The sequence below is a fragment of the Triturus cristatus genome, chromosome 3_1 (assembly GCF_964204655.1).
Source record: "Triturus cristatus chromosome 3_1, aTriCri1.1, whole genome shotgun sequence".
Classification (NCBI taxonomy): domain Eukaryota; kingdom Metazoa; phylum Chordata; class Amphibia; order Caudata; family Salamandridae; genus Triturus; species Triturus cristatus.
The window spans coordinates 85,136,587-85,280,765 of NC_140583.1; positions in this window are offsets into that span (position 1 = coordinate 85,136,587).

A 144,179-nucleotide genomic window follows, 5' to 3' on the forward strand; every position below is an offset into this window, starting at 1 on the left:
AGGCAAAAAGATTTTTTGGTAAAAAATGTAAATATGTCTACTGTATTATAAAATGTTTAAAAAATATTAATACTTTTTTCTTTTTTTCCAGATAGATATAGAAAATTTTCGAAAACTACAAACATTTTTAAAACTATTTTTAAAAAAAAGAAATGAATAAATATTTTTTCAGTGAGTATGGTAAGTCAATAATAATAATTGTAGTCTCTCAAGGACAATGTAATGTGATAAATGATTTTTAGTGTTTTTTTTTAAAAATAAAAAAAAAGTACGCGCACCGTACGCGTACGGTTAAAAAAAAACTAAAAAAACGTTTTTAAAAACATATGTAAAAAAAGATGAAAGATAAGGTTGGCTCTTAAAAGAACCGTTGTGTTCATGCAGGGACAGAGGAAAGGAAGCATGGGAAAATTATTCAAAGCGACAAATGTGCTGATCTATTTTGTTGTTCACTAGGGAAACACTGGTCTCCCTATGGCAAATTAGATCTTTACAAAATGTGCAATGAATATCAACCTTCCGAAATCGAGGGTTCATTTCCAGAGGGCCAGCAAAAGGAGATTCTCCCCCCACAGATGAAGGGCTCACCTGACCTGCAGAAGAAGGAGTAAGCCCTGCAGGTGATGGTCCAGGCTGAGCTGCTGTGGATGTACTGGCTCGTCTTTCTGAAGAGTTACCTCCAAAAAGATGACCATGTGTCCTTCTGTGTACATCCTGGAGGTGTCTCTTCATGGTGTGATTCCCAAAGGAATACTTCCTGTTAGGATTACCTCTAGAAAGTACACGCTGACACAGCTTGCAAGTAACTAAGGGTGCATTCACCTTTTGCTGGCCTTCTGGAAAAGTAAAATAATCCCAAACATAAGAAGGCTTTTGTTTCCTCGATCTCTGCCTCAAGACAGTGCTGCTAGTGCTAGCCTCACTCTCAGAAGAGCTCTGCTGTTCTGCCATCGTATCCCAAAGACAAACCAGCTCCTTCTCCCAAGGGATCACAAGCAGAAATGAGGGGAATGGGTGTGGTGTAGGAGAGTTCTAGAACTGAAAGTAGTTTCAACCAATCAAAAGTTGTGTTTCAAGATCACATGACCTACCGTACGCTTACGGTACGCTTACGGTACGCTTACGGCAAAAAGTACGCGTGCGCGTAAAAAAGACACGCGCTTGCGCGCATGCGCATAACAGTCACTCCCCGGCACTTCCGCGTAACGTGCGCGTGTGGCGTAAGCGCGCACGCGTCCCACGCGCAGTACGCGCGGCTACGCAAAGTCCGTAACTATACGCAAGCAGTGTAGATAGATTACGGACGTTGCGTAAACCGTACGCTTACCGTGAGCTTACGGTACGCGTACTAAAACAAAATAAAAAAAAAAAAAAGAACTGGAAATAAATTTTACATGTTTATTTTAAAAAATATATTAAAAAAAATATTTAAGGATTTTAAAAATTAAAGCATAGTCTTTATAAAAGGTAAGAAAATTAAATTAAAAATATGTTTGAAAAAATTGAAGAATAAAAAAAAAATTAGCATTTAAAAAACCTTGCAAATTCACTGAAAAAACCATGGGTTTCACACACGTTATAGTTAGGAATTAGCATTTAAAAAACCTTTGAAATTCAGTGAAAAAACCATAGGTTTCACACACGTTATAGTTAGGAATTAGCATTTAAAAAACCTTAGAAATTCAGTGAAAAAACCATAGGTTTCACACATGTTATAGTTAGCTGGACATTTTACTCGTAAAAAACCAATGAAATTGCCCCGTTATAGTTAGTTCAGCTAACTATAACTCGCGCGCCCGCAATCCTCTGCTGATGACGTCACATATTACATCACTCATGACATGGTCAGTGACATCACTCATGACATCACTGATGACATCTCAAATGACATCACTGATGACATCATCCTTGTGATAGAGTGGCAGACCTCCTCTTCCCCTAATATAACCTTTGACACACACATTCAAAAATAGAAACTACAATGTTCAAAACAATGGACATACCAATACCAGTTAAAACAACCTTTTCAGTAATTCTAAGATCCACATACACATCCACTCATTCACCAACAGTCCAATTCAGTCACTCATACATGTACTCACTCATCATATGTACTCATACACCTATACATCCTGTTACACAATGCCACTCATCCATAGAGTTACTCACACACATAGTCACTCATGCTAACAAAGAATCAAACATACATTTACTTGCATATACAGTTATACACACACCACCACACTTACTTCTACGGAAACTTACACATACTTAGTCTTTTAAACAATCACTTATAGAAACACATACTTATTCATACAGGAACTCTTTCAATCTCTCACTCTCACATATACTCACATATATACACCAATAGTCACATATACTAGTTTAAAACATATGTAGTTACTCATAAAGACAATATTGAGACAGTCATTCACTCACTAACACACCCATACACACACTCATCCACCCATACAGTCCTGCACACATGCTGTGTTCAACCCATACAAACAGTGAGTCACTCATTCATGCACCTATGCACTACGTAATACCCCCCACCGAACCATGCAGACACTCAGACTGATACTCAAAAAACCAACTAATAACCTATATAGACACCCATGTAGCTACTCACCAACCCATGCAGCCACTTATACACAAAGTGAGAGACTGATACAGATATTTACATATTTAAACATTACTCACTAAGCCATGTATTCACTATGATACACTTAATCAGTCAGTTACACAATCAATTTTTCAAAAACAAATCATCCATTTAGACACTTATATACCCATTTATTCTTCCATCGACCTTGAGATATACATATATAAAACATATTTAATTTTCAGAAAAACACACATTCACTGGATGATGTCATCAGTGATGTCATTTGAGATGTCATCAGTGATGTCATGAGTGATGTCACTGACCATGTCATGAGTGATGTAATATGTGACGTCATCAGCAGTGCACCAGTTACTTAGTTGATAAAAACCGTGCACGGAACGAACTGCGTTAAGTGGGCGCGCACGCCACGAATGGCGTAAAGTAACTTAGCATTTAAAAAACCGTACAAATTCACTGAAAAAACCATAGGTTTCACACACGTTATAGTTAGGAATTAGCATTTAAAAAACCTTGCAAATTCACTGAAAAAACCATAGGTTTCACACATGTTATAGTTAGCGGAAATTTTACTGATAAAAAACCAATGAAATTCCCCCGTTATAGTTAGTGCAGGCAACTATAACTCACGCGACCGCAATCTTCTGCTGATGACATATGTGTCTTTATGAAAAATAAATATTTGTAATATATGTATAGCTAAAAATGTATGGAAGAAGACATGGGCAAATAAGTGTCTAAATACAGTATTAGCATCAGCAGAGGATTGCGGTCGCGTGAGTTATAGTTGCCTGCACTAACTATAACGGGGGAATTTCATTGGTTTTTTATCAGTAAAATTTCCGCTAACTATAACATGTGTGAAACCTATGGTTTTTTCAGTGATATATATATATATATATATATATATATATATATATATATATATATATATATATATATATATATATATATATATCCGACAATAGCTGGTGCATGGAAGACGTAGTCGACATCCAGAGTTCCAATAAACACTCGCTGACACGGACCTGTGATAAGTGCTTGATTTAATTAAATCGTAAGGCTGCCGTCATAACGTTTCAGCTCCGTGGAGCCTTGATCACATGTATATATATAAATATGAGTTAGCACTCTATGGTGCTACCCGGCACCGAGACGAGAAATGCACTGATTCTGCTTGTCAACAATTTAGTTTTATTTTCCAAGTTTTTAAATTTTATATATATGTGTGTGTGCGTGTGTGTGTGGGTGTGCGCGTGTGTGTAGCTGTGCATATATATATATATATATATATATATATATATATATATATATATATATATATATATATATATATTCACTTAAAAAACCATAGGTTTCACACACGTTGTAGTTAGGAATTAGCATTTAAAAAACCTTGCAAATTCACTTAAAAAACCATAGGTTTCACACATGTTATAGTTAGCTGGACATTTCCCTCGTGAAAAACCAATGAAATTCCCCCGTTATAGTTAGTGCAGGCATCTATAACTCACGCGAAGGCAATCCTCTGCTGATGACGTCAGATATTACATCACTGTATTTAGACGCCTATTTACCCATGTCTTCTTCCATTAATCTTTAGCTATACATATATTACAAATATTTATTTTTCAGAAAGACACATATGTAATCAGTGATGTAATATCTGACGTCATCAGCAGAGGATTGCGGTCGCGTGAATTATAGTTGCCTGCACTAACTATAACGGGGGAATTTCATTGGTTTTTTACGAGGGAAATGTCCAGCTAACTATAACATGTGTGAAACCTATGGTTTTTTAAGTGAATATATATATATATATATATATATATATATTAAGGTATGACTGATCGATCGATTGATTTCCTGAAAGCATAAATGATCTCTTGTAAACCAGTACTCCATCATGTAGTTCAATTCTGGTGGGCGGCTCTTCCGCTATGGTGGAAGAGCATCGCCCCCCTGCCAGCAAAGGAAAACGAAAAAGAAAATGATATAACAACAGTTTTAATAAAATAAAATACAAATTCACGGTGGGGGCTGAGTCTTGGGGGCGGGGCCATCATGATGGCAGCAACAGGGAGGAGCAGACAGAGGAGTGGTGGGCACTGCTGTCAGTGCACATGTTGGTTTGGCTGGCCACCTTAGGACTGCCAAACCGACATGCGCACTGACATCTCTCCAACCCAGCTGCTTTGCTGTGTGGAGAACAACAGCAGGCACAGACTCGCAGGTCCCGATGGGAGCAAAGCCAGCCCGATCCACCCAATCCCGATGTTGCACTCATGGGTAGTACCACCATGAGAGCAGCATCTGGATTGGCCATAGGGGAGCATGGGAGCCTCAGCCTGTGACCAGAAGAGCAGAAGAGCGGCAAGCAGAAGAGCGGCAAGTAGCAGGTACTTTTTTGTTTTTGTTTGTTTTGTTACTGCTCCCCCTAACCCTGCGCTGCTCCACCACTTTTCCCTGATGCCAGCCTCTACTGGTAGGTTGACCAGATTTACAAAATAAAAAAACAGGACGGCCATTGTCATAGACATAGGACTATATTTTGAGTTCATTGTCACAGAAGGGTTTTGCAATATTTTAAAAAATATGTACCCCGTCCCAAGTACAAAACAGGCACCGACCCAGTTTCGTAAATTGAAACTCCAATATTTATTCTAGCAAGAATACGGCTATGATGGCAATACGCGTTTCTGCAGTCTCAGCTGCCTTGTTCACTACAAAGGATAGTCACATGGCAGTTGTCTTAAAACTACTCAGCATTCAGTAACTTCACGCCCATTTCATGGAGATGGAATACATACATCAATAGTCATATGGTCAGTAATTTCCTTAATACTTTTTCTTCTTTCAACTTAATCATTTAGCTTTTTAATTTCTTTATACATTTTACTTTTTTTTTTACTTTATTTACTTTTTATACTCTTTATATATTTCAAATTCTTTTAACCTATTTTCTCAGTGTATCCCAACCGTGATTAAGAGCAAGTGATTTAGATTTAATAAAGTGCAAGTGCCTAATAAAAAAAAACAAATCTAAATTACATCCGTTAGTTCCTTCAACTGCTAATCACTGATTATTAAAAATTCATAATCACTTGTTCCTATATATATATATAAATACAATTGGATGAATACATTATGTTAAAAACCATGTATAAAATCACATTATAATAATGGAAATGTACACCTCTGCTCTACCCCCTCCTACAAGTTGTCATAAAGTGCTTGTGCATTACTTCCAACATCTCTCTAGAAGGGGTTTTGTTTAAATGTATTACAACCACTGTTTACTTTACTACTCAACCTTCCACATACTCTTAAAGTGCTAAATGTCAGTGCATACTGAATGTGCAAGAAACATACATGTTAATTCTCATTACTTATCCTGTTCTAAAATGAGTTACTTATTTCCCAAAAGAGAGAACGTTCTAAACACTACCCTGTTTCTACATCAAATATGAGTGTACAACTCCTCGTCTGCATTCAGTCACGAGGGGATTCTGGTGTTTAATAAAACAATATATCTGTCTTCCTGCTGCCTTAATTTTAACTCCCTATCACCCCCTTTTCCACTCTTCTGTACTGAATCAATGACGTAGTAGCGCACACTGTCACAACTGGTACTCTTGCATATGTCGGGCTACTGGATAACTTCAGTCATCATTTTTTATGGCCCTCAAATGCTGCGGTATCTGGACATGAACCACATGTATGGTGCTGCCTACATAAAATTTGGGGCAGGGACATTCTAAAATATACACTACAAAGTGTGGCTCAATGGTTAGAGCGGCAGACCTCGATGCAGAGCACTGGTCCGGGACCAGGGTTCGATTCCCGCCACGGCAGGGTCTCGGGCTATAAATTCCTCGGACCGGATATTCTCGCCTCAGTGCCTATTCTAATCATGGGTCCCACGCTGCAACTATGGGCAATAGCTTGCTTAATCTCCCCAACAGCCCCAACAGCGCTGGGATGCCTGGCCTCGCCATGGGGGTGCCCAGGAGTGGACACTTCACACGGAAAGCCAGGAAGGGTTCCTTCAGCTGTATGAATACAGCGCTGAGATACCCGTAGAGGTGATCGGCGCTATATAAATACCTATACATTTACATTTACATAGTCACTTCTACATGTGTAGTTGTGACGTATGTTCACAGGGTGTGTTAACAGCGGCAAATACACTTTCGACCCACATTTACATGCCTTGCATTTTTGGCATTTCCAAAATCCTGGACTCCCGTGTAACCAAGTCTTAGTTCTAACCACTTACGGACTACTCACTACTATTTCCTGACCCATGTTTTTTGCCATGCTGAAAGTCAGTGTTGGCTTGCCCTTGACCATTTTTTCCCTATTGTGGAATCACTCCTAACCAGGTGCCAATGCTTAGTATTTGTCTGACTTTTTGGTGATATGCATAGTAGCCTGTGATCATTCTTGATGTATCCCTTCCTTCACGGTTGCCTTTATCCTTTGACTTTTTATCTTGGGCAAACATCATGGACTCTCGTGTCACTTTCATTGCTTTATCCTTTGCTATTTGGAGGGTTGCCTTACTGTAGCCCCTTTCAGAGAATTTATTTTCTAATTCTCCTTATGCTATTGTTAGGGAGTCTTTGTCACTGCAGTTCCTAATCATTCATAGGTGCTTTGCATATGGTATGCTTTGTTTCAGCCTAACTGGATGGAAACTCCCGCAATGTAAGATAGAGTTTCCAGCTGTTGGTTTTTTATAGTTTTTAGTCTGTTGTTTATTGTTTTTCACAAACACTACCAAATCCAAAAAGCACACCTTGGTCTTGCTAATGCTGGTAGTGAATCTTAAATTTAAATTGTTCTCATTAAGACTAGAGGCAAAAGTCTGGGCCGTCTCTACAGTGCCATTCCATACAATGAATAGATCGTTTATGAACATCATCCACAATACTATGTTCTCATTCCATTCCTTCTGATGTTTCACTTTGAGTGCTTGCTCCTCCCACCATGCCATGTGTAAGTTAGCATAACTGGGGGCGAAGCAGGTGCCCATAGCTGTTCTCCACATTTGCCTATAGGTGTACTTCCTGTACATGAACAAATAAATAATTCTCCAGATACCATTTTGTCATTGATAACAGCATATTTGTATGGTGGTGCAGCGTAATAGATCTTAATCCCAAAAAGTGTGACAGAGCTTGCAGGCCGTCCATGTGTGCTATGCTAGTATATAATGACGTCACATCTAGCGTCATTAACACAAATGACTTCTCCCATGCAATGTCATAAATTCTTTTTAAGAAATCGCTAGTGTCTTGTAAATATGCAGGTGTAATCTTTACAAACTCTTGTAAAAAATGGTCAATGAAACAAGACATTGGTTAAAAAAGACTACCTATTGCTGATTTTATTGGAATACCGGTGGGTTGGAACTGTTTTTATGAACATTTGAGATCAAATAGAATATGGGCGTTGTGGGTGTTGCAACTTTTAAATACTTGTACTCATCTTGTGAGAGCAAACCTACACCCTCCACTTGGATAACTCGTCAAAATATTTGATCTTGACTTCAGAAAATGCTTATGGGGTTGATTTGCAGTAACAGTTGTTGTCCTATAGCTGTAGCTTTGCTTCAGCCTTATATAGCGATAATGGCCACAGGACAATTTTCCCCCCTTTGTCTGATTTCCTGACAACTACATCATCTCATTCCTTCATTTTGTTCATCACTTGATGATATCTCATTACTTTTGTGTCTTTATGGTTTGAAAACGTCCTACTAGATTGTATTGATAAAGCCTTCAAATTTGACACTACTAGTTCCAAAAAAAAGTCCAGAGAGTCTCTGTGTGTTACCGGGAGGAAAATGGACTTGGGTTTGAAGTGTGTTTCCTCTCTACCATAGATGTCAATTCCCAGACTGTCCACACTCTCTCTGGTTTTCAATTCGGTGTCATTTCCAAGTACTGTAATTCAGTAAAAAAAAACAAGTCATCAAATGCTAAAATTGTCTCTGTCAATAGTCCACCTCCTATATGAGGCTCTTGTGTGACGCTTTTGTTAGTAAAAAACTTTTTCAATTTTATTTTCCGCATACACTTAAAAAGTCTAAGCGCTTCTGACCATAATCAAAATTCATTGTGGTGCAATATGTTAAACCCAGGGATAGAATTTGTTCCTCTTCTTCAGTGAGGATAATACTTGATAAATTGATCAGTTTTACTGCTCCCTGTCTCCATCACTTGCGTTTCCTTGACGTCTTGGGTTTGGTTCCTGACCTCAATTCCTTGCCTTTTTTTTCTTCTTTGTCGTTTCCTTTGTCCACTTTTCCTTTTCTTGGTGGTTGGAATCTCTGTTGGCGTGGTCTCACATTCAGAGTGCGGTCTAACCATAAACAATTGAGCTCTTCAATGTACGTTGGTGGGGCTCTATTACAGCTTGTGCCTCCTGCTGCGCCTTCTCCTGGGTCTGTTCCTATTTCTGAACTAAATTCCAAACTAATTTCTGTTGTAGCTGGTAGATTGCGCATTGGCACTTTTAATCCTCTGGTCTTGTTTTCTTAAGTTCTTGAACCTGGGTGCAAATGTGTATATCTGCCCCCGCTGGTAGTGTAATTTATCTCGTAAGAACTTAGTCGATTTCCTCTCTTTAATTATTTGTTCATTATTTTTCAGCCTAGCTTCCATCTCCATATCCTTCTTTTTGATATCTTCTTTGTTTGTATGTTATCTTAGTTCTTGGCCAAGCAACTTTATTTCATCCAGATTTCGTATTACGGTCCTTTTCTGCATTTTTCACCAATATCTGCAGCATTACTTTGGATGATTGGGCACTATTCTCTGCCCACTCGCCTAGCATCTCAGGGTCTGGATTCTCATAGGTGGGTGTAATTAACACTCTCAATTCTCTTGGCACTCTGTCCGCTTCAAGTTATTTTTGGAGTGACTTGCACTCCCACCATTTTGACATCTATGTATTTTTTCATTGCTCTTGTTGTAGTGCCTGCATTTTCATTGTTGTGTCTGTGACTGCTGTTGTCTGTCTCCCCCGCTGCTTGTGCGTGGTCTCTGCCCGTTCTCTCCCTCTGTTCCCCTTGCTGCCCCGTGTCTCTCTGCCCGTTTTTGCCTTCTGTTGCTTAGCTGCCCCTGCATTTCTGTGACCTTTTTGCCTTCTGTGCCACTCGTTTCCCCCCGATTTTTGTGACCTTTTTGCCCTTTCTTGTGACTTTTTTGCCTTCTGTGCCACACGTTTCCCCCCGTTTTTTGTGACCTTTTTGCGACCTTTTTGCCTTCTGTGCCTCTCGTTTCCCCCCCGATTTTTGTGACCTTTTTGCCCTTTCTTGTGACCCCTTTGCCTTCTGTGCCACTTGTATCTCCCCGTTTTTTGTGACCTTTTTGCCCTTTTTTGTGACCTATTTGCCTTCTGTGCCACTTGTTTCCCCCCAATTTTTGTGACCTTTTTGCCCTTTCTCGTGACGTTTTTGCCTTCTGTGTCACTCGTTTCCCCCCATTTTTCGTGACCTTTTTGCCCTCTTGTGACCTTTCGTCTTCTGTGCCACTCGTTTCCCCCCGATTTTTGTGACCTCTTTGCCCTTTTTTGTGACCTTTTTTGCCTTCTGTGCCACTCGTTTCCCCCCGATATTTGTGACCTTTTGCCTTCTGTTCCCTTCTTCGCCCCTCACTGCCCCAGCTACTGCGGCCCACCCCCTTACTGCCCATTTGCTGCCCCCGCCTCCCAGCTGCTCCTCCCTCCCCACATATGCCGGCCGCGGCACGGGGATATGAGCTACCCTTGACCCTTCCAGGTAGGTCGCTCCCCCTCCGCACAGCACCGCCTGTGTGTCCCTGCCCCAGCTGCCGCTGCTGAGGAAGTTCGAGGCCCTCCTCCACCCGCAGGCTCCCACCTGCACCTCATCCCTGGTGGCCAGTGGTAGGCCGTAGGTTTGCTCATCTTCCATTGTTTTGCCTGTATTTTTCATTGCTCTCGTTGTACTGCCTGTATTTTTTCATTGCTCTCGTTGTAGTGCCTGCATTTTCATTGTTGTGTCTGTGACTGCTGTTGTCTGTCTCCCCCGCTGCCTGTACGTGGTCTGTGCCCGTTCTCTCCCTCTGTTCCCCTCGCTGCCCCGTGTCTCTCTGCCCGGCTTTCCTTCTGTTCCCCTCGCTGCCCCCATGTCTCTCTGCCCGATTTTGCCTTCTCTTGCTTAGCTGCCCTTGAATTTCTGTGACCTTTTTGCCTTCTGTGCCACTCGTTTCCCCCGATTTTTGTGACCTTTTTGCCCTTTTTTGTGACCTTTTTGCCTTCTGTGCCACTCGTTTTCCCCTGTTTTTTTTACCTTTTGCCTTCTGTTTCCTTCGTCGCCCCTTACCGCCCCTGCTGCTGCGGCCCCAACCCCATGACTGCCCATTCGCTGCCCCCGCCTCCCAGCTATTCCTCCCTCCCACCTCCTCACATATGCTGGCTGCTGAGCGGCCACGCCTTTGGTGCGCTGAAGGCTCACCTCAGGCAAGCCCATCTGCGCCTGGACCGCACCCAGCGCCAGAACGCCTGGCCCCCACACCCGCCACTACGACACCAGCACTCTGCATGCTCTCAACCCCGGATGGACCCACAACTGCTTCAAGGCTGCCCCAAAACGCACACACGGTCCCTTCACCTGCCAGAACTGCAGCTACACCAGCCACAGAGCAGATGAACCACCCGCCAAGAAAGAACAAGAAAGACCTCAACCACCTCCGATGCATACTACTGAACACGCGCTCCGCACGCAAACACGCCGTCGAGCTCTGGGACCTGCTCAACACAACCTCCCCGGACGTCGCCTTCCTGACAGAGACCTGGTTGAACAACTCCTCCGCACCCAACATCGCCATAGCCATCCCAGAGGGCTACAAGATCACCCGCAGTGACCGCACCAACGGAGTAGGAGGAGGAATCGCCATCATCCACAAGAACAGCATCAGGGTCTCGACCAACCCCGACGATGCGCTCAGCACCGCCGAACACATCCATTTCCAGATCCACACAGACCCCAATTCCACCCTCAGAGGCACCCTCGTCTACCAACCCCCCGGGCCCCGCCCCCAGTTCAGCGACTCCATTGCCGACTTCATCAGCACGCACGCCCTGACCTCTACTGACTACATCCTCCTCGGAGACCTGAACTTTCACCTTGAGAACAACAACGACAATAACTCCACAACCCTGATCGATAACCTTGCCAACCTCGGACTGAGACAACTCGTCACAACGCCCACCCACTCCACAAGCCACACGCTCAACCCCGTCTTCTCCACAAGCCTGCACATCTCCGTCAGCCACACCACCAATCTTCTCTGGACCAACCAACGCTGCATCCACTTCACCTTCCAGAAACCCACCACACACCACCGCACCCAACAGATCCCCCGCCGTTGCTGGAGCAAAATCACGAAGACCAACTACATGCAAAACTCGCTCTCAGCCCACCCACCGAACCCTCCAACACCGACGACGCTGCCCACAACCTCAGACGCTGGATCGAGGACTGCGCCAACACCCTCGCCCCACTGAAGAAACTCCCCCACAGAGACACCAGCAAGACGGCCAGCTGGTTCACCCCAGAACTCCTAGCCTCCAAGCAAGCCTGCCGGAAACTAGAGAAGAAATGGCACAGTGAACAAACTCCGGACAGCCACGCAGCACACAAGGACGCCGTCTGCAACCACCACCACCTCATCAGGGCTGCCAAGAAGACCTCCTTCAAAGACCGCCTCAACAACAACGCACACGACAGCAAGGAGCTCTTCAACATCGTGAAGGAACTCTCCAACCCCAGCTCAAACACCAACGACATCCTGCCGTCGCAAGCCCTGTGCCACCTTCTTTCACCGCAAGATAGCAGACATCCACAACAGCTTCAACAACCAGACAGCCCCAACAGACAGCAACACAACAGACCCTCTGCACACCATCGACCACGTCCCCTTGCTAGCCTGGAACAGCGTGAACGTCGATGACACCATCAAGACCATGAGCACAATCCACTCCGGCTCTCCGTCAGACCCATTCCCGCATCACGTCTTCAACAAAGCAAGCAGCTCCATCGCACCCCACCTGCACAACGTCATCAATCTCTCCCTCGAGACCGCGACCTTCCCAGAGAGCTGGAAACATGCCGAGATCAACGCCCTACTCAAAAAACCGAAGGCAGACCCAAGAGACCTCAAGAACTTCCGGCCGGATACCTCGAAGAGAATAGAATCCTGAACTCTTCCCAGTCTGGGTTCCGCAGCAACCACAGCACCGAGACCGCCCTCATCGCCGCCACCGACGACATCAGGACCCTGCTAGACAACGGGGAGACCGCAGCACTCATCGTTCTAGACCTCTCCGCCGCCTTAGACACCGTCTGCCACCGCACACTACGTGCACGCCTCCACGCCGCAGGGATCTGAGACAAGGCTCTGGAATGGACCACCTCCTTCCTCTCCGGCAGAACCCAGAGCGTCCGCCTCCCCCGTTCCATTCCAAAGCCTCCGAGATCATCTGCGGCGTACCCCAGGGATGCTCCCTCAGCCTGACACTGTTCAACATTTACATGGCCCTGCTCGCACACGTCACCCGACAGCACGACCTCAACATAATCTCCTACGCCGACAACACTCAACTGATCCTCTCCCTCACCAAGGACCCCATCACCGCCAAAGCCAACCTCCACGAAGGAATGAAGGCCATCACCGACTGGAGAAAGATCTGCCGTCTGTAGCTGAACTCGGACAAGACGGAGGTCCTCATCCTTGGCTCCAACCCATCAGCCTGGGACGACTCCTGGTGGCCAATGGCACTGGGGGCAGTCCCGACCCCCACCAACCACGCACGCAACCTGGGAATCATCCTCGACTCAACGCTCTCAATGACCAGGTAAGTCAATGCCGTCTCCTCCTCCTGCTTCAGCACCCTCCGCATGTTCCGCAAGATCTACAGATGGATCCCGACAGATACAAGAAAGTCAGTCACCCAGGCCCTCGTCAGCAGCAGACTCGACTACGGAAACGCCCTCAACGTGGGAGCCCCGACCAAGCTCATCAATCGACTACAACGCATCCAAAACGCCTCGGCATGACTGATCCTCAATGTACCACGACACAGCAGCATCACCCACCACCTGAGAAACCTGCACTGGCTCCCCGTCAACAAGAGGATGTCCTTCAAGCTCCTCCTTCACGCACACAAGGCACTCCACAAGACCGGCCCAGCCTACCTCAACAGACGGCTCTCCTTCTACACCCCCAACCACCAGCTACACTCCGCCGACCTCTCACTCGCCACCGTCCCGCACATCCAAAAAACAACCACCGGCGGGAGATCCTTCCCCCACCTCGCCGCCAAGACATGGAACACCCTCCCACTGAGCCTACGACAGACCCAAGACCTGCTGACCTTCAGGAGGATACTGAAGACCTGGTTGTTCGATCAGTAGCGGCCCCACCTTCCCCCCCAGCGCCTTGAGACCCTTGCGGGTATGTAGTGCACTTAAAAAATGACTGATTAATTGATTGATTGATTGATCTCTGTTTTGTGAAGCTTCTCCAGCCTCTTAAGTTTGGTGCACAAATCCTTCTCGTGTGCATTCACGGCCGTATACCTTCCTGCATGCTCTTCGGGGGCACTTATATTTTCGTCAAACATATGTTCTGCCGCCTCTTCACGCTCTCTTAACCAATTTGATGCCATTTTTGCTTCGTGAAGCCAGTTGCTTTTCAATATATGCGGAGCTCGAACCTTTAGCTCCGTGCAATTTAACGGCTCCCTCTCCCACTGCCATTTTCCCTTCGCAGTGCACGCAAACTCTTAGTAGGATTGGAAGTTGCGGGTGAATCGAATACCTGCTCACCTGAGTGTCCTCCTATGCACCGCCACTGGTTCCGACTCTACCACTTCCTCTTCTCCCCTGAGTCACATTTCCTCCGTCTTCAGGCAAGGGGGGCTGTGCAGTATTGGGTTTTCCAATCACTTCGGTATTCGCAGGTGTTTCCGTGCAGCTCCAGACCGAGGTTGTGTCAACATTGCAGAGACCACCTATCTCCGCTATATTTACTCGAACTCCCGTCCCAAGTACAAAACAGGCACCGACACTGCCCAAGTTCTTAAATTGAAACTCCAATATTTATTCTAGCAAGAATATGGCTACGATGGCAAGACGCGTTTTGGCAGTCTCAGCTGCCTTGTTCACTATGAAGGATAGTCACATGACAGTTGTCTTAAAACTACTCAGCATTCAGTAACTTCATGCCCATTTCATAGAGATGGACAACATACATCAATAGTCGTAAGATCAGCAATTTCCTTATTACTTTTTCTTCTTTCAACTTAATCATTTAGCTTGTTATTTTTTTTATATATTTTATTTTTCTTTTTTTCACTTTTTTTCACTTTTTATACTCTTTATTTATTTAATATTCTTTTAATCTGTTTTCTCAGTGTATCATAACCGTGATTTATATATTATCATGAAGAGCGGCCTTAAATATTTAAATAAAGTCCTCCTGCGACCATGATGTGCCCCAGACAAATACATAGTACTACTACTAAGTCACAGGCTGTGAGAAGTTGGCCTGATATATGCTATCCACTAGTTATAGTGGGCACCCTGTATCAGTCCAAACAACCCCTTACGGTGATAGGTTAAAGACAACCTTTATTGAAAGCTATCCTAGTGGTAGCTATGGAGAGCAGCCTTCAGGCTAAGTCTTGAAGGAATGTAAAGCAGCTTGTTTTACCAGTCTATAATCTTTGGAATGACCAAATGAAAGGACAACCACACCAGGTATATATTTAAAATATATGTATTTAAGATAAAGCACACCCCTCTAGTCTCTTTATGAGGCTGGAGTTTGGGAGCATGTAGAAGTGCTTGGACCACAAGGAACCACCCAAGGTAGTGACACAGGGGACCCACGGGGGACGCGTGCAGTGTGAGAACACAGCAGCGAATCGCCGTTAACTTCTATGGGGAAAGTCGCGGTTGGAAATTAAGAGTTTAAGGACACTTAGAGGATGACTACAAGCAAACCCTTTTGGACTTAGAGGTGTCTAGGGCCAACACCCACGGGAGCACTTGAGTACTCGAGTTACCTCACCCAGGGAAGCCGGGTGCATAGGTGTCAAATGGTGTCGGGTCGTGGCGTAAATTTCAAAGGAAGCTGGCAAAGAAGTGCTGCTGCCGTGAAGAGGAGAAGTGTCTGGAGAGATCCAAGCCTGGATCAAGGATGGAAGGAACCTGAAAGCAGAGGGGTACAGAGTCTGGGTCACTTGCCAGTGACCAGGGTCCCTATAGTCCAATGCCCACAGATGTCGGGTGCTTCAGGTGAGTTGATGGGTGTCTTGACTCTTCAGCCACGAGGTCCAGGAGGTGTTGATGACAACCAGGAGCTGGCTTCGAGCTATCCCACAAAGTCTGTTGAGTGCTGCAGTGTCGGCGATCAGGATGGACCCAACAAGCCTTGGCAACGGCAAGTTAAGGGGAAACAGAAGAAAGACGTCGGTGCAGACCATCAAGGTCTGGGGAACTCACCCAGCAAGGCTAAGTTGGGGCACGTCTGGAGCAACCAGGAAAGCCCAATCAGAAGAGGAGTTGCCTTCATGGGGACACACTAGCCAATGGGCTAGCGATCGCGAAGGAGCCTCAAGCAGTCGCACTGGAAACTGGCCCACGGGTCACTCGTGGAGTGGAAGCCAGAGATCTTCGGTGCTGCAGATTCCCAAGGGTGGGGCTACTTGGACCCCAAAGCACAACTTCGAGGAAGACCAGGAAGATGATGGACCGGCAAAAGTTCACAGTGTCCAACGGTCACAGATCCACGTTACCCACGATAGTCACGGGCCTCAGCTTTGCTGTGGACTCAGGGTAGACTTGGGGAAGTCTGGAAATCCACCTCTGGTGATGCAAAGACTTCGGTGTCCGGCAGGATCTTCAGAGTTGCAGACCGGACAGTTGCTTCTTTGGTGCCTGCCAAGCAGGGGATTCACTCCTTGACCCCAAGGGAGATTTCTTCAGTCTTCTAGCGGAAATAGAAAGTCGAAGGTCCAGGATATATGTTGCAGAGTCTCGTTCAGGTTAATCTAAAATCTCAAGGACTGGTTTCCCATACTTATACTAAGTTTGGAGTTGGACATACTCTAGGGACCCACCTATGGGAGGGTTTGGAAAGAGGGGTAGATTACACCCATTTCCTTTGTCCAGTTTTGCACCAGAGCTGAGGCAGGTAGCCCCTGCACCCGGTTTGAACTGGACTATGCACAGGGACACCAAGTGTGCTGTGGTAAATAATTTAATTACCGGGACTTAATTTGATACAGAAACATAATAAAATAGCTCAGTAAATAAGAGGCAGAATCCGTGGTATTAGAGGTTCGGAATGGGCTTTATTCCAGTGGTCGATTATAATCGGTTGCTCCAGGTTCCATCACCACGAAGGTTCAGGAAGTGAAGTACATACGTTATTGACAATCAATTACTTTTATACAATAGGCATTACAGTGAGGCCAATGCAAGAGGCGTAACAATTGATAGCAAAGATAACATTTCACATGTGTAGCAGAAATAGGCGTAACTGGGAGTGATTTTAAAGAACGTCATCAGATGTGATGTCATAAGAGGGCGGTTACATGAAAGAATTTCGCAATGTCAGCAGAAATACTTGACAGATATGCGCGCGCAGCAGCATGACGTGTAATTGACGTGCAACTAGGGGGTGAAGGGGACTTGACATTTAGCTCTACATGTGGCGACAGAAGTCTGGAGGGTCAAGTCAACCTAATCCCAAATCATATCTAACATCCTATGTTTAAAGAACTAAGTTATCCAAAAGAGAGGTCTCTTCGAGTAGACTCTTATTCTATACTGACTATACTGACTGTTAGTGCGTGTACAAGCGTCTAAGTGTCTATACTAGATGCGAGGGCGGAATCTTCCATAGTAATAGGGCTATGAATTACTTGCATGAAGACAGAGAAACCGGGCCTTTGCTCGGTAGCTGGCAGAATGTTTACTTAAGCTACTAGACAGGAATGCATTGGGCAGGGAGCGGAGCAGATAATTTTCGAAGGTGAAATACAGTTCTTGGCAGGCAGCAAGCTGATGTCAGGCTTCGTGAGCCGCGCAGGGAATGAGACAAAGTTCATGGTCACAGATGCAGGCTCAGACTGGAGCTTTCAGAGGCAGAAGGCAAGAAGAGTTTGATGACAGAATCAGGGCCTACTTGCCTGGACTGTAAAATGGCATAAGTAAACCATATAAAGCCGGTGGCCTTTCATACTTAGGAATGGAATATCCGGCCTATTCATGGCGGATCTGACAGAGGACATGTTAACGGTGGACGCACATGTATTTGCGTCTTCATAACTGGAACTGGAGGGAACATACATGTACTTGTAACATGCACATAGAACCGTTGGGGTCCAAGATAGGGGACATAACTGACCAGAAAAATCCATATTTCCACATTCCCTCCTTGTCCCCTACTTGCCCGTCAAGAGATATCAATCTTCATTAATCCATTGATCTGTTCATATAGCATCATTTGTTCTTCTTTCTTCTTCCGGGATCTTGAATGAAAATCTTGATGTGGAATGCACGATGTGGCACACAGACCACAAATCGCTGGTCCACATTGCAGGCATAGACAGCAACTGAATAGTATGAGAAGGCCAATACCTAGGAAAGATAGGACCTTCCATCCAAAGGTAGATAATACACTCCAAAACCAACCGGACCAAGTCCAGGTGCCTGGATTCTGGTGTATCTGGCTTACAATCTTATGAAGACGAGTTATGGCTTTATATACAGATGGCGAATTTTCTGGTATGAAAATACAACAGCTTGATCCGATGACCCTACAAGCTCCGCCCCTATCGGCCAGGATGACGTCAAGGACAAGACGATTTTGAAGCACAACAATCCGCATAGCAGACTGCTCTTCTGTTAAATTGCCTAAGGCGGAAATAGTTTCGTTCACTACTGCTTCAAGGGTTCTAGTTAATCTACGTATCAGCTTACTATTAGTAACGGTACCTATATAGGGAAAGAGACCTTTATTGAAATCTGTGTATTTTTCCCATGCTGTTTCAGTGTAATCGACTATCGGGAGATCTCTCCTTACTCTATTATATACTAAATGAATATTTCTGTGATAATCAGCAGGAGCTAGAAAAACAGGTGGCAAAAGGAATCCAATATAGCAAGTACCATCCCAATCTAGAGGTAAACGTACATATGCCGTCTGACCACATATGAAATAGGAATGGCGGGAAGCTCTAAATGTAGACTTGCCTTGATCACTAAATTCTACTACAGTGGTGCATTTACTATGGCCCATGTGTATGGAACCATTCTTTCTTATACATAATTCACCTTTTACTGGAAATATTGACATAGCGGGCAAAATTGAAGTAGCTTCTGATTCGACATTTAGGATCATAAGATTGAGCGTAAAATTACCTAATCCATACACTTCATTTTCTAGATCAGTTCCTGTTCTCTGGGGAAGTCCCTCCTTGTTAGGGTGGCAGACTTTAAGCAAAACTAAGTTCAAATTTCCCCATACCCAGTTATCTTGATAAACTGCAGAATTCGAATCTAGAGAATTAATTAAACTAAACCATGCTCCACAGGAGCCGTTGTGTGTGAACGGGTATGGAAAGAGAGGTAGAATTCCCTTATAATTCTGATAGGGAGGGAGTCGGCCACATATCCAACAATTTGTAGCATTGCTAACCTGATGGGAATGATGCAACATACTAATAAACGTGTTATTGCGCAGTGCAAATCTATAAGACAACTCAAGCGGAGGTAATTCACTAAAAGAATGTTCAGCAGTAACATTGTAAACATGTCTAGAAATAGGATAATATATGTGCAACAATATACTTGCAGTAATTATTAAAAGACTTGAGAAAAACAAAATTAATAACGTCACTATGCAATGACTACGCAGTGATTTACAGTACGCCTGTCGTTTCAACATTTTTCGGGTGCTTTCTCTATTCAGGTCCAAGGGATACATGTCAGAGACAATTCAACCGCTTCACCTTGGAGAGGACTTAAACAATCAAATTGCTCGACTGATTGGGCCTGAGCTTTAATTTATAATGTTCGGAATCACTTTTTTCCACAAAAGGAAGTTTTGAGTCAATGGGTGAAGACACACAAGGTGTGGTATTCACATCTGATTTTAGTCCATGAAATTTCTTGATATGACTTGAATGAATCCATCCTTTTCTGCCTTCGATCTTCACGGCTGTTCTTGTGGTGAGCAACACCAGCTGAGGTGACCTCCACCTAGGTTCCAGCTGAGTCTTTCGATCAAAGTTCCTCACGAGGACCAAGTCTCCCGGAACCACGTCATGGGGTTTCACCTCAGTGTTGTCAGGAAAAGCTGCAGCTACCTGTGAACGACAAGATTGTAGTGCAGACATCAAGGAAGCCAAGTAATCTGTCAGCATGTTACAGTCAATATCAGTTATTTTGCGTGGTATAGGCGTCCCCCACATATTTGGTGGTCTGCCGAAGATCACTTCATACGGGGATAGCCCTGTTCGAGAGTGTGCTACCATTCTTGTGTAAAAGAGTGCAACTGGTAATGCTACTACCCAGTCGACACCTTTCTCTCTGCATATTTTGGATAATCTTATTTTCAGAGTCTGATTATGTCTTTCTACGAGACCTGCTGCTTCGGGGTGTCGGACACAGTGGAATTTCCACTGATAGCCTAACAAAAGTGAAACGTGTTTCATTAATTCGGATGAGAACGGCTGGCCGTTATCTGAGTGAACAACACGTGGTAAACCGTATCGTGGGAAGAATTCTCGAACCAACTGTTTGGCAGTAGTCGGGGCAGTGTAATCTGAAACCGGGTATGCCTCCGTCCAACGGGAAAGAGCACACACAACTACGAGAACATATTTGAATCCTCTACATCGTTCCATCTGGATATAATCCATCTGGAGGACTTCAAAAGGATGATCAGGAGGATGAAATCCACCCTGTTCTACGGGAACGCTTTTTCCTGGGTTGAACTGGCAACAGATCAGACAGGTACGAACTTTTTGTTTGGCTGCAGCTCGTAAATGTTTATTAAACCAAATGTGTTGAATGCTATCTAGCATAGCTTTTTCTCCTAGATGTGCAGGTCTATGTACAGTGTTAATTATAACTTGGACCATTGAATCAGGAAGGAACCACACAGACTTTTCCTTCATCATCCATCCTTGATCGGTTTGGATCCCTCCTAATTCAGTCCATTTCTTTATTTCGTCTGGTGTAGCATGTGTCTGTATGTCAATTACGTCAAGAGTAGGATCTTTAACCGTCATACAATGTGTTGGCGTCGGGACTATTGTCTTTGTCATGTCGGATGTTTGAGTTTGAGCAGTCTGTTTAGCTGTTCTATCAGCTAAATCATTGCCTTGAGAAATGATATCAGTAACTTTCGTATGAGCTTTACATTTCATAATTGATATTGCAGTGGGTAGATGTATTGCATCTAATAAAGCATGAATGAGGGGTCCGTGCTGAATGTGGGCACCGTGAGAAGTTAAATAACCTCTCTCTCGCCACAGCACGCCGAAGTCATGTACGACTCCGAATGCATAACGTGAATCAGTGTATATGTTGACTTTTTTATTTGTGGCTTGAATACAGGCTTGTGTCAGAGCGACGAGCTCTGCTGCTTGAGCGGACAAGGTATTTATGCAATTTGTTTCAATGATTTCAGTGTCTGTTGTGACTGCGTAAGCGGCCACTAGTTCTCCTGTACCTTTTCTCATACATGAACCATCTACATACAACGTCAGGTCTGGGTCTGATAATGGGACATCGGTTAAATCTTGTCTGGGTTTCGTCGTGATTGTAATAACTTCAATACAGTCATGGGCTAGTGGGTCTGTTCCATTCACAGGTAAAAGTGTGGCAGGATTCAATGTGTTACAACGTCTGATTTCTATATGTGGCTGAAACAGTGTTAGTTCATACCCTGTAAGTCTTGCTATAGTCAAATGTTGTGTTTGCGTTCGATTCACAAGAACCTCCACTGCATGTGGTACTTGTACTGTCAATGGATGTCCTAACACTATGGCATCGCTTTGTCTGATTGCTAAAGCTGTCGCTGCCACTGATTTCAGGCACGCAGGCAGAGCCTGAGCTACGGGATCTAATGTACTAGAAAAATAAGCACATGGTTTGTGTGCTCCTGCTTGTTCCTGTGTGAGTACTGACAAGGCAGTACCTTCGCGTTCTGTAATAAAGAGTGTAAACTGTTTACTGTAACATGGTGTTGCTAAAACAGGTGCTTGACATAAAGCTTTCTTTAAGCTTTCAAAAGCTTGTGTATGTTCCTGAGTCCAAGGGAGAACAGTCGATGTGGCTGCCTCCTGTGTTGTCAACTGAATGAGTGGTTTTGCTAGAAATGCATACTGAGGGATCCACTGCCTACAATATGAAGTGAGGCCTATGAAAGCCCGTACCTCCTTTTGTGTCTTGGGTATTGGCATGTTAGCTATTAACTGAATGTGGTCGGGTGTAAGCTGCCTTCCCTCCTTGGACAGCGAGTGTCCAAGATAAACAACTCGCTGGACACAGAATTGCAGCTTAGAAGGGGACACCTTGTGCCCCTTTTCGGCTAGAAATTGTAAAACTGTCAGTGATGCTTTCTCACATTCGGGTTCGCTTCTAGCGGTGATCAGCAGATCATCGACATATTGAAGCAAGGCAGTGTTAACTGGCATGTGGATACTATCGAGTTCTCGTTTCAGTGCTTGGCTATAGATGCTGGGGCTTTCTGTAAATCCTTGAGGTGCGCGTGAGAATTTGAAGCTACGTCCATTTAAACTAAATCCGAACAAATATTGGCTTTCCGGATCTATTGGGACGCTGAAAAAGGCATTTTTGAGATCAATTACAGTAAAGAATGTTGCTTCGGAATCAATAGCTGTCAGTAATGATGAGATATCGGGGACCACAGGGAATTGTGGCACAATACACTTGTTTAATTCGCGCAGATCAATAACCAATCGATATACTGGCGGGGCCTTCGGATCTGTTCGTTTGAGAATCGGAATTATCGGTGAATTACATACATTGGAGTCTGTTTCTACAACCACTCCTTGGGCAATGAGCTCGTCAATGATTTGTAGTAAAGCCACTACAGCATCTGGTGGTAACTTGTATTGTCGCATTCGTGGTAGTACCACTCCTGCCTTTAGTGTAACTCGATATGGTGTAATATTCATGCAACCAACATCAGTAGGGCCTTGTGCCCATAGATGTGTAGGTAAAGTCTGCAATCGGGGATCCATGTCTCTAGACACATAATGACCTTTAAAATCACGTAAAAACAATCTTACTCCTTCCGGAGAACAACATATTGTAGCTCCTAGAGCTTTCAATGTCTTTATTCCTAACAGGTTTTCTGGACATGATTTAGTAAGCAATAAATCTGTAGTTCGGGTCAAAGGTCCTATCGTAAGTGGAAGAGGTTGTGACACTTCATTAACAATAGGTTTTCCTGAAAAACCAAGGGAAATATTCTGTGAGCCTGAGAGGGGTGCCCCTGGAACTTCACTACGTTTTATAGTTGTTCGACTTGCCCCTGTATCGAGTAAAAATTTTCTGTCTTGGCCTAATAATTTACTATGTACATAAGGTCCTTCTTGATCTACAGGGATCTCGATAAGGGGTAAGTCAACTTCCCTCTCTAGGCTGGTTCATGCATATCGTTGATAATCAGGATAGTCATACTGTGCGGTCTGGTACAGTTGTCGTGTCGTGGTTTGCGTGGCAGCAACAGGCAGCGCTGGTGCAGCTGGCACAAACTGTATAGTCTGTTGTGGAGCTGGCATGGACTGTGCATGCTGCAAGGCTCCTTGTTCATTCTGATCCTGTCTAAGTGGCCGTGGTCTTTCTTTTGTAATACCCGTGGCGATATTACGCTTCAGGACTGGACAATCGTGTACATGATGACCTAGTTGTTTACAATAGTTGCATGTCCCTTTTACAGGTCCTGCTAAATCGCCAGAATGTGTCGTACCCTTTTTATGTCCTTCAGCTGGAACTGTCTGGGAGACTAGCATTTTCATTTTCGTGTCTTTCATGCGTCTTTGTTCATGATCTTGTTCCTCTCTAATTCTATTGTGATGATACTGTAACATTTGTAACATTTGTGATGGAGTGTTACCTTGCCAGGTACTCTCGAATTTTAATACTCTATTCTTCACTTGGGGCAAGGAATTTTCAACTAATTTTGTCACAAACAGATGTGGGTATGATTCGCTACTTGCTTTTATGCCACTATTTATACCGAAACATTTTTCAAATCGTGCATAGAAATCACTAGTGTCTTCATCTTGCTTTTGTTTACAGGCTGAAATTGCACCCCAGTCTTCCTTTTTCGTGGTTAATAAACGTGGCAGTACCTGTACTAGTAAACCTGGTAGTGCTTTAGTTTTGTCCCCAAGCCCCGAACCTGGACCTCGGGCCTTTTCTTCATTTTCTAATGCTGTCCAATCTATCTTTTGGTCTCCCACCTCCCACTCTTTTTCCTTGAGTTTTTCATAAATGCCAGCAGGCATTAATACCTTTAATATTGTCATAATGTCGGGATAGGTATACTCTCCCATGAGTAACATGTCTTTAATTTCTCGGTGGAAACCCGCTGGGTCTTTGTCATGACTGGGTACCACTTTCTTCATTTCCAACAATTCTATTTTCGATATGGGCGTATATACATATACACGTTTAAACTCATTGTCCTCGCCCTTTATTGGGTGCACTTCTCGTAAGGGATTCTGTCTGTCCATGTAATACGTGGTTCTTTCCTTGATGGGCAGTGAGACATGTTCTGGCAATATAAAAAGAATGTACTGCTTTCTTGATTCTAGTATTTCTTTAATTAACTTAGTACCTGAACCTCTCCATCTATTCGTGAGTAATTCAGTCAATATATCAGGTAAGGGACCAGGATCTGAATGTTGGCTTTTATATAGTATAAGAAGTTGTTGAATCATATAAATCCCAGCTAAACGCTGTTCATCTGGGGGGAGATTCAAAAATGTGTGTGCTACTGTATCATCATCATACTTTCCGGGACTGTCAATCCAATGAACGGCTGACCTAGCTAATTCTTGTTCATCCATAGAATCAAGAAAATGATAACCCCTTCGTTCTCGCAGTAATTTGTCAGCGGCTTGGAACGAATGCTCGGGGGACCTCATATTTATTTTAGGTGTTTGAAAATTCCTGTTATTTTCTAGACATATCGGACGTATCGTGTCAGTAAGACATCTAGTATTATTACAAGATCTTCCTCTACCTACATAGGCTATAGTTTCTGGCTGTCCTGTGGGCAGTCCTGAGCTTTGCTCGAACTGGTCTACCGCTAATCTTTCTTCGTGTAGGCGTTCTATTTCTTTACGGATCTTTCGGCACATGGCTATTATACAGTTTTGCTTATCATGTCTCCCTTCTGATATATTCTGGCTCCATCTGGTAAGAATTTGCATTGCTTCCGGGTCTACCCCCGGTCGGTCTTGATTTCTGATCACACAATTTATGAGGAAACGTAACAGTTCCCCCTGTATTTCCACTTTCTGGTATTCCATAGCTCTGTTAATACATTCAGAATCTCGCCCTGTTTGGACAAAATGGTATATATTATCTAGATGCGCAGTCATTCCTGGTAACTTCCCTAAATACACCGCGGCTCGTCTGATACGTAATGATGCTAGGGTCATTTCGTCCTCTTTTCCGGGCACAGGGTCATATCTACAATCTATAAGAAGTTCCTTAAGCGTACGGGCATTTATGAGTTTGGGGGTACGTGAATGTGCTGACTCTTGAAAAGTAAGTTTATTTATTCTAGGTGGCGTAGAAAAGATATTGGTAGCACCTCCGGTAGCCCCGTCTGGGGTATCGGGTGTGAAAGGATTCGTTGAACGTGATACAGCAACTATAGGTGTGGATACAGCTATAGAAGTAGCTGTAGGAACAGATGCAGAAACAGATGTGCTTGCCGGAACTTGTGTCAGAACTTGTTGCTGTAGGGATACGGGTACTGGATCTTGGCGTTGAACCTCCCTGGCAGGCGGTCTATGTGGGGCGGGATTAGCATACTCGGGAGCTGCGTCATCTAAATATGAGGAAAGAAAGACATCTTCTGCGGTTCTAGGATGCCCCTTAGGATGTACCTTTATTGGAAATAATGGGGTTGGCAAGTCTTTTGGTATCCCTGGAGTAGCCTTAGGTAATCCTTCAGCCAGAAGGGGATACATACCATTCATAAGGGCATTTCTTTGTCTGTCTACTTGTTCTGATTTCTGATTTCACTCGTGCACCTTCTTCAATTAATAGATTTTCTCGGACTTCATTTGAATTCTCTTTACTCTTCTCTTCCTGTCTACGTGCTTTTTCTGTACGTCTATACGATTCTTTACGCCATAATTCAATGGCGTCTTTCTGTGATTGTCTAGCTTTCTTTTTCCATAATTCTTCCTCTACTTTCACGATGCACTCTGCATCCCAGGTCCCAGCCGCGGGCCACCTCTGACTTTCTGGTAATTCCTTAGTGTAGTCTACCCATAAATCAAGAAATAATATAGCGTCTAAGCCATGTTTATGATACATGAAGTGCCCTGGAGTGTCCTTAGGAGGAATAGGAACGGCTTCTTCGAGTACCCCTTTTCTTGTTGTGATCTGTCTTAATTTCGAAAAGAGCGGCATATTGAAAACTGATCTGATACTTGATTTTGAACAAACTTAATACATTAAACACAATAATGAACAGTCATTCACACCACAATATGCAGAACGTTATTAAAACATTTAACATTTAATATTTAACTGAGCAACGATGATGATGACGATCTAAGAAAAACTTAATCACTAAACATAATACTCGACTTGAACTGAATTATTCTGAATTTATATACTTGATATACTAGATACTGCTAAACAGTACAGATACACTGCTGAAACAGTGCAGACCGGATTTGTGTACCCAAACCCGTCTGGACCGGCACAACTTATGTGCACGCCAGAACGCCTCCCCAGTAATGGTACTCACCGGGTAGCTCGGAACGGAAGGCCTCGGAAACTGAACTGAACTTGAACCGGACTGGACTCGACTCGAACACTTCGGACACTGGACTCGACTTGGGGCTTCGGAAAACTGGTGGGCCTCTGTATACCTCGGATCTTGCTCTCTCAGCTAGGCTCTGGTCGGGATACTTCGCACTTCTCACCGCCTCGTCTGGGTGTTGATCGCAGCCTCAGTCGCCCCCGCTTGACCGGAGGGAGATACAGGAAATCCTGCTGGTACGCGTTGTTGTCCGTCCAGCTGTGGCAGGAGACCGGGCCTGCAACGCACCGCCGGCGCGTGAGATGAGAAAGTGTCCCTATTCGGGCGCCATTCATGTGGTAAATAATTTAATTACCGGGACTTAATTTGATACAGAAACATAATAAAATAGCTCAGTAAATAAGAGGCAGAATCCGTGGTATTAGAGGTTCGGAATGGGCTTTATTCCAGTGGTCGATTATAATCGGTTGCTCCAGGTTCCATCACCACGAAGGTTCAGGAAGTGAAGTACATACGTTATTGACAATCAATTACTTTTATACAATAGGCATTACAGTGAGGCCAATGCAAGAGGCGTAACAATTGATAGCAAAGATAACATTTCACATGTGTAGCAGAAATAGGCGTAACTGGGAGTGATTTTAAAGAACGTCATCAGATGTGATGTCATAAGAGGGCGGTTACATGAAAGAATTTCGCAATGTCAGCAGAAATACTTGACAGATATGCGCGCGCAGCAGCATGACGTGTAATTGACGTGCAACTAGGGGGTGAAGGGGACTTGACATTTAGCTCTACATGTGGCGACAGAAGTCTGGAGGGTCAAGTCAACCTAATCCCAAATCATATCTAACATCCTATGTTTAAAGAACTAAGTTATCCAAAAGAGAGGTCTCTTCGAGTAGAATCTTATTCTATACTGACTATACTGACTGTTAGTGCGTGTACAAGCGTCTAAGTGTCTATACTAGATGCGAGGGCGGAATCTTCCATAGTAATAGGGCTATGAATTACTTGCATGAAGACAGAGAAACCGGGCCTTTGCTCGGTAGCTGGCAGAATGTTTACTTAAGCTACTAGACAGGAATGCATTGGGCAGGGAGCGGAGCAGATAATTTTCGAAGGTGAAATACAGTTCTTGGCAGGCAGCAAGCTGATGTCAGGCTTCGTGAGCCGCGCAGGGAATGAGACAAAGTTCATGGTCACAGATGCAGGCTCAGACTGGAGCTTTCAGAGGCAGAAGGCAAGAAGAGTTTGATGACAGAATCAGGGCCTACTTGCCTGGACTGTAAAATGGCATAAGTGAACCATATAAAGCCGGTGGCCTTTCATACTTAGGAATGGAATATCCGGCCTATTCATGGCGGATCTGACAGAGGACATGTTAACGGTGGACGCACATGTATTTGCGTCTTCATAACTGGAACTGGAGGGAACATACATGTACTTGTAACATGCACATAGAACCGTTGGGGTCCAAGATAGGGGACATAACTGACCAGAAAAATCCATATTTCCACAGTGCCCTCAGTGCAGGACTTCAAAGCACCAGAGAGTGCTCCCGCCCAGCCCCAATACACCTCTGCCTGTCTGGGGAGGTGGTTACACCTCCCTGGGACAGGTAACCTATTGTTCAGGCCTCCCCTGCCGGAGTTTCGGTCAGCAGCCGGAGGCCAGACCCGTGTCTGTGGCAGTGGCATCCATTTTGTGATGCCAGGGATATAGAAAGTCTTTACCGGTTAGACCAGTGTGAACATGCCTCTCCCTCTATCAGGGTGGAATGCTACCCCTGCCGCCAGAACTGGCGAGGGGGGTGTAGTATTCCAAAGTGTTTGACACCAAACACGACATGCTTCCATGCAGCCAGTCCAAAGTTAGCATTTACAGCGAGGTTATAATGCACTTAAGAGTATATGGTCAGGCTGCACCACAAACAGCATCAGAGGAGGTACTCCGAACGCTGCAGAGAGGCTCTGCTCATGCAGGGGCACCCTCTCACATGAAAACCAAGCACTCTGCCTTCAGGATTGTTAAGGCCTGCCATAGAAGTGACTTATAGGTTTTATATGTGTGTGCAATGGTAGTGATATAGGTAGCCGATACCACAGTAAGGGTTGCAGGCACCACCATACCGAGGCTGCAGTAGCAGACCTGTGGTGTCATTTTGGAGTGCTTCCCAGGGGTGGCATAATACATGCTTCAGCCCCTGGTAGGCCTCTGAGGTACCTATGCCCTAGGTACATAATATACCATATACTAGGGGCCTATAAGGCACTCCAGAATCCAATTAGAGATGTACCTAATGTACATGGACACCATTTTAGAAAGAAAGCAGCTAGGCTGGGGTCCTGATTAGGAGGGACACAGCCAGACTAAGGTCGAAAAACAGTGAAAAACCAGCAAAAAGTGGGGGTACCCATGTGAAGCTGATCCTACTCCCCTACACAGGCCGTCCCTGGTTTAGGGTGATCGGACACTTATTCACCCCTCATTACATCCTGCTGTACTACCTGAGTGAGGAAGCACATTAGGCGGCTGTTAGACCTGGCATCTTTGGCGTGGTTTCCCCTGACTTTTTGCCTCTACCTCCTGTATTTTTGACGCTGTGCTGGATTTTGTTTTTGCTGGTTTAGATGCTTTGGGCACTCTGCCACTGCTGATCCGTGTCAAAGTGCAAGTGCTCCCTAGGTAAATTGTTATATTGATTGGTTATCCATGATTGGTATATTTGTTTCACCTGTTAGCCCCTAGTAAAGTGCACTGAGTGTGCCAGGGTTGGTGATTCAAATGCTACTAGTGGGCCTGCAGCACTGATTGTGCCAACCACAGGAGTAGCCCTAAAATTGTGTCACAGGCCTGCCACCGCAGTGCCTGGGTGCAGTTGCTAACTGCCATGCTGACCTGACCAGTGTCCACGCTGGCCAGGCCTAACCCTTCCCTTTCTGTACACATTGGACACCCCTATGGAAGGCCCTAGGTACCCCCCTGGGAGGGGTGCAGTGTATGTAAAAGGTAGAGCATGCACTGGTGTAGGTAACATGCTCTGGTAGTGAATTACAGCCATTTTTGGATTTCAGTATTGCAAGGCTACCTGTTCTCCATAGGCCAGAATGGGCAGTTTGATTATTACATTTTATAATCCTAAACTGACTCAGGGAACATGGTAGAAATTCAGGTTTAGTATGCCTGAACTCTGATTGATAAAATACATCTTTTGGTGAAGTTGGTTTTAACATTCTGTGTTTGAAAATACCACTTTTAGAACGTAGGTATTTTCTTGTCTAACCATCCAAACATGCCTTTGCTAGGCTGTGTATTCCTTGTCTGGAGTTTTGAGTGACAGGGGCTGTGGAAGTCCAGGGGGCTGGGGAATTCCCGGAGACAGGGTGAGCCAGCACAGGGCTGAATAGAGAGATCTGCATCTAGATGGGAGGGAGGAGTTGCACCTGGGACATGAATTGGACAGTGCCAGCCCCCCACAGTGCTGGCTCCACCCCCAGTGGTGCGTCTGATGTCTCTGCCCTGCACTGTGAAAGGAGAGAAGGAATCATGTCAACAAAGTGCTCCAGGGCTGTGCTTTCCCTCCACAATGCTGGCTTCACCTCCTGTGGGGCGTCTGATGTTTCTGCCCTGCACTGTGAAAGGAAAGAAGGAGTCATGTAAACAGAGTGCTCCAGAACTGGTTTGGACTGGGCAAAGGCCCCTATGCCGTCAGAGGACAAATGATTTTGGGGTATAAATATTGGGACCCTGATCCCAAGAATTTAGATCATCCTGGAATCAAGAAGGAACCTCTGCCAAGGAGAAAGCTGGAAGACTGAAGAAGAAGGACTGACCTGCTGTAAGGCAGACCTGCAGCTGCTTTGCTGCCCAAGAGAGGGGAAGGACTTTGCTGTGTGCTGTTTCCCCTGGCTTGAAGGAATCTCCAAGGGCCTGAGTAGAGCTGGCCTCCTGTTAAGAAGTCCCAGGAACAAAAGGACTTCACCCCCAGCTTCCCCCTGAACTCTGCTGTATGAGTTCTGCCCTTCGTAGAGTGCTTGATCGAATTGTGGGGCCACTGGAAGTTGTGCCTGCTGTTGGGAAGCTGACCAAGAGAAAGGAAGTAAAAGATCTGCAACTTTTTCACGCACCGCCGGCTTAGCGAGAAAATTTCCGTTGCCGCAAAGATCGTCGCAGCGCCTGTCGCTGCTGCAATGTCCACGCCATGTTCATCTTCCGAGCGCATCGCCCCCGGAGCGGGAAGATTCCCGTCGCTGCGAGTATCGTCGCAGAGCCTGCCGCCGCTGAGTGAGATCGTCGCAACGCTCGTTAGCGGGCCGCATTTTGTCGCTGCGAACATCGTCGCAGAGCCATAGAAGATGGTCGCACGGCTCGTTAGTGGCCGTATTTTGTCGCTGCGTACATCGTCGCAGAACCATCGAAGATCGTCGCATCGTACCTTTGCGAGTTAATTTCTACCGGAGAAGCTACGCCTTGGAATCCATACAAGTATCGCCACACTCCCCATGCAGACCGGATTCGTCGCACACGTGCGCTGCGTGCAGCGGAGTTGTCACCTCACCTCCCCAGGGTCTCAGGACTGACTCTGTTGCTTGTTTTTCGATGCCTGAGCTCCGCTAGGAACTTTTATCGCAACACCAGGTACTGTTGGCTAAAATCGACGCTAATGTGGATTATTTTGTCGCTAAACTAAGAACTCTTTTGAAACCATATTCTTGAACTGTGTAGGTTGGATTTTTGTCGTTTTGGACTTGTGTAGTTTATATAAAAGTACTTTATTTATCTACACTGGTGTGGAGTCCATTTGTGGTGTTTTCACTGTGTTACTGTGAGTGTTGGTACAAATACTTTACACATTGCCTTTGATAAGCCTGTCTGCTCGTTCCAAGCTACCAAGGGGGTGGGCAGGGGTTATCTAAAGAGTGTATCCCCCTTACTCTGACTAGAAGCAAGGGTCCTTATTTGGACAGTGGTACCTACCCCTGCCAACTAGAGACCCCCAGATCTAACATTGTTGGTCAGCGGTGTGGATTAGAACTTGTATTTGTACTTGACCCACAGTAATTGGTGTACATCACTAGTTTAAGTGCAGACCACTACGCAACCACATACTGTGTTTTTTGGTTCTATTTTTGAGTAACTCTTCAAGAGCATCATGTCTCAGAAGGCAACAAGTGAGAGAGCAGAATTGGAGTTTTCCATTGAGGATCTGTATTTATACAAAGTTGAGGAGCTCAAGCAATTCTGCAAAGACCTTGATTGGCCTGTGAAAAGCGGATCTAGAAAGGATGTGCTACAAAGAGTCTTGAAGGCCTGGTGGGAGGCCCAAGAGAAGGATGATGCAGGTGAAGAGGATGGTTTTGGTTCCCCAAGATCTGCCCGTGGGTGGACCAGTCTCAAGGGCTGGCAGCAACCATTACAGTAGGGGCTTCACCCCAGTAGAGTTAGAGGAGAACCAAATGGTGAGAGAGCATGAATTAGAAATCATGCGAATGAAGATGAAGCAATTGGAAGTAGAGAAAGAAGAGAAAAGATTGCTTTTGGCTCATGAGTTGAGCATGAGGGAACTGGACATCAGAGCCAAACAGGTGGAGACCAGTTCCAATGGTGGCAGTGCACAGCCAGTGCAAGGGGTTAAAGTATATATCCCCAAAGATTTGGTGCAGAATTATAATAGGAGTGAGGATATCTATGCCTGGTTTACCTCGTATGAGATTGCATTGAGGATGAATGGTGTGCCTGATCAGCATTGGGGGGCAGGCTGTGGAAACATTTTGAGGCTTCTGGGAGGAGTGCTCTAGAGCCCTTAGAATTAGCAGGTGCCATGACCTACCCCAATATGAAGGAGGCCCTATGTCTCAGGTATGGACTTACTCCAGAGCAGTATAGACTGCAGTTTAGGAACTCCAAGAAGAAAGAGTCTGAGACTTGGATGGAGTGTGTGAATCTGTACTCGCGTGCACTGGAAAGTTGGATGAAGGGCAGCAAAGTAGCTGATTACAAGGGGTTGTTGCATTTAATTAGTTGGGAGCACTTGAGTAGTCTATGTGTTCCAGAGCTGCGCCAGCATCTTTTAGACAGCAAGCTGACGGACCCCATTGAGCTTGCTAAGGAGGCGGACCGCTGGACCAGTATCAGGGTCCACAGAGGAATTGTGGGTACCACAGCCAAAGGTGGGCAGGGTCCCCAGCAAAAGAGTGGGGGGGACAAGGGTAACAAAAAGGAGTTCTCTCAAGGGCCTCAAAACAGTTCCCAGGGAAAGGAGTCCCAACCCCCAAGCCCAAACCGACCTGGCCCCCTAGGGAAAGGCGGGACCCCAGGGGCCCACCTACCTGCTATCACTGCAAAGAGGTGGGGCACATTGCCCCTAGTTGCCCCAAGAAAACTCCAGCACCCACTGGTGCTCCTAAACCTGGTTTAGTGAGTGTAGCTTTGGGGGAGGATTTAATTTCTAGTGAAGGGGAGGGACCAGCAGTTATGACCCTTGTCTCTTTAGGAGACCAAGAGATGGTCCAGGAAACCTACCTGCCCGATAACACTAAGAAATACGGGCAGTGGGTGACCATCAATGGGAGGAGGGTGAAGGCTCTGAGAGACACAGGAGCCAGCGTGACATCTGTGAGGTCTCAGTGGGTGTCTGAAGAGCAGGTCATTCCCAATGTACTTCACCCAGTAGTTGCAACTGACAACTCAGTGCGCCTCTGTAAAGTGGCGCAGGTTCCCTTTGAGTGGAGGGGGGTCTCAGGTCTCTTGAAGGTTGGTGTGAGTCCATCCATGCCTGTAGACTGTCTGCTAGGTAATGACCTGGAGAGTTCCCCATGGAAGGATGTGGAATGCCAGGCTCACATGGAGATGTTGGGCTTGCCTGAGTGGATCTGTGTGACCACTTGGTCTATGTAAGCCAGTAGGGGTGATTCAGCAGACCTGGAGCCTGAAACAGTGGCCCAGGTACCTGCCCAGAGGAGAAGGAGCAGAGGGTGTGGGAAACCAGCCCCCACTGTTCCCATGGTCCAGGAAGGAGCAGAACCTGAGGGGGATGCCCTGGAAACTACAGGGGAACAGGTGGCCGAATTGGGGGACCTACCTGAGCTGACCCATTGGCAGCAAGAGGGTGGTCTCTCAAAGAGGAGTTCTGCAGGGCGCAGAAGGAATGCCCTTATCCTCATTGGTATGCGGCAGCAGGCTGCAGACCAGGCAGCAGGTGGAGCGGCCAAGGATCATCTCATTTACTGGGATGGTGGGTTGCTTTATAGTGAGCCTACGTTGGCTGAGCCCGGTGCAGCCCGTGTGCTGGTGGTACCCGAGCGCTTCAGGGACTTCCGACTGGGTCTGGCTCATGACATGCCTCTCGCAGGACATCTGGGGCAAGACAAGACCTTCCAAAGGTTTGTCACCCACTTCTTCTGGCCCCAGATGAAGAAGCACGTTGGGATATTCTGTAGGACTTGCTAGACTTGTCAGGCAAGTGGGAAGAGCGGAGGGAAGTGCAAGGCACCCCTCCAACCCTTTCCTGTGGTGAGCACCCCTTTCGAGCGGGTGGGCATCAATATTGTGGGGCCACTGGACCCCAAGACAGCCTTAGGCAACAGGTTCATCCTGGTCTTGGTGGACCATGCCACCCGGTACCCGGAAGCAGTCCCTCTCAGGACAATCACCGTACCCGTGGTGGGCCGTCCATTGATGGGGATCTTTTCCCGTGTGGGGTTCCCCAGAGAGGTGGTCTCCGACCAGGGTACCAACTTCATCTCTAGGTAAATGAAGTCTCTGTGGGAGGAGTGTGGGGTAACTTATAAGTTCACCACTCCTTGCCACCCTCAAGGAAATGGGTTGGTTGAAAGGTTCAACCGAACCCTGAAAGGTATGATTATGGGCCTTGCGGAGCCCATGAGACGGAAAAGGGACGTCTTTTTACCATTCCTGTTGTTTGCCTACAGGGAGGTGCCTCAGAAGTCCTTAGGGTTCAGTCCCTTTGAGCTTCTGTATGGCCACCCTGTTAGAGGACCTCTCACTCTGGTGAAGGAGGGGTGGGAGAAATCCCCCGGGAAAACCCCCCAGGATGTGTTCAGCTATATGCTGGCCTTCCGCAACCAGACACTGCGCTTCAGGAAGCTCACCCAAGAGAACCTAGAAGCCAGCCAGGAAGAAATGAAAAGATGGGACAACCAGAATCCCACTCTGGTCGAATTTCAACCTGGGCAGAAAGTGTGGGTAATGACACTAGTGGAGGCTTGTGCACTCAAGGACAAGTGGACTGGGCCATATGAGGTGATGGAGCGCAAGAGCGAAGTAACCTACCTGGTTAACTTGCAGACTCCCAGGCAGCCCCTGAGGGTCTTACATGTGAACCGCCTCAATCCCCACTTCAAGAGGTCTGATGTAACCATGCTCCTGGCTACAGATGCTGGAATGGAAGAGGACAGTGACCCTCTTCCTGACCTCCTGGCAGCCAAGGAGCAAGATGGGTCAGTGGATGGTGTGGTCCTCTCGCCTACCCTGACCCTAGAACAGCAGAGGGACTGTCGCCAGGTGTTGGGTCAGTTTTCCTCCCTGTTCTCCCTGACCCCAGGTGTGACCAACTGGTGCGTCCATGATGTGGACACTGGAGGTAGTCTACCTGTAAAGCAGAAATTCTACAGGGTAGCTGAGAAGGTCAGGGCCAGCATCAAGGAAGAGGTTTCCATGATGTTGGCGCTAGGGGTAATTGAGCCCTCCAGCAGCCCCTGGGTTAGCCCAGTGGTCTTAGTTCCAAAAGCTGCTGCGCCCGGTACCACCCCAGAACTCCGGTTTTGTGTGGACTACCATGGGCTCAATGCGGTCACCAAGACTGACGCACCCCATCCCCAGAGCTGATGAGCTCGTGGATCGGTTGGTAGCTGCCCAGTACCTCAGTACGTTTGATTTAACATCTGGGTACTGGCAGATTGCCTTAACTGAGGGGGCCAAGGAGAGGTCTGCGTTTTCAACGCCAGAGGGGCACTTCCAGTTCCGAGTTATGCCCTTTGGGTTGAAGAACGCCCCTGCCACATTCCAGAGACTGGTCAAATAGGTACTGTCCGGGCTGGAGGAATTCAGCGCCGCATACCTGGATGACATTGCTGTGTTCAGCTCCGTGTGGCAGGAACACTTGCAGCACCTCTGTGAAGTGTTGAAGGCGCTGCAAAGGGCAGGCCTCACTATCAAGGCCAGTAAGTGCCAGATAGGGCAGGGTTCTGATGTGTACTTGGGACACCAGGTAGGGAGCGGCCAGGTGGCGCCCCTCCAAGCGAAGATTGATACCATTCTGGCTTGGGAGCCCCCAAGACCCAGACAGAGGTGAGAGCCTTCCTAGGACTCACCGGGTATTATCGCCGATTTGTCAAGGGATATGGCACCATTGTTGCCCCCTTGACAGAGCTGACTTCAAGGAAGCAGCCCAGGACAGTGAATTGGACCGATGCCTGTCAAACTGCTTTTGATGCCCTGAAGACTGCCAAGTGCATGGCACCGGTGCTCAAGGCGCCTGATTTCTCCAGTGAGTTTGTAGTGTAGACAGACGCTTCAAAGCATGGTGTGGGAGCAGTACTCTCACAGATCAACGACAAGGGCTTGGACCAACCTGTAGCTTTCATTAGTAGAAGGCTACTTCCCAGGGAACAGAGGTGGAGTGAGATTGAAAGGGAAGCTTTTGCTGTGGTCTGGGCTCTGAAGAAGCTGAAGCCCTACTTGTTTGGGACTCACTTCCGGGTTCAGACAGACCACAGGCCCCTCAGATGGTTAATGCAGATGAGGGGTGAGAACCCAAAACTGTTGAGGTGGCCCATCTCCCTACAGGGAATGGAGTTTACGGTGGAACACCGTCCCGGTACAGAACACGCCAACGCTGATGGTCTGTCCAGGTTTTTCCGCCTTAGCAATGAGAACTCCCAAGAGGGTGGGTAGTTCTCCACACTTTCAGCTGGAGGGGACACATGTTAGACCTGGCATCTTTGGCGTGGTTTCCCCTGACTTTTTGCCTCTACCTCCTGTATTTTTGACGCTGTGCTGGATTTCGTTTTTGCTGGTTTAGATGCTTTGGGCACTTTGCCACTGCTGATCGGTGTCAAAGTGCAAGTGCTCCCTAGGTAAATTGTTATATTGATTGGTTATCCATGATTGGTATATTTGTTTCACCTGTTAGCCCCTAGTAAAGTGCACTGAGTGTGCCAGGGCTGGTGATTCAAATGCTACTAGTGGGCCTGCAGCACTGATTGTGCCACCCACAGGAGTAGCCCTAAAATGGTTTCACAGGCCTGCCACCGCAGTGCCTGAGTGCAGTTGCTAACTGCCATGCTGACCTGACCAGTGTCCACACTGGCCAGGCCTAACCCTTCCCTTTCTGTACACATTGGACACCCCTATGGAAGGCCCTAGGTACCCCCCTGGGCAGGTGCAGTGTATGTGAAAGGTAGAGCATGCACTGGTGTAGGTGACATGCTCTGGTAGTGAATTATAGCCATTTTCGTTGCAAGGCTACCTGTTCTCCATAGGCCACAATGGGAAGTTTGATTATTACATCTTATAATCCTAAACTGACATGGTAGAAATTCAGGTTTAGTATGCCTGAACTCAGAATGATAAAATACATCTTTTGGTGAAGTTGGGTTTAACATTCTGTGTTTGAAAATACCACTTTTAGAAAGTAGGTATTTTCTTGTCTAACCATCCAAACCTGCCTTTGCTAGGCTGTGTATTCCTTGTCTGGAGTTTTGAGTGACAGGGGCTGGGGAATTCCAAGGGGCTGGGGAATTCCCGAAGACAGGGTTGAAGGACTGGGTTATTCTTAAGACCCAGCGGTGCCAGGGAACAACACCTGAAACCTTCGTGGGTTACCTGTTCTGGCGTACCAAACACAGAGACACGGGACACTTCCAGCGACGTCAGAGATCAGCGTTTATTTACTGCAGGGATACAGAGGTCACAAGAAGTACACAACGTGTAGGTTCTCGGAGACTGCTTCAAATTCGTAGAAGTGGATCGCTCCTTTTATACAGGTTTCGGCCATAGCACAGTATGGTGAACAAAGGTTACAGCTCAGTTCCCACAATAAACTGCAAAAGGGTCGCATTCATGTTTCAAGAGGCCGGAACATAATTACAACAGTCTTGCCGGTTCCCAACTGTAAAAACATATCCCCTCCGCGATAAACACATTCCATCCTAACCATAAACGCATTAAGAGGAAGGACGGAAAACAGATGTAAGGAAAGGACAAGGATGCACAACAGGTTAGAAAAGAGTGTTGGGGGCAATAAAGGAAACTCGATAGAGGGTCAAAGACCTCGTGTCTAATGTATGCGTGGCTAAAACAATAGACCGGAGCGGCAAGATGAGCCTCGAGCGGGGCCATCTGCTTTAGTCGCGTTATTCCCTCATCATAAAAGTCACCTCAAAGGAACACGTGTCCTTCGTGTAAGCTTGAAAGTTCCAGGGTCACGAAGCGGACAAGAAGCCCGTTCGCTGGCTACCTGAGGGCAAGAAACAAAATGGACGCTGTATCTAAAATGGAACCCGAGGGCTCGGATGAACGAACCCAAAAATGAGGCGAACCATACGTGGCTGCATAGCGAAACTTCGTACACCCACTATACTCGTCATTTGCGGTTCATAGATACCAAACTCATCCATATTCGTCACCACTCAGAAAGTGGCGTCCCGTCTCGCACGGAACCTCAGACGCTCCTTTTGCCCTCATGTAGGCAAGCACTAGTCAAGATCGGAATCTATATCGATATTCATCAGATCGTTCAGCTGCTGCTGGAACATCATTCTATCCATCAATGTCTCCTTGGTAACAGATGGCCGCCCTATACACGTCGTAGCACATAGGCCACATAAGGCAGGACCACACTGCACGCAAAGACAACACGTGAACAGAAATGCTACAACAGCCCCTACGATCATTAGAATCTTCCAACCCCAGGTTGACATCAAGCCCCAAAACCATCCTAGGAGCGTCCAATTACCTTCGTCCACGTGTATGGACTCGGAAATCTTGTGCAACTTCGAGATGGCTTGATAAACAGTTGGAGCATTGTCAGGAATAAAAATGCAACAACTCGAATGGATAATTTTACACACGCCCCCTCTATCTGCAAGAACAACGTCTAGAACCATACGGTTCTGCAGCGTCATGAGTCTATCCGCCTGTAGTTCAGCTGTTAGATTACCAAGGGCATTTGCAGTAATATTAGCAGTCGACTCTACCACACGGGTCAACTGTCTTAGGTTCCTACTATTAACCATAGGTCCCCAAAATGGCAAGAAACCCTTAAAGAAGTCTCCTGCTTCTTGACCAGCAGTATCCTCTTTGCTAATAACGCCTCTCATGACTCTAGTTTTGTGGTAGTCCGAAGCAACTGTGAAGGTTGGAGGCAAAAGATTCGCAATATAACAGGTACCCGAAAAATCGCGGGGTAACCATGTATATGCGCGTTCATAACACACAAAATAGGTGCCCTTAGCAGTCTGAAAAACAGGGGAGGAGAGCATCGGTAGGACGTACGTTTCAGTGCAAGCACTGTTCCCAAGTTGTGCTCTCGGATTTCGACCCAAACCCTGCAAACAGAGATTTCCAAGGTGCGGTACAATCCATATTGGGGACGAGCTCTTAAGTTGTCTATCACCCACTGACGTACTATACTCAGTCTCGCTCAGATCCTTATAGGCCTGCACTTCTTCATCTGGAATGAGTGATGCATCAAAAACATCTCTATCCAGATCTGCTATGGCTATCGCCAAAGGCTTGTGGTATGGCCCAGGACCAAAGTTGACAGACCGTGGCTCTCGACTGGGGTAGGAATCTAGTGCACTGCGAAACATAGTTTGGAATGCTCGAGCTGAACCCTGGGAGCTGTATGGAAGGACCAAATACGGAATACCCCTATCCATAGTGTGTGGCATTAACCCACACACCCAACAATTGGTAGTATTCACCACCAACTGATGCTGATGTAGGAGTTGAATAAAGGAATTATTCATAAATTCCGCACGTCTAACCTGTTCATGTTGAGGCAAAAGATGAAAGGAATGTGGGGAACCAGTGGTGAGGGAACTTAGGTTAAGAGCAGAGGTAGGTGAAACAGAAGGCAAGAACAACGATACTCCGAAATATACTCCACCCACCAATAACATAGATACAGTTAGAAACAATAGAAACACCTGAAACAGAAAACATTTTGTTTGTACAACCCTCCATAACTCTGATCTCTGCGCTGACACCCTTTCTTCGTCCACTAGCTTAGAGAATGCCATCCTCTACAAACCGTCCGTGACGTACTTGACGCACTTCGTTCTGAGTAGCGATTATCAATCCCCAGGAGTTCCCAGAGATCGACAAAAGTAACCAACCTAACGTCAGAAACCTGCTAAACAGAAAGAAGTACCCGCACGGCCCTACGGTGACCCGGATGGCGAGGTTTCCTCGATTTATTACAAGTCTCTTAGCATTGGAAAGCACAAAAAAACTCAGAAAGAAAGGATGTAATTGTTCATAATATTCGTAACGTTAAAGACCACTATACTGTCAATTTTTATTAGTCCTTGAACGAAGAAAGTATCGACTTCTTCCAGGTCGAGTTTGCTCTACGAACAATTGTTCAGATGGCGCAACAGTGTTCAATGAAACAGATGACGAGTCGGACCTTGGGTTCTCTGCTACTAATGACTCCACCTGTGGATCTGACAATGACGAATCCTCCTCCACAGGGTGAGCGTCGCTAAATGGCACAAAGCGCAAAGGAGTCTCAGTTTCTGCGGCCGAAATCCCAGTTCTCACCCAACAGTCGGTTGGTAAGGGGATCGGTACCTTCTTTGTGTGGCTGGCATGAACCCAATTTTTCCGGCCCGCCAGTCGAACCGCTGTCCTCGTTGTCAACAAGACTTGGTGGGGTCCGACGAATCTTGGCTCCAAATTACGCTTTCGACCAAAGTTTCGGGTAACCACCCAATCTCCTGGCCGAAGCTGGTGTCCAGGACCCTCTGTCTGCGCTGGTAGAGCTTCAAAGACCTGTTGGTGAATTAACCGTAGTTTAGTGGTCAAATCATGCAAGTAATCGATCAACATTGGATATTCAAGACTATCAAAAGCCCTAGGTCTCGGGACTCCCCAAATATTCGCAGGGCGACCGAACACAATCTCATATGGGCTGAGCCCTACTCGAGAGTGTACAGTCGCTCTGGTCGATAGGAGAGCCAGAGGCAAGGCATCAGGCCATGACAGACCAGTCGTAGCTTGAATCTTGGCAAGTTTCAGCTTCAGGGTACCATTGTACCCTTCAACCAAACCCGCTGCCTGAGGATGATTAGCACTGTGGAATTTCTGACGAATTCCAAGGCCCTTACACACACTCTGCATTACACTTCCCACAAACTCACTCCCATTATCCGACCATACAATCCGGGGCATTCCGTACCGAGGAAAGTATTCCTTCAGCAGGATTTTTGCTGTGGACAGGGCAGTATTATCCTTAAGAGGATAGGCCTCAATCCATCTGGAGAACGCGCAAACCACAACCAAAACATACTTCAGATTATTGCATCTCTCCATATGGATGAAGTCCAGCTGGATAACCTCAAAGGGACAAACAGGAGGAGCGAAATGACCAGGTGGAGTGGGGGTGCCTTTTCCGGGATTATGCATCAAACACACCATACAATTCTTAACCACTCTTTCGGCACACTTAGCGATATCATCATTCCTCCATACAGGAGACAAGAACTTACATATTCCTTTCGCACTGATATGTGACAACCCATGAGCCATCATCACAACAGCTAATACATATGCGTCTGGTAACATCCACCTCTGGCATTCCGTCAGGTCAACCCAACATCCATGCATATCCAATTTCCCTGTACTTTCTTTCCACTTGGTCTTTTCAGCTTCCGTAGCTTCGTTCTGAATTGCTTTCACACTTTCAACAGTATTTTCACACATACCAGTCTCCGCCGGCCACCTTACTGAACTCGTGACATACATTCGAGTCGCAAGATTCTTAGCCGTTTCTTTAGCAATCTCATCCGCAAATGCATTACCACGACCAACATCATCCGTCACTTTCCGATGTGCACTACATTTGACGATCGCCACTTGTTTAGGCAATGTGAGTGCATCCAAAAGATCATTCACGAGATGCCCGTGTTGGATCTTCGTACCATGCGATGTCATAAATCCTCTTTCTCTCCACAATCTTCCAAAATTGTGCGCAACACCAAACGCATACTGACTGTCAGTAAACACATTCACTCGCTTTCCCTTCGACAAAACACACGCTCTTGTCAATGCAATTAACTCTGCCGCTTGCGCGGAATTCTGGTTCAATCTTGCAGTTTCCACAACCGTACTCAACGTCACTACAGCATACGCAGTCGTCACATCACCATTCGGCAACTTGAAGCAAGAGCCATCCACATACAAAGTACCATCGGGATCTGACAAAGGAGTGTTTTTCAGGTCCACACGACCTTTTGTTTCTTCCTCAGTCCGTAAATAACAATCATGTGGTAGCACATCATCTGATTCCATATTAATCGGCAACAATGTCGCCGGATTCAGTACATTACAACGCTTGATCTGTACGTGACTTGCCAAAAGGGTCAGCTCGTACCCAGACAACCTTGCACTCGTCAGATGTTGAGTTTTTGTCCGATTCAAGAGAGTATCAACTGCATGCGGAACCATTACTATGAGCATATTGTCCATGACCAGACCTGCGGACTGCCGAATAGACGCCGCAGCTGCCGCTGTCGCCCTCAAGCAACTTGGCAACGCTCTAGCCACCGGGTCTAAGGTCGAGGAAAAATATGCACACGGACGCTGCTTATCACCAAATTGTTGCGTTAGAACACTCAACGCACAACCGTCCCTCTCATGGACGTATAATGTGAAAGGCTTGCTGTAATCAGGAGTACCTAACACAGGAGCCGAACACAGCGCATCACGTAGTTCAGAAAAACTTTTCTGACATTCCTCCGTCCAAGGCAAAGGGGTTGAAACGTCCTTGCACGTGAGAGCTACCAATGGCTTCGCTAACAATGAAAAATTCGGGATCCACTGTCTGCAGTATGACGTGATACCTAAAAAGGCACGCACATCTCTCTGAGTTGCTGGCGCAGGCATTCGAGCAATTGCTGCAATTCGTTCAGGGGTCAACCTTCTTCCCGCCTTTGACAATAAGTGACCGAGATAGGTAACTTCTTGACAACAATATTGTAGTTTGGAAGGTGACACTTTATGATGTAAAGCACAGAGATGCTGTAACAAAGACACTGTAGCGGCTCTACAGAGCTGTTCAGTGTCAGCAGCAACTAACAGATCATCAACGTACTGAATCAAGGCTGCACCAGCCGGTAACACAAACGCATCAAGCTGACTCTTAAGAGCTTGACTGTAGATTGATGGACTCTCACAGTAGCCCTGTGGAGCGCGTTTGAATCTGAAGCTACGACCACCTAATGAGAAACAAAACAAATCTCTGCTTTCCTCAGCAATTGGAATGCTAAAGAACGCATTCTTCAGATCGATGACCGAGAACCATGATGCAGTGGCTGGAATCAGAGTCAGTAAAGCTGTAATATCTGGCACCACAGGAAATTGCGGAACAACTACTTTATTCACCTCCCGTAAGTCGATAACTAGACGATACACGGGAGGCTTGGAGGGATCCGTTCGTTTCAGAATAGGCAACACGGGACTATTGCACACATTACCTCGTGTCTCCTCAATAACATCCTTGCCGATCAAATCATAAATGATCGCTAATAGCGCCCTTTCACCATCAAGGGAAATACGATACTGAGGTATACGTGGCAAACGCGCACCAACTTTCAGTTGGACAACATAAGGTGGTATATCCAACAGGCCCACGTCATTGGGACCTGTCGCCCACAAGGAGTCTGGAAGAGATCTCAATTCTGATGGGAGCTTGTCGATCGATAAATACATAGGGGAAATCACGCTCTTACCCAACGTGAGCTCCACACCCGTAGGAGAACAGTACAAAGTCGCATGTAACCTTTTCAACAAATCTAAACCCAAAAGATTCTCACCACAACCAGTAGTCAAAATCAAAGGAGCTTCCAGCTCATGAGACCCGATTGTAAGGGGCAAAGGGCTAGAAACTGGATTACTAACGGGGGCGCCAGAAAATCCAACGGAAACATTCGTTAAGCCAGACAAAGGCGCGCCAGGGAGTTTTGAATGCATGATGGAACTTTTTGCCGCACCAGTGTCCAACAGAAAAGGTTCAACAATGCCCATAGTGGCTACTGCAACATATGGCCCTCTCTGATCAACCGGAACTGATACTTCTCCCTTCCTTTGTCTATGGCTGTCCTAGTAGATACCGTCCGCATCAACATCACACTCAACATAACAATCATCTACATGATACTGTGTAGACCGACCGGACGATGGTTCGCGCCTATCGAAACAATTTTGCAAGTCCGAAGACGTTGCAAAGCGTTCGGCCTGATTCTGGGTAACTCCGCGACCTCTACCACGAGAAACCTGTTGAGGGCCACTACGTCCTCCTCGAGCCGACACACCATTGTTCCTATCACGGAGAACCGGACAGTCAAACTTCAAATGGCCCTCCCCACGGCAATATGCACATTGATTATAGCCCAGCACAAGGCGAGGCGCAGGCGAAACATTTCGCGGCTGTGATCTAGAGAACTGTGATTGCGATCTGTTTGGCTGCTGTGTATCACTGAAATTCGGACGCGGTGGGTAGGCTTGCTGCAACAAGACCTTAGTTTTGAGATCCTTCGTTTTCTTTTCTGCACGCTCACTTTCCTCCTTTTCTCTATTCTCGTAATATTGGGCCGTAGCCAATATTTGGGCAGTGGTAGAAACAGCCCACGCACTCTCAGAATTCTTCAACTTGTTGCTAAGGTCGAGCAACAAATTCGATACAAACTTATCAACGAACAGCCGCTGACCACCCTCGGAACCCATGTCCTGACCACTATGGTCAATGAACGCTTCCTCAAATCTCGTAAAGAAATCGGAAACACTTTCATCTCTCTTTTGCCTGCACGCCGATAATTTGTCCCAATTGACGCGCATCGCAGGCATAAGCGTTTTCATGAGGGTAATTATCCTCTGGGGCAAAGCCACAATAATCTGTTCGGGTTTAGCACCACCGACCTGCCGGGCATCTGCCGCTGTAAGGGCAGCCCAGTCACCGCCTAACTCGGCTACGTGATTCTCGTGACGAATTTTCGCCCAAATCGGCTGAGGCACCACATTGCCAAACAACATATCGACATCGGCTAGGTTCATAACAGTAGCATCCACCAATTGGGACAGTTCTTTATAGTACCCTGCAGGATTCTTACGGGGATCAGGTAGGGATTGCTTCACTTGCAAAACCTCCGATCGCTTCCAAGGGAGGTGTATCCACACCCTCTGGAAATGGCCTGGGACAGGAGGGTTAGCAGCAGCGTCACCTGGCATCCATACCGGGGGAACTTCCCGCATAGGATATTGGCCAGGTTGTGCCATCCATTCCGCGGTCGCGTCCTTAAACAGCGCACGCGGTTGCACTGTACATCGAAAGGATAACAAGCGTTCCAGAGCCTCTCGAACTTTGTCACCTACAATGACACCCGTGGCAAACCGAAGCTGTAGCTCGGAAACCTCAGGTGGTATATCATCAGCTATATCATCGTCCCACTCCTCTTTCAATGACTTACACAATTCTTCGAACACAAACCGTTGCGTGGGCACATTAAACTGAGAAAACGTTTCGAACACTACACGTGGGGTGTATTTAACAGGGTTGCGAATCCACCTACGTGCAGTTTTCACCAACGATTCACATTCCCTACCATCAGGAAGCTGACTGCGTCTTTGAGCAATATCTGAAAGAGTCGAGCCAAGTATCGGCCCAAAAAGCGGAGAATAAAGAGAAGAAACAGCAGTCAAAAGACGACTACGAACAGAAGGAGAAGAAGACGAAGATGCAGGCGTAGCAGCCATAGGGGTGGAAACGATAGAAGTAGACGCAGCAGCAGGAGTAGCGGGAACGACAGGCTGAGGAGGAACTTGGAAAGGCGCAGTAGGGAGAGAAGCCGGGACAAGAGGATGTAAGAACTGTGGCCCAAGGGGATTCGGGAGTACGGGAGGAACGGCGGGCTGACCAGCAGCCGCCAAACCAGCGGGTTGAGGAAGAGGTGGACGAACGGGACCCATAACATCAGGAGCATAGGGAGGTGGCGATTTCATCAGATAAGACAAAAGCGAATCTTCCACCGATTCTTCTCCTGCCTTATCGGTCGTAGAAGGTAGCGCCGGATAACATTTGTCCACTGCCATGTGGTGAAGCCGAGCACTAACTTCCTGCTCTTTCTCATCTTTATCTAACTGATATTGTTCTGCATTGCGCATCACCGTAATAACACCCTCTCGTTTATTTTTCTTATTCTGTTTGATTTCTTTCTGTTTGGCCTCTTTCCGCCATAACCGGAAGGAATCAAACATGGCCGGCCTAGCTTTCTTTTTAAATAATTTAGCTTCCAAGTTATCTAAAATGGCAGTCTCAAAACTACCATGAGGTGGCCAACTAAGGACACCATCCTTTTTAGTGTAACGAACCCAATATGCATTATATACGATAGGACCCACGCCATGGCGACTATAGAGCTCGTAAAGCGGAGTTCCAGCCGGAGGTATCGGACATGAATCCTCCAGCCGGGAATCCATGCTGCAACATTTAAGAAACCCAAACAAAGTACTACGGCCAGGCATCGTGCACACTAACCGAGTATACAAACTTCAAGGGCTATCGGATTACGATGTCCTCGCAAAAATGCAAGACCCTCGGTTTTTGGCAATTGCAATCGTCAAATAAAACCCAACAACTAAGAACCACGAATGCTATGGAACCATGCAAACAACAAAGCAACACTGGGAGCGACCCACAAATACTTAACTGAAAGAACAATGGCGTCACCAGGAAGGCCCGTTGATCGTCTCGCCGTTCAAAGGACTACGCCAGGTGCCAAAACAGGTCGACAGTCAGGGCATCGGTCCGTCGCAGCCGTCAGGAGGCGGGGATCTTCGCGGGAAAAGACGTCGGGCCACTTATTTCGACAACTGGATCGATGAAGCGGGGTGCACCTTCCCTCGGAGATTTCACACGAAGTTCCTCACGATCGTCGGGCTTTGGACCGGTACCGTTGATGTCGCCCCACGTTGGGCGCCAACTGAAGGACTGGGTTATTCTTAAGACCCAGCGGTGCCAGGGAACAACACCTGAAACCTTCGTGGGTTACCTGTTCTGGCGTACCAAACACAGAGACACGGGACACTTCCAGCGACGTCAGAGATCAGCGTTTATTTACTGCAGGGATACAGAGGTCACAAGAAGTACACAACGTGTAGGTTCTCGGAGACTGCTTCAAATTCGTAGAAGTGGATCGCTCCTTTTATACAGGTTTCGGCCATAGCACAGTATGGTGAACAAAGGTTACAGCTCAGTTCCCACAATAAACTGCAAAAGGGTCGCATTCATGTTTCAAGAGGCCGGAACATAATTACAACAGTCTTGCCGGTTCCCAACTGTAAAAACATATCCCCTCCGCGATAAACACATTCCATCCTAACCATAAACGCATTAAGAGGAAGGACGGAAAACAGATGTAAGGAAAGGACAAGGATGCACAACAGGTTAGAAAAGAGTGTTGGGGGCAATAAAGGAAACTCGATAGAGGGTCAAAGACCTCGTGTCTAATGTATGCGTGGCTAAAACAATAGACCGGAGCGGCAAGATGAGCCTCGAGCGGGGCCATCTGCTTTAGTCGCGTTATTCCCTCATCATAAAAGTCACCTCAAAGGAACACGTGTCCTTCGTGTAAGCTTGAAAGTTCCAGGGTCACGAAGCGGACAAGAAGCCCGTTCGCTGGCTACCTGAGGGCAAGAAACAAAATGGACGCTGTATCTAAAATGGAACCCGAGGGCTCGGATGAACGAACCCAAAAATGAGGCGAACCATACGTGGCTGCATAGCGAAACTTCGTACACCCACTATACTCGTCATTTGCGGTTCATAGATACCAAACTCATCCATATTCGTCACCACTCAGAAAGTGGCGTCCCGTCTCGCACGGAACCTCAGGGTGAGCCAGCACAGGGCTGAATAGAGAGATCTGCATCTAGATGGGAGGGAGGAGTTGCACCTGGGACCTGAATAGGACAGTGCCTGCCACCCACAGTGCTGGCTCCACCCCCTGTGGTGCGTCTGATGTCTCTGCCCTGCACTGTGAAAGGAGAGAAGGAATCATTTCAACAAAGTGCTCCAGGGCTGTGCTTTCCCTCCACAATGCTGGCTCCACCTCCTGTAGGGCGTCTGATGTTTCTGCCCTGCACTGTGAAAGGAAAGAAGGAGTCAGGTAAACAGAGTGCTCCAGAAATGGTTTGGACTGGGCAAAGGCCCCTCTACCCTCAGAGGACAGAGGATTTTGGGGTATAAATATTGGGACCCTGATCCCAAGAATTTAGATCATCCTGGAATCAAGAAGGAACCTCTGCCAAGGAGAAAGCTGGAAGACTGAAGAAGAAGGACTGACCTGCTGTAAGGCTGACCTGCAGTTGCTTTGCTGCCAAGGAGAGGTGAAGGACTTTGCTGTGTGCTGTGTCCCCTGGCTTGAAGGAATCTCCAAGGGCCTGAGTAGAGCTGGCCTCCTGTTAAGAAGTCCCAGGAACAAAAGGACTTCACCCCCAGCTTCCCCCTGAACTCTGCTGTATGAGTTCTGCCCTTCCTAGAGTGCTTGATCTAATTGTGGGGCCTCTGGAAGTCGTGCCTGCTGTTGGGAAGCTGACCAAGAGAAAGGAAGTAAAAGATCTGCAACTTTTTCATGCACCGCCGGCTTAGCGAGAACATTTGCGTCACCGCGAAGATCGTCGCAGCGTCTGTCGCCCCCGGAGCGGGAAGATTCCCGTTTCTGCGAGTATCGTCGCAGAGCCTGCCGCCGCTTATATCATCGCACTGCTGGTTAGCGGGCCGCATTTCGTCACTGCGAACATCGTCGCAGAGCCATAGAAGATCGTCGCACCGCCCGTTAGCGGGCCATATTTCGTTGCTGCGAACATCGTCGCAGAACCATCGAAGATCTTCGCATCGTGCCTTTGCGTGTAAATTTCTACCGGAAAAGCTACGCCTTGGAATCCATACAAGTATCACCTCACTCCCCATGCAGACCGGATTCGTCGCACACGCCCGCGGCATGCAGCGGGGTTGTCGCCTCGCCTCCCCAGGGTCTCGGGACTGACGCTGTTGCTTGTTTTTCGACGCCTGAGCGCCGCTAGGAACTGTTATCGCTTCACCAGGTACTGTTGGCTAAAATCGACGCTAATGTGGATTATTTTGTCGCTAAGAACTGTTTTGAAACCATATTCTTGAACTGTGTATGTTGGGTTTTTGTCATTTTGGTCTTGTGTAGTTTATATAAAAGTACTTTATTTATCTACACTGGTGTGGAGTCCATTTGTGGTGTTTTCACTGTGTTACTGTGAGTGTTGGTACAAATACTTTACACATTGCCTTTGATAAGCCTGTCTGCTCGTGCCAAGCTACCAAGGGGGTGAGCAGGGGTTATCTAAAGAGTGTATCTCCCTTAGCCTGACTAGAAGCAATGGTCCCTATTTGGACAGTGGTACCTACCCCTGCCAACTAGAGACCCCCAGATCTAACAGTGGCTTTTCAAGCAATGGAATTCAGTGCTGTGATGAGAGCTCTTTAAAAGGCCCAACTTGGACTTCTGTTCCTGGTGTGAGGTAGAGTCGGAGGAAACGTGAGCCTGCACCACACTTGATTAATGGTGGGGGCTCACCTGATTCTCTCTGAAATACCGGGACATGTCTTTGTGTCAGGAAAAAGTGTTGGGACACCAGGAGAGTCCTTAAAAACCGGGACTGTCCAGGCAAATCTGGGATGTCTGGTCACCCTAGATTCTGGACTGGCAATGCAGGTCACACCCCTCTTGTGAGCAGGGCTTTAAGTGGGATGAGAAAACTCTGGGGTCTCTCAAAGGTGTGTGCCCAATGTAATTAAGTGCGTGGCTTAAAAACACATAAGCGAAAAAATCTGTGCTTAGCATAGCGTGCCGCCCGAATTGTATTTTGCTGTTTCTGTCATTGCATCCAAATATATGATACAAGTAACATCATACCTACAGCAAGTCACAACTATTGGCTTTGTCAATGGTTGTTAGTTGCATAAGATAAATAAGCAGCAACCATGTCTTGTATATAAGGTTGAAAAAGCTTCGACTTAAACCCCTGGTGACACCACGACAATGGTACTGCTCCTGAGTTTCAAAAAGAGAAGGAAAATCCAGAGAGAAAATGACTCTAAAGTATTTCCCTTTCCCTACAACGCTCACCTGACATGACGTCATGCCGTAACTTCTCCACTAGTGAGAAGTGAGCAGTGTGAGCAGCGCACATCGGTGTGCCTGCTGTCACTGCAGTCCGCCTGTGCCAGGGCACAAAACAGAGCCCGATAGAGACCCGCATCGAGCTCTCCTTTAAAAAGCTGCGGGTGCTCAGACCCGTGCCACTCAAAGCCATGCATGTGCGCATGCGCTGAGAATTCTCAGAGGTACGGAAGGTATAAACAACACCCTCTGCTAATACTATTAGATAAGAAATCGATCATCTGGGAGATGTAATCACTGTTTCCTGCTTGTCTCGTAGCTTTTACCCTTAAATTCTCTTTCCATCCGTCTCTTGTCTCTTCATCGCTCGTCTCTTGGTTCTATCAAGGCCTACTGGAATTATTCAGCAACAAAGGAGCAAATTGTGCGGCATGGCTGACTACATTTTGGGATAGCCAACAGCAAATGAGCCTGCTTAATGCAGCACATGCTGTGGCAGTGTCCATTTTCTTTTAAGTCTTTTTAGCAGAAATGCTTCTGGTCAAATGTTTCCACTCCGTGTAAGAATGCAACAGCTAAAGACAGCAACCAGCAACTGAAAGGCGACTGGTTACGTTTTGAAAAGGTTCTCCCACACAGGGCACCGCACCACGCTTGGCATTTTTATTTAGTAACGTTGGATCCGTACGAACTACACATTATTTTTTGTTGAGATCTGTAAATTATGCACCTGTTTATGAGGCAAGTACGGTAAATTCATAATTAAACAGAAAACGTCATGGCCGCAGAAAGGCATAATTCCAGTGGCCCGGGTTATACTGTCCTATGCTTTTATTTCATTTCCTTTCTGACACGGTCAGTTGAATAAACTGCACATAGTTGCTTAATGAACATAAATGCAACATGTCGTAAATGCACATGCACGCGAGGTGCTATCTAGAGATATTTGCAGTAACTGCATATAGGAAAACAAAGAGCTTTTTTTCTGCGGTAGGCAGTGGCATGCCCCGCATTCAATGGATGACCTGAACATTGTTGACCACTACACAGAAGGTGTACAAGTTGGGAACCATCAGTCTTTATTTCATACTGTCTGCAAACGCTCTGCTGTAAATTGTGAAATGGTGTAATTTGTTGAATAGCTACTGAGTGAGGGCTTTGAAATTAATGCGGTGTGTCGTTCATATATGACTGCAGGTTGGCGGTGTCTGCTGTGAATGGTGTGTTTGTGTGTGTGTGTGTGTGTGCAAGGGGGTCCTTCCCACCTGGCCTTGGACAGCACTACTGCATTATATATCAATCCCTGCGTTCCTGAGCCCCCCCCCCGCCCCCCCCCACAGTCCCAAGAGCAGGTGTACCCTCCCTCTCAGACCCAGAGCGGGACACAGAGGGAGGAGGGGTGGGGCCAGCCCCCGGCCTACCAATCAGGCCACCGGTGAACGAGCCATGATTAATGTCCCCTGCACAGCGTCTACGAGGGCCTGACCTTGCCCCTGCTGGGAACTGACTCAGTGCAAAAACCGCCCCCCTCATTCTTCAATAAAATGACACACGCAGGGCCCGTGCCTGGCCCGACCACGAGCACCTGAGCGAATAGCAGCCATGTTTCATCTTCAAGAGACCTGAAACCCCCCATACATAACTTTAACAAATGGATGCCGCTGCCACAAAACGGGAAAATCTATGAACTGTTGTTTTTCCGTTCATTTTTGTCTTCAATGAGGTTCAGCGTTGAAATATGGCCGCATTAATACTGCTAGTTATTCTTCAGAATTATTGCTGTCCTTAAAACCTGTCGATACAGCTCTCGCGGGAGACGAGAGATAAACCCGCCTGGTGCAATCAAGCGCCGCACTGAGTAGCAAACCAACCAGCCGCTGTCTGGCTTTAAGTTCTGTTTTTAATAAGATATGTAGTCCTCTTATTCCATTATTTTACCTCAGAGCGTCTCCTGCCTGAGGCATGTTGATTATACTAGAAATAAAATCTATCTTTTAGACGAGCTATCAAAGGTGCCACCGCGTGTGGAGTAAACAACACAAAAAAAGTTCTCTTTGCCCGGCCCTGCACCATTAACAATCAACAAGCAACAAGCTTCCAGAATGTTCCTTTGTTTGATGACATCCCCAGGGGTTTAAGATGTGTTCTGACATCATTCATCTGATGGCTCATGTATAGATTACTCTTTCTTCCTCCTTTTGTTCTCCTCCTTTTGGCCTTTAATCCCAGTTCAGCCCTAATGAATATTCGAGCTCTGACGCTAATTAAGCGCCAAGAGTACTTTATTTGCCAAATATTTTTGACATGTTGAACCTGTAGAAAGTTATGTGGTGAAAGGGTGAGGAATTCACACAACAAACCTGTGGAAAAGATGCACAATTGAAGTATTGCATTATTACCACAGCCAACGATTCAAGATTAGAACTGATGCGCGAGATTGCACATCTAGAGGCAAATTTATCAAGGTTTTGCATTGCACTTGCACCCCACAAGGGTGACAAGAAACGTAAGTGACATTTATCAAGCCATGCAAGGTCACCTTGTGTGGCCCTGCATGGCTTCGCAAATCGCTGCCCTGCGTTACTCTGCCCAGGGAGGCATTCCATGGTTGGAGCGTGGGTGCTCCCACACATCCACCCATTGATTTTGGTGCATTCCCAGACTTACCTGTAGTGGTAGACCTGGAAATGCCTCAAAATGCTACACCAAAATGCTAGCGAGCAGAAATATCTTTATTTCTCCTCTATGTTTCCTCTTATGTGTGCTGAATTGTGCAGGACACATAGAAAGAGGAAAATGTCTCTCAGGATTGCTTTTATGCAGAAATGTATCCCACCTTCACAAATTCAATCCTGTCTACAATGCAAGCACCCTTGCACCATGACGTAAGGGTGCCTGCATTGGCGCCAGGTAGCGAAAGTGAGCCAGCACTAGGAAAGGACAGGCATGCGACATATAGGTGTCGATTCCGATCCGGTAAAAATAATTTGCGTACGACCCGTATCCGTATTTTTTTACGTACGAGTCGTACAAGTACCGTACAAACTGGCAAGTACGATTCGTCCATGACAAATAACCACAAATAGCGTCAGGAAAAGTCTACAAGAGTGCGTCGGAAAGTGTCCACGTCCGAATATCGTCGGGAAAAGTGTACGAAAGTGATCCGGACAGTTCCACGTACAAATCGTAAAACATAAGTCCGAGCGCGCAAGTACGATCCCGACCGTCCGTCCGAATACACAATCGCACGTAAAAAGGCCCGTACGGAGCCAACGCAGTAGCACACATGTACACGGGTAAACTCATGCCCGTGTACGAGCCGTACAGCCCCCCCACCCCCAAATATGTCAGCACCGTACACCACCCTGTCCGCACTGCACCCCAGCCCCGCAACTGTACGCGCCGTACCCACCCCCCATGTACGCGCAGCACCCCCTCATGTACGCGGGGGGCTTGCTAAACTGTGCGGAGAGACCTATTTGGGAGATCATCATCAAGGCGTAGAGGTCATCGCTCATGTGGAGCTTCCCGGGGAGAGAGTCCCAGGTATGTGTGGCCAGGTGGGAGAACAATGTCCTGTATGCTGGAGTACGGTGGATGTGAAGAACGGTGGCCAGGGCAAGGTTGGATGCACGGAGATGGCCCAACGGGATCTAGGATGACAGACGTACAAGGTTGGTTGGGGTCAGGGTTGTGGACTGCCTCCTGAGTGTGGGTGGGGAGTGTGGAGGTCACCCTGCAGCAGACAGTGATCCATAGCAGCTATCGATGGAGGACGGTGAGGTGGCTGGGGCGCAGGGTGTTGAATCTGAGGTGTGCAGATGCCCCCTGGAACTGGACCAGTTTCCTGGGAGTTTGGATGTACTTGCTCCGTAGAGGGCAGGACAGTATATGAGACGGATGTTGTCATGGACCTGGGGGATGGTCTGTCGTAACTTGGAGTGGATCTACCTGTGGATCATGTGCATAATGCAGAGGGCGTTGCAGCATGAGGTCCAGATGCTGTGGACTAGCATGGCATATGTGAGCGAGCCAAACATGATGCACACCATCTTGTGTGTGTGGCCACTGGGTGCTTGTGCAGGGCCCGCAGCAGCAGGCGCCATCTCCCTGCAAAAAGCCCCATTTTGCACACAAAGACTAGGTTGTCAGAAGGACAACTGTAACAGGCGCGTGTGTAAAGTAAGGAGTGTCCAGTGTCACATGGCACACCCAGAGACAATGCATGCTCAATCACCAAAGAGCCATTACACCGGATCAGGAAACTGAAGGGCGACCTGCGCACAGGAGACACACCCTCAGCAGCTGTTGATGGCCCATTGTGTGGTCGACCAAGCTAAAAAACATACACAACCATGCACTTCATGCCCAATAGGGAGCCTAATCCATGAGCAACTGCATGCATGTCGCAAAACTACACATGGACTCCTATGCATTATCTACAGCAAGTATGCCAGAGAGGCCGAATGCCAAGTGGCAAGAGACCTGCATTAACAGAGATGAGGCACCTTGGAGTGTGATGAACACCTTTATTACTCAGCCTCACACTAATGGAAATGCATCCATTGGAACAGACTCACAGGTCATTTGGCTGAACATGTGTGACCTACACTGGACACCCCCTTCAACACACAGATGTGGTAAATCCTACTGAGCTGGCACACAAGTGAAGGGGTTGAGCCTCACACCCCTTGCTGCACACCGAGAGGCTGCAATTCCCCATTGAGGCTGTCATGGGGATGTCCCACACCATGTCCACCATTAGCATCCCGTATGTTCCTGAGGGACGTGATACACACATTGATGCCTTCATCATAATCCACAATCCATGACAGATGACTGTCAGGAAGGGTGACTATCAATTCATGGGAGCCATGCAACACGTCATGTGGCCCATGGTGAGTCGACATGTATGCATGATAACACAACATGCACAGGAGCAGTCCCCACATATCACAAACACGTACCACCCACAAAACGCCTTGCTGCACTCCTTACCCAAAATGACTTTTCACCATGTCTGTGCATGTAACTCTGATCAAGCACACGTTGCAATACTCATGAGGAATAGCAGGAGGACAATGATGACATGAGCAGACGACAGCCGCAGGAACCTGGGGAGGACAGACACACAACAAGTCAGCGAAGAGCTAGTAATCCGCAAACATGTACATGTACTCTACAGGAATGATGTTGTCACCATGCCAATAATGAATTTTGTGTTTCCGAAAACATTTGTGGAATGACATCATCACTTGAATGACACATCAGAACACACCTCCAAGTCACTTAGCACACAGTCAGCTCGACACACACATTGCAACACATGCCACACAAGGCTCTAAGCGTGCACACTCAGACACAGGGACTCACCATCATGAGAAGAAGTTGTGTATAAGCTGACTCCGGATGTCCTCATCCTCTTCCTCATCCTCACTTGCCCCGTGCCCAAGCCCTTCATCCTCCACGGGTGGATGATCTTACTCATCCGGATCCAGGATGAGTGGCACGGCCTTCTCCACTGCCATGTTGTGCAGCATGCAGCACACAAGGAAGATTTTGCAGACCTTCACCGGGGCATATGGGAGTGCGCCGCCGGTCTTGTGGAGGCACCGGAATCTGTTCTTCAGGAGTCCAAACGTCCTCTCAATTACGCGCCTCGTCTGCCCATGGGTGTCGTTGTACCGGTGTTCTGCGGCTATTCTGGGGTTGCGGAGAGGCGTCATCAGCCATGGCATGTTGGGATAGCCAGCGTCCCCTACATGGAAACATCATGGACAGAAGTGGGTCAGGAGACGCAGTAAGATATTAAGATACCGCTAAATACAGGACTAACAGAGTATACCCACCAACAAGACATGCACGTTCGTTGCGCAGCTGCAGCATCATTTCAGGCACCCTGCTACGCCTCATGATGTAGGCATCGTGTGCTGATCCTGGAAAACGGGCACAGACATGGGATATCATCATGTTAGCAAGACATACCACAAGGGCATTGATGGAGTGGTAATGTTTACGGTTACGGAAGGCTACATCCTGTGCCTGTGGCGGTACCAAAGCCACATGTGTCCCATCAATGGCCCATATGATATGGGGCATCCCTCCCAGGGCATAGAACTCACCCTTCACACCTGTCAACTGCTCACGAGTTGGAAAATGTATAAATTCATCCAGGTGTACCAACATGGCCTCTAACACATCATGCAGGACACGGCTGAACATGGTCTGGGACATGCCACCTACATTAGCTATGGTCAATTGAAACATACTCGTGGCAAAGAAATGTAGGGCTGCCATCACCTTCATCTTGGGTGTCAGTGCAGTAGGATACCTGTGTAGCGGTTGGAGGTGTGGTGCCAGCCTTGTGGTCAAGTTGTCAATCAACGGTTGGGAGAAGCGGTAGCGGCGTATACAGTCACGTTCCCTCATGGCAGCCAAGTCTGGCATTGGTCGGGGGAGAGGCGGTGCCCTGCAGAAATTTGGAAGGAATAACGAAGATTGAGTACAGCACTACACCACTGTCAATGAACTGAGCACATGTTCAACAGCTAATACACATATGCTACATACAGAGTCTGTTCTGTGCAATGCATCCAGGACACGTATGCTAGCCAGGTGACACCCCTACCAAGAGTCAGCTACACACGTGGGTACTCAAGGTCAACATGACATGCCATGAAACTAGCTGTGGGCCAGTGTATGTGAACAGGCAGACGCATTACAGGAGTGACAGACATCCACATATGTCCAGAAGAAGGATGTTTTATCATACAGACAGGTTGCGGAACACTAGAGGCACAGGTCACATGTCCTTGAAATAGGACAGTCCACCCTCCTTGCCATGAAGGGGTACATGTCAAGACTGATCAAACATACATTGAGACTACGCAGATATGTCCTTGTCTCGCAAGTCCATGTGCGATGCATACATACACCCGTTATGTCTGATTCCACATGTGGCCTGGTGTGCGTAATAGCGTGCCATGCCCATCGACACACAGACACATGTTAGATGCAGCAACTGCAGATGCATGTCACAGAACAACTACATGGCAAGCTCATGGGAACACATGACACGCACATGACATAGTCACATCGTGACACGCCGGTAGTTACATGTCAGGTGTCATTATCCGTGTCCCTGGCATCAGGGGACAGTTGCGGGTGTAGGTGACTGTGCCATTCCAGTGATGCAGTGCTCAACTGTTCCCAGAGAGTAGCTCCTCTGTATAAATTGATATCAAGTAATTTGCTGTTGTGTCATGCTCCCCATTGTTTCCCAGTGGCATGGTTGGTAAACCAACTGTGTGGTGCAGGGCCTACATATGTTTGTAGTATTGCAGATGTTACTCATGTTGCTGTTCATGCTATGCGCTGTGTCCTATGTAGTTTGCACTCATGTGTCATATGTATACAGGTGTCTGATCAATTCCTGTCTCTTCACCTTGCCCACAGCATCGTCGGGGGAAACCGAGGAAGACACTGGCACGGACGTGGGGGAGGGATCCAGCACCGGGGCACCAGTGCTGGGGAGTCGAGCGCAGCAAGTGGCACGGAGGCCGAGGGGGGTCAGGCGGAGGACCTGTCCAGTCCCAACACCGACTATGACGCTGACGGGTCCGAGGCAGAGCTCCCAGAGGGGACGGAGACTTCTCCCAGAGCTGAAAGCAGCACTCCATCTCTGGCCGCACCCTCAATTCCCATCACCGCCCTCCCACTTGCTCGGGTCCCTTGTGTCCATGCTAGGTGACAACAGGTGCGTGAGAGACGGCAAGGAGGTGTATTTAAAAGGTGAAGGGTGCACTTCCACTCCGGATCATTCTGTGGTGTGTTGGCACATTCAATTGCATGGTGTTTGTAATATACACGCTCATAATTTAGCTTGTATTCTGAAAGGGATTCGTGTGCCAGTTATGACCCCATCTTGTATGCTGCTTGCTAACGGTAGTTATGTGCTATTCAATGATGAAACTTGCTGTGGGATGCTGGTGGGAATTCCTCACATCGTGACTGTATCACTACGAGTGGTTTTCTGTAATAACATCCTTTTCCCACCCCCGCATGGCCGGCTCGATGTATCCATCTGGCCTTCCATTCCAACCTTGAAAGCAGAGTTCAACAAGATGAGCAGAATAAGGGCTCTATTGTCTCGAAAACAAGTCGTGTTGACTTCATCCCGAGAAACATTGTCCTTCACGTAGCTAACACGCGCACAGAGGTGCATGTGCTTTTGAACACTGACCTCCCACTACATTTTGGGAATCTAATTCAGACTATCTTTCATGCCTCGTCAACAAGTGGCCTGGCTGTTTTTTTCTAAATTGTGGGCTCCGGCCTCGTGACCTCCTTCCAAACCCTGTTTGGTGTGATCCCCGCATTTCATCATTCGATTTTTTCTAGCGTCTTCGGAGGTCTCCCTTTGCTTCTCGCCCTCGTAGCTGGGGTGCTATTATTGATCTGCGTACTACGCTATGGCTGCACAACTTGCGTTACAAGACAGCATGCACCGGCTGCTCCATCTGCGGAAACAGATGCTTGAATTCTATGGCACTTTGCCGCTGGCGACCTTAAGCATTGCCTATGGATTGTCCTTCCGGTTTCCCTTCTTTACCTGCGTGCAACCTGTCTTTCATTTCCTAGATTGTCCATTCGAATGGGCTCTGGATTTGTGCCTGTCTAACTCGGTGTCTGCTGACCCGGATTATGATCGACTGATGAGCCCCTTAGTGGCTCATGAGTTGGACTGGTCTGGCGTCAGGATCATGGCCTGTGCTGCAGCACATGGAGTCCTAGGGAATTGGGACATCGGAACGGCTGCAACTGAATTCTTAAAAGTTATCTTGATGTCCCCACCTGTTGTCCACATATGGTGCTGGATGCCCCGATTGTTGAGGAACACGTGTGTTCTTTCCCCCTGCTGAACTGGATGGCAGATAATTTTGAGGAACGTTCAAATGATTTCCTCTTGGAAGCTGTTGCAACTTATTGTGCTTATACCGTGATGGATTGACTTTAGCCCTGCTCATTTCATGGTGCATCCATCGATGTTATATTTTTTGCCCTTTTACATGGTTAATTTCCCTGCAACATCATTCATTATTGACATTTCTTTTCTGACTTTTTCACTTCCCTTCTATGGACTTCCAGTTCATGCCCTTGGTTCCGTTGTATCAAACTTGAACTCAGCGTTCTCGAATTTGCGCCCGAGTGGTTAGTGGTACGAACAAGGGGGGTGTAGTGATGATTCCTATCTCCCTATGTACAATGCTAAGTTGGCACCACCGCGTTAGTTGTTAGTAAGCCATCTTGCCAATTTTGCTGCTTTTGCACGCGACACTGTAGTTGCGTGTTATTAATTTTAAAATGCCTACTCGAGTTTGCTTCACATGAGGACTGTCTGTTGTTTGACATCCTTCACAGTGAGCAGCGAGCTAGTACTGTACATTGTGTACACAAACAGTCTGGGTGACTAGACAGTGCATGTTGTTGTGTGCAGGTTGATCGTCCCACTATTTAGCCATTACATGCACGCAGCTGCAGATACCTGATAGACGAGTGCTTGCCATATTGCAGTGCAGCACGTTTTAGTTTCATTGTGATGGAGGACTTTCGCAGGAGATGAGACTAGATGATCCTGTGATGTGATTCCACTGAGCTGATCTGTACGGTGGGGGGTCCCCCGTTCAAGCCTAGAGACCTTTTATTAGTCGAATGATACTACTATTGGTTTACTGATGACAGGAAGGTTGCTGTTTCCACTGTCATTTTCTTATGATTGCTCCTTTCATTGTCTATGATATTGCAACAATGCTGATGTTTCTGAACTTAACCATTTGTCTGCTTATGTTAGCCACGGTACTGCATCTTAGGATGCGAGGTTCATTGAATGAACTCTTTCAACTTTACCGTGTCTTTGTCTATTCTGTTGTGGACTGATCTGAGAATAATGACAAACAGGTATGTCTGATTCCCACCATTCCTGAGAATATTGTCAGTCGCTTGTTCTGGGTTGTCTATACATTGGGACCGCCGAGCTCAACCTCGGCTAACGAATGGGACACTAAGCTAGTCGGATAAGGGGTTCTGGGTTCTGAGGGGAGTTTGTGGTACACCAAACATGTCTCCTTCGTGCCAGGCAAGGCACCCCCTGCCCCTGTCTCCCCTGCTGCCGTCAATGCAGAGTCTGTGGACATTCAGCGCCAGTTGCAGGTTGGTCAGACATCGCTGCTGCGTGTCCTCCATGGCCACACCAGATTGCTGACACGGATGGTGTCGTATGAGGGCATGTCATCGGCGATGTCTGACCAACAGATGTTGCTGAGGTCTATGGACTCGTCACTGACGGCAGCAGTGGGTCTCCTGCAGCGCTCCGTCCCCCCCTACCCCGGCACCATCCGCACTTCCCACTCCCATGCCTGTCCCAAACAACCCAGACGTCCCCATGCACGCACCCCACCAGACACAGGCGGCACACCACCAGGGAAGGCCAAGCACACACCTCCTGTCACGCACACACAGGGGGGAGAAGGCACAGGCACTGGGTCGGGGGGCAAACAGCAGCCACGCTGTCACAGTAGGAGTCTGCAGTCCTCACGAGTCGACCCACTACCTCCAAAACCACTCCCCTTGGCTCTCCTGCCCAACAGTCGGACAGAGAGTCCTTCATGGCCAATCCGTCCCTCAGCCCCAGTGTGACACCACCCTGCAAGCGTTTGAGGGATTCCCCGGGCAGGGTAGTTGAGTCCCCCCCCTGTCCACACCCTCCCCCAGTTGCACTGCGACCCATCCCTCCGACCCGCCCCCCTCCTTGGGGCCTGTGGTTCCTTCGGTTGCAGGGAAGACACTGGAAGAGCTTACGGCTGTGTGCAGCGCCATACTGACCTCCTCCTTTGGCGCTAACCCACCCCCTGGGGTGGAGTCATCCGTCCCTGCACCCACGACACCTACCCGTGCCCCTCCTGTCCCTGCGGTGCCTGGTTCTTCCCCCCCACATGATGCTCCCCCTTCTGTGGATGATATGGTACAGTGAACTGTGCAGGCAAGCTAGGGGAGACGCGTCCCAACGTGTCCCCCCCCAGGACTTCGCATCTGGCGTGGCCTATGGGCTTGTTGAATAGTGTACTGTAGCTAATTTTCTTCGAAATGCTGAATGTGTTTTTTTGTTTTTCGTTTGCACACTATTGCTTTTCTGGTATTGCTATTGGTGCTGCTGCTCCCTGAGTTGGGGTAGTGATAATGTGTTGTGTGTCTGGGAAATGTAGTGTGCTGCTCATGGGGTGGACCCTGGTATCTGCATGCCGTCACAAGGTGTCTGCATATATTCGTAGGTCATGTTAGCTCTTACTGCATGGTGACATTGTCCCAAGGTGTGTTCCTTCCTCTGTGGCACCTGACATCTTCCCTGCAGGGTGTTTCCCAATTGTTGTGCTGAGCTGTGTCAACATTTCCTCGGTGTGTGACACATCCCTTCGACTTTGGCCATGCATGCTCTGCAATGTCTCCACCTGCATCGTTTGTGGCATCCTTGCTGGACACTGTACTTGTGTATGGAGTATATTGACATGACTTCATGTGGACATTTTCCCTTTTACGCACTATGCATGTGTGTACTCCCTGCCTCACACACATGTGTTACGTGTTCTGCAGGGTATTTGGGCACCTGACTGACAATTCTGGGCATTGTATCTGTGTGTACTCCACCCTTTACCTTCCATGGGAGGCTACAACTTGTTGGCTGCCCCGGCACCTGTACATTCCTATCATTCCTGGAATGTGGGTGACAGTGTGTGTTTCCTTAGGCTCTCTTAGTTTAGTGGTGTTTGACATGAGGATACAGTCTTGTTGCATGATCTCAGTGTGTGTATTGTGCTGCCTCCGCCAGGCGTGGGTATGCATGTGTAATTTGTCATCACACCCACATGTGGTGTGTCATGCAGTGGGGGAAGGACATCCATCCTCATGGGAGTGGGACACTGCTGTCAGTGATGTGTTGTCATGGCACTCTCAACATTGTCGCACATTGTGGATGCCTTCATGCACCCATGGAGTTTTGCTCATCGGAGGGTGATGTACACCCCCCCATGTCTCTGTCCACCGATGGGGGTCCTCTGCACCCACCCCCATGTGTCTGTCCACTGCTGGGGGTCCTCTACACCCACCCCTCATTTGTCTGGGCACTGCTGGGAGTGATAGGCACCCACCCCTCATATGTCTGGGCACTGCTGGGAGTGATAGGCACCCACCCCCATGTCTCTGTCCACTGCTGGGAGTGATAGGCACCCACCCCTCATATGTCTGTGCACTGCTGGGAGTGATAGGCACCCACCCCTCATATGTCTGGGTTCAGCTGGGAGTGATAGGCACCCACCCCTCATATGTCTGGGCACTGCTGGGAGTGATAGGCACCCACCCCTCATATGTCTGGGCACAGCTGGGAGTGATAGGCACCCACCCCTCATATGTCTGGCCACTGCTGGGAGTGATAGGCACACACCCCTCATATGTCTGGGCACTGCTGGGAGTGATAGGCACACACCCCTCATATGTCTGGGCACTGCTGGGGGTCCTCTACACCCACCCCTCATTTGTCTGGGCACTACTGGGAGTGATAGGCACCCACCCCTCATATGTCTGGGCACTCATGGGAGTGATAGGCACACACCCCTATGTATCTGTCCACTGTCGTGGTATGAGCCGTACCCATGCGCTGATGGCCTGGGTACGGCCCGTACCCCTACGGCACCCCAACTTTGGGGGTGTGGCCCATACCCATGCCTTTGGGACGTGGGTACAGGCCGTACCGCCATTGTTGGTGTGACGTAGGGGTAGGCGTGGTATGTGCCGTACCCATGCGCTGATGGCCTGGGTACGGCCCATACCCCTACGGCACCCCAACTTTGGGGGTGCGGCCCGTATCCATGACTTTGGGACGTAGGTACAGGCCGTCCCGCCATTGTTGGTGTGACGTAGGGGAAGGCATGGTATGTGCCGTACCCACGCGCTGATGGCCTGGGTATGGCCCGTACCCCTACGGCACACCGACTTTGGGGGTGCGGCCCGTATCCATGCCTTTGGGACGTGGGTATGGGCCGTACCGCCATTGTTGGTGTGACGTAGGGGTAGGCGTGGTACGGTCTGTACCCACGCTCTGGGGGGCGTGGGTACGTCCCATACCACCATTGTGTTGGTGACGGGTACGCGTCCACATCCACTTCTGTTGTGGCGGGACGTGGGATTGGTGGACACGCCCCCCGAAGTGACCAGACCATGGAGGTAATTAATGTGCAGGATGTTTTAGTAATTTGTGGGGTGTGGGTTATGTTTCCTGCCCCTTGCACACACACACACACCCCCTTTGCCCCTGGGGGTTGTTCTGACCTTCTGCAGCATCTGCGTCGGTTTCTGTACACGAGGTGGTAGGCTATGAGGGCCGGGATGACGCGTAGGTTGGGGTTCATCGCTGTCCGTCGCGTACCGGGGCTCCTCAATTTCCCGGCAGTTTTTGGCTCCCGTAAAAAATGCTGCGTGCGGAGTGACGTCGGCACGAATCGTACTTGCTGGTCCGTAGAACGCTGCCTAACTTCGTCCGGACGTCGCGTATGCGCCATCCAGAATCAGATTTGTATGTATTTTTTTGCCGGTCGGTGTTTTTTACGACTCGTACGGAAATGGTATTTCTGTGCGAATCGTACTTGCGAGTTTGTAAGGTGTTTTTCCAGGGTACGAGTCGGACGGAAAAAACGCTCCGTACGACCATTCGTACCCGGGTTTTACAGGATCGGAATCGACACCATAATGTTAAATACAGCACATTCCTGCTCTTTCATGCAGCGCAGCAAGCTGACGAGCTGCGTTGCGATGAATGAAAGATTGAGAAATCTGCCCCCTAGTATGCACCCCAGCAGCAGTATTTACCCAGCACGCAAGTGCACATAAAATTGCACAGGCCTCTGAATAAGTCCCTATGTCTATATGTCCATTTAAATTATGCTTGCATTTTTCGTGTTCCTCGCACGACATGTTTGTTTGCAAATGGACAGCTGTGGATACGAATAATCTGCAATGATGCAACGTTTTTCTGCAGTTAATTTGTGATTCTATCTCAAGTTTTGCAATCTGTACAACCTTCGTTACTCCTCAAAAGTTCTAGAAAAAGTTGTGAGACAAATCCCACAAAAGTATGTCTGGGAGAAAAAATATCTTAGCTAATACCCACTTTTAGTGGGTGAATACTTGTCCAAGTATTGTTTGTGGAAAAATTATTTCCCGAAAACGCCTCTTGTAAGAAGTTTCTCACAAAGTCCTGGTTTACAAAGTTTACACAACTTTGCAATTTACGCCAAGTGCAAAAGTTGCATACTTCACAAAACCGCGTTGGAGGAATTTGCATTTTGTGTGGTATGAGGCCATCAGGTTTTCTTCTCAAATTTACCGTAATTGTTACTCTGATTACTACCTATACTATATGGAGATTCACTTCTAAAATAACCCCTGCTCACCCCATTGGTATCTTGGCACAAGCAGACAGGCTTATCTCAGAGGCAGTGTGTAAAGCACTTGGGCATACATACAGTAACACAGTGAAACCACTACAGATGGACACCACACCAGTTTAGAAAAATAAGCACAACTTTTTCCAAACCAACAAGACCAAACACAATATAAATCCAACATACAATACTGTAAAAATAGTTACTTTGTAGGATAACCTTCATTCGCAGAAATAGCTGATAAACAAAGTTCTTCTGAGTGGGTAGCTCCGTCAGGGGCTACCATGATGCTTAAAATGATAGGGTCTAACAGGTCTAGCCGATTGTGTCGGTACTTGCCAGCTAAAGCATCTACAGACTCGTAGACAGCACCTATCTCATTGCAGCCGATCCCGTTGGTATGGGTCGGTCGGGACAACCATCGCTGTTGCGATGTAAAGCGGAAGCGGTACAGTGTGCGGTGCCCTCACAGCACATTGCAGCAGCGGCTCGGTGGTGGTCGTACAATGGCATTGGTGATACCTATAGACAAAAATGATTATTGGTGGCAGGGTATATAGACTGCCGCACCACTATCTGTGTTTTTAAAGTAATCGAAACCAATGCTGGTTTTCAATTCGGTCTTCATAAAATTGCCCACCGTCGGTGATACCAAGGCTTACGATGCCGGATGAGACGGTGCTTGATGAGGTGCTGGCAGGTCATGGTCCTGGCGACAGAGCCGGTCGATGTCCTGGTAGGGCAACAACGTTGTCAGCGACATCCAGCCAGAGTGAAGTGAGGCATTGCAGAGTGTGGATCCCAAAGGACGCGGTGCAAGCAACGGCTCAGTGACGGACACCCTGCGGCGTCAGTGAGATCAAAGATGAGGTGCAAAGCGTGGCAGTGACTATTGCAGTGCCTTCAGGACTCGGAACCAGCAAGGGACTCGGTGACAGAGTCGGCTACTCCTTTCTTCTGCAGTGATTGAAACCAGCGGTTCCATAGACAGTGCCCAGAAGGATGGTGAAGTCTTTGCTGTTCTTGAGACTTCTTGAACAGGGTGCAAACTCTACCTCAAGCCCTTGGAGATACTTATTCAAGCAGTATACACACAGAGTTCCTCTCCTTAGCACAGTGGTTCCCAAACTGTGGGCTGTAGCTCTCTGGGGAGCCGTCAAACCTTGCCAGCGGAGCCGCGCACCAAGCACTTTTAATACATTTAGGGCCTTATGTAGGTGGGCTGGCATTTACCACTTCATAAATACCGAATCATACCGATTCGGTATTTATGAAGTGGTAAATGCAATGTAGGTAATGAGTCGGTAAATATTACCGATTCGGAAAAATTCGGTAATTAACGAATCGGTAAATACCGATTTGGTAATGGGGGAGCACATGCAAGGGTGGCAGGGTGTCACATTGACACCCTGTTGCACCCCTGATTCGGCCATGTGTGCACATGTGGCGCACATACATGCCCTAAGGGCATGTATGTCTGCCACATTGCACACTTACACGTGCACAAAAATGCTTTTTTTCACCTACTCGTCATTTACCACCAACCTTTAGTTGGTGGTAAATAACGAATCCCCACACCCACCACACACTCCCCCTACATCTCATTTCATGACTCGGTATTTACCGAATCGGTAAATTTACCGAATCGGTAATATTACCGATTCGGTAATTTTACCGAATCGGTAAATACCGAATCATGAAATATTCCCCCTACATCTCAAAAGCCAAAATACCGGTCGGTAACGGTATAATTACCGAAAATCGGCCGTTACCGACCGGTATTTGGCTTCCTACATGAGGCCCTTAATGTTGAATTGGCCATTGGTCATTGGCTTCAGTTAAACTAATAAGACCTAAATGCATCATGTTGATGATTTGTAAGTGACACGCTGAAAGCTGTAAGTGTAGTGCTTAAATTTTAGCATGTCGAGGGAAATGGCCTCCATATTTCACTGGATCCCCACTTTCCAACACTTCCAAAGTACGCAGATGATACTTGATTTATTTTGTTAGACTCTTTAATAGTTTCATTTTTTTCAAATGTCTTTTACACCAATGCAAGTTATCAGGAAAGTACAGTTGTCCTGTCTATTAAACCCATTAAGTATTATCAAGTATTGACACTTGTACCATAAGTACTACCAGTACACTTTTCTTTTAGTACACACACATGACCAGACAGGCCTGCTCTCTCCTTGGGCACAGGAAAGTAAAACACCATATATGGCATAATGCCAACATTTGAAGCAAGAAAGAGGGACGTTTAAAAAGAATACATCTGAGGAATTTATTTTGGTTGCATTGATTTGGAGGTAATTTTAGGGAGGAGACAGCAAAAATAAAGCTGTATGTGGTAAAAAAAACATGAGTTACCCTGCTGAGACAGGTGTGTTGGCACGTATGACATGGGCAGAAATGAAAGTACATGCAAATATTCTTCAAATGCAGAAACACTTTGGCAATGGCGCCTACATGCATGGGGTGCTATCTAGCACTGTAAGTGTAACTAGGAATATTTTATTAGAGGCACCGCTTTAGTAATATGAAACACCCTGAGTATATGATTATAATACCTTCTTCAGCTTCATCCCAATTATTTTCAGGGAGAAAAATGCAAGTACTCCGGAAGCCGGGCTTACATCCCCTCATCCTCCAAAAAAAGTAACAGTGGGAAGCCACAGGTAATGGCCAATGGGTCAAGGGAGCCGCGAGTCGAAAAAGTTTGGGAACCACTGCCCTAGCAGAAACAGCTAATGCAGGCCAACCCCAAACAGCACACAACAAAGGGGCAGTACGCCTCATCCAGCTTCTTCCAGTCTTCTCCTTGGTACAGATTCCTCTTGAAGTCCAAAAGTGATGTAAAGTTCAGGGGTCTGGGCCCCACTTTTTATAATACAAAATCCTTTGTTCCCTGTTGGCAGATAGGCTCTGTCCTTTCTGGTGCAGCTTCCCGGCAGGGGGTGGAGACAGCATTGCCCAAAGCAGACCAGGCCCATTCAGGTGTAAAGGAAATCTCCTCCCCCTACTCTAAATTCAACCCGGTTCTATTCAGCCCAGCCCTGACTCACCCTAGAAAGGCAGGACACACCTTGAAAAACCAGGCTCATTAAGCCTGGCGGTGCAGGGTACGCCTGAAATCTTCTGAGTTCGCCTTCCAAATTACAGAGACACGGAACACTCGGTCTGGCATAGGAACTTCAATTTATTAGCTGCAGCTAGGTACAGTTGTCCTAGAAGTACATCCGTGGTAGGTTCTCAGGAGACTGCCACTTCAATCCGTGGCTCACAGTCTTTTGTGGTGCTTGAATCCCCTAAAGCAACAACCCCCACAATGTGCAATAAAAATACATATTATCCACAAGAAAACATTCTTTGTACAAGATACAGGATAATGGGTAATAGAAATTCCTTCCCTAAGGTCGTGTTCTCTACCCGACCCTATAGGTCAGGTGGCATAGCCATTCCTTGGTTAAATTAATTTACGACAGGATGTGTTTGCGTGTTGAAGATGGTGATTTGTAAAACAACTGGAGAGGCCGAGAATGGTCACCAAGGGTCAATAGATGGTTATCTGGGGAATTAGTTGCTTCGAGCCGGGTCTCAGAATGGACTTAGCTCAGGGAAACAGGAAAGGTCGTGTAATATGTGCAACAGTATAGAACGTGAAAGAAACGCTATGAAGGTTGAAGGGGCCTGAGTGAGGGCAACAGCGTAATGGTGTTACGAGCAAAGATGGGGTCGTATTTGAATTTCCTCAACCTCACCCCCTCAAGTGGCTGTCTGAACAGAATGTACATCCCCAGCCCCTGCCATTCCAAGCCAGAGAGTCAATACACAAAACTAGCAGAGGTACACTGGATGGCTAAACAGGAACACACCCACTTTTTAAAAGTGGTTTCTTCAAACCCAGAATATAAAAACATCCTTACTAAAAGATGCATCTTTATAGCCTGAGTTCAGGCATACCAAACTCCATATTCCCATCTTGTTCCAATGGCCAGTTATAATTATAAGATGTTATATGTAAACGCCCCATTTTATCCTATGGGACAGCTAGTCTTTCAATAGTGAAAACGAAATTGGCTGTAGTTCACTTCCAGGACATGTTGCACACTTCAAAACATGTCCTACCTTTCACAGACACTGCACCCTGCCCACAGGGGTACCTTGGGCCTATCTTAGGGGTGACTCACATGTAAGAAAAGGGAAGGTCTGGCCTGCCAGGTCGCAATGGCAGTCCTGGGACTCTTTTTTGCAAGGTTGCTTGTGAGGGTGGCACAATCAGTGCTGCAAGCCTACTGGCAGCATTTGGTTCACACAGTGCATTGTACTAGCGGGGGACTTAACAGTAAACCAAATAAGCTAATTATGGAAACACTAATCCATGACAACAATTTACAGAGGAAGCACTTGCACTTTGGCACTGAACAGCAGTGGTAAAGTGCCCAAAGCATCTAGACTAGCAAAAACAAAGTCCAACACACAGTAAAAACACAGGAGGCAAAGGCAAAAATAAAAGGGAAACCCATGCCAAGGATGCCAGGTCTAACAGTGGGTCTTCACAGTAAAATAGTTACTTTAAAACCTGTTTAAAAAAAATAGATCACCAGTAAACATCTAGTTTCAAAGTCGCAATGAAAATTGTTTCAAAAATGCGAAAATTCTCCACAGCCCTTTCCAATACCAAACAAATGCAAGAAGGGCGTTTTGTCTCTTTGGAGGCAAATTCGACTCTATGGCATACATTTAAGAGAAAACAGAAAACTGCAGGTAAGTCAATAATCAGAATCTATCGGAGAAGTCCCTAGTGCAGTAATATCTGTGCACACCCCAGTGTTTACCCTCATCTTGCTATGCATAGCAGCCTTAAAAGCATATCCTAACGCTCACAGCTTCTCATTCCAGGCATACGCTCAACGTTCTGTAATTTTGGGTAAATTACTTGGGGCCTGATTTGGAGTTTGATGGATATGTCACTCGCCTCAAATGTGATGGATACCCAGACTGCTGTTATGACAGGTGGATTAAGTCCAGTGGTACTTGCAATACGGCAGACTGGCTATCCATCACATTTGCGATTGAGTAACCCCTCCACCAACCTCTTAATCAGGGCCTCAATCTCCCTGGGCCTAAAAAACACAAAAAAGAAAAAAAAAATCTGCTCATATGTAATATGCTCTTCTTCTCAGACAAATCGCAGTAATGCCATTAGACCAAGTTCACGCTATATTAAAACAGCACTAAATCTGAAGAAAATGGGCACTGAATTGAAATGCTGACTACCCACCAAAAATATGAGGGACTTGTTTATGAGAGCCCTGTGCCACTTTTGTATCATATAATGTGTTATATGCGAGAGGCAGGGTTCTTATTTCGATTTATGAAGCCACATAAAGCCACCCTGCGTGGCTCTGAGTGGCCTCATAAATCTTGAGCGAGGCAATGCAGTGCAAATCGCTGCATCGACTTACTCTACACACGGTAGGCATTCTTTGGGCGTTGCAGTGGGTTTTCCCACCAAACAATCATAGAATTTGACACTGCCCCAGATTTACAAAGTGATGTAAACCATTGGAAGCTCCAAATTTTTATGCCTTCCATGGTGTGGCGTAAAGAGGAGAAATATGTTTATTTCTCCTCGTTTTTTCCTTTTTCCATGTGTGCTGCAGAATCATAGAAAGAGGAACTCTCCTCTTATAATTGTTTCTGTAAAGTAAGATGCCTCTTTGTGCCCAAAAGCAATCCTGCAAGCAGCAGAGACACACTTGCGCAATGGTGCAAGGGTGCCTATGTTAGCGTTTGGCAGATCAAACTGTGGCAGTGCTGGTAGACAGGACAGGATTGCATTCCTGCCCTTTCACTATGGCGTAGGACAGTGCAGCTAGGTGCCTTACTGCTCTGCATATGCGGAAATCCCCTAAATAAACCCCTCAGTTTGTCACTAAAGTATGTTTTCCCATAAGTGAAACTATGCAAGATAAAACAAGCATTGGCATAGCCAATAGGTCTCGCCTTTGGGACCTTATAAGTGTTTAGCCATGCAACAGTTAATGTTGTTGCAGTAAGGATATTGTGCTACAAAGAATCTACTCCAGCCACCATTGCCCCTAAGGCAACTGTCCCCCCTAGTAGAGCTACAATAGGTGGTGGCAATGTTCAGAATAAGGGTGTAGTAGGGTTGACCCTGGGTTCTGAGATGGACTTTGGCCGAGTCAGAGTTCCAACTCAGGCTGTCCCCCTCTGTGAGTCCCAGTAATCTGGCCAAATACAGACAACAGCCTTTGATAAATGAAGTAGAAGCTTGAGAATGCAGGGACACAGGAGCACATGTCACAATGGTGGCAAAAGATCTTGTGGATCCTGGGCAGATTATACTTGGTGATATGTACCAAGTGACCAATGCTAGCAATGTCAGAACAGACCATTCTCTGGCAGTTGTTAACTTCTCCTGGGGAGGGGTAACTGGCCTTCAGAAAGTTGTGGTAAGTGCAGACCTACCAGTACAGCGCTTGCTTGGCAATGATCTAGAGACTTCAGCTTGGGCTGAAGTGGAGCTCAGGACACATGCAGAAATGTTAGGGATCCCTGCTCATGTCTTTGCTGTGACTAGGTCACAGGCCAAAATGTCTAAAGCTGAACAGGCCCTGGATTCTGGAATAATGGACCAGGTGCCACACAAGAGGAGGAGCAGAAGGGTCAACGCAGAGCCTTCCCACCTGACTCAGAATGCTGATCAGTCTCCTCAGGGAGATGATCTTGAGCCTGAAGAAGGAACTGTCCCAGAGGAGCTTGAACCTGACCAGGTTGAGTTCTTGAGGACAGGGGGCCCTTCCAGGTCTGATCTGAGCCAGGAAAAGAAAACCTGCCCCTCTCTTGAACCCCTCAGAAAGCAAGCTGCTGATGAGGCTGCTGGGAATGCTAGTGGCACCCATAAAGTTTATTGGAATGATGAACTCCTATACTCAGAGAGTATAGACCCCAAGCCTGGTGCATCCAGGAGGTTGGTTATACCTCTGAAGTTTAGGGGTTTCCTATTGACACTAGCCAATGATATTCTCCTAGCAGGACACCTGGGCTAGAACAAGACTTGGGACAGTATTGTCCCTCACTTTCACTGGCCCCACATGTCTGAAGACACAAAGGAGTTTTGTCGTTCCTGTGTAACCTGCCAAGCCAGTGGCAAAGCAGGTGGCACTACAAAGGCCCCCCTGATACCACTACCTGTGGTGGGGGTGCCCTTTTAAAGGGTAGGGATTGACATTGTTGGTCTCATGGATCCCCAAACAGCATCTGGGCACAGATTTATACTGGTGGTGGTGGATCATGCCACCAGGTACCCAGAGGCAATTCCCCTAAGGACCACTACAGCACCTGTGGTGGCAAGAGCTCTCTTGAGTGTGTTCTCAAGAGTAGGCTTTCCTAAGGAGGTAGAATCTGACAGGATGCAAAGTTCATGTCTAGTTACTTGACGGCTATGTGGAAGGAGTGTGGAGTGAACTACAAATTCACCACACCCTATCACCCACAATGCAATGGTTTAGTTGAGAGATTCAACACAACCTTAAAGGGCATGATTAAAGGACTCCCAGAGAAGCTTAGGCAAAAATGGGACCTACTCTTGCCCTGCCTTTTATTTGCATACAGGGAGGGAGGTGCCTCAAAAGGGGGTTGGTTACAGCCCATTTGAACTTTTGTTTGGTCACCCTGTCAGGGGTCCATGGTGTTTGGTGAAGGAAGGATGGGAGTTACCTCTCAAGCCCCCAAAGCAAGACTTAGTGGACTATGTACCTGGTCTCCGCTCCAGGATGGCTGAGTACATGAAAAAGGCAAACAAAAACCTTGAGTCCAGCCAGGAACTGCAAAAAGCCTGGCATGACCAAAAGGCTGTACTGACCGATTACCAGCCGGGACAGAAATTGTGGGTGTTGGAGCCGGTGGCCCCAGCAGCCCTCCAGGACAAATGGAGTGGCCCCCATACAATTGTTGAACAGAAAGGGTAGGTTACCTACTTGGTAGACCTTGGAACCCCTAGGAGTCCCCACAGGGTATTTCATGTCAACAGACTAAAACCATATGTTGACAGGGCAGACATGGGCTTGCTCGTGGCTACTGATGAATGACAGGAGGAACCACTCCCTGACCTGCTTTCTCAAAACCCTGATGATGCGTCAGTTGATGGTGTAGCCTTGGCAGGCAGCCTCACTGCCCAGCAGGAAACTGACTGCAGAAACCTTCTCAGCCAGTTTAGACATATGTTTTCTCTGACTCCAAGTTAGACCACCTATTTCACTCATGAAGTTGACACTGGGGACAGTCGACCTGTGAAGAATAAGATCTACAGGCAACCTGACCATGTCAGGGACTGTATAAGGACAGAAGTCCAACAGATGTTGGATTTGGGTGTGCTTGAAACCTCAGTTAGCCCTTGGGCTAGTCCAGTAGTCCTGGTACCTAAACCTCACACCAGTGGTGGGAAAAGAGAGATGAGGTTTTGTGTAGACTACAGGGGTCTCAATGCAGTCACTAGGACTGATGCCCATCCCATCCCCAGGGCAGATGAGCTAATAGATACTTTGGCCTCAGCCAAGTTTCTAAGCACCTTTGACCTGACAGCTGGCTACTGGCAGATCAGACTAGCTGATGATGCAAAGCGACAGACATCCTTTTCTACCCCTAGTGGGCACTGTCAGTTTGTGGTAATGCCCTTTGGTTTGAAGAATGCACCTGCCACTTTCCAAAGGTTGGTGAATCAAGTCCTGACAGGCCTGGAAGACTTTAGTGCAGCATATCTAGATGATATTGTGGTCTTTAGCTCACCTGGGAGGATCACCTGGTCCACCTGAGGAATGTTTTGGAGGCCCTGCAAAAAGCAGGCCTAACTATCAAGGCTACTAAATGCCAGATAGGGCAGAGTTAGGTTGTGTACCTGGGCCACCTTGTAGGTGGAGGCCAGGTTCAACCATTGCAGAGCAAAATCCAGGTCATAATGGAATGGATTGCTCCAACTACCCAGACTCAGTTGAGAGCCTTTTTAGGCCTGACTGGGTACTGCAGGAGATTTGTCAAGGGGTATGGATCAATAGTGACACCCCTGAATGACTTAACTTCTACAAAGATGCCCAAAAAGGTTAAGTAGACAGCTAGCTGTCAAAAGGCATTTGATGACCTGAAGCAGGCTGTGTGCACTGCTCCCATTCTGCAGAGTCCTGACTACTCCAAGAAGTTCATTGTCCAAACAGATGCATCTGAATTAGGGGTAGGGGCTGTACTGTCACAATTGGATGATGAAGGTCAGGATCAGCCAGTAGCTTTCATAAGAAGAAGGCTGACCCCTAGAGAGAAACCTTGGTCAGTCATTGAGAGGGAGGCCTTTGCTGTGGTTTGGGCTTTGAAGAAGTTGAGGCCATACTTGTTTGGTGCTCACTTCCTTGTTCAGAGAGACCATAAGCCCCTCTTATGGCTAAAACAAATGAAGGGTGAAAACCCCAACCTGCTTAGGTGGTCCATTTCCCTACAGGGGATGGACTTTACAGTGGAACATAGACCAGGGAGTAACCATGCCAATGCAGATGGACTCTCTAGGTATTTCCCCTTAGAACATGAAGCCTCAACTTGTCAAGGTTAGTTTAATGTCCCTGCGTTGGGGGGGGGGGGTTGTGTAGGGGAGTAGGTTCTGCTTCACATGGGTACCCCCACTTTCTGCTGGTGTTCCACTGTTTTTCGACCTTAGTCTGGCTGTGGCCTTGCTAATCAGGCCCACAGCCTAGCTGCTTCCTCTCTAAAATGGTTTGCATGTACAGTAGGTACATATCTAATTGAATTCTGTAGTACCTTATGAGCCCCTAGTATATGGTATACTATGTACCTAGGGCATAGGTACCTCAGAGGCCTACCAGGGCCTGAAGCATGTATTATGCCACCCCTGGGAAGCACTCCAAAATGGCACCACAGGTCTGCAACTGCAACCTGGGTAAGGGTGTGCTTGCACCCCTTACAGTGGTATAGGCTACATATATCACTACCATTGTACACACATATAAAACCTATAAGTCACTCCTAAGGCAGGCCTTAACAATCCTGAAGGCAGAGTGCTTGGTTTTTATCTGAGAGGGTGCCCCTACATGAACAGAGCCCCTCTGCAGCATTCAGAGTACCTCCTCCGATGCTGCTTGTGGTGCAGCCTGACCATATACTCTTAAGTGCATTATAACCTCGCGGTAAATACTAACTTTGGGAAGGCTGCACGGAAACATGTCGTGTTTGGTGTCAAACGCTTTGGAATACTACCCCCCCCCCCCGCCCCGCCAGTTCTGACTGCGGGGTTAGCATTCCACCCTTCTAGAGGGAGAGACATGTTCACACTGGTCTAACCCGGTAGGACTTCTATAGCCCTGGCATCACAAAATGGATGCCTCTGCCACAGACACGGGTCTGGCCTCCTGCTGCTGACCGAAACTCCGGCAGGGGAGGCCTGGACAATAGGGTTCCTCTCAAAGGGAGGTGTAACCACCTCCCCAGACAGGCAGATGTGTATTGGGGCTGGGCGGGAGCACTCTCTGGTGCTTTGAAGTCCTGCACTGGGGGCACATTTGGTGTCCCTGTGCATAGTCCAGTTCAAACCAGTTGCAGGGGCTACCTGCCCCTGCTCTGGCGCAAAACTGGACAAGGGAAATGGGTGTAACCACCAGTCTTTCAAAACCCTCCCATAGGTGGGTCCCTAGAGTATGTCCAACCCCCAAACTTTGTATAAGTATGGGAACCCAGTCCTTGAGTCTTTAGATTACCCTGGATGAAAGTCTGCAATATAAATCCTGGACCTTCGACTTTCTGTTTCGACTAGATGATGGAAGAAATCTCCCTTGGGGTCAAGGAGTGACTCCCCTGCTTGGCAGGCACCAAAGAAGCAACTGTCTGGTCGGCAATTCCAAAGCTCCTGTTGGACGCCGAAGTCTCTGCATCACCAGAGGTGGATTTCCTGTTTTTCCCAAGGCTACCCTAAGTCCACAGCAAAGCTGAGGCCCGTGGCTATTGTGGGTGACGAGGAACCGTGACCCCTGTGCACCGCATACTATTGCTGGTACATTGACTTCCTGTTCATCCTTGAAATTCTGCTTTGGGCTCCGAGTAGCCCCAGCCTTGAGCACAGACTGCACCGAAGATCTCTGGCCTCCACTCCACGAGTGACCCGTGGGCCAGGTTCCAGTGCGACCGCTTGAGACTCCTTTGGGATTGCTAGCCCGTTGGCTCATGGGTCCCCACAAAGGCGACTCCTCTTCTACTTGGGCTATCCTGGTTGCTCCAGAGGTGCCCAGACTTACCCTTGCTGGGTGAGTCCCTCAGACCTTGCTGGTCTGCACCGACGTCCTTCTTCTCTTTCCACGAGACTTGCCGTTGCCAAGGCTTGTTGGGTCCAATCTGGTCGCCGACACCGCAGCACTCGACAGACTTCGTGGGACAGCTCGAATCCGGCTTGTGGACTTTGTCGACACCTCCTGGACCTCGTGGCTGAAGAGTCAAGACACCCGTCAACTCACCTGAAGCACCCGACATCTGTGGGCATTGGTCCATCCTGTCCTCGGTCACTGGCTAGTGACCCAGACTCTGTCCCCTCTGCTTTCAGGTTCCTTCCATCCTAGATCCAGCCTTGGATCTCTTCGGACACTTCTCCTCTTCACGGCAGCAGCAGTTCTTCACCACCTTCCATTGTAATCGACAACGCGACCCAACACCAAAAGATACATATGCACCCGGCTGCCCTGGGTGAGGTAACTCGAGTACTCCTGTGCTCCCGTGGGTGCTAGCTCTAGAACTTCTTAAGTCCAAAAGGGTTTGGTCCTGACTCAATTCTAAGTGTCCCTAATCTTTAAATTTCCAACCATGACATTGCCCATAGAAGCTAACGGAAACCCACGGTTGTGTTTACACACTGCACACAGTCCCTGTGGATCCCCTGTGTGGTTCCTTGGGGTCCCAGCGATTCTACAGGGTCTAGGCCTTGTGTCTAGTCCAGTCGTGGTTCTTATACCACTTTATTGGTATATGGTTTGGTACGCCCTAGGGCCCAAACGTGTATTTGTGCTATTACTGTTGATTGCTAACTTGTAAATTAAGTACTTCGAACTCCAGTCTCATAAAGAGACTAGAGGGGTGTGTTTTATCCCAAATACATATATTTTAAATATATACCTGGTGTGGTTGTCCTTTCATTAGACCATTCCAGAGAATATAGACTGGTAAAACAAGCTGCTTTACATTCCTAAAAGACTTAGCCTGAAGGCTGCTCTCCATAGCTCCCACTAGGATAGCTTTCAGTAAAGGTTGTCATTAACCAATTCACCATAAGGTGTTGTTTGGACTGAGACAAGGTGCCCACTAGAACTGGTGGACAGCATATATCAGGCCACCTTCTCACAGGTAGGGGACGGTCAGGGGATGAACCAAGGCCGATCTCCTCAATAGCTGAACAAAGCGGCTAGATCCGAAGGTATCAGAGCGCTTTACATACGGTTTCACATAGTTGCAAACTTACATCAGTTACACGTTACCAATGATATCAGTAAAAACATTTAAGGAGCATAGAAAAAAAGGAAAGTGGAGTGAGAAGGGAAATGGGGTGAGGGGAAAAAGGGTTAGGGTATAGATACGACGGAGAGGCGAAGGGAAATCCGCCGCCCATCTCCTCTTCAGCTATCAGGTAGCTCCACCGGGCATTGGTCAAATAGCTAGGTCTCAACAGAAAAACATTAAAGGGATAGAAGGCAAGAAGAAGGGAACATAGAGGGGGAAGGGGGTAGGGTGAAGGGGTAGGAGGGAGATACGACAGAGAGACGAAGGAACGTCTGCCCAAAGTCCAGCTGGGTAGGAGACGGCCGAGGGGAGATCCACAGCCCATCTCCACAACTAACTCTGTGCATCGCAAGCCAACGACACGGGGCTGTGGGCCAATGCTGACCACCGCTTCCAGACGACACTATGGTCCTGTAGGTCACACATTTGGAAATGAGTATTGATTTGTTCATTGCAGAGTTGACATCATTGTACAGGCATCATCACAGACTGCATCCCCTTCCAGCTCTGGTGCCACTGACTCTGTGCCTCGAAAGTCATGGACACTCTCTGGTTGGACTTTGGTGGCATTAGATGATATGGCCTGAGGGTTGTCTTCATCATCATGTAGCTGATACTGACTTGGCGTCGAGAATGAGTCTGTAGTATTCATCTCCTCCATATTGCCTGTTTCTGCTTTTTACTGCCCTCTGCATCATGCCCTCGAGGAACAGCTTCCACTGTCCCCCGAAACACTCAGCAACATTCACCTTGGACATCGACGAGGACCCGCTCAGCCCTCGTGGCCCTGCCTCAGTGCACCGCAAGTCACCGTCCCTTGCGGGTGTGCCTGTGCCGGCTGCACTGCATCCAGGTCCACTAACTCTGTGCATCACAAGTCATGGACACTTGCAGTTTGTACTTTGAACTTCTGATTGTCTGATCACTGTTGTAGTTGTTACCAGCACCAACCAACCCCTGAGGTGTGGCTTACACTACCGTCAACACCCATCCAGCACAGGTGTCACTGGACATGTGACCCTGGAAATAAAAGGTGCCGGGCACATGTGCCCGTAGCCAGTTCCACAAATTATCTCAGTGTGTCTGTGTGGTCATTATGAATGCATGCGTGCCCCGGGCCATGCCACATTACATTGTGCTGTGTACAGCAGGCGCAACCTTGTCACCTCCGGTAGCAGGGTAGACCTGGGACATGTAGCTGTGTCGGACCCCCCTGTGGGGAGTGGCCCGGCGTATGGCAGTACTACGTAAGGGTGTGGTCATTCAACACATGGCTCTGGGCATGGTTAAGTTTAGGCCTTGCCAAGGAAGTAACTAATGAGTGTGGCTCTGGGGTAGTGTCGGCGCCACCCGTCACTCAATATACAATGTTGCTATGTAGCATGCCCCCGGACTGCGGGCTCGGGCAAGGGGTACATGAGGGTGCGAAGACTTCTTAGGGTCAGGGTGCTGACATGCCAACTGTTGTGTGTGTTGCTATTTCCGCAGCATGAGCCAAAGGTCTAACCTTAACTGCATGGAGAGTTCAGCCAGGCATGATCTCTACATCTGTGTCCGCCCTGTCCTTACCATTGGCCTACACACATGTGGCCGCCCACCTTCAGCACACAACATCACTGTGTCGTTGTCAGGCTTTTTGACATGCGCAGACAGGCATGACAATGGTGTGCCGTAGGAGTGCAAGTGATGCAACCGCGCTGAGCACACTAGTGAATAGGCTCGGGTGCAGGGAGGCACAACAGTGAAGCTACGCAATACTCATTGATGCCGCTCTTTTGCACATAGCAGTACATGTCAATGAGGAATCACAAAGTCACACATTTCACACACCAATGAACCACTGAGCCTGCCAACACATCATGCAGAACCAACTATTGTCTTATGTCTGTCTGCACTGTCACAGAGTGACCAAAGAAATGCACTCTGCGCTTTGATGATGACACCCCTCCAAGCACCGGACACACAGGCCCAGAAGCAGTACAATGCGGCCCACAAACGCACCAGGAGCATCGTGGAACGCACATTTGGCATGTTGAAGTCACATTTCAGGTGCCTGGACGTCACAGGTGGAAGGCTCCTGTACAGCCCAGAAATCGTGTGCAAGATGATCGTTGCATGTTGTGTGTTGCACAACATATGTATACGCCGCAAGGCAACATGGATACAAGTTCCCGATGCACTGGAAGATGATGATGAAGATTAGGCAGGTGGACCACACCACACTGTAGCCGCTGCAGGAATAGCCCGTAGGGACACCATCATTACAAATTTCTTCAGATCAACACGTCACATTGTGACAGTCCTTGGCACTCACGGGACAGTACAAAATGACCACAGGCACAGCAGATAAAAGCATTTCAAAAACACATTCCCTGAGTGCATGTTACTCATCTGTACAGGCACATCACTCTGACAAGTGTGAGTGCGACATGGATTGCTAGCGATTTTGTGAATTGTTCATGGATGGTGGTGTGTCACCTCTGTGCAGAGAGGCTGTTTCGGGTGTCAAGTATTCGAACTGCCAGTTCTGTGTGTTACAGTTAGTAGGGTATCCCACTCTTCGGTGTTACACATGTGTCCAGGATCATTCCATTTTGGCTGCCATTTGTGACCTACAGGTGACAACAGGGCTCCTTTTGGGGTTAGATATGTAACACCATGATGCAGGGATGCCCCCTGTGACTCAAGTACCACAACGTGGGCAACATGTACGTAACTGGAAGTCACTGCCCCTACATTTTGTAGTGTAGTTCCTATATTCCTGATAGGCTCTGCACATTGGAATAATATACACTATAGTTATTACATAGTACCTGAGGTCAATATGTCTCTATCGAGTACATTAAACTTAATTACTTATGTGTGCCAGCTAACTCAGAGGTCACTAGAAAACTTCTTGAATAATCAAGAAGGGATTAGTTTCTGACAACCGCATAAACATGACAACTTTGTTTCCCTTAGAGTTGGAACAATCTCAGAATCATGGAAACAATAGATAACAGTTTCACTCAGTCAATCGTGCATGCTTCGTTTCTACAGAGTTACACAGAAATAGATAGACGGGCGTTTCAATAAAAGGGGTTTATTGTACAGTCTTATTTTTCGTGCAAGAGATATGAACTGCTACAATCGTAAGACAGAATGCGAAGTATAATATGTACAGTGTTAGCAGTAAGATAAAATAATACTGCAATAGCATGGTTTGTAGCTATGACAGATATTCATAAAAATACATACATAAATAACACAGGCGAGAGCCTTTTTAGGCCTGACTGGGTAATGCAGGAGATTTGTCAAGGGGTATGGATCAATAGTGACACCCCTGAATGACTTAACTTCTACAAAGATGTCCAAAAAGGTTAAGTAGACAGCTAGCTGTCAAAAGGCATTTGATGAGCTGAAGCAGGCCGTGTGCACTGCTCCCATTCTGCAGAGTCCTGACTACTCCAAGAAGTTCATTGTCCAAACAGATGCATCTGATTTAGGGGTAGGGGCTGTACTGTCACAATTGGATGATGAAGGTCAGGATCAGCCAGTAGCTTTCATAAGAAGAAGGCTGACCCCTAGAGAGAAACCTTGGTCAGTCATTGAGAGGGAGGCCTTTGCTGTGGTTTGGGCTTTGAAGAAGTTGAGGCCATACTTGTTTGGTGCTCACTTCCTTGTTCAGAGAGACCATAAGCCCCTCTTATGGCTAAAACAAATGAAGGGTGAAAACCCCAAACTGCTTAGGTGGTCCATTTCCCTACAGGGGATGGACTTTACAGTGGAACATAGACCTGGGAGTAACCATGCCAATGCAGATGGACTCTCTAGGTATTTCCCCTTAGAACATGAAGCATCAACTGGTCAAGGTTAGTTTAATGTCCCTGCGTTGGGGGGGGGAGGGGGTTGTGTAGGGGAGTAGGTTCTGCTTCACATGGGTACCCCCACTTTCTGCTGGTGTTTCACTGTTTTTCGACCTTAGTCTGGCTCTGGCCCTGCTAATCAGGCCCACAGTCTAGCTGCTTCCTCTCTAAAATGGTTTGCATGTACAGTAGGTACATATCTAATTGAATTCTGGAGTACCTTATGAGCCCCTAGTATATGGTATACTATGTACCTAGGGCATAGGTACCTCAGAGGCCTACCAGGGCCTGAAGCATGTATTATGCCACCCCTGGGAAGCACTCCAAAATGGCACCACAGGTCTGCAACTGCAACCTGGGTAAGGGTGTGCTTGCACCCCTTACAGTGGTATAGGCTACCTATATCACTACCATTGTACACACATATAAAACCTATAAGTCACTATTAAGGCAGGCCTTAACAATCCTGAAGGCAGAGTGCTTGGTTTTTATGTGAGAGGGTGCCCCTACATGAACAGAGCCCCTCTGCAGCATTCGGAGTACCTCCTCTGATGCTGCTTGTGGTGCAGCCTGACCATATACTCTTAAGTGCATTATAACCTCGCGGTAAATACTAACTTTGGGATGGCTGCACGGAAACATGTCGTATTTGGTGTCAAACGCTTTGGAATACTATCCCCCCCCGCCCCCGCCAGTTCTGGCTGCGGGGTTAGCATTCCACCCTTCTAGAGGGAGAGACATGTTCACACTGGTCTAACCCGGTTGGACTTCTATAGCCCTGGCATCGCAAAATGGATGCCTCTGCCACAGACACGGGTCTGGCCTCCTGCTGCTGACCGAAAGTCCGGCAGGGGAGGCCTGGACAATAGGGTTCCTGTCAAAGGGAGGTGTAACCACCTCCCCAGACAGGAAGATGTGTATTGGGGCTGGGCGGGAGCACTCTCTGGTGCTTTGAAGTCCTGCACTGGGGGCACATTTGGTGTCCCTGTGCATAGTCCAGTTCAAACCAGTTGCAGGGGCTACCTGCCCCTGCTCTGGCGCAAAACCGAACAAGGGAAATGGGTGTAACCACCAGTCTTTCAAAACCCTCCCATAGGTGGGTCCCTAGAGTATGTCCAACCCCCAAACTTTGTATAAGTATGGGAACCCAGTCCTTGAGTCTTTAGATTACCCTGGATGAAAGCTGAGGCCCGTGGCTATCGTGGGTGACGAGGAACCGTGACCCCTGTAAACCGCATACTATTGCTGGTACACTGACTTCCTGTTCATCCTTGAAGTTCTGCTTTGGGCTCCGAGTAGCCCCAGCCTTGAGCACAGACTGCACCGAAGATCTCTGGCCTCCACTCCACGAGTGACCCGTGGGCCAGGTTCCAGTGCGACCGCTTGAGACTCCTTTGCGATTGCTAGCCCGTTGGCTCATGGGTCCCCACGAAGGCGACTCCTCTTCTACTTGGGCTATCCTGGTTGCTCCAGAGGTGCCCAGACTTACCCTTGCTGGGTGAGTCCCTCAGACCTTGCTGGTCTGCACCGACGTCCTTCTTCTCTTTCCACGAGACTTGCCGTTGCCAAGGCTTGTTGGGTCCAATCTGGTCGCCGACACCGCAGCACTCGACAGACTTCGTGGGACAGCTCGAATCCGGCTTGTGGACTTTGTCGACACCTCCTGGACCTCGTGGCTGAAGAGTCAAGACACCCGTCAATTCACCTGAAGCACCCGACATCTGTGGGCATTGGTCCATCCTGTCCTCGGTCACTGGCTAGTGACCCAGACTCTGTCCCCTCTGCTTTCAGGTTCCTTCCATCCTAGATCCAGCCTTGGATCTCTTCGGACACTTCTCCTCTTCACTGCAGCAGCAGTTCTTCGCCAGCTTCCATTGTAATCGACAACGCGACCCAACACCAAAAGATACCTATGCACCCGGCTGCCCTGGGTGAGGTAACTCGAGTACTCCTGTGCTCCCGTGGGTGCTAGCTCTAGAACTTCTTAAGTCCAAAAGGGTTTGGTCCTGACTCAATTCTAAGTGTCCCTAATCTTTAAATTTCCAACCATGACATTGCCCATAGAAGCTAACGGGAACACGCGGTTGTGTTTATACACTGCACACAGTCCCCGTGGATCCCTTGTGTGGTTCCTTGGGGTCCCAGCGATTCTACAGGGTCTAGGCCTTGTGTCTAGTCCAGTCGTGGTTCTTATACCACTTTATTGGTATATGGTTTGGTACGCCCTAGGGCCCAAACGTGTATTTGTGCTATTACTGTTGATTGCTAACTTGTAAATCAAGTACTTCAAACTCCATTCTCATAAAGAGACTAGAGGGGTGTGTTTTATCCCAAATACATATATTTTAAATATATACCTGGTGTGATTGTCCTTTCATTTGACCATTCAAGAGATTATAGACTGGTAAAATAAGCTGCTTTACATTCCTTCTAGACTTAGCCTGAAGGCTGCTCTCCAGAGCTCAAACTAGGATAGCTTTCAGTAAAGGTTGTCATTAACCAATTCAACATAAGGTGTTGTTTGGACTGATACAAGGTGCCCACTAGAACTAGTGGACAGCATATATCAGGCCACCTTCTCACAGGTAGGTGATGGTCAGGGGATGAACCAAGGCCGATCTCCTCAATAGCTGAACAAAGCCGCTAGATCCGAAGGTATCAGAGCGCTTTACATACGGTTTCACATAGTTGCAAACTTACATCAGTTACACGTTACCAATGATATCAGTAAAAACATTTAAGGAGCATAGAAGAAAAGAAAAGTGGAGTGAGAAGGGAAATGGGGTAAGGGGAAAAAGGGTTAGGGTATAGATACGACGGAGAGACGAAGGGAAATCCGCCGCCCATCTCTTCTTCAGCTATCAGGTAGCTCCACCGGGCATTGGTCAAATAGCTAGGTCTCAACAGAAAAACATTAAAGGGATAGAAGGCAAGAAGATGGGAACATAGAGGGGGAAGGGGGTAGGGTGAAGGGGTAGGAGGGAGATACGACAGAGAGACGAAGGAACGTCTGCCCAAAGTCCAGCTGGGTAGGAGACGGCCGAGGGGAGATCCACAGCCCATCTCCACAACTAACTCTGTGCATCGCAAGCCAACAACACGGGGCTGTAGGCCAATGCTGACGGAAATGAGTATTGATTTGTTCATTGCAGAGTTGACATCATTGTACAGGAATCATCACAGACTGCATCCCCTTCCAGCTCTGGTGCCACTGACTCTGTGCCTCGAAAGTCATGGACACTCTCTGGTTGGACTATGGTGGCATTAGAGTATATGGCCTGAGGGTTGTCTTCATCATCATGTAGCTGATACTGACTTGGCGTCGAGAATAAGTCTGTAGTATTCATCTCCTCCATATTGCCTGTTTCTGCTTTTTACTGCCCTCTGCATCATGCCCTCGAGGAACAGCTTCCACTGTCCCCCAAAACACTCAGCGACATTCACCTTGGACATCGACGAGGACCCGCTCAGCCCTCGTGGCCCTGCCTCAGTGCACCGCAAGTCACCGTCCCTTGCGGGTGTGCCTGTGCCGGCTGCACTGCATCCAGGTCCACTAACTCTGTGCAGCACAAGTCATGGACACTTGCAGTTTGTACTTTGAACTTCTGATTGTCTGATCACTGTTGTAGTTGTTACCAGCACCAACCAACCCCTGAGGTGTGGCTTACACTACCGTCAACACCCATCCAGCACAGGTGTCACTGGACATGTGACCCTGGAAATAAAAGGTGCCGGGCACATGTGCCCGTAGCCAGTTCCACAAATTATCTCAGTGTGTCTGTGTGGTCATTATGAATGCATGCGTGCCCCGGGCCATGCCACATTACATTGTGCTGTGTACAGCAGGCGCAACCTTGTCACCTCCGGTAGCAGGGTAGACCTGGGACATGTAGCTGTGTCGGACCCCCCTGTTGAGGAAATATGAATTTTTATGATCAATTGTGTCCCCTATCTTAGACCCCAACGGCTCCATGTACGTGCTACAAGTACATGTATGTTCCCTCCACTTCCAGCTATGAAGACGCAAATACATTTGCGTCCAACGTTAACATGTCCTCTTTCAGATCCACCATGAATGGGTCGAATATTCCGTTCCTAAGTATGCCTTGCCACCGTCTTTATATGGTGCACCTTTCACGTTTTTCAGCTCTGGCGAGTTAGGCCCTGAATTCTGCCATCGAGCCTTTTCCTGCCTTCTGCCTCTGAATGCTCCAGCCTGGACCTGCATCTGTATCCATGACCTTTGTCTTACTCCCTGCGCGGCTAACGGTGCCTGGCTCGGCCTGTTGCCTGCCAAGACTGTATTTTGCCTTCAAGTTATCTGCTCCGCTCCTCGAAAAATACATTCCTGTCTAGTAGTTTAGGTAAACATCCTTCCAGCTGCAGAGCAAAGGGCCCGGCCTCACTGTCTCCGTGCAAGTAATTCATAGCTCCTGTTACCATGGTAGGCCCATGCCCCCTCGCATCTCATGTAGACACGTAGACGCTTATACACGCACTAGCAGTCAGTATAGAATAGCCTCTGCCCGAGAGACCTTTCCTTCCAGATAATACAGTTCCTTAAACACAAGATATTAGATACGATTTGGGATTAGGTTGTTCTGACATCCCAGACTTCTGTCTCCTCATGTAGGGCTAAATGTCAAGTCCCCTTCACCCTCCAGTTACACGTCAATCACACGTCATGCTGCTGCGCGCGCATCTCTGCCATGTATTTCTGCTGACATTGCAGGATTCTCTTATGGATCCACCCACCTGTGACATCCTCATAATGACGTTTCTAGTACACGCCCTTATGCACGCCTATTGTAACGCCTTTTTCATTACGTATGTGTATTCTTATCTCTCCTCTCAGCTGTTACGCCTTCTGCATCTGCCTTTACTGTAATGCATTGACTATATATATGATAACCTGTCAATAAAGTATGGTCTATCCCTTCCCGAACCTTCGTGGTGACGGAATCCGATTGCCTGGTTCAAACCAATTCCTTTTTAAGGAATAAAACCCCTTTTAAAACCTCAAATATCACAGATTCTGCCTCTTATTTATTCTGAGTTATTCTTATTGGACTTTACCGCATAAATTAAGTATAGGTAATTTAAATTTACCACATAATTGGCGCCCGAACAGGGACCCCTCCCCCACCCCACGCGCCGGAGGTGCGTTGCAGGCCCGGTCCCCTGCCACAGCCGGACGGACAACTACGCGTACCCGCAGGATTTACTGTACCTCCCTCAGGCCAACGGAGGTGACTGAGGCTGCGATCAACACCCAGATGAGGCGGTGAGGAGTGCGGAGGATCCCGACCAGAGCCTATCTGAGAGAGCAAGATCTGAGGTATACAGAGGCCCACCAGGTTCCGAAGTTCCGAAGTACCTACGTCACGAGTCGAGTCGAGTCCAGTCCGGTCCAGTCCAGTCCAGAGTTTCCGAGGCTTTCCGTTCCGTGCTTCCCGGTGAGTACCATTGCTGGGGACGCATCTAGACGTGCGCATTAATTTGTGCCGGTCAAGACGGGTTTGGGTACACAGATCCGGTCTGCACTGTTCTAGCGGTGTATCTGTACTGTTTAGCAGTACATCCAGTATTATGCAGTTAGCTAGTTTTATTCTAATTATCGTTGTTCGTTTTAAAATGTTTTAATGTGTTTTAAATGTCGTGGTATGAGTGATTGTTCGATCTTCATTACTGTGTTTATTGTATTAATTGTGTTCAAGTCCGAGTAAGAATCAAGTAGCAAGGTTTAAGATGCCGTTATTCTCAAAATTAAGACAGATAAAAACTAGAAAAGGGATACTCGAGGAAGCCGTTCCCATTCCACCTAGGGACACTCCAGGGTACTTTATGTACCATAAACATGGCCTAGATGCCGTATTATATCTCGATTTGTGGGTGGACTACACCAAGGATTTAGCAGAGAATCAGAGATGGCCCGCTCCTGGGACATGGGATGCAGATTGCATCATGAGAGTAGAAGAAGCATTATGGAAAAAGAAAGCCAGACAGTCACAGAAAGATGCCATTGAATTATGGCGTAAAGAATCGCATAGACGCACAGAGAAAGCGCTCAGAAAAGAAGAGAAAAGTAGGGAGGATTCAGACAAAGCCCGAGAAAACGTATTAGTTGAGGAAGGTATCCGAGTAAAAGCAGAACAAGTAGACAGACAACGAAACACTCTTATGAATGGTATGTATCCTCTTCTGGCCGAGGGTTTACCTAAGGCCACCCTGGAAGTACCAAAAGATCTGCCACCTCCATTGCTTCCGACTAAATTGCACCACAAGACCGCGAAGGACATTTTCCTTTCTTCCTATTTAGACGATGCAGCCCCCGAATATGTTAATGTTCCGCCGCCACGCACACCACCTGCTAACGGCGCTCGACCCCGAGATAATCTGCCCCCACCTCTGCAGCAACATACTCCTCCTCCCGTTCCAAACCTTCCGCCTGTTCCTCCACTCCTTCCTGCACCTATTCTCCCTACCTTACACCCAACAAATCCTTTTGGACCTGGCACCTCAGGAGGTGCGACAGGAGGTTTTCATACGCCACCACCAACACATCGATTGACTTATAGGGATTAGGCACACCAACGTACACCTCAAACAGCGAATTACGACATACTTAATGAGCCTCTTACAGACTGTAGATATGATCCAGTACCCGGTAAAGACGACAGAATGATGCTATCATCAGTACGTCTACAACGAGTTGCGAACTATTTAATGATACTACCAGGAATGATTGATCATCTAGACAAAATATATCACTTTGTCCAAACAGGGCAAGGTCCTGAAAGTATTGGCGAGGCCATGGCATACCAGAAAGTGGACACGCAAAAACTGTTGTTACGCTTTTTCATAAACTGCTTGATAAGAAACAGAGATAGGCCTGGTGTAGACCCGGAAGAAATGAAAGCACTTAACAAATGGGGTCAGAATATAGCAGACGGAAAACATGATAAACAGAATAGTATAGAAAATATGTACCGAATGATCCGAAAAACAGTAGAACAAATACATGAAAGAGAACAGCCTGAAAGAGAAATAGATGCAGATAAGACTGAATCCTCGGAGGAGGAGGAACAACCAGAAACGACAACAGGACAATTACAATTACCAGCTAGAGAAATGATAGCTTATGTAGGTAAGGGAAGATCTTTTAATAATTCGATGCGTCCGATACGTCCAGAAAGTAAGAGAATTTTTCAAGCAGCCATGTCAAATCCAAAGACCCCTGAACACTTATTTCAGGCTACTGATAAAATACTTCAAGAACGAATGGGGTACCATGTACTCGATTCTATGGATGAACAAGAATTAGCCAGGTCAGCAGTACAATGGGCTGACAGTTCTGATAAATATAGTGATGACGCGCTAGCACACACGTTTTTGAATCTTTCACCAGACGAACAGCGTTTAGCTGGTATGTACATGATACAACACCTCCTTATATTGTATAAAAGCCAACACTCCGATCCTGGTCCCCTACCTGATATACTGATAGAACTACTCATGAAGAAATGGAGAGGTCTAGGTACCGATCTAATTAAAGTAATTCTAGAACATCGGCACAGATACAGTGCCTTCCTGTGTCCACAGCTTGATCCAGCTCCCTCCATGGAAAGAAAAATGTATTACATAGACAGACAGAATCCCTTACGCGAAGTGCACCCAGTTAAAAATGATGATAATACTTTTAGACGCGTGTTTGTGTACACGCCCATAACTAAAATAGAACTATTGGAAATGAAAAAATTAGTGCCCAGCCATGACAAAGATCCAGCAGGTTTTCACCGTGAAATAAAAGACATGTTACTCATTGGTGATTATACCTATCCTGACATTATGAAAATATTAAAAGTATTATTGCCTGCCGGTATTTACGAGAAACTCAAAGAAAAAGAATGGGAGGTGGGAGAGCAAAAGATTGATTGGGCTGCATTAGAAAACGAAGAAAATACCCGAACTCCAGGCCTAGGGCTTGGGGACAAAACTAAAGCGTTACCAGGATTGTTAGTACAAGTATTGCCACGTTTATTAACTACGAAAAAGGAAGACTGGGGTGCAATCTCAGCCTACAAACAGAAACCCGATGAAGACACTAGTGATTTTTATTCCCGATTTGAAAAATGTTTTGGTATTAATAGCGGCCTGAAAGCAAGTAGCGATTCATATCCACATCTTTTTGTAACAAAATTAGTCGAGAATTCCCTGCCCCAGGTTAAGAACAGAGTATTGAAAGTCGAGAGCACTTGGCAAGCTAATACCCCTTCACAAATGTTACAAATGTTACAGTACCACCAGAATAGAATTAGAGAAGAACAAGAACACGAACAAAGACGTATGAAAGAGACGAAAATGAAAATGCTCGTTGCTCAGTCAGTTCCAGCTGACGGTCATAAAAAGGGTGCGACACAGTCCAGTAATTCAGCGGCTCCTGTTAAAGGGACATGCAACTATTGTAAACAGCCAGGTCATTATATAAACGATTGTGCAGTTCTGAAACACAATATCTCTACGGGTAAAACCAAGGAGAGACCGCGTCCACCTAGACAGGATCAGATCCAACCACAAGTACCTCAGAATGTACAGCCTATGCAAGCTTCACAACAGACCGTAGCAGTACCACAGCCACAGCCTATTGCCGCAACACAAAACACGACACAACAGATGTACCAGTATGCACAAAATGACTATCCCGATTATCAGCGATACACATGAAACAGCCTAGAGAGGGAGGTTGGCTTGCCTCTTATTGAGGTTCCTGTAGATCAAGAGGGTCCTTATGTACATAGTCAAGTATTAGGGAAAGACAGAAAGTTTTTAATTGATACAGGGGCAAGCAGAACAACTATAAGTCACAACGAGGTTCCAGGGGCACCCCTCTCAGGCTCACAGAATGTTTCCCTTGGATTTTCAGGAAAGCCTATTGTTAACGAAGTATCGCAACCTCTTCCTCTTGCAGTTGGTCCATTGACACGGACTACAGATTTATTGCTTACAAAATCATGCCCAGAAAACGTGTTAGGTATAAAGACACTGAAAGCTCTAGGAGCTGTAATATGTTGTTCTCCGGAAGGGGTACGACTATTTTTGCGTGACTTTAAAGGTCACTACGTATTGAGAGACATGGATCACCGGTTACAGAATGTCCCTGCACATTTATGGGCACAAGGCCCCACTGATGTAGGTTGTATGCACATTACACCATATCGAGTCACACTCAAAGCAGGAGTGGTATTACCACGAATTCGACAATACAAGTTACCTCCAGATGCTGTAGTGGCTTTGCTGCAAATCATTGACGAGCTCATTGCACAAGGAGTGGTTGTGGAAACCGACTCCAATGTATGTAATTCTCCTATCATTCCAATTCTTAAACGTACTGATCCAAATGCACCCCCAGTTTATCGATTAATTATTGATCTGCGCGAATTGAATAAATGCATTGTACCACAGTATCCCGTGGTTCCAGATATCTCTTCATTATTGACAGCTATTGATTCAGAAGCAACGTTCTTTACTGTAATTGACCTCAAGAACGCCTTCTTTAGCGTCCCAATCGATCCGGAAAGCCAATATTTGTTCGGATTCTGTTTAAATGGACGAAGCTTCAAATTTGCACGCGCACCTCAAGGATTCACAGAAAGCCCCAGCATCTATAGCCAAGCACTGAAAAGACAACTTGACAGTATCCACATGCCTGTTAACACTGCCCTGCTTCAGTATGTCGATGATCTGCTGATCACCGCCCGAAGCGAGCCCGAATGTGAAAAAGCATCACTGACGGTTTTACATTTTCTGGCCGACAAGGGGCACAAGGTGTCCCCTTCGAAGCTGCAATTCTGTGTTCAGCAAGTTGTGTACCTTGGGCACTTGCTGTCCAAAGGGGGGAGACAGCTCACACCTGACCGCATCCAGTTAATTGTAAACATGTCACCTCACCACCCAAGACACAAAAGGAGGTGCGGGCCTTCATAGGCCTCACTTCGTACTGTAGACAATGGATTCCCCAATATGCATTTCTAGCAAAGCCACTCATTCAGTTGACAACCCAGGAGGCAGCGACATCGACTGTCCTCCCTTGGACTCAGGAACATACACAAGCTTTTGAAGACTTAAAGAAAGCCTTATGTCAAGCACCTGTTTTAGCGACACCATGTTACAGTAAGCCTTTTACACTTTTTGTCACAGAACGCGAAGGTACTGCCTTGTCAGTACTCACTCAGGAACAAGTAGGTTCACACAAACCGTGTGCTTACTTTTCTAGCACATTAGATCCAGTAGCCCAGGCTCTGCCTGCGTGCTTGAAATCAGTCACAGCGACAGCTTTAGCGATCAGACAGAGCGATTCCATAGTATTAGGACATCAATTGACAGTGCAAGTTCCACATTCCGTGGAAGTTCTTTTAAACCGAACACAGACCCAGCACTTGACTATAGCACGACTGACAGGTTATGAATTGACATTGTTTCAGCCACACATAGAAATCAGACGCTGTAGTACATTAAATCCTGCCACACTTTTGCCATTAAGTGGAACAGACCCATTGGCACATGATTGTATTGAAGTCATTACTATTACGACGAAACCCAGACAAGACTTGACAGACATTCCATCACCAGATCCAGACCTGACACTTTATGTGGATGGTTCATGCATGAGAACAAGTACAGGAGAGTTAGTGGCCGCTTACGCAGTCACGACAGACACCGAAGTTATTGAAACGAATTGTATTGATACCTTGTCAGCTCAAGCAGCAGAGCTCATCGCTCTGACACAAGCCTGTATTCAAGCCAAAAATAAGAGAGTTAACATATACACAGATTCACGTTATGCATTCGGAGTTGTACACGACTTCGGAGTCCTCTGGCGAGAGAGAGGTTATTTAACTTCTCACGGTGCCAACATTCAACACGGTCCCCTCATTCAAGCTCTGTTAGATGCAATACATCTGCCTACTGCGATATCTATCATGAAGTGCAAGGCCCATACAAAAGTCACCGATATCATTTCCCAGGGTAACGACCTGGCAGACCGAACAGCTAAGCAAACAGCTCAGAATCGGACTCATGCAACTGACTTGACAAAGACAATAGTTCCGACATCGACACACTGCATGACAGTTAGGGATCCCGCCCTTGATGTAATTGACATACAGACACATGCTACACCGGAGGAAATCAAGAAATGGACTGAACTAGGAGGGATCCAAACAGATCAGGGATGGATGACGAAGGGAAAATCTACATGGTTTCTCCCCGACTCCATGGTTCAAGTTATCATTAACACAATACATAGTCCAGCGCATCTAGGAGAGAAAGCTATGCTAGACAGTATTCAAAACATTTGGTTCAATAAACACTTACGAGCAGCAGCCAAACAGAAAGTGCGTACTTGCATGATTTGTTGTCAGTTCAACCCAGGTAAAAGCATTCCTGTAGAGCAAGGTGGATTTCAACCTCCCGATCACCCTTTTGGAGTCCTCCAGATGGATTATATCCAGATGGAACGTTGTCGAGGATTCAAATATGCCCTCGTAGTTGTATGCGCACTTTCCCGATGGACAGAAGCATATCCAGTCCCAGATTACACTGCTCCGACCACTGCCAAGCAGCTGGTTCGTGAATTCTTCCCACGGTATGGTTTGCCCCGTATCGTGTACTCAGATAACGGTCAGCCGTTCTCATCCGAGCTAGTGAAACACATTACACTCTTGTTAGGCTATCAGTGGAAATTCCACTGTGTCCGGCATCCCGAGGCAGCAGGTCTCGTGGAGCGTCATAATCAGACTCTGAAAATTCGACTTTCTAAAATCTGCAGAGAGAAAGGCGTCGACTGGATAGTAGCTTTACCAGTTGCGCTCTTTTACATGAGAATGATAGCACATTCTCGAACAGGGCTATCCCCGTACGAGGTGGTCTTCGGTAGGCCACCAAATATGTGGGGGACGCCTATACCTCGTAAAATCACTGATGTTGATTGTAATATGCTGACAGATTACCTTGCCTCCTTGATGTCTGCACTACAATCTTGTCGTTCACAGGTAGCTGCAGCCTTTCCCGACAACACCGAGGTGAAGCCCCATGAAGTGGTTCCCGGCGATTATGTGTTTATAAGAAATTTTGACAGGAGGAGCCCGCTGGAGCCCCGCTGGCAAACGCCGAAATTAGTACTTCTGACCACGAGGACAGCAGTGAAGATTGAGGGTCGCAAGGGTTGGCTGCACTCGAGCCATATCAAGAAATTTCACGGACTGCCTTCTGATTTGAACTCTCAGCCCTGCCCTCCTCCACAGACTGACTCAAAACTCCCCCTGGTCGAGAAAACTGCTTCCCAGGAATATAAACTGAAACTAAGGTCTAGCAAGTCAGACAGTTTAATTGTTTAAGTCCTCCCCTAGGTGAATCGGTTAAATTAGTTTCTGACATGTATCCCCTAGACCGAAATAGAGAGAGAGATAGACAGAAACAGCTCAAGAAACGTGCATATTGTAAATCACTTCGTAATCACTGTATAGTGACATTATTGATTATGTTTTTTCTAAATCTTCTGATTATTGCTGCAAGTATACTGTTGCACATATACTACCCTATTTTCAAGCGTGCACATTCTGCTTTCAATGTTACTGCCGAACACTCTTTTAGCGAATTACCTCCGCATGAGTTGCCCTACAGACTTGCGCTGCGCAACAACACATTCATTAGTATGTTACATCACTCTCATCAGACCAACAACGCTACAAATTGTTGGATATGTGGCCGACTCCCTCCCTACCAGAAATACAAGGGAGTTCTGCCCCTCTTTCCGTACCCGTTCACACACAATGGTTCCTGTGGTGCATGGTTTAGTTTGATTAATTCTTTAGATTCAAATACCGTAGTTTACCAGGGCAACTGGGTATGGGGAAACCTGAACTTAGTTTTGCTTAAAGCCTGCTACCCTAACAAAGAGGGACTTCCCAAAAGGACAGGAACTGATCTAGAAAATGAAGTATATGGATTAGGTAACTTTACACTTAACCTCATGATTCTGAATGTTGAATCCGAAGCTGCACCAGTCTTGCCTGCTATGTCAGTATTACCAGTCAAAGGTGAATTATGTGCAAGAAAGAATGGTTCAGTACACCTGGGTCATAGTAAATGTACTACTGTGATCGAATTCAGTGATCAAGGCAAGTCTACATTTAGAGCTTCCCGTCATTCCTACTTCATTTGTGGTCATACCGCATATATACGTTTACCTCTAGATTGGGATGGTACCTGTTACATTGCATTCCTTCTGCCACCTGTTTTCCTAGCCCCTCCTGATTATCATAGAAATACCCATCTAGTACACAATAGACCCCAGAGAGATCTCCCGATTGTCGACTACACTGAAACGGCATGGGAGCAATACACAGACTTCAATAAAGGTTTCTTTCCCTACATAGGTGCTGTCTTTAATAGTAAACTGATACGCAAATTAACCAGAACCCTTGAAGCAGTAGTGAATGAAACTACTTCTGCCCTAGGCAACTTAACGGAGGAGCAGTCTGCGATGCGGATTGTTGTTCTCCAAAATCGTCTTGTCCTTGACGTCATCCTGGCCGATAGGGGCGGAGCCTGTAGAGTCATCGGATCGAGCTGCTGTGTTTTCATTCCAGAAAACGCGCCATCAGTATATAAAGCCATAACTCGTCTTCATAAGATTGCAAGTCAGATACACCAGAATCCAGGCACCTGGACTTGGTCCGGTTGGTTCTGGAGTGTGTTGTCAGCCTGGGGATGGAAGGTCCTATCCTTCCTAGGTATTGCCCTTCTCATAGTATTCAGTTGCTGCCTGTGTCTACAATGTGGGCCAGCGATTTGCGGCCTGTGTGCCACATCATGTATTCCACATTCAAGTTCTCATTCAAAATCCCGTAAGAAGAAAGAAGAGCAAATGATGTTACGTGAACAGATTGATAGATTCATGAGGATCGATATATCATGAAGGGTCCGTAGGGGACAAGGAGGGAATGAGGAAATATGAATTTTTATGATCAATTGTGTCCCCTATCTTAGACCCCAACGGCTCCATGTACGTGCTACAAGTACATGTATGTTCCCTCCACTTCCAGCTATGAAGACGCAAATACATTTGCGTCCAACGTTAACATGTCCTCTTTCAGATCCACCATGAATGGGTCGAATATTCCGTTCCTAAGTATGCCTTGCCACCGTCTTTATATGGTGCACCTTTCACGTTTTTCAGCTCTGGCGAGTTAGGCCCTGAATTCTGCCATCGAGCCTTTTCCTGCCTTCTGCCTCTGAATGCTCCAGCCTGGACCTGCATCTGTATCCATGACCTTTGTCTTACTCCCTGCGCGGCTAACGGTGCCTGGCTCGGCCTGTTGCCTGCCAAGACTGTATTTTGCCTTCAAGTTATCTGCTCCGCTCCTCGAAAAATACATTCCTGTCTAGTAGTTTAGGTAAACATCCTTCCAGCTGCAGAGCAAAGGGCCCGGCCTCACTGTCTCCGTGCAAGTAATTCATAGCTCCTGTTACCATGGTAGGCCCATGCCCCCTCGCATCTCATGTAGACACGTAGACGCTTATACACGCACTAGCAGTCAGTATAGAATAGCCTCTGCCCGAGAGACCTTTCCTTCCAGATAATACAGTTCCTTAAACACAAGATATTAGATACGATTTGGGATTAGGTTGTTCTGACATCCCAGACTTCTGTCTCCTCATGTAGGGCTAAATGTCAAGTCCCCTTCACCCTCCAGTTACACGTCAATCACACGTCATGCTGCTGCGCGCGCATCTCTGCCATGTATTTCTGCTGACATTGCAGGATTCTCTTATGGATCCACCCACCTGTGACATCCTCATAATGACGTTTCTAGTACACGCCCTTATGCACGCCTATTGTAACGCCTTTTTCATTACGTATGTGTATTCTTATCTCTCCTCTCAGCTGTTACGCCTTCTGCATCTGCCTTTACTGTAATGCATTGACTATATATATGATAACCTGTCAATAAAGTATGGTCTATCCCTTCCCGAACCTTCGTGGTGACGGAATCCGATTGCCTGGTTCGAACCAATTCCTTTTTAAGGAATAAAACCCCTTTTAAAACCTCAAATATCACGGATTCTGCCTCTTATTTATTCTGAGTTATTAATTTAAATTTATCACACTGTGGGGAGTGGCCCGGCGTATGGCAGTACTACGTAAGGGTGTGGTCATTCAACACATGGCTCTGGGCATGGTTAAGTTTAGGCATTGCCAAGGAAGTAACTAATGAGTGTGTCTCTGGGGTAGTGTCGGCGCCACCCGTCACTCAATATACAATGTTGCTATGTAGCATGCCCCCTGACTGCGGGCTCGGGCGAGGGGTACATGAGTGTGCGAAGACTTCTTGGGGTCAGGGTGCTGACATGCCAACTGTTGTGTGTGTTGCTATTTCCGCAGCATGAGCCAAAGGTCTAACCTTAACTGCATGGAGAGTTCAGCCAGGCATGATCTCTACATCTGTGTCCGCCCTGTCCTTACCATTGGCCTAAACACATGTGGCCGCCCACCTTCAGCACACAACATCACTGTGTCGTTGTCAGGCTTTTTGACATGCGCAGACAGGCATGACAATGGTGTGCCGTAGGAGTGCAAGTGATGCAACCGCGCTGAGCACACTAGTGAATATGCTCGGGTGCAGGGAGGAACAGCAGTGAGGCTACGCAATACTCATTGATGCCGCTCTTTTGCACATAGCAGTACATGTCTTTGAGGAATCACAAAGTCACACATTTCACACACCAATGAACCACTGAGCCTGCCAACACATCATGCAGAACCAACTATTGACTTATGTCTGTCTGCACTATCACAGAGTGACCAAAGAAATGCACTCTGCACTTTGATGATGACACCCCTCCAAGCACCGGACACACAGGCCCAGAAGCAGAACAATGCGGCCCACAAACGCACCAGGAGCATCGTGGAATGCACATTTGGCATGTTGAAGTCACGTTTCAGGTGCCTGGACGTCACAGGTGGAAGGCTCCTGTACAGCCCAGAAATCGTGTGCAAGATGATTGTTGCATGTTGTGTGTTGCACAACATATGTATACGCCGCAAGGCAACATGGATACAAGTTCCCGATGCACTGGAAGATGATGATGAAGATTAGGCAGGTGGACCACACCACACTGCAGCCGCTGCAGGAATAGCCCGTAGGGACACCATCATTACAAATTTCTTCAGATGAACACGTCACATTGTGACAGTCCTTGGTACTCACGGGACAGTACAAAATGACCACAGGCACAGCAGATAAAAGCATTTCAAAAACACATTCCCTGAGTGCATGTCACTCATCTGTACAGGCACATCACTCTGACAAGTGTGAGTGCGATATGGATTGCTAGCGATATTGTGAATTGTTCATGGATGGTGGTGTGTCACCTCTGTGCAGAGAGGCTGTTTCGGGTGTCAAGTATTCGAACTGCCAGTTCTGTGTGTTACAGTTAGTAGGGTATCCCACTCTTCGGTGTTACACATGTGTCCAGGATCATTCCATTTTGGCTGCCATTTGTGACCTACAGGTGACAACAGGGCTCCTTTTGGGGTTAGATATGTAACACCATGATGCAGGGATGCCCCCTGTGACTCAAGTACCACAACGTGGGCAACATGTACGTAACTGGAAGTCACTGCCCCTACATTTTGTAGTGTAGTTCCTATATTCCTGATAGGCTCTGCACATTGGAATAATATACACTATAGTTATTACATAGTACCTGAGGTCAATATGTCTCTATCGAGTACATTAAACTTAATTACTTGTGTGTGCCAGCTAACTCAGAGGTCACTAGAAAACCTCTTGAATAATCAAGAAGGGATTAGTTTCTGACAACCGCATAAACATGACAACTTTGTTTCACTTAGAGTTGGAATAATCTCAGAATCATGGAAACAATAGATAACAGTTTCACTCAGTCAATCGTGCATGCTTCGTTTCTACAGAGTTACACAAAAATAGATAGACAGGCGTTTCAATAAAAGGGGTTTATTGAACAGTCTTATTTTTCGTGCAAGAGATATGAACTGCTACAATCGTAAGACAGAATGCGAAGTATAATATGTACAGTGTTAGCAGTAAGATAAAATAATACTGCAATAGCATGGTTTGTAGCTATGACAGATATTCATAAAAATACATACATAAATAACACAGGCTAAAATGTTAATACTCATCTGATGCTTCTAGCTAGTTCTACCCCAGTGTACCTAACCTAAGTGTAGTACGAGGTCAGAAGTAGGTTCTGTTTGTCTATAGTCTAGTTTAGCTATAGTTGCCAAGATTTGCCAAAAGTCCCTCTAGGTTCTAGTCTGCTCTATACCTTAGAATGAGTGAGGTTGGAATCTCTTTCCGAGTCTCGATCTCTAACACCCCGCAAGGGGAGTCAGAAACACTAGAGCTGGATTCTCTGCGAGGAGGATGACAGTGTCTGGTCAGTGCATCAGGCGGGGACTTGACTTCCTTCCGATCTTGCCCTGGCGAGCCGCATCGTGCAAGTAGGTAGCCGAACAATGGTAAGTGAAGGAATATTTATACCTTGAAGGTGTTTAGGAATGCCAGTATTGACTTAAAAGTCGGGCAGAAGAATGTCATGAATGAACCCCAAAGGAATAGATGTTCATGCATAATAAATGAGTTCTTGGTGAAATCAATATCCAAGCAAGGGTAAGTCCTAAAGACTTAAGAGTCTGGTTTTCCAAGAACTCGTTGTGACGTAGATGAACGGATGTAGGTGGCCATGCCTGCATTTGGTTAGCATGGATAATGCCTAAATAAGGGTAGGATTTCTATGCCTAAATATGGGCAATGTGAATTGTGTCTATATAAGGACATAAATCGGGAAACCTACATACGGTATCTAAATCGAGACACAGCACCCACTCCACTTTCGTATGAATGACATTACTGAATTCTAAACATGCTAAACATATCTTAAATATAGCAACATATGGATGGCTAAGAACATGTCTAAAAATATATTGTAAAATGCATAAAAACTGTTGCCGTGCATAAAAATGCACTGAGGTGTACATATTAGAGCATTGCTTCATTCTAAGCATATATTTACATTGAATGCTAAATTAATGAACATACATATATATACACATTATGAAATGGCTCGTAAATACAGAAGAATAAATCAATTGGTATTGTCAAGGTGACATATTGTCTCTGAAAGTGTATCAAAGAATTCTGTTCTCTATGAATAGTTCTACCATAAGCAGATTACTGTGCCATAAAAAGAAAAAAAAAAAAATTTGGAAAAAAAAATTAATCATAGGAAAAAGTTCCAAGTTTAGTCTTTGTTATGAAAAATGAAGACCAAATTCAGAGTCTCCCCAGTACACTGTGTGCTGAATCAAAAGGTAGTCTATGGGTGTAGGACCTGGGGTCACCAAGCCCTAAGGGGGTAACGTGACTCGAGCGGCTGGGCACCCAAAGGCTTATGTGTAAAGCGACCATACAACACACACATCCTCTGAGGCAGGAGATGCACACAATAAGGGACGCCACACAGTAGGATTTATGCAAATGACTCAAGTTTATCTAAGCAGTCAGATGTAAAAGCAGTTCATTAGATGGCAATGGCATTACTTGAATACATTAGCATTTGATTCTCCAGCATTTCATGATGGTGCCATAGGCAGTACCTGAATACATCAGCATTACATTCACCAGCGATTCACTAAGAGACCATAGGCCACACCTGTATACTTTAGCATCAGCTTCGTGAGCCCTTCTTCATAGTTTCACTAGTGTTACCTGGCAAACCTGGGGGGAGCGGTAAACACAGCGGTTAATCTTGGCGCTGCGCCCCTCCCACCTCTAGCGTTTCGCTCTGCCGTGGCACCTCGCGCAGCATCTGGTAACGATCAGCGCGGTGAAATAGAACTGGGAACTGTAGCGCCACCCCTGGGAACTAGTAGCGACTCAGGGCACACTTCGCGGGCTTACCGCTACTCGTGACACCACTGGCGCTTCAGTTGGGGGTCGCAGCGCTACTCGAAACAATCAGGCGTTAAGCGCTTGGGAGCAGAACTGGGAACATAGGGCTACTCGTAATAAGCAAGCATTAAACACTTTTGAGCAGGATCTAAGAACATAGCGCTACTCGTAATAATCAAGCATCAAACACTTTTGAGCAGGATCTTAGAACATAGCACCACTAATAATCAGGTGTTAAGCATTCCTGGGCAGACCGTAAGAACACAAGGCTACTCGTAATAAGCAAGCATTAAACACTTTTGAGCAGGCCCTAAGAACATAGCCCTACTCGTAATAATCAGGCGTTAAGCATTGCACCCTTCTGAGCAGTTCGTGAACCTTCAGCGCTACCCGTACTTGACAGGCCTCAAGCAGGCGGTCTCCTGATACGCGGCAGTCTCTAGGAAGGGGGGGGCAATCCCTCGGAGGGGAATCAGAGTCTCCGATGCACAATGGGAGTCCCACGGAGGGGATCCCGAGTCTCCAAGTGCGGTGCCGCTACCGGTCGCCAGGGGGCACACCGGGTCCTTCCCAAGCCTCCCGGGGAGCAGGGGGGTGAGTCCCAGGCCTCTGCACGGCCACGCTACCCAGCCCCCGGGGGTTACCTTGATCTCGGCGTCCGAGGAGTCTTCACTGCGGCAGGCGTTCTTCGCCACTTCGGGCCCCACAGGTAATGCGCTCGGCGACGGGGGACGATCCACAGCCTCTTACGACCCTGGCAGCGGCGGCGACGGCAGCAACGGGGCCCCGGGCTTCTCTGCGGGCCCCGACTCGCTGAAGGGCAACCTCTGGCCTCTGGGCCGCGGCGGTGAACGCGCTTCTGGTCCCCGCGTCGGGGGTTTGACAAATTAAGCGCGATGACTACGGGCTCAGCGTGGGACTGACGCAGGGGATCCCAGGCCAGGTCAGGGAGCGCAGGGGTCACAGCGCTAGTACCTGGTTGATCCCCAGCAGTCCAGCATTCAGTCGTAACTTGAAGTTTCAGCATTCAGTTTTGTCATGCAGTTTCAGCAATCGGTTTCAGCATTCAGTTCTGGCATGAAGTTTCAGCATTCAGTTCTGGCATAAAGTTTCAGCATTCAGTGTCAGCATTCAGTGTCAGCATTCAGTTCTGACACGAAGTTTCAGCATTCAGTTCTGGCATGAAGTTTCAGCATTCAGTTTCTGTGGCGCAGATGTCACTGGCGCCCTTGGGGGGTTCTGTTCCTTGGGGTTAGGGATGGAGTTGGCAACTAGTTCCTTTCTAGTCAAGCTTAGCAGATGGTCCCTGGGTTCTTCTATCACTGGGCTAGATCAGTGGGCGGTACAGGATCCCTCACTCACTTAAAAGGCAGTACCTAAGTCCTGTCACTTTCAGAGGCATAAGTCCCTGGCTATGCCCTACCGCCTAAACTCCTGCGTGGATTTTCCCCAGGTCTGCTTTACTCCCACTGGCCAACTGACTAGAAAAAGTTCCTTCCCTCTGTTAAGTAGCCCTAGGTCAGGTGACCTCTATCCAAGGCGGCAAAAGTAAAACCACGCCTTCCTTCTAGAAGGTTCCAGCACATTCCAGGAGCTTCCCCATTCTACCTATGGGACAAAAAAGGCGGGCTGGTGTCGCATCATTGTTGTGGGGTTCCAGCCAGCTCCTGGCAGCTAGGGTGCTACTAGTAAAGACCACTCCGCAGTAGCAGGGTCCTGTGGCAGCCATCTTGGGAGAAGGGAACACCTGCACCTAAACACTGGTTATTTGATCTAACATGCATTAAAAAACGAAAAAATTCAGGGAAAAAGGGCCAAGTCCAACAATGGGGATGGAGAAAACATGAAATCTTCTAACCCTGTAGACAAAAAGTCGTCTACCGTTGTAGGTGAAAGTTGGATTACCTCGTTTAGAAGACTAACCGCACATAGATGAGAAGCATCATCGTCAGCATTGGTCGCATCAGCAATGTTCGTATCGGATGTTACCTGCGTGCCTGTTGTTTCATCTCGTACCTCAGCAGTAGCAATTTGCGTCTGTGAGATCTCAATGAATGCCTTCATAATGATTGGTAGCCGCTGGGGACAACACACAGAATGGGCCGTTACCGGGTCCAGCAGAGTATCGATATCCATAGGCAGGACTGATGGGAGCGTTAGACAGATGTCTAGCACGCATTCTTCACCGCAAAGCAGGCAGCGTAGAACAGGTAAGATGCAATCTTGCCAGATTGTTCTGAATGACAGAAACTATGTGGTATTTAATTCTCATAGACGATGTAAACCTAAAATTCGGACGATGTGCTCACGACACTTCATCTACAATAGAGCTCTCTCTATGGTGCTTGGATTGACGCTGATGATTTGGCTTGCCATATCGGAGCAGTAGGAGCAAAAATAGGATCCCTGCAATGAGTCCAAAAAGTACTGGCAGTCTGCCAAACACTCTGGGCCCGATTCACAGAACTAACGTAAGACAAAATCCTAAACTTACTACCATTTTGGTATTCACAGAGGGCACTTACTCATTTTGGTATTCACAGAAGGCAGTTACTCATTTTGGTATTCACAGAAGTTAGGAGTCCTAACTTTAGGACGCCTAAATGCCTTCTGTGAATACCGAAAGTCTTAAAATTAGGATTTTTCTCAGTTTAGTAGTAGTATAATTAGGACTCCTAACTTTAGGACTCCTAAATGCCTTCTGTGAATACCGAAAGTCTTAAAATTAGGACTTTTCTCAATTTAGTAGTAGTAAAGTTAGGACTCCTAACTTTCGGACTCCTAAATGCCTTCTGTGAATACCGAAAGCCTTAAAATTAGGATTTTTCTCAGTTTAGTAGTAGTATAGTTAGGACTCCTAACTTTAGGACTCCTAAATGCCTTCTGTGAATACCGAAAGCCTTAAAATTACAATTTTTCTCAGTTTAGTAGTAGTAAAGTTAGGAGTCCTAACTTTAGGACTCCTAAACTGAGAAAAATCCTAATTTTAAGACTTTCGGTATTCACAGAAGGCATTTAGGAGTCCTAAAGTTAGGAGTCCTAACTTCTGTGAATACCGAAGTGAGTAAGTGTCTTCTGTGAATACCAAAATGAGTAAGTGCCTTCTGTGAATACCAAAATGGTAGTAAGTTTAGGATTTTGTCTTAAGTTAGTTCTGTGAATCAGGCCCAGAGTGCACAAAGTTGGGAATTATTCCGAGGACTGCTTGAAAAGGTGCTAACAGTCCTGAACACACGGTCTTAAATACATGTACAATACCGCTCATATCAGACATGTTTAAGATACGTTCCAATATTTCTGAGAAGTGTATAGGGCAGTTTGTATTCAAAAGGGCTTGTATCTCTGCAGAAGTCCTTGCGACTTGTAGATCATAGGTTTCTTTGGCCGAGGTCAGTGGCACAGTTTGTTGTAAAAGAATGGCTTTCATTCTGCATAGAGTATCAATTCGTATAGAAGAGATGTTCAGTGAAGGCCATAGAGGCGACTCCCTGACTGTCTGTATTTGTGGAAACAAGACTTGCATACAGCAAGTGACCCTGGATTTAACCGTTACATGCCACAGCAGCTGTGATCATTCAACATGAGGTAACTTCCATTTGAAAGTAGTCCACAAATTGGAGTAATCACTGCAGCTGGTGAGCCTTGCAGGTGACAGGATAAGTTTGTAGTGGAACCATCGCAGGCCCTGTGTAAATTAATACCCTGACAAAGGAGAGAACCGCTTAGTGCGTTTTCACAGTTTGTACCGCTAAGAAACACTTCACGCCCCCCACTCCAACACCTATGTGTGTAAGATAAATCCCAAGATGTCTTGATGTATTCTTTACCCAACCTTTCATATTTTCCTGCTGTTATATGTTTCAGGCAACATTGAAAATGGAAAGTTGTAACAGGCAGAGTAATTTTACCATGTATGCTAGTTTTTCTGAATGGTAATTTTTCCAGTTTTTCAATGCTCAGCACCGTATAGTGTGCTCCCCTTTGTGCCAGTCTGATCTGTTTATCAGTGAGATTGAATTCTGAAAACAGTGACATAGTGTTGATTAAACGCCAAGACATATAGCCTGAATGCAAGTTTTGGAGCGGACCATGTTGCAGCATGACCAAGTCTTGTTCCATGATGTCTATGGCAGAAGACACAAAGCAGTGTAGATACCGGCATATATGAAACGTTTTTGACACAGTTTTCTCGGTACTAGCAAGAATTCCCTAAGGTCTGCACCTTTTTTAAGTAAAGATACGTGTTGTTTTACATCCTGCAGTGTAGCTTTCTGTAGCCAATCAAGGCAGAGTTTCCCCACACTGTATGTTGTTACTACCCCTGGATGCTGTCTTTGAACATAGCGTGGGTCTGGCCTATTGATAGTGAAACGCTGTGTTTTGTTCAGGAGTTGATCTTGACAGTTGTTTGTGTCTGTAGGCCAGAGCAACCATTTTTTCCATTCTGGATCTGATCTGTTGTGATGCAAAATATTATGTACGTCGACCTCACCCGTGTAGTCCTATTACTTGCAGGTAGAGGTATGGTCGGTGTGTTCATGTCTTTGATCTTGGCTAACACAAGGCAATACGTTTGTTGGACAGTGTCATTCAAAAACATCATTTGCTCAGGGATGATACAGGCTCTAAACAAAGCTTCTACCCCCTGCACTTGCCAATCTTTTGTACCCCAGACAGATTTTGTCTCAATGTTGTCTTTCCAAAAGTCGAAACCCTGTCTAGAGAGTTGGGCAATAAAGGCTGCAGAATAAATCTGTTTCGTATTGGTTAACATATTTTTCATTCCTGTCTTGTTCATATTCTTAAAATAAAACGATTCTGGATTTGATAAGTTGAACCCTGAAATATATGGAAATTTCATTGCAAAAGTTTTTGAGCTACCCTTTGTAGGTGTAGGACAATGTTCCCATTGGTTATACATAAATAGATTTTTAGGTGATGCAATTTTATGGAAGAAATGATGACCATAGTGGTTATAACAATACATTTGTTCATAGTCTGATGAACCCTCTAAATATTCATGATTTGTGAATACTGCAGACATTTCTAGATCAGACATCATGTTATTAACAATCTCTAAGTCCCAATCATCAGAAAAGGTACTAGAGGTAATAAAGTTACTTAATGAAATTTTAAAGAAGTGTGGAATCTTCAAATGTTCTGACGGGCCAAAAATGTCATATTCAGATCTGTCCCAAACTATACCATCTGGTATAGGAACGGCTGGGATGTTCACTGAAGTCTCTTGCTTCACGATGGGATGATTTGTGTGGCTGGAGAAGTATGTTCACTCTTTTACTTGCTGTATCCATTTGAATATATCTTCGTTTATCAGCATGCCCAGAGTTATTACTAACCCTGGGCAAAGCACTACGCTACGCTCGCGTAGTTTGCGAAGTTTGCGCTACTTCGCACTACGCGAATTGCACGTAGCACAGTGGAAACATGCATAGTGTAGTGCAGCATAGTGCAGCGGTCATTTTTTGCTTGCTCGCGGTCCTCAACGTCAAGTTGGCGACCGCGAGCAAGCAAAATGACAACCCGGCGAGACTTTTTCCTCGTTCCGGATCAGCAACATCAAGTTGCCGATCGCGAGCGTGGAAAATAAACCTCCCGGCGAGATTCTCAATGCGGGGAGGTCAGGTTTCTCATTGCGAGTGGTCGCATATGCTCGCGACCGCTCGCGATGAGAAACTACCAGTCCGCGTTGAGAAAGCTGCCGCTCGAGTAAAAATCTACTTGAGCGGCAGAAAACTACAGCTCACACTGTGCAAGATGCCGTTTTAAATGATTGCACAGTGCCGGATGCTTGTCCACACTGTGCAATCATTGAAAACGGCATCTTGCACAGTGCGAACAGGGTACTACGCAGTTCGCGAAGTGCTACGCATAGCTCACATAGTGCAAAGTGCACTTTGCGTAGCAACGCGTAGCGCTACTTCGCGTACTACGCCCAGGGTTAGTTATTACCAGAGCTAACCAAGGTAGAAAGAAGAATATTCCCAAAACAATCCATATTTCAATCCATGGTGAAACCAGATAAGTCTTTTTCAGAAGATGAAAAACAGTCTGTTGCTTGTTCTTTGAAAGTTCTTTGTGCTGCGAGGGAGACCTCGCGGCCAAGAGAACGAGAGCGCAGAGAACGAAGCCGCAAACGCTCAGGTGAGAGAGGATGCTCCAGGCAGCTCGGCTGATACGGGCAAGACCACCAAAGGCGATGCCGCCGCTACAAGAGCTAAGGGGGGCCTGACAGAAAAAAAGATACCAGTGCTTTTTTCGGCAGCTAAGGAAAAGCGGAAGGGGAAAAAGGCTGAGCCTATATTGGAAAGGGGAGCTGACTCGGTTGAGTCAAGAGACGGGGGGCTGCCGAGCGTGGCTAACACAAGCTTAACTGTAGATTCAGTATCTATAGAAAACGCTACCCTGGGATGTATGGGACTACCTTTAAGCGCAGCCTCCGGTTCTCCTTGTGTCACTCTTCCTTCCTCGGAAGACTCTGGGGGGGCTTCAGTGGGCACTGGAGGAACTGGATGGGCAGACTGTGGGGCTGCAGGGGGGATCCAACACTCTAATCTACCAACAAACTCCCATGGGGGTGATCAAACACACATACATGATGCAGAATCGGGGGATTTTTACTCCCTTTCAGAGCAATCTATGTCATCCTGTGAAGATTTGGCAGTATAATATACGGCACAGCTGAGCATGGTGGATGGCAGTGACCACAGTAGCTTGTTTTTGGTGTAGTCAGGGGAGATTGCAGAGGGTCACCCCCACACCATACAGAAAAAACTGGAGCTGAACACTAATAAAGGTGACATTGTAAAGGCTCAATACCTGGGGGAGCAAGCATCAGCTGATGGGGAAGAAATCTCCCTATCATTAATATATCGATCAATTATGTCCCACCGGGATGAAACCCGAGAAGAGAGCCAGAGAGTACAAACTTATGTCGTAAATTGCAAAATTCAGTTAGGCGCATGGCTAAATCCCACGCTGACTTTATCTCCAGGTTCAACGAGGCTGAAGCACGAATCTCTAATCTAGAGGATGAACTCGCCCAACAAAAGGCTGACACTCATTTGATGCAAGCCACTAGGGAGGACACTCAATGGAAGATGGCGGACATAGAAAACCGGGCACGTAGAAATAACTTGAGAGATCTCCAGATTCCAGAGGGGAAGGAAGGGTCGGACCCAGACAGATTTATTGTAGATTTGTTTAAAAAAGCATTTCCTGAGTTGACTAGCTGGGATTGGGACAGAGAAATTGAGCGTGCTCATAGGTTCCCTTTTAATATTCGTCTCAGAGCTGGACAGGCGGATCACAAATCTAGAGCCTTCCTAATTTCATTTACTAGTTTTCTTGCTCGAGACGAGGTGTTTCAGCTAGCGCGACCTAAAAAGAAAAGAGTAGGGGGAGATGTTGAATTTTTCGTCAGGCCGGATCTTTAGAACATACTGTTGAGCTTCGTTGGCAGCTGCGGAAGTTGATCACACAATTTCAAGCTAAGGGGGTTCAAGCTTATTTAATGTTCCCTGCAAAGCTAAAAGTGATTTTTCATGAACGTACACGTTTTTTTATGAATGCAGTGTCTGCTAAGGAGTTCTTAAGCTCTATTTAGTGTGGTTGACTTTTATCTGTCTGACGTACAGGTTATTGAGTCTGATACGTTTTATTGAGTTTGATACGTTTTTCTCTTCAGGTCTCTTTTTCTCCCACTCTTATTTTCCTCTGTCTTGGGTGAAGATGGACATACTCTTATCTCTACTCCTTAAAGTCTTAAAAATTGATATTGCGGGCTGTTTTTTTCTCCTGTCTCACTATGGGGGGCGGAAGCTTTTTTCCTTTTCCCTGAGTAGAGGGGCCCGCGATTATTGGCAGGAGGATCACAAGAGCTTGCATCTACAGGACCATGGGTCCTAAAGCCTTGTTACGGGGGGAGGGGGAAAATGGGACACTGGTGGTCGTAGGGGGGGGTGGGGTGGGACACTTAGGTGGGGTAAAAGTGGGAAAAAATCCACAGTAGTATCTATCCGGAAGAATATAAATAAAAATAAAATACTGATATGGCCACAAAGGGAGTATGTTTGCACTGTTATGGTATTAGTTGTCAAATAGCATTCATGGGGAGGCTCTTTGCACTGCAACAATGATATTTAAAGGGATAAAAATGTGTTCGCTAAATGTTTCTGGCCTTAACAATTGGAAAAAGCGGAAGAGAGTAGCTGCTGAACTGCGAATCATTCAGCCAGACCTGGTGTGTCTTCAAGAGATGCATATACCTTGGCCTAAATGGCATATTTTAAAGGAGCTTGGGTTTTCGCTAATCACGGCCTCTCAGCAATCCTTAATGATTCGGGGTGTTGCTATCTTAGCTAAATCAAATGTACAGATTATTGGACGTTCGCTGGCTGATAGGTTTGGCCGATGGGCCATAGATTAGTGTGGATTTGGGGTTCGTAAACTCACTGTGTGCACCATCTATGAATCCAACTTAGATGAGGCAGAAATTCTGGATGAGTTAAATTTAGAGCTAGCTACTTGGGGTCAACCTTTGTTGATCTGTGGGGATATAAATATCAATTTGGCTAATCAAGAATTGCAGGATGGGCCCGAAGATATGAAGGTCGTAAACCACGGGTTTTTAATGCTCTATACCATCTAGTGAACGACCATGGGTTAGTTGATGTGTGGGGCAAGTTAAACCCTTTGGATCCGGGTTACACGTTTTATTCCTTTCCCCATAAAAAGTTAGTTCGTTTGGACTATTTTTTTGCATCAACTACCTCTTTAGTAGGTGCCTCACTCCAAATTTATCCTAGGATCTCGTCCGACCATGCCCCAATTGTTTTAGAGCTGATCGCACCTGGTCGGAAGGTGCTACCTAAGGTCTTTTCATTTGATCGGAAACTTTGTTTAAATAATGAATTTATAGAACATATGATTTGCTGGATGAAGGATTTTTTTTATAACAATAGACAGTCCGCTCATATCGCTACCATTTGAGACACGTTTAAAGCTTGTTTTCAGGGAGAGATACTTAGCTTCGGACTTTATCAGCAAAATTAAATCAGAGGTACAGGAATTATATGCAGCTTTGACAGAGGCGGAGGGTAAATTAACTTTGGGGATTGCACAGAGAAGTAACAATATTATGGAGCTAGAAAACTCTGTCGCTAGATCTCGGGCTAAAATTCATGGATTGTGGAACATGGAGAATGCTAAAAAGTACTTAGTTTATAAAAAGCAAAATCATGAATATGGGCAAACAGTTGGCAGATGCTTGCATTATGGCTGCGTATGAAAGAATTATCCCACTCTATCGCATCCCTGAAGGATCAGAATGGGCAATTGTGTTATGATCCGCAACAGATTCTCTCAATTTTTCATCAGTTTTGTACTGAATTGTATACACAACAGGAAAGGGCATGGGTGGACAATAGTGTACTTTCGGAGGAGGGAATATCATATTTAGATCCTCTTGAGTCCGAACAACTGGATAGCCCAATTACAATGGCTGAACTAGAAATAGCTGTCAATAGTCTTGCCCTAGGAAAAGCGGCTGGGCCTGATAAGCTCCCGGCAGAGATTTATAAACTTTTTTTCATCAATTAAAGGATGAAATGTTGAATACTTTCAGGGCTGCACAGGATGGCTATGCCCCCAAATCATGGCCAGAAGCTACAATTGTGTTTTTTTTAAAAAAAGGGCAAAGAACCGGACTTAGTTGGGTCATATCGCCCGATATTGTTGTTAAATTGTGATAGTAAAATATACTCTAAGATTTTGGCAAATCGTTTATCTAAAGTTATTAGCCCATTAGTCTCCACAAACCAACCTGGGTTTATTCCATCTCGAGGAACTGTCACCCATTTAAATAAAGTGTTGACACTTTTTGATGTAGCCCATACTGAAAAACGAGATTTAGGGTTAATCTTATTGGATGCAGAGAAAGCATTTGATCGGGTGGAGTGGGATTATTTATGGCAATTGATGGCTCAAATTGGTTTTGGGAAAAGATTTATGACTGCCTTGCGGGTATTATACACTTCACCGATCGCTAAGATCACCGCAACGGGTTTACTATCAGAATCAGTTAGAATCACTAGAGGCACCAGGCAAGGTTGCCCCTGCTCGCCACTTTTATTTGCTTTATACATCAATCCTTTTGTTGAACAGTTGGGTAACAGTCCCCGTATTAAGCCTTTTTACATACATGACATTCCATTCTCAGTTTTGGCTTATGCTGACGACATAGCTGTGGCTTCGGTCAACCCATCTCTTGCACTCCAAGAGATTGAGCGATTAGCGACAGTGTTTGGCCAGGTGTCTGATTATAAACTGAATGTGACTAAAACACAAATACTTTGTTCAGAGAATATTGTATTGTATGATGTCAGAGTGCTAAAGGAGGTGACGTATTTGGGCATTAAAATAAGGACATTGATGTCTGAGGTGGTTGATGCCAATTGGAACGCGATGTTACATAGTGTCAAGGACTCCCTTGATAAATGGGGACGACTACATCTTACTTTAATTGGTAGAAGTAACATCCTAAAAATGAATATTTTACCCAAGGTCTTATATTTATTTAGATCAATTCCCTTGGAAGTAACAGGAGCTCAATGGCAACAGCTTCAATACATGTGTGCGAAGTTTATCTGGGCTCCTGGTAAATCAAGACGGGCTATTAGATTCATGACGCTACCAATTGAGAGAGGGGGTCTATCCATACCTGATTTTGCTTTATATTTTTATGTATACTTTTTGTTAAAAATGCGGGTATTATTAATTGGAGAAGGAGAGACCAGTATAGCAGTGGCCCTTCGGTTGTTGAGATCTTGCTGGGATCTGAGGCTCGACATTGCCTGTTCAAAGAAATTGATGGTAGTTATTTTAAGCGGACAAGGTTAAAAGTTGTTGATGGTGCCTTTAAAGTTTGGAAGAGAATACGAAAACTCTGTGTATTGGAGAAATTATCACATTACACCCCCATGAATGCTGTAAAAATCCTTCCCCCCCCTATTTTGGGATAACGTCGCACACGGCTGGAGGAACAAATGTATTATAAAATTTGGGGACTTTTTTGTCTCGGGGGGGGTCTCTCATGTCCTTTGAAGAATTAGCGAGACAATATAACTTGCCTAATTTTCAGTTTTTCAAATTTCTTCAAATCCGGGACTTTTTATTACGGAAAAACGCTCTGCCTGCACTTAATCTACTTGTAGAGGCTGTAAGTCGACAGGCGAAAATTGGAGTGTTATGCAAGACACTATTATCGTATAGATCAGATGATTTAGGAAGGCACAATGCTAAGTGGTCTATAATTCTGGGGTACACAATATATCTATAGAGAATGCCATTGCTAGATCTCGGAAGGTTTTACTCTCGGCTAACTTGAAAGTGCAATTTTTTAAAACTGTCTTCGACTTGTATTATATTCCCGCCCGTATGTTTTAGTGGGGGTGCGGTTATGATGGTAAATGTTTTCGATGTAGGTGTGATAATGCCGATAGTCTTCATATTTATTTTAGTTGTAACAAACTGTCTAAGTTTATTGCGGATTCGGAGAAATTTCTGTCTATAAATATTGGTAATCCGATGAGGATTACACCCGCCATAATGTTATTAGGGATGGGGTCAGACACTGATAAGGGGACACCATTGTATAAACATCAATATTTGATCTTTATTGCAATGACAGTCGCTCGGCTGTGTATTGCTTCTGATTGGCTTCAAACTGAACCCCCTGCGTTTGAGCTATGGCTAAAATGTATAATCTTTTTAATTTAGAATTGAGTTAATTTTCTTTGAAGGGGGTAAAGAAACGCAAGATTGGTTTGAGCATATGGGGGGCCTTCTGCGATCATATGTATTTGTGAAACTATTACACCAATGAGTCAATTGTTTTTGTATGTTACTTTATGCTTCTGTGGAGCAATGAAAAAAAGAAAAAAGAAGAAAGTTCTTTGTGCTGGCGTCGTTTCAGGTTCACTGGGATCCTCAGAAAACGTATCAAAGTTAATGAAATAGCCAGAGGCAGTTCTGTCAATGGTTGGAATTGCATCAGGATTCGTTGAAATCGCTGGAACCACTTGATCACTTGTTACTTCATTGTAGACAGGTGTATCAGGACAAACTGTTATTTGGGTCTCAAAAGGGACGAGTTCCATAGCTTTGTTGCTAGTCCTTCATTTCTCACTGTTTAATCTTCAAAGGTGATGAGTCTCTCAGTTTGAACCTCTTAGATTGTAGCAAGTGGAGTGCGCCTGCTACATTGTCGGAGTCCACTTGGCCTACTGCTTAGTATCGGCCACATAGTGTGGTTTGATCAGGTCGATGGACACAAATCTTTTCTCCTTTTTACCAGCAAGGGGCGGCAGTAGTACTGTTCTCGATCCGTGGATTGCTGGGACAGGTACTGGTTGTCTGTAAGAAGACCCAAATTCCTTCTTGTCCGCGATCTTTTCTCTGACTAGATCACCAAGCTTTGGGATCCAGACAGGCCTTGCTGGGATGGTTGGTTTATCCCCAGTGGTGGTTGGCTTCAGGAACACGTTGCTTTGTTTCGATCTTAGTTCATTTAAGTCCTGTAAAACAGCCAAACGATCTTTGATATCAAACTTTTTATTTTCCACTACTGTACCTTTCATGTCAAGGTCCAGAATCAACATTCTAGTTCCAAATAGGACTTCATATGGAGTGACACCCCCTAGAGAACTTCTTGGCAAATTGTTTAATGAGCGTTGGACTGCATAAAAAATGTTGACCCACCCATCACCCGAACCTAATACCCTAGCTGTTATAGACTGCTTTATGTCCCGTTTTTTTCTTTCCACAACAAAATTTCCCTCAGGATGGAACGGAGAAGAATACCGCAATGCTACGCCCAGACTGGCCATGGCTTCTTTGTAAGCCCTAGAGCTAAACGCAGGACCCTGGTCAGAATGTAGTGTGCCTATTGCGTATGTGCCGATAAAGACTCACAAATCTTTTATAACAGTTTGAGCGTCAGCCGAGCGCTGAGGCCACATCCATAGGAACCTAGACTTAGTGTTTCTGGGATTGCATTTGTCCAAGAGGACGCCTGCACGTAGATAGTCTAATGCTGTCTCATAATGGTGTCTGAACTGGGCTGGCTAGTATGTTGTAGTAATGTATCTGGTGGCGTTCTGTACTGCGATCTCTATTGCAGTTTATGTAGTTATCAATGAAGATGTGAATGAAAGTATTCATCCCTGGCCACCAGTACATCTCTTTTAGTTCTACAATTGTCTTTGAGATCCCCTGATGTATCAGACCCTCTCCCAGATGCGCTTCGTAAATCAAAGTTGTTTGACGTTCCCTGTTTGGAATTACTCTATCCCCCACTCAAGGGATTCGAGCAAACGGAACATTGTTCGCATCAATTATATATGAGAATTTGAGTGTAAACTTTTTAGGTAATGCCACACCACTGCCTTTGCTTGATGCATTGACAGCAAGCATTATTTCGCTGTCTATTTTCGTTTTTGAACGAGTGATTGTAGCTACGGAAGTCGTTTGCACAGCCCCTTTCGCGGCTTCATCAGCCAATGAATTCCCTTCAATGTGAACGCCATCACGTTGGTGACTCAGCGTGTGTATCACGTGAGTCTTTTGTAGTCCATTTTGCAACTGAACTACTTGTTCCCAAAGCAATTTCTGCTTGATCGTGCCACCTTTTGCATCTTTGGAATCCAATTCTGTAAATATGCATTATAACATTGAACACAGTAAAAAGAATCGCACACTATCAGTGTGGGGAATTCGCGATCCGTATTTTCAAGTGCCATCTTAAATTCTTGTAGTTCAGCTCACTGAGCTGTACAATCTCCCAGAGATTGTGTTTTTGTGACCATTGGTCTGAATTTGCCATCTCGCACGCGACCTTTAACGATACCACATGCTGCACTGTAAGCTTGTTTACTCCCCGTAGTGGGCTGTGCAGATCCGTTAGTATAAATTACAAATTCGTACTGGTCAAGAGGGAGAATTTCAGTAGGCAGAGGACATTCGTGTTCATATGGCAGGAATGCTTGTGTTTTTAAATATGGATGAAAAACGTATTTAACATCAGTTGCAGCAAGAGAATTAACCCATTGTATCCATCTTGGATGTAAAGCTTTTGCATTTGGAATGCTAGCCTTTGTGACTGCCTCTAAGGATGGTACAGGAGTCACGACCATAATGCGATTCCCTTGTGCTAAAGGCTCTTTCTTTTGCTACAGCGGTTTGAACTGCTGTCCGAATTTTTTCTGTAGAAGTGAATTTCATTTCTGCTTTTGTATACAAGTGGGATTTGTATGCAATGGGTACTTTTTCACCTTCGTTAAGTAGATGAACCCGCATTGACCTGGAATTATTCGGATCACTAAGTTGCGTACGTTTGCGTATGTTTGCAAGTGTTTTGTTGCTAACATGTCTGTTTGTAGTGAACGCAAAATTTCTCTGTGTTTTTGTGTCCAATGTGTGATTTTAAAATCAGGTTTGATTTAATTCGTAGACAGGTTTAACCCTTTCTGCGTAGTTTAAAAATGTAAATTCTTCCAAAATTCAGGAAACCTCGAATCAACTGTAAATTTGTCAGCATTTTTGGAGGTTGGAGCAGCGCACACTTTTCTAAAAAGTTGGCTGCCAGGCTTTTGCCTTCACTTGATAGTTCATATCCTAAGAAAAGGATGTTGAGGTGGGCAATTCTCAACTTCTTAAAGTTGAATTTGTAACCCTCTGAGGCGAAGCCCAATATTTTGGTGCTCATCCTGTTCAAGTGTCCAGGTCATCGTCTGTCAGATAGATAACATTGACATATGACAATGCCTCGTCATCATAAGTTTGTAGTAACTCTGTTACCCTTGCTGAGAATAACCCAGGGCTGTTCTTGAATCCCTGGGGCAGTCGACAAAATTTACGCTGTGTCCCCATTATTGAGAAAGCGGTCAAATATTTGCTTTCTGGTGCAATATTTTGACAAAAGAAACCATTTGAAATGTCTAATGTGGTTTTATATTTTTTACGCACAATGTTAGTCATTAATGCTGTACTATGTGCATTTTGCACTGCAAATGTTTAGCAACAAGAATATAAGTGTCTGTAATCCAAAACTAGACGATAAGTATTGTCTGGATTGGAGAAAGGAAACAAAGGATTGTTCATTGATGAGATGCATGTTTCAATCACCCCCTGATATTCAAGTTGATCTAAGATCTCCCTGACCTGTTTTTTAGCTTCTTGCTTAACTGGGTACTGCCTTTGTGCAGTCGGTTGATTTTTTAACTAGATTTTATGGTGAGGTGAGTCCTCATCCCATCCTACATGATTTTTATACAGTGCAGGGGCTTGGGCAATATATATTTTAAATTAACTGGAATATGGTTGGAGAAGACAGGCATAATTATGGCCTCGCCAAGTGGGCATTTCCTGACAAACTCTGGTGGCCAGTCCTGTTCTGCTATAAGTATATCATAACCCTTTGAAAGATGCTCCCAAAAGAGTCCTTTCACTTTTCTTGGTATGTCTCCCTCCATCCGGAGTGGTATTTCATATAACCTATGTGGAGAACTAACCCTGGTGTCTACAGTCTCAACTTGTATGTCTTCATTCAAGTCCACTGTCTCCAGAAGTCCCTTCAGGTTCTGGCGAGCTATTGTAACTTCTGCTGCACTGTCCAGCATGGTCTGGGCCCACTCTCCGTTCCTGAGTTGGGTTCTCAGTATTCTCAGCATGTCTGATTTTTAGACCTGCTACCTTTATCTTGGAGAATTGAGGTTTTGCTTTATTTTTCTGAACATGTTTATCGACTTTAGACTTCACGTGTTCTTCCTTATTTTCTGACCGTCCTCTTCTTTCGGATGTCTGTGACGATATCTGAAAGGTACGAGAGGAACGTGTATCATTATCTTGATATCTGTCAGGTTTTCTCAAATTATCCCTATTCTTGAGGTTGTACCTCCTTTCAGAGGGCTCCTTTTGTGGAGGAGACCTGCCTCAGGAATTAGAACGCTTCTCTTTGGAATTCTGTTTGCTATTTTTTCACTTCTTTTTAGAAGAAGAGGTAGGAGTGTTTTTAGTAAAGACCTTATCAGGACTTTCAGACAGTTGTGGTTTAACCGTATAGATCTATTAGCTTTTGTATGTTTTTAAGCAATTCCTCATCTGACATTGATTCAATGTCAGGGTCGGGTGTGTAGCTGGCTAAAATCGGCCATGTTGCTCCTGGTCTATCGAGTGGACCGAGCCTGGTAATGTGATTGTATTGTTTCAGGGCGCCTTTAAACCAGAGCTCATTCTCCTGATATGTGAGTGGAATTTCAATATCCTCGAAAGGAATATATTCTTCTGGTGGTTCATCTTCTTTGTAGAAGTGAAACAAGTGTGTTACTGGATTTGATTCTGGGAATACTATCCATGAGTAGAATACCTCTGTCTGGTGAGATTCAGGTGCCTCTATCACGAAGACTGGTCTACCACCTCTTGGTGTTAGACCATGTTTTATGAGTTTTAGAGTAATGGCTCTCCTTAAATTTGTTCATAGCATCCTCGTCGGTTTCTTGAAAACCTGTACAATTAAAAGCTGGTGTGACTTGGTCAGCCACAGCTCCACCAGTATCGGTGTTTGTGCCGATTTGGTCATTGCTTAATGAAAGTTTCAGAGCAAGTTTCAAGGGAACAAAGATAAGGTGCACAATATTTTGGAACACTGTAGCCTTTCAATGTTGAACAACACCAAACAGCACATACATAGGACTTTCGTCCTACTCAGCTACAGCGGATATATTATCCCTACCCACTCCAGACGTCTTATGGAGTTTTTTGAGTAGAGGGACTCTGAGAAAAGCACGACTGAGTTACTTCAGTATCTAGCGTTAAATTAGTGTCTTACCAAACAGTTGGGCACCATGTAGTGTAGTTCTTATATCCCTGATAGGCTCTGCGCATTGGAATAACATACACTATAGATTTGACTTAGGACTAAGGTCAGTATGTCTCTATTGAGTATATTAAACTTAATTACTTGTGTGTGCCAGCTAACTCAGAGGTCACTAGAAACTTCTCGAATATACAAGAAGGGATTAGTCTCTGACAACCGCATAAACATGACAACTTTGTTTCCCTTTAGAATCGGAACAGTCTCAGAATCGTGGAAACAATAGATAATAGTTTCACTCAGTCAATTGTGCATGTTTCGTTTCTACAGAGTTGCACAGAAATAGGGAGACGGGCGTTTCAATAAAAGGGTTTATTGAACAGTCTTATTGCTCATGCAAGAGATATGAATTGCTACAAAAAGACAGACTGCGATGTACAATATGTACGAGGTTAGCACTAAGATAAAATAATGCTGCAATAGCATGGTTTGTAGCTATGACATATATTAATCAAAATATATACATATATAACATAATGCTAAAATGTGATACTCATCTGCTGCTTCTAAATTGTTCTACCCCAGTGTACCTAACCTAAGTGCAGTACGAGGTTTGAAGTATGAATGAATGAATGAAAAGGCATTTGTAGAGCGCATGGCTACCCGGGAGTGTCCCAGCGCTATAAACTGATCAGGAAAGGGAGCGGACTAAGGAAATAGCAGAGTCTTTAGTTGTTTGCGAAAGGTTATGTGATTGGAATTTGTGCGTAGTTGAAGTGGAAGGGAGTTCCAGAGCTTGGGGACATTATAGGAAAAGAGCCGACCGCCGCTTCTGAACCTTTTTATTCTGGGTTCCTTAGCGAAATGCAATTCGTCAGATCTAAATTCCCTGTTGGAGTTGTAGGGGCTGATCAGGGATGAGTTAATGGGAGGGCCTGTCCTAAGCAGAGTTTTATGAGCAATACACAGAGTCTTGAACTTGATGCGTTCCAGCACGGGGAGCCAGTGGAGGGAGCGGATTGAGGGTTTAGCCGATTGTCTGTTAGAGGACCCTGTTAATAATCTGGCTGCGCAGTTCTGGACTAATTGAAGTTTGGAGATAACAGATGAGGGGGAGCATAGATAAAGAGCGTTCCCGTAGTCCAGCCTTGAAAGTATGAGGGATTGTATCATAACCTTTTTTGCTGGGGCGGGAAGAAGGGGAAGAATTTTACGAGCCATTCTGAGCAGGCCAAAACAGGTGGCTGCTGTCTTCCTGGCCTGGGTCCTAAAGCTCAGGTCCTGGTCCAGCCAGATACCCAGACTCTTGATCTCGGTTTTGGGAGAGGGAGGAGGGCCCATGCTGGGTGGCCACATAAGGTGGGACTGGAAGCAGCGTGGGTTACCTAGTACCATAATCTCAGTTTTTCCACCATTTAGTTTGAGCTGGGATAAGTCCATCCATTTAGAGATTTCTTCTAGGCAAGAACGGAGCCTGTTAGAGTTGGGGTCCAAGTGGTTGAGACCTACCACTAGTTGTGTGCCGTCCGCATAGGTCACTATGCGGATTCCTGGGGGGGCTACGATGGCAGCCAGGAGGGACATGTACACATAGAAAAGTGTTGGGCTAAGCAAAAAGCCCTGTGGGACCCCACTGGCTAAGGTGGCCGGTTTGGATCGAATATTCTCCTCAAAGACCTGGAAGGTTCTTCCTTCTAAGAAGGAGCGTAGCCATTGAAGAACGGTGCCCGTGACCCCGACATTTCTCAAGCGCTGGATTAGGGTCGAGTGGTTCAGGGTGTCGAATGCTGCGCTTAGGTCGAGGAGAATGATGGCTGCGGAGCCTCCTGAGTCGAGGATTTTTTTACATTCCTCTGTGACTGCTAACAAGGCAGTTTCCGTGCTCTGGTGGGGGCGGAATCCTATTTGAGAGGGGTGGAGAAGATTATGTGTTTCGAGAAAGTCAGACAAAATATGATTAACACATTTTTCTGTCACTTTGCTAATTCCGGGGAGGAGGGATATTGGGCGGTAGTTACCCAGTTCGGTAGGATCTAGGCTTGGTTTTTTAAGTAGCTTTTTTCCAGTTCGGGGGGACCGTTCCAGAACTGAGCGAAGTATTGATCAGGTGTAGTAAGTTAGAAGCTAGAGCAGTGAGTGCCTGTTTCAAAATAATGAGAGGCACAGTGTCCCTAGGAGATCCACTCCTTACGGAAGCCAGCAAGGGTAGGATAGTTTCCAGAGACAAGGGGGAAAAGGTTTCGAGAGTGGGCATAGTGTTAGGTGGGTGTGAATTAATTAGAAGCTCAGGGTCATCATTCCTCTGAGGAAGGGATTCGATGATAGTTTTAACTTTGGCAGTGAAAAATTGCGCTAGTTTATTGCAACGTTGACCAGTGGGGTCAGAAGTTGTACGGGGGGCAGGTAGTTTGAGTAACTTGTTGATTATGGTGAAGGTTTCCCTGGGGGAGTTCTGAGCCTCTAGAATCCTGTCTTCGTAATAGGATGCTTGGGCTATTTTAGTCTCAGCTTTGTATTTGCGAATAGCGGATCTGTATTCAAGTTTTTTTGAAGGGAGGAAGTCTTTCCTCCATTGTCTTTCCTTAATTTTACATTGCTGTTTAAGGACACGGAGGTTGGGGGGTTGGTGCTATTGCTAAAGTATAGCTAGCTATATTTTAGTTTAGCCAAGAGTTGCCAAAAGTTTCTCTGAGTTCTAGTCCGCTCCATACCTGAGAATGAGAGGGGTTGGAATCTCTTTTCTGGACTCAATAGTCTAACCCGCCGCAAGGGAAGTCAGAGAGCACTGGAGCTGGATTCTCTGTGAGGAGGATGGCAGCGTCAGGTCAGTGCATCAGGCTGGAACTCGATCTCCTTCCGAACTTGCCGTGGCCAACCGCGTAGTCTGGGTTGGATCGAATCCTCCGGGAACCGCAATTTGGCAAGTCAAATGCTGGTATATTTATACCTTGAAGGTGTCTAGGAATACCACTATTGATGTAAAAGTCGGGCAGAGGAACGTCATGAATGAACCCCTAAGAAATAGATGTTCATGCATACTTAATGAGTTCTTGGAGAAATCAATATTCATGCTGAGGGAAATTCCTAAAGGCTTAAGGGTCTGGTTTTCCAAGAAGTGGTTGTGATGTGGATGGATGGATGTAGGTGGCCATGTCTGTATTTGGTTTGTACTGACAATGTCTAAATAAGGGCCGGATTTCTATGTCCAAATAAGGGCAATGTGAGTTTTACCTATATAAGGGCATAAATCGGGAAACCTATATACGGAATATAAATCTGCACGCAACACACTATTACTATCAGTGAAAGGGTGTGGCAATGGGTGCCACCTACGCACCAAGCCTGGCTAATATCTTCATGGATGATTATGAAGAAGAGCGTTTATACAGCCATGAGAACCCCTACATAGATCACATTGCTATTTGGAAACGTTATATAGACGATGTGATAATGGTTTGGTCGGGTACCGATGATGAGCTTAACAACTTCAAGCAATGGTTGAATAACAGATCAAGGGATATTCAGTTCACCATGATGTACAGTAGCGAAGCCAATCGATTTCCTTGACCTCACGTTTCAAGTGGAGGATGGTCTTCTATTCAGTTATCTCTATTGGAAACCTACGGAAAGGAATACACTTCTCAAGTACGAGTCATATCACCCGAGGAGCCTGATGGACAACTTACCATATGGTCAGTAACTCCGGTAGAGGAGAAATTGTACCCGATGCATGGACTTTTTTAAAGAGAATGAAATACTCACGATCAGCCTGAAAGAAAGAGGCTACCCGACAGGATTGCTGAAACGGGCACGTAAGCGGGCTTGGTATTGTCCCCGTCACCAACTGCTACAAGTGAAACAAAAACCGGCATGGACTGAGCACATTGTCTCTGTGACTACGTTCAACTCCAGGAGCTATGACATAAAGAAGATTGTGAAAAATTACTGGAATCTGGTTCCCACAGAACTCAACACCACAGAGGATCCTGTATTCGCTTTCAAAAGAGGCAAGAACATCATGGACAAAGTTGTCAAAGCCTACCTGGAGACACCCAAGCCACCTGACCGGAGGGGACAGCTGTGCCTACCCCCAATCATTGGACATCATAAAGCGTGCAAGGCGTGCCCTCTGACCATTGAGAGATCAACATTCACACACAACAACAGAACACATAAGCTGCAACTATTCACCAATTGCAACAGCGCTCATGTAGTGTATGCCATCCATTGCCCATGCAATAAGCTGTACGTAGGACTGGCCACTCAAAAAGTAAAAGCCAGAGTATTGCAGCACATGAGTAGGGTGAGATGTAAGGTACAAGGAGACCTGTTGGTTGAACACTTCTCCACACACAATCACCCCCCCAGTAGCATGCGATGGTGGGTTCTGGAAAACATCTGCCCCCACCTGAGGGGTGGTTGCCTATCTGATTCACTGAGTTTAAAAGAATGTAGGTGGATCCATTCCCTTAACTCAGTAGCAGAGCGGCTCAATGAGCTTGAGGAAACATCCAGACAGATGGGGCAGTTATAGCTGACATTTACCCTATGTATTCACAATGTGTCAAGTGACTGTTTTAACACTGCTGACGCATCTGCTGTGCCATTTATCAATTGTCTAAAACTGTGGTGATGTGTAATTCTTGCTATAGTTTGTAAAAGAGACACATTATTACCCTGCACCTTTGGTGCGTGTACCAAGGGTTGCTCAACCTTTATTATGTATATGTGTTCACACTTGAGTACACTTGAGTACAATGACTGTGGCTATATGCATACATGTTAAACCCGCACAGTGCGTCTTTCCCACTCGTAGTACAATCCACTCCAGTTAACGTACGCTTTACATGATTGGAAGCTGGTAACATGACGATCTTCGTTTTCCATAGTTACAAGTTCACGATGTGTCAAGTGATTGTTTTAAAACTGTGTTGTTTTATAACTCTAGCTATAGTGGTTTAAAACAGAGATATTATTACCCTGCATTATTTGTGCGTGTAACAAGGGTTGCTCAACCTGTATGTCAATTTTGCATATGTATATGTGTTCACACCCGAGTACAATGGTGATTTTTAATTATTGGCTATATGCACACATGTCAAACACACACAGTGCGTCCTTCCCACTCTAAGTGTGTTCCGTTTCATGTTTTTTTACACGATTGGAAGCTGGTAATATGACGAGCTTTGGTTTCCATAGTTACAACGGATAACTAGCTGCTGCAAGCGCGTCGTCATCACATGCGCTGACATGCACTGCCAGTGCAACTTATTGCACTTGTTTTTAATTATTGTGACAGTATTATCAAACATTAAATGATTCATCAGGAACTTGATAGTACCCATGAGTTCCTGTCTTCCATAGTTTCGGAAAGCTCCTGTTCTAACAAGCGTTGCCATTGTTACCACTAGCATCTAGCTGTTGCAAGCGCGGCTCCGTCACACGCGCTTGCACGCATTCACGCTGCAGGTCTTAACTAAGCCTGTCATTTTTAGGTCTCGCCTGAGACAACGCTTTAGCGCTGCTCTGGCGAGACTTATAGCAAGCGCTTTTGGAAGTGGAAACGAGTGCATTTCAGGCCGCCAACTACAGTGCATGTGCTCCGGGCGCGCGCACCATTTGGCAGCCTGAAAGCATTCGTTTTCTTTCACTTTCGCGGCCGCTTTGAAGTTTGATCGCGATTGCGATCACTTTCACTTTCGCGTCCGCTTGTTATTTCCTTCTCTGCTGCATGGTAAGTCAAATAGTATTTCTGGCCACGTGCCACAGCAGGCGGCACGTTTGTTTTCGATTGCTGTGATTTCAGAGCGTTTTAGCTGGATATCCTGTGGTCTGCATCGTGTACTATTTTTACAGACTGCACAACACTGAGGGCATAAGGCACGCTACATAAATAATGTACCAGCTAAACCCTCACGAGGCTTCCAGCCGGGCTGTCTTTCGCCACTTCCGCTGGGTTAGTCAATTAGGCAGAGGTTGGGTGACCATCAGTGCGTTAAACGGAAATATAAACGTGCAGGTACTCATATTTACAATGCCTGTTTACTCCTGAGAAGTGCTGTTACTCTCCCAGTAAAGGTTTCTAAGTAGCTGTGCGAAGTCCTTTCAGATTAAACAAGTACTGGCCAGTACCTGTCAGTTTAAAGCACTGGTGACCAGATTTCGAAAACAAAAAAATGAGTTAATTCATGAACATAGGCTACAAGTTTGTATCGACCCAGGGGTTCATAATGATTTTAATTGGCCATGCTCACCCGCATAGAAACGTAGACAATGAGGCACTAACCATAAATAAATTTCACTTTTGCACACAGTATCATGTGAGTTAATGACGTTGCTTTCTGATAAGGTGGTTTAAATCGAGAACTGGAGCACATGAAAAGGTGCCTCCCTTTGTGTTCAATCAACCTTCTGTAATAACCGGGGAGGTTTGCTAAATTTATTGACATTTTTCAGGGCCGATTATGAAAAAACAAGGCTGTTCTAGATATATGGTCATCCTACGCAGAGGCCAAGTGACATTTTGGCTCAAACATTAGCCAGAAAATTTCAGAAAAGTCAGCTGTGATGTGGGTTTTACCATGCTATTTATCACCACTAGTTCCAGCCGTGCTCTGATTTTTTACTCCCCAGTGAAGATCCCCAAACCAAAACTTGCTCTGACAAAATTGGCACCGCTTTCTGTGGTTACACACATTGAGAAATGCAAATGTGTAAAGCCCCAATTCATGTACAGTGCTCCATCATTCACTGTGCAGCTGGATTTGCGCTATATAAATACCTCTGCATGTGCCCTTTACATTTTTAGGTCTCGCCTATTCTATCCCGCAGGGAAGGATAGGCGAGATTATAGTAAGCAGTCCGAAAAGTCTACCTACCTGCGGATCGCGTACAGTTCATGTGAACACAATCACGCGCATCGTCAACAACTGCCACAACCACGCGCATTCTTTACAGCTTCCATTTTCTACCAGACACTTCGTGCGCGCGCGCCGCGCTCTCCCTCTGTTGCCACACGCATTCAGCTCACCAGGCTACACACCCCCTCACTCTCCATATGGTCGCACTCCTTTTCTTTGATCTCCGCCGCGCGTTCTCACAGGCTCCTCTCCGCCCACGCGTCTCTCCCCTTCTGTGTAGTTCTGCCCCGCCTTCTCTTTCTCGCATTTTTTTTTGGGGGCTTTGTGTGACTGACTACTTGACCTCGTGCCTATGAGTTTTGCATGCGTCTATTATATTTATTTACTTTGAATGTTTTTTTTTGTTTTAACCGCCCACGCGTCTCTCCTCTTCCATGTAGTTCCCCTCCGCCTTTTCTTTCTCGCATCTTTTTCAGATTTTCGGCTTTGTGCGACTAACTACTTGACCTCGTGCCTATGAGTTTTGTATGCGTCTATTATATTTATTTACTTTGCATGTTTTTTTTTTATTTCACTTTACGCACCCAAACATGTTCATTGTTTCCTTTCCTTCTTACATTCTTATGCGGAAAAAAAACCCACTCTCTCCACAAACAGCACTTTTATCCTGTCTCGCCTCTCTGTGTTTTGTTGTCTGCCCTTGTCTTCAATAGTTTCCAGCCTTTGTGTTCTGCTTTACGCATCCAAACACGTATGCTTTTGTCTGAGTTTCCTGCTTACATTCTCATGCAAAACAAACAAAAAGTCACTCTCTCTAAAAACAGCACTTTTATCCTTTTATTCTGTTCTGCCTCACACAATGCCCTACACACATTAGACCACACAAAATGCTACCTCACACACTGGCCTACACACATTAGACCACACAAAATGCTACCTCACACACTGCCCTACACACATTAGACCCCGCCAAACTGCCACCTCACACACTACCCTACACACATTAGACCCCACAAAATGCCAACTCACACACTGCCCTACACACATTAGCCCCCTCACACTCTGCACCCCCTCACCCTCAAATAAATAAGAATACAGTTTACTTCCAAGGCATTGCAGTCATTTACGTGAGCCACTGTCAGATTTAGTATTTCTTTTCAATACTAATACAGCCTTTAAAGAAAATAGAAATACTGTTTACTGACAAGTCACTAACCAACACTGCCCCCTCTCACACAGACCACACACAATGCCCCCTCACACAGACCACACACACTACCCCCCTCTCACACAGACCACAAACACTGCCCCCTCACACATACCACTCACACTTACCCCTCCACACAGACCACTCACACTTACCCCCCACACAGACCACACACACTTACCCCCCTCACACAGACTACACACACTACCCCCTCACACAGACTACACACACTGCCCCCCTCTCACACAGACTACACACACTGCCCCCTCTCACACAAACCACACACACTGACTCCTCCTCACACACTGACCCCTTGACACACTGCCCCCACATACACTGCTCTCACACATTACCCACTCACAGTACTTTAGGTCACACACACTGCACCCTTACACCCCCACACACACACAGCCTGCACCCTTACACACTCGCACTGTGCCCTCATACAATTCCCCCTCACACACTGCCCTCTTACACACTGCCCCCTAGTTCGTACGATGTCAGTAGGTGCCTTTTCTAAATTTTAACAAAAACAAAAACGTTTCTAAACTACATCAGTAGATTTTTGGGTTTTTTCGTCGGTTAATGTCTATTGGTGCTAGGTGTTTTGTGCTTAAATTAGAATTATTGTTTAACTTTATTTAACAAATGAACAAAGTTCACGTGGACGTTGTGGTCTGAAAATGTTGTGGCGCGCGAGCGCCGCGCTCTCCCTCTGTTGCCACACGCATTCAAATCACCAGGCTGCAAACTCCCTCACTCTCCATATGGTCGCAAACCTTTTCTTTGGTCTACGCAGCGCGTTCTCACAGGCCTATCTCCACCCACGCATCTCTCCCCTTCCGTGTAGTTCCGCCCCGCCTTCTCTTTCTCGCAACTTTTCCGGAATCTCGGCTCTGTGTGAATTACTACTTGACCTCCTGCCTCTGTGCTTTGCATTCATCTCTTATATTTATTTACTTTTGAATGTGTGTTTCATTATTTTACTTTACGCACCCAAACGCGTATGCTTTTGTATGACTTTCATTCTTTGCTTTCCTGCTTACATTCTGATGAAGATCACTCTCTCGACTACCAGCACTTTTGTTCTGTTGCGCCTCTCTGTGTCTTGAGGTCTGCCCTCGCAAGTCACCTGCAACTGGTCCTTCACATACACTGGCCCCTCGCACACAGACCACACACACTTTCTAAAACGCATCAGTAGATTTTTGGTTTTTTCGTTGGTTAATGTCTATTGGTGCTAGGTGTTTTGTGCTTAAATTAGAATTATTGTATAACTTTAGTTAACAAATGAACAAAGTTCACACTGCCCCCCTCTCACACAGACCACAAACACTGCCCCCTCTCACACAGACCACACATCTATCTATCTATCTATCTATCTATCTATCTATCTATCTATCTATCTATCTATCTATCTATCTATCTATCTATCTATCTATCTATCTATCTATCTATCTATCTATCTATCTATCTATCTATCTATCTATCTATCTATCTATCTATCACCAACACTCTATCTATCTATCGCCCTCTAGCTATCTATCTATCGCACTCTATCTATCTATCGATCGCCCTCTAGCTATCTATCTATCACCATCACTCTAAATACTTATCTATCTATCACACAAAATCTATCTATCTATCTATCGCCCTCACACTATCTATCTATCGTACTCACTCGATCTATCTATCTATTGCCCTCACTCTATCTATCTATCTATCTATTGCCCTCACTCTATCTATCTATCGCCCTCACTCTCTATCTATCTATCACTCCACCTATCTATCTAGCTATCAGACTCACTCTATCTATCTATCTATCTTATCTATCTATCTTATCTATCTATCTAATCTATCTATCTATCTATCTATCTATCTATCTATCGCACTCACTCTATCTATCTATCTATTGCACTCACTCTATCTATCGCCATCACTCTATCTATCTATATATCTATCGATCTATCTATCTATCACCCTCACTCTATCTATCTATCACCCTCTAGCTATCTATCGCCCTCTATCTATCGCCCTCACTCTATCTATCTATCTATCTATCTATCTATCTATCTATCTATCTATCTATCTATCTATCTATCTATCTATCTATCTATCTATCTATCTATCTATCTATCTATCTATCTATCTATCTATTTATCTATCTATCTATCTATCTATCTATCTATCTATCTATCTATCTATCTATCTATCTATCTATCTATCGCCCTCCCTCACTCTATCTATCTATCGCCCTCCCTCACTCTGTCTATCGCCCTCCCTCACTCTATCACCCTCCCTCTATCTATCTATCGCCCTCCCTCTATCTATCGCCCTCCCGCTATCGATCTATCGCCCTCACTCTATCGCCCTCCCTCGCTCTATCTATCACCCTCCCTCTATCTATCACCCTCCCTCTATCTATCTATCGCCCTCCCTCTACCGCCCTCCCTCTATCTATCTATCACCCTCCCTCTATCTATCTATCGCACTCCCTCTATCGCCCTCCCTCTATCTATCTATCGCCCTCCCTCTATCTATCTATCACCCTCCCTCGCATCACCACAGCATCACTCAGCACCACCACAGCATCACTCAGGGCACAACAACATCACTATGCGCTACAACAGCATCACTCGTCGCCACCACAACATCACTCAGCGCCACCACAGCATCAATCTGTGCAACCATTCAACAACAACTGGTTCAAATATGTTCTCTCAATGTTTCAAACTTTATTACAAATGTCACAAAAAGATGTTAATATTTCACTTCTGTTCTTGGATTTTCGTCACAATAAAATACACTAAACATAATCTTCACAAAAGTTATTTACAAAAGTTTGAGCCATTGCCATTATAAATTACAATAACTTTTATTTAAGTATTAATTATTTAAAAAAAATAAAAGCCATTGTTATTTGTAATATCAATACATCTAAGTCACGTAAATACAACACATATTGCCTTACAAATGCTATAAGTGTCACATTTGTGAAAGTTACAACTATTGGAAATGTAAATGACAAAGCTATTAATTTAGCTACTTTCAAAACCAACACATAAATACAAAATTTGGCATTTACAATATCAATAGCTCAAACTTTCCTAATGCGAGACCTATTGCATTGCAAATGCTTGTTGCCTGGGCTTCTGATGAGATGACAGCGCATTACCGGGACTCACGCCCGGTCATGCAACTCCTGATTGAATCCTTTTTGAAAGTCGTGTTACACTAACAGGTAAGCCCCTAAGTGGGTTTGATGATTGATCCATATGGACAGTCAGATCCTTTAGAAACGTAGCGGGAATAACATAAATCCATTATCCTGCTTTTTCTTTAGATCTCCTATGGCTGGTGAGTGACCCACAATGGGCTTGTTTGTTTAATTTGTGTTCGATCCAACTGTGTGGTCCAGCCCTCAGAGGTGGGACCAGTGGGTCAAATTTATAATAATTTGGTATTTACCCCATAGATTGCATCACTTGGAGTTTCGATGCCCTATTGACCACAATTTAATAGGTGGTCGTCCAAGGGTGAGTGCTTTCACCCTTCTCTATGAATATTTTCTCAGTTCTAACATGGAACACATTTTTGACTCATACCTTCCTTATTCGTAGGCTGTCATCTCCTCCCCCACACCTGTCCAGATGAAGACCCGCCTTGACTTCTTAATTAAGCCATGATTGGGTTGAAACGTCGATGATCTTTTAGGGTCCAGTTACGCTAAGGCTCTGGGTGCAAATGACTAAATAATTTGTACACGCACCAGAGTCATTGGAGTTGTCATCATACCCTGGCCCCCCTTATCCTTTTTCCCTTGTATATACTGTGGTTTTAATCACGCTGTACATAATATATGCACTATATTCCACCACTGAGCACAGAAGTCACTTTAGCACATATCATTTTATGTCTCACCTTGTTTTGACAGCCTTTGTCACTAATGTTTGAATATATAAATGCCTTAATTTATATAAAAGACAAGAATAATTATATTTTTTGCATCTGTGTCCTTTCAATGTGTTCCATAAGTCTACCGATATCATTCATGATTGTTTTCGAATAATATATAAAATAAATATTTGTCTTTCTAAAGAAATAGTGCGTAGACCCGACAGAACCATTGTTTTTACTTGTATACTAATGGGCCTGCATCGTTCATTGTACCACTCACTTTAGTAGCCTTTTTAGCATTCCTTATTACATTTGAAAAGTAATTAATTTTGATTGGCATCAGGTAGGTAAGTCATGTTTGATGTCTGAGGAACAGTAATTTAAAGTCATCTTTTACGGTAAATTTGGATTTTAAGACACACTTCAAAAATGCTAGTTTTAGGGAGTTGGCATTTTCTTGTCCTAACCATTTGGCGCCTGCAGCCTGTTTTTTGGGTCACATGCCTAGGCACAGTTGGCAATTGAGTTTTGTGTTTTCCTCCCAGACATTAGCACAATAGAGGGTCCTGTAGTTGGCAAGATGGGCCATCACTGGCAGGATGGAACAGCAGAGATCTCATCTACCATACTTGCATTTCAAAGGCACTGGCTCAGTTCACCCACAAAGGATTCACACTGGCCTATTGTGCCCCCATACAGACTGGAACCAGGACAAGGACAAGAGACAGGAAATTCCAGACAAATCGGTAAGGAAGAAACACCAGAATCTTCTCCCACTACAGAGTGGGCAATAGGTATAAATATTAGACCTTGAGACCCAATGCTTTAAAATCCCCTCTGAACCTGTAGAAGAATCAAACGAATAACTGCTCCACTGCACTGCTGCAAGAAGGACTTCCCAGATGCTCTGGTACCCTCGATGCAAGAAAGACTGCTCTGCTGCCCTTCTACCTGAGTAATAAGGACTGGATATGCACCTTGAACCCAAGCCCAACGGAGTGACTCCAAGAGCTAGATGGCTGGCCTTCTGTTCGGAGCTACAGGGCCACAATGACCTCGAACACCCATGAACTCTGCACCTGGACTCTAGCTGCTGTGAGTCTTAACCCCCAAGTGGTGCCGGCAAGTCCTGGACCCTTGCAAGTTGGGATAAAGGTGCTTTGCCAGCCCAGCTGTGGTCTCCATCAGAACTCACTCTTTAGGTTGCATCACAAACCTAAAGAATCCCTTGTAGCTTCTCATCATAACCAACGCGGTGTGATGCAACTCAACACGTACCTCACAGCCCTCACACCTCCTTGTCGGATCCAACACGGTGCGATGTAACTCTATGCAGGACCCTGCATCGCTCTTCTGAACCACTGCTGTGTGGGGCAACATCTCGCATTAAGGACATGGTGACAGATTTAAAAGCCCCTTGCAACACATTTGCACTGCCACGCTGTCACTTTTTGTGATGCAGCAGTCGCTCGCTCCCTCCTCTACCCTGCGAGCGGACCTCACCATCACCCTCTACAAAAATGGCATAGTTCTGATCCAAGCCTCAACCAATAACCTTAATAAATTTGCAGACCTTTTCATCCTCCTCAGAAACCATGTGCACGACACAGATAGGGTAACTAACACCTGCACCAATGACCCACCATCCTGCCAGCCTATTGTGCCCAGCCACCCGCATACCCCCCATGGGCTCCACCACAGTTCATCCTATCCCCCTCAGCATGCCTACTGACCCCGACTACAGACTCTCACCTACACCCTTGATCCCCTCCCACCTAGTGCCTCTCACCAACAGGGAGACTGGTACACTCCCAAAGACCCCAGACTCAGTTCGAACTAGCCCTCCAATGGCTCCAAACACTGATCACCCAAACCGCTATAGCTCGTCCCCTGGCACCTCCAACAGAATCACCCCCAGACCTCCGATCTCCTCCCCGCCATCCACCAGAACCGCGATCTTGGTACGCCACCAAAGACCCTGGAGTCAGCTCAAGCCAACCTCTCTCCCCTTCCTCCCTTACATGCCTCCTGTACTGCTCCTGAACCTTTGTCCCCCTGCCCTCTAGCACCTCCAGCTTATATTGATCTAGAAATTCTGCACTCCAGAGCGGCTAAACTAACCCAGAGCATCCATAGCTCCATTCTTGACCTTATGAACCTCCTTCACTTTGCCGAGCTCTCCCTTGCTAACCTCAAGCCACCTCAAACCACCCCCCCACCGATCGCTGAGCCTCTCAAGCACCCACTTCCACTACCTTTGAGACATCTTCGCCCGCGAAAACAACTTTGCCACCTTTCAGAGGAGGACTCCCGAGCTCTCGCACTCTCTTACAACTCTACCACTGCCACCTCTAATCCTCAAGACCTCATGGGAAACAAAATCCTAGCCATCCTCCAAGAACACATGTCTGTCCATGCCATCCCTCATCCACTAGATACGAGTCCTGAACACCCAATCAGCACGGTCACCATCAACCCCAACTGGCCAGCTACCCTTCATAACAGAAGTGTGGTGAAAAGCAACCTTGCGACTGTATTTCTGTCCGTCCAGACCCCTGACACTCCCCCAGACCCCCCTATCTGGTCTCTTAGTCAATTGCTGATCGGCAGTTAAGCATGCCGCTTATATTGCTGGCCTCATCCTGAACAAAAATTGAGACCTAGCTATTCTAACAGAATCTTGGCTCAATGAATACTCTTCCCCTTGCCTGGATTTATTAGTCCCTCCCACTGCAACATTGCTAGAGTAGACAGACATTCCAACAGGAAAGGAGGAGGCATCATCTGCATCTAACGATCCTCCCTCCTTGTCACGGAACTCTTGGTGGACACCACTGACTACTGCGAATACCTCGCACTCTCTATTTGCAGCAACTCATTACGGGGCATATCATTAAGGCCATGCGATAATTATCGCTCAGCGCTCTTAGCGCGAGGATAATTATCGCCGGCCAACTCTACATTTTATCACGGAGATAGCGTGCTATCAGCAACGCTTATCTCCAAAGCACAAGGTTTGACGAAAGCTTGCTGATAGGGCAAGGCATATTTAGCCATGATATCCACCTTACATAGGATATGATGGCTAAGTCAGTTTTGAAGCAGGCGTAAGGAAAGTAGCGATAACAGAGGTTATCGCTACTTTGTGTGTTGCTCTGCAGGTTAGCGTGCCCATTGATAATTGGAGAAATGTCACTTAGCGATATTTCTCCAGTTATGTCAGGGCAGGAATACCCACTTTGCATCTCATTAGAGATGCAAAGATGGGCGTTGGGGGAAAGGGCAATAATGCGAGGACTCACGCAATAGCGTGACCTTACTGATTAGGTGATAAAATTATCGCCGCTTTCCGTCCGAAAACGGACGCTAAAGGGAGATAATTTTATCTCCGGGGCTTGATGATATGCCCCTACATCTTTGCAACTTGCACATCTTCTACCACCCTGCAAGTTCGAACGACTCTTTCACCGATCACCTCTTGGATATCATCACAACTAAGATTTCCTCCAATGCCAAAGAGATTTTCCTTGGTGATTTCAACTTGCACTGGAATGACCCTAAAGATCCCTACGTCAATGCCATCAAAGACCTCCTAACCGATCAAGCCCTGACTCAAGCCTGCTCTCTGCCAACCCACTCAAAAGGGGCCACCCTTGACTGGATCATTTCTAAGGAATCCTCAGTCAAGCTTTTCTCCATAGACCCATGTGACTGGTCTGACCACCACTCCATCTCCTTCATTTTACCTGGGACCCACAAGACAAAGACACCGCAACCGGTGATTCCCAAACGCTGGATCAGAGACACTAAGAACCTTGACCTTATGAAACTGGAGGCTCGCTGCAAATCTGACCCCCCCCTCGCACATAACCACGGTCAGTGACCTCAATGAACATTACTCGTCGTCTATATCAAACATTCGGGACGACCTTGCCCCTCTAAATATAAAAAGAACACAAATCAAAGACAGAAACCCCTGGTTCACTGGTTCCCTCAACTTGGAGAGGAGATCCCTACGGCAATCTAAAACAATCTGGAGACAGCACCCCTCTGCTACGCATCTAAAACTTCTCCGCCAGGCGAGAAACTCCTACAACAAGCACATCCTCAATTCACAAAAAGAATATTTCAGATCGGAATTGGGGAATGCCAAGAATAGACCCCGCAAGCTCTTTGAACTGGTCAAACACCAATCAAATAAATTAGGAAAGAATCCCCCTAATCTCTAATATCATCAGAGGAATTCTCCTTTTTCTTCGCTGATAAAATCACGGCATTAGGAATTGAACTCAGTACGGCCACTTACTCTCAACCCCTTCCAGACCTGCCCCCCTTTTCCGCACCACCCCCTCTGGCCTCATCTAAAAACCAAGCCAGCTGGACCGTCTTCGAATACTATGACAAAAACTCCATCTCCAAAATCCTCTCTACCTTAAACCCAAATAACCACTTAAATGACCTGCTACCATCCAACTGCCTTGCTGCTGCCTCCCAATTCATTGTTCCTTGCTGGACTGCAATAATCAACGCCTCTCTCCAGCAGGGATCGATTCCAGACCCCTTGAAAGCCGGCCAAGTCCTCCCTATTTAAAAAAAAACATAGCTGGATCCAGCCTCTGCCGACAATTTCAGACCTATCTCCAATATCCCGCTGTTAGCCAAAGTATTAGAGAAGTGTATACAACAGCAACTAAGTCAGCACATTAACAACTGCCACCTACTGGATGACTTCCAATCTGGGTTAAGACCGGGGCACAGCACTGAAACTACTATGCTCCACATCGTCGATGACGCCCTCCAAGCCCTAGACCAAGGCAAACCCTGCCTTCTAATCCTCTTAGATCTATCCTCTGCCTTCGATACGGTCAACCATGAAAAACTACTCGAACCCCTCAAACTCAGGATGGGTCTGGATGGTGTGCTCCTAGAATAGTTCAGGTCCTTCCTCCACAACCGATCTCAGAGATTCCTCATTAACGGCAACCTCTCAGCTCCCACCCTGTCCCCTACCCTCTTTAATCTTTACTTAGAGCCACTCACCGAAGTTCTTCATACATCCAACATCTCCTACCATATGTACATGGACGATACCCAAATATACATCAATATTTTATCGCTCAAGGAGATCCTCTCCCTGAATGAGACCCTGAAACTGACTGTCCAATGGCTAGCCACTAACCAACTCAAACTCAACGCAAAGAAAACTGAATTTCTCCTAACCTCCCCTTCAAAAGCCAACAGATTCAGATGTGGATCAAGGCCATCACAGCCTTAAACTGCCCAGTGACCATTGTGGACTCTGCCAAATCCCTGGGCATAATTCTCGACTGTAACCTGAACATGCGAGACCACATTAACTCGATGGCTAAATCAGCCAGATTCCACCTGAGCTACCTATGGAAGCTGAAACCTTTCATCGATGCTCCTGACTTAAAAATGGCAGTTCAAGCACTAGTCATCTCCAGACTAGTATATGGATGTTCCACCCTTACAGGATTACCCAAGATCTCCTTGGCACCTCTAAAAGCATGCCTCAACGTGGCCGCCAGGCTAGTCACCGGCACCGGGAAATTCGACCACATCTCTCCACATATGAAAGCGCTGAACTGGCTCCCTCTAGAGGCCAGAATTCAGTTGAAACTGGCATGCATTACACACAAGGCTCTATACGTAAACTCCCCTGCTTATCTGGCACAGCAACTAGTGGTATCTGGAGGAAGAAGGGACTCCCGGTCCGCTAGAAACCTCTTGCTCCATCTGCCTTTTTTAAAAAGAAAAGAACCTACAATAGGGCGCTCACCGGGGCAGCACCAAGAATTTGGCACTCTTTCCCACCCGCCATTAGAAGAATCCCTTCTCTAGCACCTTTCAAGAATTAGGCCAAAACTATCCTCATGGGTAAATTCCTCGTCTAAGTCCTGCCCTCAAACACCACAATGTGCCTGTCGAATCTAAGACTATTGCTTCTTCCTCAGATCACCAATTCACCCCGCCGAGAATATGCGGGGCTTTTGTTTTTACTGATTCTAACTATGACTGTAACCATACACTTGTATCCCCTATTTTCCCCTATGTTCCCAGCACCACTGCTCCTCGCCAACCTTTTTTGTATATTTTTGTATATTTCTGTACTTTACACTTTTTGTTTGTTCACCTCTGTATACTGTGTAAAGCGCTCTGATACCCTCACGGGTCAAGTTTGCGACCTATAAAACACTAAAATAAATAAATAAATAAATAATAAGCAGTGGCATAAACAATGCACCACGTTGCACCCCATTTACAACGTGACGCATCTAGGGGGATGCATCTCGTTGTAAAGCAGTGCACCACATTATACCTTCGTCAGGTATTATGTATGTAGGGTTGGCATTCCCACGCAGGAAAGCCTCATAGAAGTGACAATGGGAAATCTACAACTTCTAGGCAACACTGCGTCAAAACCTTACGCCTGCCTGAAGCAGGCATAAGGATTGACGCAGCGCATTGAGTATAAGCCTCCCCCAAGCATTGCTTGAGTTGCATCATGCTTGTGACAAAACTCAAGTAATGCGTGACTTTGGCGCCGACAGATGCGTCAACATTTCTGACACTTCTGTCAACCCTTGCGCCATGGTGTGCAGTATTGTAAATATGGCGCATACATGGTGGCACAAGGGTGTCTTTGCCCAGGGCAAGGAAACTGACGTATCTCTGCTCTAATGCAGAGATATGTCAGTTTCTTGTTAATAAGCCCCGTAATGTACAATTCTCGGCTGACCTAACCTGGTCCCAGTATTCGCTCCTGCTCTATTGCCGTTAGCTTGAACTTGTGATTTTGTCCCGGTCCGGTAGAAGCAGATAACCACAGTTAACACCTTGTGCTTTTAAGCACTTTTTTTTACCGTTACCTTTAAAATTACATATCTCTGGTCCTGCTAATTGAATTTTTTTGGGGTGTCAAAGAGTTTATTAACATTTACTCTATTTTTCTAAACTGAGTGTGATGTTCCTTGTGTTTTCATTTCACTTTATTACTATCTATGTGCTGCATAAATACTATACACATTGTCTCTAAGTTTAGCCTGACTGTTTTTGTGCCAAGCCAATAGAGGGTTAAGGAAAGATTACTTTATTGACTTTTTGAGGTTCACCCTGTCAAGGCTTTGACTGTTGCTTGAGTAGGCTTTCATCCCCACTCTACCAGTAACACCATTTCTCACATTGGCCCTTTGCTTTACCTTCTTTTACCTGCCCGATAACTCCACATGCAGTACCCTTCCCAATATGACTACCAGGCGCTTTTTGCATGTTTAGTCTCAATTCGGCCTCATTATGACAGATGCTACATAATCATCCATAAACTCCCTTTTCATTGCTTATAATTCATTTTTCCTTTCCAACCTTCTACCAATTACTTTTTTTGTTTCTGCATCACAGCTCACCAGAAAAAGGCTTTCCTCAGTTCTTTTGGCCTCATTTGTAGAGGGCCACAGCTTGAAGCATCCTTTTCCTTTCTCCCTCTTTTCCTATCAAGTCATTCTGCTTCTAATCTTTATTTTCAGCTAGATCCAGCTGGCCTGCAATGAGACAGAAGCTTATTGCCGACTGTCCTTTTTTGTCATGGCTTCCCCGGCCACATGGAGACACCATCGCTTGGAGGGTCTTTCCTTATTGGCCGTTCCTGGGACACACTGCCTGTTTAGGAGTTTTATTTTACTCTGTCACTACTTTGTAAGACCCTTGGATTATTGCAGGTATGATGAACCTTATACCCCTACACTTTGTATCTTCTTATACTTTGGTAATTTTATTGCGGTTTTCTTTTCCTTGCAATTTCTCGTTCTCACTGGGACACACTTATGTTGTCCCAATTAATTTGAGCCGCTCAAATGTAAAAACCTACCACAGTTGATATCTGATGTCATATGTGATGTAATATGTAGGGTCATAGGCAGTGTATGGGGGTGTGCTAGTAATAGTTAGCTCTGTAAACTATAAATGGTAAATGTAAGTGTTTTTGTTTTTAAACATTCATTTTTATATTATTTCAATACCTAACCTTTGTTTTTTTCATTACATTTTGTTCTTTTGTATGTAAGCAAAAACACATACTACCTTACCTAGCGATATTTCTCCAGTTATGTCAGGGCAGGAATACCCACTTTGCATCTCATTAGAGATTAGAGATGCAAAGATGGGCGTTGGGGGAAAGGGCAATAATGCGAGGACTCACGCAATAGCGTGACCTTACAGATTAGGTGATAAAATTATCGCCGCTTTCCGTCCGAAAACGGACTCTAAAGGGGCGATAATTTTATCTCCGGGGCTTGATGATATGCCCCTACATCTTTGCAACTTGCACATCTTCTACCACCCTGCAAGTTCGAACGACTCTTTCACCGATCACCTCTTGGATATCATCACAACTAAGATTTCCTCCAATGCCAAAGAGATTTTCCTTGGTGATTTCAACTTGCACTGGAATGACCCTAAAGATCCCTACGTCAACGCCATCAAAGACCTCCTAACCGATCAAGCCCTGACTCAAGCCTGCTCTCTGCCAACCCACTCAAAAGGGGCCACCCTTGACTGGATCATTTCTAAGGAATCCTCAGTCAAGCTTTTCTCCATAGACCCATGTGACTGGTCTGACCACCACTCCATCTCCTTCGTTTTACCTGGGACCCACAAGACAAAGACACCGCAACTGGTGATTCCCAAACGCTGGATCAGAGACACTAAGAACCTTGACCTTATGAAACTGGAGGCTCGCTGCAAATCTGACCCCCCCCTCGCACATAACCACGGTCAGTGACCTCAATGAACATTACTCGTCGTCTATATCAAACATACTGGATGACCTTGCCCCTCTAATATAAAAAGAACACAAATCAAAGACAGAAACCCCTGGTTCACTGGTTCCCTCAACTTGGAGAGGAGATCCCTACGGCAATCTAAAACAATCTGGAGACAGCACCCCTCTGCTACGCATCTAAAACTTCTCCGCCAGGCGAGAAACTCCTACAACAAGCACACCCTCAATTCAAAAAAAGAATATTTCAGATCGGAATTGGGGAATGCCAAGAATAGACCCCGCAAGCTCTTTGAACTGGTCAAACACCAATCAAATAAATTAGGAAAGAATCCCCCAAATCTCTAATATCATCAGAGGAATTCTCCTTTTTCTACGCTGATAAAATCACGGCATTAGGAATTGAACTCAGTACCGCCACTTACTCTCAACCCCTTCCAGACCTGCCCCCCTTTTCCGCACCACCCCCTCTGGCCTCATCTAAAAACCAAGCCAGCTGGACCGACTTCGAATACTATGACAAAAACTCCATCTCCAAGATCCTCTCTACCTTAAACCCAAATAACCACTTAAATGACCTGCTACCATCCAACTGCCTCGCTGCTGCCTCCCAATCCATTGTTCCTTGCTGGACTGCAATAATCAACGCCTCTCTCCAGCAGGGATCGATTCCAGACCCCTTGAAAGCCGGCCAAGTCCTCCCTATTTAAAAAAATCATAGCTGGATCCAGCCTCTGCCGACAATTTCAGACCTATCTCCAATATCCCGCTGTTAGCCAAAGTATTAGAGAAGTGTATACAACAGCAACTAAGTCAGCACATTAACAACTGCCACCTACTGGATGACTTCCAATCTGGGTTAAGACCGGGGCACAGCACTGAAACTACTATGCTCCACATCGTCAATGACGCCCTCCAAGCCCTAGACCAAGGCAAAACCTGCCTTCTAATCCTCTTAGATCTATCCTCTGCCTTCGATACGGTCAACCATGAAAAACTACTCGAACGCCTCAAACTCAGGATGGGTCTGGATGGTGTGCTCCTATAATAGTTCAGGTCCTTCCTCCACAACCGATCTCAGAGATTCCTCATTAACGGCAACCTCTCAGCTCCCACCCTGTCCCCTACCCTCTTTAATCTTTACTTAGAGCCACTCACCGAAGTTTTTCATACATCCAACATCACCTACCATATGTACATTGACGATACCCAAATATACATCAATATTTTATCGCTAAAGGAGATCCTCTCCCTGAATGAGACCCTGAAACTGACTGTCCAATGGCTAGCCACTAACCAACTCAAACTCAACGCAAAGAAAACTGAATTTCTCCTAACCTCCCCTTCAAAAGCCAACAGATTCAGATGTGGATCAAGGCCATCACAGCCTTAAACTGCCCGGTGACCATTGTGGACACTGCCAAATCCCTGGGCATAATTCTCGACTGTAACCTGAACATGCGAGACCACATTAACTCGATGGCTAAATCAGCCAGATTCCACCTGAGCTACCTATGGAAGCTGAAACCTTTCATCGATGCTCCTGACTTAAATATGGCAGTTCAAGCACTAGTCATCTCCAGACTAGTATATGGATGTTCCACCCTTACAGGATTACCCAAGATCTCCTTGGCACCTCTAAAAGCATGCCTCAACGTGGCCGCCAGGCTAGTCACCGGCACCGGAAAATTCAATCACATCTCTCCACATATGAAAGCGCTGAACTGGCTCCCTTCAGTTGAAACTGGCATGCATTACACACAAGGCTCTATACGCAAACTCCCCTGCTTATCTGGCACAGCAACTAGTGGTATCTGGAGGAAGCAGGGACTCCCGGTCCGCTAGAAACCTCTTGCTCCATCTGCCTTTTTTAAAAAGAAAAGAACCTACAATAGGGCGCTCACCGGGGCAGCACCAAGAATTTGGCACTCTTTCCCACCCGCCATTAGAAGAATCCCTTCTCTAGCACATTTCAAGAATTAGGCCAAAACTATCTTCATGGGTAAATTCCTCGTCTAAGGCCTGCCCTCAACCACCACAATGTGCCTGTCGAATCTAAGACTATTGCTTCTTCCTCAGATCACCAATTCACCCCGCCGAGAATATGCGGGGCTTTCGTTTTTACTGATTCTAACTATCACTGTAACCATACACTTGTATCCCCTTTTTTCCCCTATGTTCCCAGCACCCCTGCCCCTCGCCAACCTTTTTTGTATATTTTTGTATATTTCTGTACTTTAGACTTTTGTTTGTTCACCTCTGTATACTGTGTAAAGCGCTCTGATACCCTCACGGGTCAAGTTTGCGACCTATAAAACACTAAAATAAATAAATAAATAAATAAATAATAAGCAGTGGCATAAACAATGTACCAGGTTGCACCCCATTTACAACGTGACGCATCTAGGGGGATGCATCTCGTTGTAAAGCAGTGCACCACATTATACCTTCGTCAGGTATTATGTATGTAGGGTTGGCATTCCCACGCAGGAAAGCCTCATAGAAGTGACAATGGGAAATCTACAACTTCTAGGCAACACTGCGTCAAAACCTTACGCCTGCTTGAAGCAGGCATAAGGATTGACGCAGCGTATTGAGTATAAGCCTCCCCCAAGCATTGCTTAAGTTGCATCATGCTTGTGACACAACTCAAGTAATGCATGACTTTGGCGCCGAAAGATGCGTCAACATTTCTGACACATCTGTCAACCCTTGCGCCATGGTGTGCAGCATTGTAAATATGGCGCATACATGGTGACACAAGGGTGTCTTTGCCCAGGGCAAGGAAACTGACGTATCTGTGCTCCAATACAGAGATATGTCAGTTTCTTGTAAATAAGCCCCGTAATGTACAATTCTCGGCTGGCCTAACCTGGTCCCAGTATTCGCTCCTGCTCTATTGCCGTTAGCTTGAACTTGTGATTGTGTCCCGGTCCGGTAGAAGCAGATAACCACAGTTAACGCCTTGTGCTTTTAAGCACTTTTTTTACCGTTACCTTTAAAATTACATATCTCTGGTCCTGCTAATTGAATATTTTTGGGGTGTCAAAGAGTTTATTAACATTTACTCTATTTTTCTAAACTAAGTGTGATGTTCCTTGTGTTTTAATGTCACTTTATTACTATCTATGTGCTGCAGAAATACTATACACATTGTCTCTAAGTTTAGCCTGACTGTTTTTGTGCCAAGCCACTAGAGGGTTAAGGAAAGATTACTTTATTGACTTTTTGAGGTTCACCCTGTCAAGGCTTTGACTGTTGCTTGAGTAGGGTTTCATCCCCACTCTACCAGTAACACCATTTCTCACATTGGCCCTTTGCTTTACCTTCTTTTACCTGCCCGATAACTCCACATGCAGTACCCTTCCCAATATGGCTACCAGGCGCTTTTTGCATGTTTAGTCTCAATTCGGCCTCAATATGACAGATGCTACATATTCATCCATAAACTCCTTTTTCATTGCTTATAATTCATTTTTCCTTTCCAACCTTCTACCAATTACTTTTTTTGTTTCTGCACCACAGCTCACCAGAAAAAGGCTTTCCTCAGTTCTTTTGGCCTCATTTGTAGAGGGCCACAGCTTGAAGCATCCTTTTCATGGCTCCCTCTTTTCCTATCAAGTCGTTCTGCTTCTAATCTTTATTTTCAGCTAGATCCAGCTGGCCTGCAATGAGACAAAAGCTTATTGCAGACTGTCCTTTTTGGCATGGCTTCCCCGGCCACATGGAGACACCATCCCTTGGAGGGTCTTTCCTTATTGGCCGTTCCCGGGACACACTGCCTGTTTAGGAGTTTTATTTTACTCTGTCACTACTTTGTAAGACCCTTGGATTGTTGCAGGTATGATGAACCTTATACCCCTACACTTTGTATCTTCTTATACTTTGGTAATATTATTGCGGTTTTCTTTTCCTTGCAATTTCTCGTTCTCACTGGGACACACTTATGTTGTCCCAATTAATTTGAGCCGCTCAAATGTAAAAACCTACCACAGTTGATATCTGATGTCATATGTGATGTAATATGTAGGGTCATAGGCAGTGTATGGGGGTGTGCTAGTAATAGTTAGCTCTGTAAACTATAAATGGTAAATGTAAGTGTTTTTGTTTTTAAACATTAATTTTTATATCATTTCAATACCTAACCTTTGTTTTTTTCATTACATTTTGTTCTTTTGTATGTAAGCAAAACACGTATTACCTTACCTAACTATAAAACCACTTTAGAATTTGTTATTTTCTTTAGATAGGCGGACAGACAGACAGACAAACAGATAGTAGATAGATAGATAGATAGATAGATAGATAGATAGATAGATAGATAGATAGATAGATAGATAGATAGATAGATAGATAGATAGATAGATAGATAGATGGATGGATGGATGGATGGATGGATGGATGGATGGATAGATAGATAGATAGATAGATAGATAGATAGATAGATAGATAGATAGATAGATAGATAGATAGATAGATAGATAGATAGATAGATAGATAGATAGATAGATAGATAGATAGATAGACAAATAGATTCATTGAAAACACAAAAGTTTAAAGTGACGTTGGCGTTATGAATAAGACGCCAGCTAAAATGGAACAAATTATAAACCCTAAAAATACACTAGTAATGCTTAGGGCCTGATTTATATTTCAGTGGACAGGTTACTCTGACACAAAGGAGATGGATATCCTGACCACTGAAATATGAATTCCATTATATCCTATGGGAAATTCTATTTTGGCGGATGAGATACCCCCCACCGTTGTGACGAAGTAACTCGTCCGCTCAAATCTAAATCAGGCACTTAGCCAACTTGCACCCCTGTCATACACTGTTTTTGACCTCACATACTACACCACTCATTAATGTGTCATTCCAACACCTAATTATAATGTCACTTTAATCTTTGGTTTTTTTTTGTAAATTTCCTGTTTTTTTAAATCACATTCTAAATGGGATCAACAGCTAACCTTTTGCATATGGCCAAGACCCGCGAGCAGCCTTCGATAGTCCCTGTGTTGTCATAGAAGCCTGTAACGTACTACGGTATCATTTAGCTGAAGCTTGCGCCGGGCTCCCACAAGAGAATGATGATAGCTCTAAGAGCTGTGCTGGGTTCTGCAGGAGTACTACACTACCTTGGCTCGAATAAAAACCTTATTTTTCGAGCCTTAGGAAAGATCCATTGGGTCTCATCAATTAGTTCTGGGGTCCTGGGTGTCCCTACCCTGCACCTTTATATCTTATTCTCTTTTTTTGTTTTTCAGCTCCAAGTCCTGTAATAGCCACTGCAATATTGTTCAGAGGTGTTGAGGCTGGACAATCAGATTGTGAGGTAACACAGTACCATACCAGCTACCTGGTATCCATTGGCTATCAAGAGAAAAGACTCCCTCAGCCAATGTGATTTGAGATTTCTTTAATGTTCATACTGAGGGAGTCCAGAAGGAGATCTGTGATACATGACAGTTCAGATTTCACTAACTTTTCTAGGAGAATAAACCCTTCATAACCAACCAAGAACCTTTTTAAATGCAAATTTCTCAAAAACTACTGAACAGATTTTAATTATATATTAAAATAACTTGCTTTCTCAGTAAAGGTATAACCTTCTGCAAAATGTGGTTTAATTCCATTCAGTCATTTGTTTTTGTGTTGGAGAGCAAACCTTTCTATGGGAATTACAGTTGAAAATCAATGTTTTTGGAGCCCCCAGGCCTTTTTTCTTGGCCCACACTTGATAAATCAGAGTGCAACTTTCCATGCCGAAATTAAACCTAGTGAATTTTTCTTTTGGAGAGATTCTTGCTAATTCTTGAAATGGCACCAAAGTTATTAAACATAAAAAGTGCGTTTCTGTGGAGAAAATATATATGTATATATGTATATGTATATATATGTATATATATATATATATATATATATATATATATATATATATATTATCTACTGGCGGTCGCCAGTAGATAGTTATAGTTACAACCTAGTTTCCATAGGAAATCTCAAAATTCTCTTTTGAATAACTTTGGCGCCGGTTGACGAATCCTCGCGAAATTTTCAAAACTAATGGGGCGCTCCGTTCAGCTCCTACCCTGAAAGTCTCGGGGTGATTCGTCAAGCAGGGGCCGAGAAAAAGGGGGGTCCCAAAACATGTTTTCCCCATGCATTTTTCCATAGGACCTTTAGACACAGCTACAGCCCGAACGGCTGAACAGAATTACTTGAAATTTGGCAGAGAGGTAGCCATAAGGTCAAGGAAGTGCCTTTTGCAGGTCTGGTGTAAATCTGTTCAGTATTTCAGGAGAAAATAGCATTTAAAAGCATATATATATGTGGGCGGAGCCTAACCACACATCTCATCCTGAGATCTGATTGGCTGTCAGCACTTCATCCAAGAAGTGTTGGCAGCTATCTTGGGACCAATATACATGATAGCACCTCATTAAAAAGCATTGCAGTTAATAGAAAGTTTTAAGACTTTAGTTACATTATAAATCATTTGTTGATGGTACC